The sequence below is a fragment of the Barbatula barbatula genome, assembly GCF_947034865.1.
Source record: "Barbatula barbatula genome assembly, chromosome: 1".
Classification (NCBI taxonomy): Eukaryota; Metazoa; Chordata; class Actinopteri; order Cypriniformes; family Nemacheilidae; genus Barbatula; species Barbatula barbatula.
In genome coordinates this window covers 9,987,994-10,107,271 of record NC_136766.1, presented here as the reverse complement: position 1 = coordinate 10,107,271, position 119,278 = coordinate 9,987,994, and the positions used below count along the sequence as shown (strand labels likewise).

The following is a 119,278-nucleotide window of genomic DNA, read 5'->3' as shown; positions in this document are numbered from 1 at the left end:
GGAAGACACAGTCTGATGGATATAAAAACAAGTTTCCAATTTTCGATGCAATAGTTTTGTAAAAAAAAGAAATATCATTTATTTAGCCTACATTCACTTTGTAACATTTTAGACCATTATCCATTACTGAAATTAATGGTGGAGAAGTTTGCTTTATTATCCTTATTAACACTTTTCAAAACACTAGCAAACGTTACAACTGTCACAGACACAAAATAACTATATGTAAAACGTTAAACATGTGCTTAGCTTTATTAAAATACTTGTTTTGATAAACCTTTTAACTTTCAATATACATTACATGTATACTTTATACTCTCTTTGTTTACTCTTTGTTTATTCTTCTAATTATGTCCAGTTATGTCTCAGGCATCGAATTTTGTCTAATGGCTCGTAGCTTTTTGAGCAGATAGTCGGAGGTTTAGAGACAAAATGTGAGGCGAGCGTGATTGACAGCTGGAAATCCCGCCTCCTCTTCTCGGTGCAGATCGCACTTGCAAGCGGTGCGTGAATCGACTCAGCCGCGGAGGGAGCGTTTCCACGCTTCCAAGTTTGTTGTGAGTGAACGACTCTTATTCTCAGAGTACAATCGGCCACCAGACTTTGTGTAATACGTGTACAAAGTAACCGTTGTATTGTCGCTTGATTAATTGTTTATTCTTATCCATGTCTTTCCTCCGAAGTGGACGGACCGATCACCGGATTCTCAAATGATCAAGTCTGAAGCCATTTACCGAGACTTACCGTGAAAACGGCAGGATAGAGGATAAATACCTGCGTGTTGAGAACTTTGCAAAATGAAACTTTGGTAAGTATGCTTGCATTTAGAGGTGTTGTTTTATCAAGAGGGAATGCGGTCACACATTCAAATGTAAAAGATAACTGTCTGTCAGATTTCGTCAGACGAGTTTAATAAAGCGGAGTATTTCTTTCGAGCACACCTGATTTATTTTGCGATATCTCTTTATAGGTGTTGTGTGTTAGCTGTTGTCTTGTATGCAGAATCTGCACGCGCGGTAAGTGAGCTATTGTTATTAGATAAACCGTTCATGTGAACATATCAACGTATAGTTCATTTTTAACTGAAACTGTAAGCACTCTAGAAGTTTAGTGATGTACATTAAATAGTGGGCATTTCATGTTTTGAGTAACGTTAACAGAATACAGTTTCGAAGGCATGTTGGGGTGTCACTTGATTTTTATTCAGCACAATTTTTTTTGAGGTTTCAACTGTCTTTTTTAACTACTTGTGTGCCATGCTAAACCTTATACATGTCAGGTGTCAGGATAATATATGTTCATTTTCCTGAAATCTGTGTAGTTTGTTTGATGTGTTAAGCGTCTTATGGTCGCAATTCACTCATCACCAAACTTAAATAACACACTCCTCCTCCTAATTAATATGCAAAATACCCCATATTGCAACCACGCCCATTTATCACGTTACAACCCTTTTAATCATTTTGCTGTATTTGCATTCATTCCATGACTTATGTTAATTTAAATCAGATAATTTTATGATTTATTCTTGTTGTGTGTGTTTATGCATGATTTGTGGCAGTAAGCCCCTTTTATAGGGATTATAACACCATCTGACTAATATCTACAGATGAGTTCTCACGAGGCTGCTATAACGGTCATTCATTCATTTCGTTGCACTGTACTTGTATGTGTGTAATGACAATAAATTGAATCAAATCAAAATCAAATCATTCGGTCATAGACAGGCTGTATACAGAAAAGCTAGCCTACTATAGATGTCTTAAAATAGGGGGGTTGCTTGCATCGCATTAGGCCAGAAAGAGCAGAAGCATGTCATTAGACTAGGGCCACTAGGGCTTCAAAACATTGTAGGGTATTATTATTATTTTGAATGGGCAATGCAATTGGGCTGTAAGGTAGTGGCAGTAGTCTAGCCATGAAACAAATAAACAGACAAAAATAGTAGTAATCAATGCAGGGCTGGATAATCCTCGTGTTGTGGATAATGATGCAATATGGCACCGATACCTATAAATCCGTGATGTAACTGGACTGAATCAAAACGTAAATTTCGGTGCCTCATTTCGTTACCACTCAAATGGTGACTGAGCCGTCAATTTCCACTCATTCTCGTGAACGAAAATCGGAAAGCTCTGATAATAAGAATGCAACACATCTTATCCACCTTTTTTGCGACGCACGAAATTGCCCATTATACCTTGCGTATGCGAGTAGGGCTGATGCTTAAGACTTCCGGTTTGCCGCTTGATCCAATTAATTAGGCATTACCAAGTTAGCTTGAAAGCTTGAAACGGACGTTTTTGTAACTTTTATGTAATTTAAAACAGCATAATGTCAAAGAGAAGTGTTTCAATTATTTCACAGGGGCCACATGGGCTTGAGTTTTTAACCTAGACCCAAAAAACAACTTTGTTTCTCACCATAAGAAGTTGGACAGCGACATATAGGCCTACTGCGATGATGACATTGAACTCCAGCCAGCAGGCACATTTGATATATCTTCTTATGTGTGTAGACGGCCATGAGCTTTATATTTATGCGCAGCGTTTACATCAATAAACCTGATCACATTGCGTTGTATCTTTTATAAAATAATGCAGTAGGGCCTACTGGATGCTTCAATGTGACTGGTTCTCCTATGTTTTGTAGCGATACAGCGGCTGTGTTCTTAAACGTGCCTTTTTTTATAGAGCTACAATGCTGACTTGGCCAAACATACACTTAAATACATACATTACATACAAAATACTTTTAAATAGTGCGTATTTCCTGTGTCATCCAATGTGAATATGTTTGTTTGTATACAGCACAACCCTAATATTAAACTAAATAATTAATAAATTATTATAATGTCACTTAGCACTGGAAGCATGCTTCAATGGTGATGTACTATGCAATAACAATAAAGTAAATAACGAAGTAAACAAAGTAAACGAAGTAAACATAGTTGGGATGTTTTTGAGAGGGGCAGAATGCAGTAGTCAGAGCTAAGACCGAGCTGTCTTTAAATGTTATTTACTTTACGCTCTTGTTGTGTCACGTGGTAACACTCGTTCATAATGTTTTCTGAGCTTTCTGTGACTGTTGTGAGAGCATTTTACCACAAAAACTCTTAGAGAAACTTAATTTTTAACCATTAACAGAAATGTCCTCTAACATAGTAACAAAGACTGTTGTGACAGTCTTTTACTGGAAAAAAATGTAATCTCAATTAATCGAGAAACTTTAATTTGAATCATTAACAGAAATAGTAAGTTAGTAACAAATACAAACGGAGATGCGGGCATCAAACAGGAAGTCACTTGCGGTAATGGCGCCCTCCATGGAAAAGTCAAGAAATAGGGGCATATAATGGATAAACAGATCGGGCACGCCCCGAGGATTCACCATAGTGGTGAAAGACAGTTTTAGTGCGCGCTCACTCTCTTCCTCTCTCAATCTCGGTTAGTTCAGCATTAATTTAACTTCAACTGCTGCATAAAGCAAGTTTTATAGTGAAACTAACGCTACACGGCCATGAGGTGTCTGTAATGCAAGTGACCACAATAAAACTGTTGCACGTTTAAATCAATGAATCTCGTGCTGCGTGCCGTGGAGCTCGAGAAAAGCGAGACTCAGCAGTGAAAGTGCTAAAACCTTATTGCACCTGCTAGTCTGCTCTCTTGACATCAGTCTGTCAAACTTTTTACTCTGACGGAATGTTTAGGCATATAATTATACTTATTTGTTACTGTCTGTTACACACATAAAATGAAGCCTAGACGGCTCTTTGTAATGGACTTAGAGGAATTGTTCACATTCAACATACATTTTCATGATAATTTACTTACCCCTGTTGTCATTGTATTTTTTTCTTTAGTCGAAAATAAATTAAGGTTTTTGATAAAAAACATTCCGGGATTATTTTCCATATAGTGGACTTCAATGGACTCCAAAAGGTTGAAGGTCAAAATAACAGTTTCAGTGCAGCTTCAAAGGGCTTTAAACAATACCAGATGATGAATAAGGATCTGATCCAGCGAAACGATCGGTAATGTTCTAAAAATAAATATGTTTATGGTTTGTAAACACAAATGCTCGCCTTGCTCTGTTCTGCGAAGCACGATCACGACTTTGCGTATTACGTAATTACTTTGAAAAGTCACGCTTGACGTAGGGGGAATCCAGGATACGCACCATTTAAAAAAAAATTTTGAACGGTCCTCGTTCCCCACATTTGTAAACACTGACTCTGTACTGCCTAAGTCAAGCGGGACCTTTTCAACATAATTACGTATTATGTGAAGTTGTGACCGCGCTTCGCAGAACAGAGCAAGTCGAGCATCTGGTTTTATAAAGCACATTTTAGAAAATGACAAATCGTTTCAACAAAAACCTTAATTTCTTTTCGACTAAAGAATACATATACATCTTGGATGACAGCAGGGGTGAGTAAATTATCATGAAAATGTATGTTGAAAGTGAACAATTCCTTTAATCTGTTGATATATTCAACGTATTTTCTGCCCATATTAAATACAACTATGGCGAGCATTTTTTTTGTAGCTGCAGGGAAAACAAGGTAGACAGTAAACACTATAACATCTTTCTAGCAATGTTATTGACCATGCTCACATTTAAAACTTTAATTGTGAATTTGTTGTGTAATATTTTAAAATTAATCAATAAATGTTTTTTATTTGAATATTGTTCTTTAATGTCATCCACCAGTATTTTGTTGATCTTTTTTTAAAGTATTGATTTGGGCAACGGTACCGGTATTGAAAACCCCCAAACGATACCCAACCCTAAGAATGTAGTGTACTATTGGTCCTAAAATAACCATTCTGTCATCATTTATTCACCCTAGTGTCATACAAAACGATATATGACTTTCTTCTACGGAACACCAAAGAAGATATTTTGAGAAATGTCTGTGGAGAATATCTTAAATTGATGAAAAATATTGTATTTATCCAATAGAAATTTGCACTGTGTATAAGAAGAAAAAAAGTGTTGGGAGGTTTTGGCTGCAAAGGATTCTTTTGCGTCAGCAATGTTATTGTCATTCCAGTTAATCATGCCAGAGTGGCCCTAGGGATGCAAAGGTATTGACCCAAGATTTAAATGTCATAAAATTGATCGTTGTCTTGTCAGTGCTAAGAGAAGCTGCGTTATTGAGTGATTTGGTGTGAAGTCCAAAGGCAGTGTTCTTGTATGAGTCCACTGGTGTTTGTAAGCATGACTTACTGTATAGCTGTCCTGTAGCTTAGTGGTGATAGTATGGTCTAACAATGCCAAGGTCGTGTGTTCGATCCCAGGGGATTGCACATACTTAGAAACAAATGTATATTATAATGCAATTTAAGTCACTTTGGATAGAAGCGTCTGCCAAATGCCTTAATGTAAATGACAACATAAACAAACATTACTGCACATGCACGCATTTGTAGGCTTCACTTAACTTCCGTTACACATTCACAAACAATAGAGTTGCCTGTAAATAATTTTGAGTAACAAACAAAAGAAACCTATCAGAACTGTTACTTGTCTCTCTAATATATTGAAATTAGACTGCGATACCAAGCTCAACGGCTATATGTCTATATACTATACGGTTTCTTTAAATGCGACCAAACTACAGAACTCGTTCAACAAATAGTTTATTTAATAAAACGAACACAACAAAATTCAATTATTTCATATGAGTATTATACAATATAACTTTATATTAAAATAAATAAAGTAAAATATAAATAGTTATAAAATATATTTTAAGACACTTGCTAAACACAGACCGGAAGTTAACTGCATTCCCGATGCGCGCATCCGATGAAACGCTCCATTAACTGTTAGAATTTCTTGCACCAAGAAGTATATTTATGCATTTGGCACACGCTTTTTTCCAAAATGACTTACATTGCATGGAGCTTATGCAATCCCTGGAATTGTTGCTAGCGCCATGCTATAACCACTGAGCTATAAAAACCGAACTAAAGAACGTGATAACAATAAAAAATCTGCTTTTGCAAATCAACTTTTCATATAATTATAATGTTTTCTGGTCAGTGACTGGTTTTCTGGTCATGTTTTCATCAAACAAAACTAATGAAGACATTTGGACTTTGGAGATTGTAGAAGGTCAGACCTCCAACATCATTCATAAGGTCAGAAAGAATGAGGAGAGAAGTTCTTAAGAGTCATTGATGGGGTCATAATAGGGGTCAGGAGCTTAGGTGAATGGTTTTTACCAATCATTTCTTCCTAAGGCTAAGAACAGTCAAGCTTTATTGCAGGCTGCTGATATTAGATGGCAATGGTAAGCTTGTACATGAATTTTAAAGTGTTAATTGGCTCAAATTCTTTAACAGGATTTACATTATAAGGAGCAAGGCACTGCCAGGAGCCAGGCATTAGTACATTAAGGAGAAGCCTGTCTTAAGGCTCTGGATAGGACTTTAAAGGAACCTTTCGAGTGAATTGCTCTAACAGCTTAAATCTTGTTTAACATGTGTTTACTAGGGAATGTACCAGGGGTCAGAAATTTAAAGGAACCTGCAGCAGAAACACTATTGATTTAGTTCTTGATAGTTGTAAGTTCTTAATATTCTTTTCATGGCCTAGAATTATATTATTGCATAAACGTGAATACATTCTTAAGCTTGAACTCCACCGAGGCATTTTTATGCAGTTAAAAACGTCAGGCACTGGCTGAAAAAGGCATTTTTTTCAAGCTGAGGTACTTGGTTACTATGATACGAAATAGTATAATATGAAAAAAATGCTTTGCGCCAGCACCGAGCCTCCAGACAAGAAAGGCATCTAGCTAGCGTTTTCAAAAAAACATGCCATACATCGGCAGAAACGCCCGGTGGACACAGCTCCTTAATGGACATTTTTTAAATCTATGAGTGGAAACAACCCAGCAGTTGAGTTTTTAACCCAGCTGTGATTTCTGTCCAATATTGACCCAGCGTGGGTCAAAAAGAACCCAGAACTTTGAGTGTACAGATAAATAATTTAATAAATTGATTGGTTTTATAGAAATTGATTAATGTTGGATTATTACAGTAGTATTGGAAGTATTGATTGAAACATTGAATTACCATGACATTATGACTATATTTTTATATGGTCAGAAATTACGTGCTTTTAAGGCGAAAAATTATTCTAAAATTGAAATTTACAGGGCAAATGTTGTCCCTTAATTTCTGTCCCTTGCCGTTACTGTACATCTGTTGACACCTTTGTGTTATACTTGCATATATGTGGTATCTGAGCAAAGTGGCAAATCAAATATTGAAGTGTACCATATACTCTGTCTTTTATACTGTACATACAGTATGCACACTGATAAACCATCTAATCACTCTTTCATCTTATGGTGGCAATTCTTATCTACTTCAGTAACCGTTTGTTATCTGTATCAAACGGATGTGTTCTTGCAATGACTGTGGATTATTTGCACTAAAAACAACAAAAACGTTGGTGGTTTATCTTGAAAGAGATTTTCTGAATCTGTACATCTGTATACAGTTCTGTATCTGTATAGCTCCAGTGTAACACTTGACAGCTTTTTGTTGTCACCTTTAACTTAATGACGGAAGAGATGTACAGCCGTTTTGATGTGTTGCAAAGCCCAGAAACCACAGCGGAAATATTTGGATGATAACTACCTCTCATACACGAGAGAGAGCGAGAGAGGTTTATTTGATCTGAAAGCATCAATGTTTATAACAGCAGTGCAGTTTGGGTTTGAGCAATGTGTACTGTAGAAATTTTTATAGATAATGTTTTTATGCCAGGGGCAATGAATTCCGATAACAAGCTGCACGTAAATAAGGCATCTTGTTCATTTAAAATTCCCTAAAGCTTGGCTGGAAATGGCGGATATGTCGTGCATGGAATGCAAAATATTGCTGTATGATACAGAAAAATACCGTAAAAATACCATACAAATAATCTTTGTTGTCATTCACTTCTCTCACTTTCCCATAAAAAAGATCTCAGAGAAACCAAATTGTTGATTATTTTGGTCTGAATGTTTATTTTATTGTTATCACAAAGGACACCACTTGCATCCTCCCACTTTAAAAATTCCTGCTTGGTAGAACTTGTTGAGTTTTCTTCCTTGCTGCAGGTGTCGCTTTCTAGAGCATTCCTTTAGGTCAGACCAAGACACATTCTGATTGCTTTGTGATTTGTTAGTCCCACTCCCTGTTTGAAGCTACCCCAGGGCACCAGAGCAATTCCCCTCCATCGATCGAAAGCATCAACAACAGGAGCTAATGTTCATGGCACATTATTTGATATTAGGTGTATTGTTAATCCACATCCTCCTCTCATTTATAAACTCAATTTAATAGTTATTGAAGTTCTAAAATTAAGAAATTTCAGTATCACCTATCACTTTAAAAAATAAACTTTATTGAGGCAAAGGTAACCTGGCTGATTTAAAGGTATACTTCACTCCAAAATTGAAATTCTGTCAGAATTTACTCACCTTCGAGTTGTTCCAAATGTGAATAGATGTATTTGGTCTGATAAACACAGAGAAAGGTATTTGGAAGAATGCTTTTAACCAAACAGATCTCTACACCCACTGACTCTCATAGTAGGAACGATTATTTTATCATTTCTTTGTTCTATTGAACACAAAATAAGAAATTTAGAAGAATATAGTACAGCAAACAGTTCTGGGCCACTTTTGACTACCATTGTTTTTTCCTACCATGGGAGTCAATGAGTGTTGAGATCTGTTTGGTTATTATCTGTAAGTATTATTATATATTATCTGTGTTTATCGGAACAAAGAAATGTATACACATTTGGATCAACTCGAAGGTGAGTAAATGATGTCCGAATTTTCATTTTTGGGTGAAGTATCCCTTTAACTTATTTCCTACAACTTAAATATAAAGTTGAAATTGGTTAGACTTGATTTAACACATCTTGTTGCATCTTTACCTTTTGCTTTAGATTTTTTCACAGTTTACAACATTCATCCATCTATCCATTTTCAATCTTTCCATTCTTAAGACTAAACATAACGGTCTGAGGGATCTTGTTTACTCTCTTGTGTTTACTTACTCTCGCTTTGCTTCTCTCTCTAACCCTCTTCAGGCCTGGTCCAGTTATAGACAAAATTAATCTCATCGTAACTGAAAGATGTACTCCCTTCATGGTCTGCTTTTACTGTAAAGAGGCATGTTGTTGCACATGAGACCACGCAGATTTGTTTGTAGGGCCAACAAACTTTTTTTTGGGACACAACTTAATGAAAAGCTCAAATTATAGTCAATGATTGTGTGTTTATGTGCGTGCATGTATCTAGCACGTGTGTGGGCCAGTTTGGAACTAAATAATGTACTTTTGACAGGTCAAGGTCTTCTGTTATGACCTGCTGTTAATCGAGGGCAACCTCAGTGAATCATAGCAAGCCACTGTGCCGTTGGGCTGCTAAGGATAGTTTAGTTTAACACAGGTTTTAAAGACTTTAAAGTGAGTTTAATCCACTGTGTCCATTTCTGAATGGTCTTTCTGTCAGCGTAAATCACATTTTTAGCACTGACAATCCACACTGTCATTGCTAGAGATGAAGTTTTATTCAAACAGCATAGTAAATATTTGGTAGATTTAAATATTTTGCCATAGTACTACGTTAAATGTTAGCTTGACACTTTGGTTGCGTCCGGAAGCTCTAAAATGCTGCCTTCGGAGGCAGTATTTCAAGGTAGGAATCCAATCTTTGCTTTACTTCCTGTCTCCTGAGACACCTCCATCAGGTCGGTTTTTGAAGGCAGCATAGATGTATCCTTCGTTGCCTTCGATGTCCCACAATTCTATGTGTGAGAGCTCATGCGGGGAATGTGATTGGTTGAGCAGGGTCGAGTTCAAAGAAATTAAATGGCATCCAAGAAAGCCGCTATAGCACAGTTTTCTCTTTGTACAAATTTTCATGGCATTTCAATCGAGAAAATAATTTTGCAGTTTTAAAATACTCGATAAATTATTCAAACAGAGTTACATTATGGTGCCTCTGAAGGCTGTCCGAACGTGTTTCCCAGAGCTGCCTTCATGACTTAAGGGTGTCCGAAGTCATTGCCTCATTAGACAGCGAGGCAACAAGTCAGCTGCTTAAGCTTTCGGGCGCAGCCTTTGAGTACATTTTTTTTAACTGACATTGTGAAAAAAGGACAAAAATCTGTCCTATCATGACATCTTTGCCACATTTTTTCAAACCATATATGGATGTTCGTGCAAAATAACTGAAATTTTCTTCCTGACGAAAGAGGCTCTCTTTCTTTTTTCTCTCTTAATTCTCTTTCTTTTGAGTGCACTGATCACCCCCTTATTAAAATCCTTAAAAATCATGTAGCGTACTGTAGAATAGTGCCAATCCTACTATGAAAAATACCAGCGATGAGGAGATGAAAGGCGTTGACAGATGTCTTTACATCTGATTTCAACTCAGTGAGTTTTTTGTTTGACATGCCATCAGCTTTGCACGTATGATATAGTTTCTAACATCCATGCTCACACTTGTTCAAACAGAGGGTCAAAGGTTACAGATTGAGAGTGTGCGAAGAGGGCATTTTAAGATTCTTTCCTCCACTCAGTCATGAGATTATCACGTATTCTTAGAAAAGGGGAGATGACATCATGTAAGAATGAAACGGGAGAATCAACGATGTTTACCAGAGTTTAATATTTTAATCTTAGCAGTAGTAATGAAGAATGTATAGTAAAGGAATACAACATTCCCTTCATGGAGTAGAGAGATGAAAGATGGATCTATTGTAAAGAAAATAGAACAATATTCCCCATTGATTTATGTTTATGTTCTTTCAGTTCATTCTTTGTCCCTTGTCTTACACCCTCGGCATATAGCCTGAAGCTGTATTTACTCTATGCTTTGAAATGGATTAGTGTCCTTTTCTTTCTTTTCTTCCTTCATATGTTCTTGGTGGGCTTGCTTTCACCCATTCCTTCAATTCCTTCATGTACCCCACCCTTCTCTGTCAACCCTCGCAAAAACTTGTCCCTGCAGGGCAGAGCCCCTAGGCACGCACTTATTGGATGGTCTGAAGGTTCATTCCACTACTGTTGTTCAAGAGATATGGATTGATGTAAATATAAAGGTTGACATTTACAGTAATTGTAAGTATAGGAAGCTATAATGCAAAAAAATATAGTTGCATCTTGCAGTTATTAAGTGTTTTGAAAGAGAGCCTGTTATTGGAACATATGTCTTTTGCCTCATAGACCTCTACCATTCTTTCTTACAGTTGTTACTTAAGTGTACTGTATATTCATGAATACCTCTGTTTGTTACTCTTTCTTTTTTATGATGTGCCCATCTATGAGTTAAATGAACAGTTATCCGTAGTTTGCTGCCAAGAGGTCTGATGTAACTTTGTGTGAGCTTTGTTTGAGCATGAGCCGTCTGAAGAGGCTTTACAGTGCCAGGGGAAGGAGGCACTGACATAATGTGTTTTCTACATTCTTTTAACATACATACAATCAGATTACAGTACATGTTTTATTTTACTCTTACTAGTTGCGTTTGACAAAATTATAAAATCACATCAACTACCAAAGCAAGTGTAGATACTGTTGCAATGAACTTCATTTCTTCCTCCTTTTCTTTTGGTTAAAATAGGACCTTCTCTGTCTCTCACATTTCTTCCACATCTATATATTTATGTAATACTTAGATGGATGTGTAGATATTCCATATCCCATTTAGATACAATGAAACACTGAACATCATGATCAAGTACTGTCATGTGTCATGTTATGGTTAAATTAGAGCACATATTCACATATTCAGTGTGCTCTATAGCTTGAGGTTGTTAAAAATGGATTTAAAAATGTTCAAACCCCCGCTTTCAGATCTTAGGCCCCGGAGCTAGACATTCCATGATAATATTCCCAAATCCATGTCAGGGGCTGGCCCCAGGTTATTCTGCAACTGTTGGATAAGCAGCTGCTGAACCCCCTCACCTACACAAACCCACCGCAACCCTGTGTGCACGGCACTAAACCAAAGCTAATAATATTAACAAGATGTGTAACCCTTACACAATTAATGTCGAGGCTGCTCAATATGGCCGCTCTACCGAAGGAAGACCTTCCAGTAAAACGAGTCAATAAAAAAGACTGACAATTCTCTGGGAATTCTCTGAGGCACTTGCCAGCCTGTGTGCAGTAGATGAGTCAACATCTAAAAAGGTATTTTTGCGCAATTTAAGCTTTGTGAACCAAAGTTATGATATAGTTCATGTCATGTTTAATTATTGATCAGAAATATGCTGTTTTACTGAGATTTTTGTCAACGATTTTAGAAATATCTGCCTTTCTCTATTCAAATAGATGGGACTTGCTTTGACGTAAATAGCTGCCCAGAGGCGTTGCAAACATGGCCGGCGAGTGGCACGACTTCCGTAAACAGACTTTGACTAAACACAACCTTCGCTTTTGATCTCTTGCATCATTACCAACAGCTCTGAGACTGTTTCTTCTACCCATCTGGTTAATCAAAGTATACAGACATACTTCCTGATCTTCTTATTAGAAACAAACCCGCATTTACTTACTATGGGATGGGTCCTTTTTACCCATCTTGTCGCCGCTATCTAAAAAGTCTCATCACTCTCTCTCTGTGACCTTTTTACCTACCTGTCTCACCTAGTTGTCCTCTAACTCCCCCAGGGCAGATTTAAAGCAGATCTGACTGGCTTCTGTTTTAAACCTTCAGTCTGCAAAAGACAATGACAGTTTTCTGTTCATTAATCATTATAATGTGGTGATATATTTACATGTGGGGCGGAGAAAGCAAGTAAATAAACTGTGGTGCTGATCCTCATGGTTAAAGGTTTGTAGATATTAATAGCCGATGGACCAAAGGTGAAGTTTTCAGCTCATTGGTTGGCTAAGCTTTAATTCAGCAAAGTCATTATGTCTCACAATGTTTTACAGCTATATGTGTGGTCTGTGGTCTCAGTTAATGGCTGTGGTTAAGACTTTTTAAGGTAAAAGACAAGTAGTATGAAAGACAGCTGCATTCTACTGGTTCGGGACCAGGTCACAGCACAGGAAGTATTGTATTAACTAGTACAATATGAACTACAACTCTCTTAGCTAAGTTCTTCGCTAGGTAAATACTTCACCTCCTTGGGATATTTTGGCCAATGGACTTTAAAGCATTTCATCAGACCAGCTGTTTGAAATTCCTCACAATTCTGGAACCGTTTGTCCATTTAAAAACGCTAATAAGCAAATAAACAAATAAATAATCAGCATCTGGACACTTACGCAAACGTTTAGTTTCTTTGTTTTTTGTGTGTTGGCAGTCCTATATTGTGTGGCCATTTTCTTTTCTGTCCAATAGTCCAGAGAGGATACACAACTGTAAAATATACACAGTTTTATCCAAAGACATGCAAGCGTGCATATCTTTGTTTATTGATGATAACCATGCTCACATCCTGCCGGTTCTGTCATGTATTTACTCATTCTCTGTGCGCCTTAGGATTCTGGCATTCTGGGGTACATAAATACAAATTTCAGTTCTGTTCATTTATTAATATCTGGCTTTGTAGTATTGATTACATGGATAACTGCAGGTTTTAATATGACCTTAAATATTCCAAGGTTAATGTAAAGTCTTGAGTCTGTGGTCTAGAAAGCAGTACATACTTGAAGAAACAATTGATTTTATGACAGATGACTCATGTGCAAAATGTATTCTTTAATGAGAATAATTATACACAGAGCAAACGCATTTTGTTTAGTTTTTAAATATTTTAAATATTTATTTCCAGTATTCAATAAGTTTTTTATACTCACAAAATCCTGGATTTATTTTAGTTACTGAGCTTTTACAATGGATTATGGGATATGCAGAGGTTTATATTAGACAGCCTTTGATTAAAACAACCTTTCTGTTGGACGTATGACTATGGAAACTTGTAAAATGCTGCCTATAGACAAAACGTTTAAAACAGAGCAAACACACATTAAAACAGAGTGTAACTTCACTCTCAACAGACCTTCATTTATAAAACCTTTAGCTTCAGCACTGTTTAGAAATACATTGGTTTAACAGTTGAAGCCGCCACCAAAAAAACAAGAGCTGATTGCTTGTGTCGATGATGGAAAAGAGCCTACTTCTCTTAACACCTTTTGCCAGTTGGGACCTTGCTTAATTTCATCCGCTGCCCTCTGTTTAGATTAGACAGTATCTTAATGGTTCCCTGGTGGGGCTTCAAAGCCTCAGATTTTGACCTGCTGCTGAGCGCTGGTTTCCTGTAGTGGTCATAGCAGGTGGTGTGCACAGTAATGGACCTGCAGTCTAAAATGCTCTGTTTCCCTCAACAGTCGTAGTAGATCAAACTTGCTGTCAGAGATGTCTATACTTTTAAGGACTTTTGGGGGGAAAATATTTTCAACTTGTATTTGATGTTGTGCATTTATATCACATGTCAAAACTCCTTAGAACTGAAAAAAAATTAACATACAGATTTCAGCAAATGAGTAATTGTCTGCCCCACCCTTCTAAGGCCATTGTAAATGCCTCTTTCCCACTTTGTATTTAGTGATTTATTTAATATAAAAAATATAGTATAATAAAAATTGAGTAGTAAGTTGCTAGAAATCAGTTTGTCTAAAATGTGCTTTAGAAAATGGGGACGCCGTATGTCGTGTCTCGTGACATTGTATACCATTACATCTGGTATGCATACATAGTATATCTACAGTCTAACATGTTTGGACACTTAGACAAACATTGGATAGGTAATTTATCAACATGCATGTCTTTGTTTATAAACTGTATTCCGTCTTTTGTGGACCCAAATGCGCTAGAACATGCCAAGATGTTTTTACAATCTCCATGTGGGTTTTCCATCCTAAGAGATACAAAAGACTTACATGTTTTTCTTAACTCATGCTAGTAAACGTGCAAGTTTATGTTAGCTGGTACGGTTTTCCTGTGTTGTAAATCAACCGGATCAACATCACAAATATTCAGTCCATACCTAGAACGTGTTGGGATAAATACTCATCTTGCCCGCAGGGACAATCGTAGCGTTTTTTAGATTTCACTGTCTTTTTTTTACACTCCTAATGGGAAACCTCCATAATGGGGCTCCATAAGTGTGTGGTTGCCTGAAAAGATAATATTTTCTTATATTTGAAAGCATGACCGTGGACATCTCCCAGTGGAGTTTACAGATACAGGCTGTACTAACAACTTTCTTAGTACCGCAAACTGCGAGCTCACCAACCCCCACAAGCCCAAATTGGTGGTCTCAGTTCTTCAGCTATGGCCCCCTTCCCCTTTACTCATCTTTTCTTTGACACGACCCTGTGATATTACTCCAGCTTTCAAGTGGTGTTTCACACCAGCCAGAAAGTTTTTCTACACATACTTTGGTTGATCCGAAAGGGAGCAAACCTCCCACCTTTTCCGCATCTGGTAAAAAGCTTTCACTACATCCCACTCAAATATAGAGAACATGCAGCATAATGGACAATATTTTCCCCTGAATGCCTGTTTGTCTGTCTTATACCTCTCTTTTGTCTTTCTATTTATTGTGCATTTTGCTGTGACATTATTAGGTGACTATTTTAGACACTGAATATCAGTTAATTTTCTATTCCAAGTAGTATTGACAAGTGCTTGATACAGGACATCAGTCTCTTTTTATTCCAGCTGTTTGTGGATCCACATAGTTTTGTGAGGGTTGCCCTGGGAGCAACGAAGACTCTACACAGACACTGTCTGGCTGAAATAAGCCTCTGTGATGGGTTGCCACAGGCAAAGGATTTAATTTGTTTTCATGCCCCAAACATCTCAATAACAGTAACACACTGGTAAGGGGGGGGTGGTGGTGGTGTGGTGCCTGTGTTGCCAGGCCGAGTGATGATAGTATATTGACATGAATGGACTGTGAGTGGCTGGACATTGGGAGTGGTGGTTGGTAATGTATCTGATATTGACCAAATATGTTGTTTGGAAAATCTATAGTCCTGAAACATGTTTGGATGTGTTTTTAACGGGGTGAAATCCGTGCATTTTGCTTGTGTGCTACATGCTTGCCGCCTTTTTCCAGCCAAGTGAATGACATGCCTGGAAGACTAACCATTTATGGTCTTAATATCTATTCAGGTTTGTTTGTCTAATTCTTTATTGACTGTAAATTTCATGACTCAACAAGATGGTTTGGAATTTAACCTTTAAAAGGATTTCGCCTTTAAAAAGCTATTTAAAGCATAATTAGATGGAGCAGGATTTGTTTTGAATGATAAATGAAGTTCATTCTTATTTAAGTCATTAAATTAACAAACGAGTAAGAAAATAAATCAATCATTCACAGACACAAAGACATACATTTATTAATACAGAAAAGGTGTCTATTTTTTAACAGGTTCAACGTGAGTGTTGCCTCTTCTGTTCTCTATTTAGAGCACACTCAGTGTCTGCTTACTCCTTTTTTGTGTTTAAGGGGCTTCCCTGAAATAGATAAAGTGGACTGATCTACCAGACATTCTGCACTACTGTTTCACTTGGGCATTTTTACTTTGCTTGACCCCTGCTCTCCTTCACTTTATCTTCCTCAAATCATACATGCTTTTCTATTCTCTGAAGATCTCTGTAGATTGTGATGTCTCCCATCTGTTAACCATCTTATTTTATTAGTTCCTGTTAGTCAACACAAAATTACTTAGTATAGTAGTAAAGTATCATTAGAAAATAATCTGAAAATACTGAAATACCCAAATTTGCGTGTGAACTAGTGTTTACATAGCATGGAATCCCTAAGATCCTTGCCCAGTGACTATACGTTGTCAAAAATCAGATAATCATAAAGGTAAATAGCTTTTCTTGAAATGTCATTCTAGAATCACATTTATTTTCTTAAGACTTTTGTATGGACATTAGCACATACAAATGCATCTATGCTTGCACGTTAGCACAGGTTCATGTGCTGATGACTGACAATTAGTTATTTGATGGGGGGTTTCACAGAGCAAAAGCCTTAGGGTGGGCCTCATTGCACTAACCGCCATTAACCTCGGATGCCTGAAAGTCAACCGGGCAGAGAAAGGCCCCCGCAGTGTTCGAAACCTCTGTGCACCCCACTACAAAACTCAGCATGCCTTTCTATAACAACACATCATCCCTTGTTATTCTATACCCACGATCTGAAGCAGAAATGATCACCGCTTCTCCTGTACCCTTATATATTCAAACTAAAATGTCAATCTGACACCAAGAACATTCCCTTACGGCAATCTCGGTGCCCCTGCATCCCAATAATTATCCTTTCTGCTAAATCCTAGAAGTTCCTGAAATCTTGACCTTCATGGTTGTTACTAGCATAGACATTGATATTGCCCCTAGTATTCAGAATAGAGGCCGAGCAATTTTCGTACATAAATAGCCCCCCAAAGCTTGAATATTGAGCTACATCCCTGGTGGTCTTGCTGAAACTTGTTGAGCCTTCGCCGCATACTTCTTTATTGAGATTGAGGGGAGGCAAAGACAATGACGGGATGTTTTTATAAGAGATAAAAGCTTTAGAAATACCCTTGATACAGAAAATGTGAACATACTTTAAACAGTCAGTATAATGTAACGGATCTAAAATAAAAGATAAACAGCCTTGCCATGATTCAACACATCTTTCATTTTGTACACTCAAGTACAAATATTATAAAAACTTTTACTCAAATTGTATTATTAGACTTCCATCTTAATCATTTCTAGCAATTGTTGCAAATTGATGTATTCAAGAACATTATCTTTAAAACAGCTTTTTTTAAGATACTGCATGTATGGTATGCAGTATATAGTGTGTATCGATATACTGTATGTATCCTGACCTTTTCATCCCAATATGACCCCTGAGCACGCACTTTTTCTTATTACCTTAAGTATATACAGCCGTGGAAAAATTTGAATACCATTCCAAAATTTTAATGTTATCAGCATTTGTAGATGTATTGTGGCTATTCCAGTCCGGCTACATATAAATGGCAAATTCAGAAAAACTTTGGAGTTTGCTTGTAGAAACTTAGGTGGTGTTTACATAAACCCGTTGTCATACGAAAAATGTGTTTTAAAACGAAAACGATCCTTGTTCATACTGCCGTTTCCACATGCGTTTTAGGAAAAAATATCTGTGTTTACACAACACCACTGAAAATCCATGTCACATGACCATTCAGACACGCAGGGCATGCGCAATTAGGTGTGTTTGATTTCATCCGGCGCCATGCAGCCCGATCGACGGATGACATGGCAGTACAGAGTGAGCTATTTATAAGCATACGGCACTCTATTCTCTCTCGCATTGCCGTAATGTCACAGTGTTGTTTCGTGTACACAACGCAGCTTGAAGTTAAACGAGCCTGTTGTTTACACGGTCCTTGCGAGGCTGGTCATTGTTGCCTTCAGGTACCGTCATGTCTCATATGACTGGGCCTTACTCAGGGTAGCAAACACAATGATACAGACGAACCAAACAATAAGGTGGGTTTCACATTTAGTTTGATTGCCTGGTCCGAAACCTAATTCGATTGCTCCCCCCTCCCCCTGCACCCACTGGACTGCGTTCATATTATTATTTTTGGGTCCGAACCGCGGGTCCTTTGCTTCATCAGTAGGAGAAGGCGTCAAAATGCATAACATTGCTCGTGTCACTTTTATACATATATGTTTTTGAACCGTTAGTTTGGTTTCCAACTCTTCAGTACATAGTGGCACTTTCGTGCTTTCCTGCAAATGCTCTTAAGAACGCTGAAGGCGAACAGAAATGAGATAGGCTACTATAGGCTAAAGCTCTCTATTTGGAGCACGGCAACCCCAGCATTTTCCCATCAAAACGGGGTCTGCAGTGCTTCAAAATGTCTCCGGTTTCGGGGGTCGGGAACGCCGAAGTGGACGCCAGACGTAACCGTAGCAAGAGTTAAACGTTTTTAAAGGAAAATTTTTGTGTTAAATTTGATATTACTTAACATGTTTTACTGGCCTTGCTTGGTATCTAGATGTCTGTTGTCAGGGGGACTAAACTGGCAGTCAGCAATCCACAGGGTGTCACAGCAGGCGGCCGTATTTCAAAAGCCTTTCCCACCTCTTCGTTAAGAGCACCAATGTTATCCCATTCACCCCCCACCCCAATTCCCTGCTGCCCAATGACCAAACCTTTATTTTCAGACCATTCCATACAGTTCGTATACCGTTACTGTGTACTCTGGGATTCATGAAGTAACAAAGCTGTATTATGGATAACTAAAGATTCCTCTAGTGAAAACTTTTTTGTCACCTTCATAGACACTATAGAGATTCTGTGGCACACCCTCCGCTTGTTGTGCTAAATAGGCTATTATAGGCACTGGTTCTATTTCCATAGTCCTTAAGAGGTCAGGAGAGGGCATATCTCACGGTGACCGGAGGAAGCAGTGTAGCCAAAGTGTACACGCAGAGAGAGGAACATGAGCCAGAGTCAAGTTGTTTAGCTACATTTAATGAAAACTGGCAGTGAGGTGTTGAAAGGTGCAGGTTTGTGTTGATTTAGTTCTGCTGTATCTAGTGGAATGTTTCCTGGCATTAGTGTAAATCTTAGACATAATACCTGTGGCCTGACCACATCTATTTCTTCACTTTCTAGCAGTTATTTACTCCTAATCTGTCTCGATTAGCGAGAGCTTGACAGTCTTGACATGATTGTAAAATTCAGCAGCCTCTTGTCAGATTGTCACGCGCACCACCTTTAAGAATTCATGTCAGTTCATTTTTCAGTGATGATAAAGACGGTACGTGACTGACCGCTGTGAACCAAGTGTATCTTGTGGACATGGTGAACCAAGGATGACTTTGTCTTTCGGGTTCAGACTGGCTCAGTCGTGGTTTAGTGCACTTGTTAATCAACAGTTCGGAGCAAGAATGTTTCCAAGTGATGGAAAAAGCTGTTCTTGGGTCTTGGTTTTCATTTAAAAAGAATTAGCAAAATTATTATAACCTACCTGAAGCACACATGCACAGGACCTTTTTCTTAACAATGCAACTAGGAGCCGAGAATATGAATGTTCACGTGAATAACCTTTAGCACTTAGTTTTAACTAAGCCTTCTATAAGATTATGGATTTAACAGGCCACACAAAATCCAGCGTACATGGATCCAGTGTAAACTGTTGCATGCTTTTCACTTTTGTTAGACCGTGTACCCTGCAAGTCCAGAGGGCACCTGTGACCTGATTTTAACCCTCGGTCACTGCAAGCCCAGATCCTACATGAAGATAACAGTGAACATGAATATTCTGCTGCGCCACCACCTGAAATCGCAAAGAGGCTTTAGGCAGCTTTGTCTGAAACATGTTCTAATGGCCTATGATTGTAATCTTAAAAGAGTTGGTCATGCAAATGTAATTAGTCAAAGGAAAAAATTTGGCCAACAGTTAAAGTGTATCTACAGATAAATTTGCTGTGTCATAGTCCAGCATTCAATTATTCAATGAAAAACTATATACCTCTATTCTAGATTACCTTAAAACATGTTTTTTGTATATATAGCCGTGGAAAAAGTAGCCTATTTCAAAATTCTAAACCAGTTTTTCTGACTTCACTATTTATAGGTATGTGTTTGGGTAAAATTATCATTATTGTTTAATTCTGTGAACTACTAACAATATTTCTCCCAAATTTCAAATAAAAATGTTGTTTCCTATTGCATTTATTTGCATAAAATGAAAACTCAACAAACGGTTCAAAATAACAGAAATTATGCTCTGTATATCTGTTTCTGATTATTACATTGTTTATGTGATAACCTTGATTTTTATCAGTTTTCACATGTCTTGTCATGCTGTCAATCTTACACATTTGCCGCTGGATGACTTTGTCACTCCTGAGGTTTGATTGTGTTCCACAGACACTGGACTGGAATAGCTACAAAACATATTTTTTCCACGGCTGTGCTGCATATGTAAACTTTGAGAATGACTATCATCTAAAATAAAAACAAAATTGTACAACTGTTGGTTTCCTTGCACCAGTACTTAACAAAAAAGTGGATGCTACCTTAAAAGGTCCCTGTTGACATTTAGTCAGCTGGCTGCTTTCTCGTTTGGCCTGACTAATTGTCATTGTCTTTTCCTGCTTCAGTGGATCTAATTTAACAATAGATCTAAAATTGCTAAAAAAAGTTTCAATAGGGATGTTCCTATAGATGTTTAAATTGAGTGGGTGTGTAGAGCAGCAGGTGATGAAGAAATGGCTAGTTTTAGAAAGGTTACTGGGACTGGCAGTAGGTGGGACACTTCAAATTTCTGTCCTTCATTCGTAACTCTCCAGGATGTAGGATACAATCCCAGCAGGCTGTATCTGGTGGTTCTCTATCTTTGTCCCCTGGGTGGGCGTGGTCTGGTGGGGATAACTGTAGGTATGAGTCTTCAATTATCATTGTAAAGGACCCCACAGAAAGGGGTGTGGGAGGTCTCACTTGGTGTCATAAGATCAACTCGGCTCCCGCTGTGGGACCATCAACACCCTTGTTTCTGTTACTGTCCACAAAACCAGCTGGCCTCAACATCCAGCTGAAGGCAAGGTCACACTTTAAATTCACCTTTTCCCCCTGCTCTCATAGGTCTTAGTCTGTTATCTGTCTGTCTCTGTGCTGTTTCTACTAAATAAATGGAAGATTCCTCTTGATTTATGTGGACATTGATGTGGTTGTGACCTTTTGAAAAAAGAAAAATGCGGTAATGGAATATCTGAAAGTGAAGGGACCAAATAAAACCAAACACAAATCACTCCTGTTTTACGAGTTCAGGATCCCATAGAAAGTCCATTGGTATAAAGGATCCCTTATTTAAAGCTTTCACATTTTTACTCCCTCCTCACCCTACTTTGGCCATATGACTTCGCCTTCCCTTTCTTTTCTCTCTCTCTCTCTCTCTCTCTCTCTCTCTCTCTTTTATGTCAGGTGGGGGTAGGACATTTCTATGTATGTCTTTGTGTTCTAGACAGGCGGGTTTAGTCTCATATCAAATAGGCAGTAATGGATAATCCTCATAACAACATGTTTGAGTGACAGGTCTGATCTCACTAGAGCTTATGTGTGTATATGTGCGGGGTGTAGATGTATAGGGAGAAAGACTTACATGAGGTTTTAGCATGTCTGTGATTTATGTTAAAGGATTCAATTTTCCACAAGAAATAATACTTTACAATAACACATGTTTTGACTTCAGTCGTATCAGTAAGCTAGAAAAGTTTCATTTCCAAATAAGGATGGTTTTGCGTGATGTTGAATTCAAGGTGTAGTATCCATTGAAACTTAATGAAGCTGAACCAAAGTATTGTCTTCTCATATTAAAGTCTGTAAGAAAAATGTTCAGTATGTTTATTTCCCCCTAAAACTCACTCATAGGAGTATTGTCCTCAGAACATCTGCTACACCCAAGTAGTTTATTTTCCTAATGAAGGAAAGATCAAAGAGAGGTTATAATGGTTTTAAAGAGGTCAGGTCTTCTTGACCATGTTTTCCCTGTGATATTTCAACTGTCTGTGTATGAATACCATGTACTGCTGAGTGTCAAGTAATGTTTTCACGTTCTTTGTTCTTCTGTCTTGTCATCATGTATGTATTACCAGTGACCGTTTGATCTCCTCTTTGAGATTTGTATCTCGGTAGATGTCTTTATATCTCGCATGCATGCATTTAGTCGACCACCGTGCTTAGCCCCTCAAGGTAGGAGATTTCATTGAACTTATGATCTATCTTTTTAAAACAAATTCGTTTAGGCTGCATAGATTTACATAACTAATCTTTTTTAAGACCTCTTTCCTACATCTCTCCCCAGACACCAGCATGCCATTTATCAGATAGATCATATCAATCCCATATTCACTAGCCCACTTCAAAGAGTGTGGGGTAATGTAATTTGCCAGATAGTGCTACCCTCTGTCATTCTTATCTTTTCTATTTGAGATAATAGAGGACAGATAATTAGCAACGTATATCGCAAAAAAGAAATTGATCAAAAAGGCAGGATGAATTTGTGTGGGAATAAAGAACCAAAGTATTAAGGGAAAGCACGCCGAGTACTGAATACAGGTGTGTAATAGAGCGTGGGAATTGGACAAATAGGTGTAATGGTTATTGACTGTCATAAAAGTCATAAAAGGCTTTGATTGACAGTTTGGGATGACAGCCCTTAGTTGCTTCACTGAAAATAGTGTGACCTTCAACCTTTTTCCCTGAAAGTCTTTTCAGGTATTTTTGGCAATCATGACCATTTCTTGTTGCCCAGTGCTGCACAGCTGCATGCAAACATCTATTGACATAGAAAATAAAACAAGGCATCTCACACTTCTTTTCTTTGTACTTATATGTTTTGCTTACTTTTAAAGTAATTGCGGTAAGACAGTTTGTTCACTTTATCAAAGTGATAGTTCGCCCGGAAGAAAGAAAGTCATAAAGGTTTGAAATGACAAGAGGGTGGGTGAATGATGACAGAATTTTCATTTTTGGGTGAAGGATCCCTTTTATTTGTAAAAAAGCCTGCAGTACAAATAATGTTAAACGCAGAGTTTGGAGTAATACTTTACAAAAAAATGTATGTTACATAGCTTAATGGCATTATGAATAAAACAAGTACCTTTTTGACTTACTTAAATTACTTAAAATAAAAAAATGCATGTTATAGTGTAGTTGAAGTGTATTTGGATTGTTTTCTTTTAAGACAAAATGTAAAATGCTCTCTAATTTGAAAGTCACTTTGGATAAAAGCTAAATTAATAAATGTAAATGCTGGGGCATAAACTCATGATGGGATTATGGTGGGTGTTTCTGCTTTGAAGCAGTGGGTGCCTTTTTGTTACCTGCTCGGGATGGGAGGATGGAGTGGTTGATTATTCACTTACTTAAACATTTTAATCTAGCACCTGCTATTAAAACACACCACTGACATCGGGTGTGTCCAGCCTCTCGTGCAGATAAACCCCTTACCCCAACCGACAATGGGTGTGATTTGCGTCAGCATAACATGTCAACCCGACAAGCACTATTCAGTACCAGTCAACCCGACATCAAGAATTTATGATAACAATCATGCCTGGAAAACAGCCAGCTGTGAAGAAAAGGGGACGTGTCTGGTCGCATCCACTACTTCACTTTTTCACCCCTATTTCTTTTCGCCCACCCCTCTTTTCTTTTCAGTACTCTACATTAAAAGCTTTTTGAACAGATCAGTAAAGAATCTTTTGAACGTTCATATAGCCTTAATATAGATGGTATTATTTGGGTTTCGAGTTTACTTTATTTATATAGCACATTTAAAACAGCCACGAGACTGACCAAAGTGCTTCACAAAAGACACAGCATCACAAGAGTAGAACAAGACAGATTAAAGCCGAGAACCAGAATAAAACAGGTGGGTTTTTAAATAGACCTAAAGAAGGTCTCACACTAGGGGCCATTCGGATTTCCACTGGCAAGTCATTCCAGAGACGGGGACCAATTACCGAGAAGGCACGGTCACCTCCACGCTTCAGTCTGGAATGTGGAATTAAAAGAAGGTTCTGGTCACCAGATCTTAGACTTCTTGAGAGCCGAGAAGCGTGATCCCTTTTTTTCTTTTTTAAAAGAAATCTAGACACGGCATTTTGGACCAGTTGAAGACGTGCAATTTGGGCTTTGGAGATGCCACAGTATAATGAGTTACAATAATCGAGACCTGAGGTAATAAAAGCATGCACCGCCATCTCCAAAGTCTTATCAGTGAGAAAATTTTACATTTTTGCAAGTATACGGAGCTGATGAAAACTGGACCCAATTACACCAGACATTTGTTTGTCAAATTTTTATCTCATCTAAAATAACACCCAGATTCTGTACCTGCGAGGACCTAAAAGCCGATTGGGATCCAAAGTCAACATTAATTGCTTTCTAATTTTCTGAAGGGCCTAAAAACTATTACTTCAGTTTTCTCATCATTTAAGGATGATTTGGGTTTTTCCTCATTGTAACAGGTCAGGGTGTGTTGACCAGGTCTCGTTTGTGCTGTTTTCTATGGTGTTGGTAAATAACAGTGTTGCACATGTAGCAAAGGATGTTTGAAAATGCCCTGAGACCATTCAGGATTAATGTCGGTAATTATGCGTTTTGTCTGGTAGTCCTTGCAGATGTTATTTCAAATAGCTTTAAGAAAGATCTTTGATAAAACGCTGAAATGGCAAGCAGGATATATCGAAAACTTCCCTGGTAACACCTGGTTCACTTCCTGAATCCCATCATCCATCGCTTCTTACCTCAACCGCTTTGACCTTCTTCAACCCAGTTGACAAGTGTTCTTGATTCTTGATGTAATGTGGATGAGGAAAACAGAGGGGTTTGAAAACGAGGACAAATATTTAGTCATTTAACGCAGTTGTTTAGTTTAGATTGCATTTCAGGAGACGGAATATTTAATTACTCGCAGTTATTGTTTGGCAGCAGAGTGTGAGTTAAGTTTCACTTTCGCTTTTGCAGCTTTATAGTCTTGTGTTACCCTCAGCATCATCTCTAAGTTACCTCATTGTCCACCTATTAAAAAAATTGACTGCATCCACATTGCCGCGACATATGGCAGAAAGTAAATAAACGACTGACAGAAATGACGCATGCTGATGTGTCTTAGGTTTTACCCATGCGCAGTACATGGATGTAAGCATAAGCAGATGTTTTCAGCGTGGATGGGCAGTGTTTGGAAAACGAAAACTGCATTTTCAAAACAAAACGCACTAGTGTAGACATAGTCTGGTTAAATTCTCAGTGTGTATATATGTAGTCTCGCGTTACTTATCACAGCTTTCTTTGCCCAAGGCTCGCCCGATTGGCCATGTGACTGACAGATAACTTCCCTGTAGCTCAGTGGTAAGAGCATTGCGTTAACAACACAAGGTTGTGGGTTTGATCCCAGGAGATTGCAGATACCTATGTAAAATGTATAGGATAATGCTATGAAAGTCGCTTTAGATAAAAGCATCTTCTAAATGTATATGTAATGTAAAGATAAAGTAATCACGTTTTGTCTTGAGCTGCTTGAGACTAGTATATATGTGACACTAAAAGTTTTCTGAAACAATCACTTGTCGGTTGTTGTCTGCAGCTGGATTTAACAGACATCCATGTGAATATAAAATTGAACTAGCAAAAACAAGGAATACAGAAAGTAATATATAAAAGAATGTTAGGAAAGCTTATCTTTGCTTTTCATGCATTTGTTTGTTTACCTCAGGCTAAAGGCTACTCATCTTTTGTGTGTACCAGTGAGTTATGAATGTCTTTTTGTTTGCTTTTTCAATTTGTCACTGTTCTTGTGTGGGGGTTAGATATATATTGCCATATATTGCTATTGTCCAACATTTTTGCATAAAATTAGAATCCTAGAACACTCCTTGGAATTTCAAAAGTTTTGAAGACTACTTTGGTCTTCTGTCGGACTTCTTTTCTTCTTTATCTTTTTCTTCTCTCTCTGTGCTCCTTCCCTCATTTCTTCAGCACCCGCCCCACTCTATTCACAGCCCTGGGCGTCTTTTACCAGCTGCCATCAAAGGCGGGCTGGCTTAATGGTGTGTAGGTAAGTCTGTTGTCAGCCATTCACCCTGCCCATGACAAAAAAGGAAAAAAGAAGTCCTAACAAAGGACATGTCCAACAGGGAGATATTTTAACCAGATCATGGCCCCACTGCAGGAATCTTTGAAAGGGGTCATTGTTTTGCACGAGACACGGGGGAAGGGAAGGATATTTTTTCTTTTTACCTATCATTCTCTTTTTGAATAAGAATTGAATTTTAAAGAAAGTTAGGCTGCTTAGATAAGTACGACATGCCAACATACTTGCACCCTCCTATGCCCTTTTATGTGGTGGGGGATTTCTTAGAAGTACTGTGGGGACAATATGATGTGATATAAAAACATTTTGCAGTATAAATGTTTTTTTGTAAAGATAGGGGTAGAAAGTCATCTATAGTATATACAAAATATATGCCCTCATTAAGTTATTAGCCAGGTGAACGTCAGCGTCTGGAATTCCTCCTGTATCTGTGAATACATAAAGACCTTTCTCCTCCTAGTTTTCATCTTGCTCTATACCGCCTCAAGCAGGCGAATGCAAGAATTACCAATACCCACGTGCATGGACACCTCTGCACACACACAGAGCGCACAAAAACACACTTACGTGCCTGTATGTGATATCCGCTGCCGTCTGGGCTCACTCCCTGTATTGTATAAATTAAATGTGTCCTTAGAGGCTATTAGTGATGTGTGACTCACAGCGAGTTCAAAGCTCTCCAGTACAGCTGAATCAGCCCAGACATGACAAGATAGAATGGAGAAAGAGGGTGTGTGCCTGTTGCTGTTTTTAAGTTAACCTTTCCTTTTTAGGCCAACCCTGTGTTTGTATTAACTAGGAGATGAGGAATTCCTCAACATATCTCAATCAAGGTTTGCAGCTGACACACAATGTCACATACCTAGACACACACATTTACAGACATATTACATATGTGTAATTCATTTTAGACCGATTTCTCTCTCATTCATTTGCTTTCAGAGTGACAGCTTTCTGTTCATGCGATCATCATCCTTTTTTGGTTGGTAGCAGATCTGTTAGAAGTTAGCTGCAAGAAAGAAGAGAATAAATGAGAAACTGTTTGTGTGTGTGAGAGAGATAGACGGAAGCACATATGAAAGCAATGGAATATACTGTAATCATCACCTTGTCCAAGAACCAACAAGTCACTACAATTTTGGTCGGCTGTTTTTGTACTGTATTTTATATACGGTATGAACGTTGTTAACATTTAGTTTGCCTCAAGGGGGATACTTCCCCCAAAAATGTAAATGTTAATAATTTACTCACCCTAATGTCATTCTTAACCGGTATGACTTTCTTCATAAGAACACAGGAGATATTTTGAAGAACATTGGTATCCAGACAACATTGGTCCCCCATTGACCATGATCATTGTCATTTCCACAGAAGGAAGAGTCATCGGACAACATGAGGATGAATAAATGATGACATTTTTTAACCAAAATTGTATTGTTTTTGGTTGAAATATCCCTTTAAAGAAGTTTCATATTTTCCTTTTAAAACCATAACACGCCTCGTTTCACACCATTAGCATTATTGTTTATAGACCCCATCTTAACTGAAAAATAGCTTTGTCTCAAACACTTTTGGGTTTCATTTCACAGCATTTCATCCAGCTGTTTATAAGGCTTGTTAAGAATTGTAACATTTGCAAGCTGCTTTATCTTTTTAGTAACCATTCCTCTGTCGAATGGAGAAAGGAAAAGCTCCATCTGCCTTTGTTGCTTGCTGCTTCCACTTCAAACAGTAGTAGCATATCAGCATTTTCCCTTGAAAATTACAGCTTAAAACACAAGACTTGTGCTTCACCTTTCATCAGTGTGATTGCACATAAGTGGATAATGTTCACACTGGCCTCAGTTGCTCAGGTTCTGCTCAGTGTTCTAGATTGATGCTAGCAAGAAAATGTGAAATAAATGACTCCATTGTTTTAGTCAATAGCTTCAGTTGCAACAAATTATCTTAAATGTTTTGTATGAATTTAGCCGAATAGATAAACAGTGAAGAATGGCGCTAGTAAGATCTTTATACATATAGTTATGTATATTATATTGCATTTTCTGTCAAAAAATCCTCCCAAACATTTTTTTATGCCAGATATTCTAATGTAATTGAACAGTTTATTCTCAGGACTAAATGCTGGCACAAGCTGAACTAATTGTTACAACAATATGAGCTGTTGCAGTAAAAATCCCAGGATTTTACTTTTTTTGTGACTGCCTATAAAAGACTGTAAAACATAAAGAGCTAATAAAAGACAGCAGAATGTTAATGCTCTGGGCAATGAGAGATTATGTTTGAAGGGCTGGCTGGATGATTTTCGAGCAAGCTAAAGTTCAAGTAACAACAGCGGGTGAAGAGAAACCTCAGCCTGAACTGGATGTAGTCGAGTCTGCCAGCAAAGTAGAAGTGTGAAAAAGATCTATTCTGGGACGAACTGGGGAAAATTCGCTCTGTGCTGATGGAGTGTACACTTGGCTACCTTCACCAACTGTTCATTTATAGCTGCTGGATTAGAAGAACTATAGATGTGCTTCTGAACATTTGTGGAAGGGTTTTAACACACACACACAAACTCTGAAGGACCTGTTGAAGCAATGTCTTCAGGTAGGCAGGTGCTGGGGCTTGCCAGAGGAGGGTGTAGAGCTTCTCACTGATCCTGCATGCCTTTAGTTAGCGTGCCCAGACTTCCGCATATGATGTATTCCGCAATGTGCCTTTGGGCAACATTGTCAATTTCAAAAGTCCAAACTGAGTGATGAGATAGTAAATTCATCGTGAGCCATGTTTTCCTACCCTGATGTAAGTGTCTGGGAAATAGGCACGCTTTTGTGTTTTATCTCAATAACCTTTAGTTACGCATGTTTAATACTTTGTATTTAATCAAAGTATTAAACAGGCGTAGTGTGATAAACAGTATTTCAGTTTGCATCAGTTCACAATTTAAGGGAAAGAAAAACGATTTTATACTATTTTCTATATTTTTTACTACAAAATGTTACTATTTTATAACATAAACTATTCTTTACAGGGCTCTAGACTAACATTTGAGAGAGGTGGCACTGGTGGTACCAAGTTATTCATACATCTTTCTTAAAGCGACTTTCTTCCTTTATATGTTTATCAGTGAGTGTTTTTGGTCTGTCCTTTGTTGTTTGATGAACATTATAAACAGATATCTTTACTATGCTGCAGCCCCTTCTAGAGCCCTGCTTTCGCAGTTTCCATGACCAGTAAGATAAAAAATACTTTTTTTGCTTTGTCTAGAATGTGTTTCCTGAAATGTGTTTTTTATTTTTTTTATTTAATATACTTCTCAGCAAGTCATTAAGCATGCGTACATTCCAGCGTTTGAAGTATGTTGTGTCGCTCGGATATTTGTTGTACTTAGATGACATCCGTACATGTGTAGGTCAGTCAGTCAATGGGTGGCCGGATTTTAAGAGACCACAAAACTAAATGTAGATGAAGTTGATAGTAAAGTAATAGGGTTTGTTGGGCCTGAGGTAAACTGTGAAGTACTGAGTGTTTAAACACAGCTGTGCGAATGCACACATATGAACTGCAGACCCTTAAGAAGTGCAGCTTGAATCACAGCTAAGAATTTTTCTGCAAGGTACAGATTACAACATAACATAAATGAAAGTATGACCGTATGAAAATATCTTTATGAAGTCTTGGGTTGCCGGATAAACAGGCTAAAAGACAGTACGATTAAAGAAGGACACGTGTGTCACCACAATGTCTGTGTCATTTGTTTGATCATCTGGATAGTGTCATCTGCTATTATTTATTGAAACATTTCCTCTCGGAAGTTGGGACGACATTTGTGATTTCCAGTTTAAGTTGCTATTGATGTGCATCTGGTCCTTGTTTACAAAGATGTTCAAATGTTTTTTATTACGTTATTAAATAAAAGGTTTGCTTTCTTAATCCACTACAAATATCAGTCAAACATCAAATGTTTAAGTCACTCAGGTGAACCATTTGTACATGGGCTTCATGTCTCATTGCTTTCATTTGGGTCTATTCTTCTTTTCAAACGTTTCCCGGGCTAAAGCATCTGCCAGAGGAGTTCATCTGTCACGAGAGAAGAGGAGAAACTGCACTCACTCTCACGTCCCTTGATTCTCCTTTGGTTTTTTTCTGCCATGTTTTTTATTCTGTCGTGCAGACAAACTGCTCTAGTGCAGGAGGGGAAAAGCTGCTTAATCTCAGAGCATTGGTGTGTGTGGCCTCTATGTGATTCTTGGGATGCATATGATGTTTAACATGACATTTTGATCTCTGTTTGTCCATGTTTGAGCATTTGATTCATTGTGGGTACATGAAACTGAACATTGTGGGTGACGCTCAATCATTAGGGTCAATGTAAAGTCAATCACACACATAAATAATCAACACAAAAAACAACTTCAGGTGTGTCTGGCTTTTTTCAACTGCTATAGAGAAAAATGCTAAACACTCCGGTGTAAATGGATCCTGTCCTTTGCCTGCAGGGCTGTGTGTGTGTGTGTGTGGAGATTTCTTCTTGACTTGCACCTTTTGTCCCGTTTCAAATAGCTCTTTCAATTCCACTGAACAAGCTCAGCAGTCAAGGTGTGTCGTTGTGATGGGCTTGTTGCCCCTTGTAGTAGAGGTTTGCTTAACTCACAGTACAGGAACCTTAACGAACATATATGGCTTTTGTTTTCACTTGTCTTCCAGGTGGGTTAAGCAGTCTGAAAAGGGGGTAATAAAAGCCTTTCCACAGGGACAGGTCCAACCGTATTGGATTATCCTTCTCAGATTTCTGTATTGACAACCCCTTTAATTTACCATGTTTTCATAGGAGAGAACGAGATTCTCGATCACCTATCTTTGCCAAATTCCCGCCTGTGTGCCACCTTAAACCCCCAGCTCTCAGATTTAATGATTTGTAATTTTTAAACCTTAAGTGCCTTGACTAAATGCTTTGAGAATATTTCATGATTTCAAATTATGTAGTTAAAACAGCTAGAACAATTTGTTGATTTCTTTTTTTAAGGTGAAAAATTTGGTTTTATTGTCATGATTGTATAATAAAAATACAGCATGAACAAATGTAAATGTCAAATGTGCTAGACTATGCTCACGAAACCTTTTTATTTGTCTTTGCATTGATTGTATTGTGTATAATCCGAATCCCTCTCTTTAGATTTTCTGCCCTGTTTCTGTCAAAGAAATTAGTTGTAAACAAAAGATTAATAGAGGAAAGATGAGAGCTGTCCAGGGCGGTCACGGGTCTCTAGCCTACTTTTAACTGGTTCACTCCCTCTCTCTCTCTATTAATGTGACCCATCGACAACAAAACCAGTTTTTGAAATTGAGATTTTAAATAATCTGAAAGCTGAATAAAAACACTTTCCATTGATATGTGGTTTGTTAGGATAGGACAATATTTGACAGAGAGAACTATTTAAAAATCTGAAAATCTGTATTAAATCTGTAGCATAGCATATTAGTCATAGATATTATATCTTCATGTAACATGCTCTTTACTTCACATCATAATGGTTTTTGGCATAAAACAAAACTCGATAATTTTGACCCACACAATGTTTTGTTGACTTTTGCCACACATTTCCCTGTGCTACTTAAGACCCTGGGTCACATATATGATATTTACAAATTCGTTTAGTGATATTTTTACTCTCTTCTTAGTATTCCTCAATTATTTCCCACAACCCAATTTTCTCCATAACCAAAAAAATGCAGTCACAAGTTGAATAAGTCGCAGACTTTCTGGAGTCATGTGATGCTGTGAGTGGGCACAGGTTCCACAGGGGCCCTTATATCACCTTTACACACACACACAGACGCTGCAGACACATGGCCTTTGTGATTTGTAAATGAGGTCTTGGTTATCAGTTTAAGACCTTTGAGGTTTTTCTTGACCGTCATCCAAACACCCCTGACCCCTCGGCCAAGTGCCCACTGTCCTCAAAGCCTCATGGGGCCCTTATCCCCTCTTGTCTGCACCTTTTCATCCTTTAATCATAGTGAAATGCTATCCAGTGACCTCTAACCTCCAACAGGGGTAGACCCGCAGCTTTCATTGATCACGTTATTCGCAGGTCTGCTGAATGAGGGGGATTGCATTTCACAGAGCTTTTCCTGCAGGTTATGCTGTGATCTGATGTTTGTTGATATTTGTACGCAACAAGATCTTGTTTTGAACCTGATACTTTACTAAGCATTTGGATATACGTTTCTGGTGAGAAGTGAAATCCTATAGACTTGGATAGATGAAGAGAGGAACTGAGCCCCCTGTCTCTCAGCCTTAGAACTTAAAGGGATACTTCACAAAAAATGAAAAAGCTGTGATCAATTACTCACATTCGAGTTGATCCAAATGTGTGTCAATTTCTTTGGTCTGATGAACAAATAGAAAGATATTTGGAAGAATGCTTATAACCTGACATATTTTGTCCCCCATTTTTGGGTGAAGTATCAAAATAAAATACAACCTTTGGGGTGGATTCTTTTGACTTGACCCAGAAAAAAAACAAATCAACAGGTGGCCCCTAATAATGCATACAAAAAAACACCGTGTAGTAGTGAAATTGATGTAATACTTTGTTTTGTGTGCAATAATATCATATTTACGGTCATGACCTAAAGTGATGTAAACATATACACATTAACATTCTATACCATGAAACCTTAGAGGCCGTGTGAGTTGGGGGTTTCAAAGTAAAAAAGGACCAGGGGGTAGAAGAAATGGATGATTGGGAAGGGTGGGACATGCCTACTTTGGAATGTGATCCCATCATGGGGCGATGGGACAATAGAGGTCATCTGTATCTATGCGCACGTGAGCATTCTAGCGAGCATTCTAGTTAGGTGTCATCTGCGATGACCTGAATGAACTTTAATGTGTTTGTCTTTATTTTCTGTACAGAATATGTTTTCGTATGATGAACCGTGGGCTAAAATCCAGAGGAGTGTCTTTTGTTGAGGGGTGGAATCACATAGCACTTTCTGTTGTCGAGGGGATCTTCTCTGGCTTCAGGGAGAGAACCAGAGCAATAGATCCCCAAGTCATCAATGACACTTTTTTTACGGTCACACATTGTGACAACATATTTTCTATCAGTTATTTCTGTAAGACTCTCAAAATGTTAAATGTGTTACTGAAATGCATCTGTAATGGCAAATTTGCTTATCTGGGGAATCTGGATACTCTTTCCTGTAGTTTGATGTCAGAATAATTGTATATGTAGTATTTAATCTTGTCTCTCTGTATGCGCAGGGGACAGAGGTTCTGGAGCCATGTGCTGGACGAGACTGCACGGGACCGTGTCCATGTTTACCCTTAAAGGGTGGCAGGGTGAGTAAAATTGCTATTGTTGAGACTGTTAATACTGCGGTCCTGACCTTATTCTGTTTAACATAATCACTTTTAACTGCAAATCCAAGGCTTCAAACACCCGCACATACATTCACACACACATCTTGGAAATGTCGAGTAGCAGCGTAGGTAAACATTAACTAAGTTCTCCTGGTCCTCCGTATCTTCATCTTTTTATTTTCAAATCGTAGTTCTGAAATATAATTCTGTTTTCATAGAAACTAATCCTAACCCTTGAACAAACATTAGCAAGTCACACAGCTCAGAGTTCATTTTCCTCCACAAGCTGATAAAGATTTTCCCATGATAAAGAGTTACATTTATACATTTAGAAACAACATTGTTTGAAAGACAAAATTATTCTTATGTGAGAGACATGTTGCAGTAAAACGCAATGCAGGCATTACAACTCTAGATGAAAATCTAAATAGAGGACTGCGTGTTGGCCAAGAAGTCTCTAGAATTTATCCAGGCTACTGTTGAGTCCTGTTTATCCACACCCAGTCAGACAGTCGGTGTGTCATGAAGCATCACTGATTTTACAGTTCTGTTTACATGCACACACATTTACATTTAGTCATTTAGCAGATGCTTTTATCCAAAGCGACTTACAAAGAGTTCAGGGAGCAATAAGCGATATGTCATACAGGATACACACATACTCGCTTTTCCTATTTTTGACAGGTTTTTTTTTCACTTTCTTTTTTCTCTCGTGCTTTCTTATAGTTTATACAGATGTGAATAAATACACAGTACATATAAATCTTTTCAGATTTGAACATAAACATACATTTTTTGCTAACACATAGACAGACATTCCCAATGTAGCATGTCCGTATTTATTTTCCCCGTAGCATGTTTAACAGTTGGCACAAAGCTTAGAAATGCTCTCAGATTTAATTTATGGTTGTTGTTCTGTTTACACCAGCAGCGATATATGATGAGAGATGTTTTTATGAGCATCAGAGCAACTATGCCAGTTGTGCCCACTAGCATGACTTCCTATTACATTCCATTATTTAGGATTTTTATTAGTGACATTCCATGGCAGCGTCCCACATATCTTGAGAAAGTAGTAGTTGTTTTGCCATTCGGAATAAACAAATGTTAAAGTTACCACATATTTTCCAGGCATACACAATTTACATTTCTGCTTTAGCAGATGCTTTTTCCATAGTTATTTACAAAAGGTATCAATCAAGGTATTATAGGTATCGAAAGACCAGGCTAATAGCAATCCACTCAGGGTTAGACATGCAGTCACATTAGTAACAGTTCTTATTTAGCGCATTACTTACAGAACACAGACACATGCTGTAATCATGACACCCATGACAGAGACCTCATGACCCATTTGGCCTATTTTAGCTATTGGTGTCAGAAGTATCAGGACTTTTCGTCTGAATCATTGCAGCTCAGTCCACCCAACCATGTCTCAGTCAGGCACAGTGTCAAGCCTGAATCAGGGCAGACAAACTAGGTCTGATGGTTCAACTACATATTTGGCTATTACCTTTCATTCCAGTAATCCATCAGCACAAAGACACTGGTAGGGTGGGTAAACCATCTTTGAACCTGATTCTCCCTCACTAATAGAGCTGTGGGCTCCAAATACAACAGGAGCCAATGTGATTCGATGCAAAGTGAGTGACCTCTGAAAAGTGCAGTCAGCCGTACTGGGAATGTCTGCTTCTGAGGGAACAAAAACACAGCTAGAGAGAGATAAAGAGAGAGGAACTTGAATTTGAACCATATATAGTATGTTTTTAAACTGTCAGATAAGTGAAGATAGGAAATAATGATTTAAGTTTGTAGAAGGGTATGCTTGTAGGAAAAAATACAACGTATAAACACTAAATAAAAAGGTGAAAATAAAGAGTAAGAGAGAAAGATAGGAAGCACAGTGAGTGTGTTGACAGAGAAACATGACTGCACCTTCTGACCTCATGGCTGAGGCACACTCACTTTAGGACATTTTCCCATTTTTCGAGCCACCACAAAGAATTTTATTCGATGTGTTTATACCTGCTAGGTTAAATCCTTAGCTACAAGGTAAATTGGTTATTGTCTTAAAGAGGACATAACACGCGTTACTGAATATCATGTTGTGTGATCTTTGTACTCTTTAAATGTGTAACCACAAAAATTGCAAAATTTGTTTACAATGATTTATCAAATACATATATAGATTATAATGAAATCTACAGCTTACAATCGGTTTAAAGGTAGTATGAAAATCTTTACCATGTTTTACGAACATCTGTTTTAAACAATCCCAGAGTTCTCTAAAGATAAACATCAGCCACGATGAAGCCTCCTAAAGTACGCTCATCTTTGGTCCGCCACCCAAAAAAAAAAACAGACGCCCATACTGGACTCGTTCGGACCAATAACATCCGCTTCCAGACAGGTCAGAGGTTGCCGCTTGCTGACATAATGGTTTGGGTTAAGGGCGGCCAAAGAAAAGCAACACTCCCTTTCATGTGTGCCGAGCATGTGTGACCACTTTAGCCTCCCTGAATCAGTCTCGCAAAGTTACTCCAGCTTTAACCCGCACTGGGATGAAAGATTATCTGCTGTAGTTAATGTGGACCCGCAGTGATATACAGTATATACTGTACATATAATATTATACAGCTTGTTCAGTAAAAAATAAATAGTCACTGAGAATCAAATTAAAAATAAAACGCATGTATAGTAGGCTACACAAATGAAAATATGAGACAAATAGAAAATGTGCAGCGTGTCTGCTTATATACGTTTACCTACTGTATGTCTGAGTAAGAACATATAGCTGATGTTTTTATTTCTCTTTTTCTGATTTCACTCCGAGATTATTAAACCTGGTGTAATGGGGCTTACAATATCTGAACATGTTACAAGCTATTAACTAAGACGATAGCAAGGATTCAGGCTCATTTAAATCAAGTCCTTCAGTTCACTAACAAATATTTACACAGATAAACAAAAAGTGCCTCATGTGATGAAGCTTAGACAGTCTTGATGGTTTTCTTTTACTGGACATACGTACATCACAGTGGTTTGAAAGATATTATTCATTTTAAGAAACTTTTTACAGTGTGAGAAAAAAAACTATGAAAATGAAGACAGACCCAGACATGCTGTTTCATCCTTATTTGTGTTATCTGCTTCATCCGCGCAACCCTTAGGTATCCACAATCCAAACAAGCAAGAAGCATGTGTTTAGGTTATGCGAGATTGAACTAAACAGCTTGACTGGAGGTAGACATGTTTGCATCACTGTGAACAGCAAGGTGTCATATGTTGATTCACATCAAGAGGTTTTACCTATGTAAACAGTCTTTATTTGTTTATACTGAACCAGTGTGTCTGAGCGTTAACTCTGGTAGGTTTAGTTAACAAGATGTTTAGACCTTATGTCTGAAGATCTACATTTCCTGTTTATTGGTGTTTTGTAGCGATGTCTTTTCTGTAACCCTAAGACCCTAAAATGATGACTACCAATACAAATTCCTTTTAGGTGCATTTTGGCCTGACATGTGACTGTAACGTTTGAACCCTGTGGTCTTGGTCGAACAGGTGGGAGTTGAAAAGGTTGTTAGTGACCCACCCTCTTTGCTTGAACTCTATTGAACCTCATTTTTGTCTGGGATGAACAGTGTCCCCTGCTGGTAATCAAATGTAAGCATCAGTGAAAGATAAGTGCTAAAAAGAATACCAGCAATGGGAAAATGTGGCCTCATGCATCTCAGTACATTTTAAGCAACCCTATACCATCAAACATATAAAACAAGGTAATATCGGTAGCTGAAATCTTCTTGTTTATACAGTACATTAGCAAAATCTTTATTATCATAATCATAATAATCTTTATTTACAAATAATAGTATACTTCGTAATTATATAATTTCCATGTTTAGGATAAGTGAGTTGGAAAACAGATAGATGGATATTTTTGAGATTTTGTTCAGATTGTTCTAACAATATATTAGCTAAAACAGGAAAGGGAAAAAGTGACTTAAATTTAAGCTTCCATTGTCACTTTATAAATTAAAAGAAATAGACATGCATGAACTATGTAAGCCAAACAATCTAGTTAAAACAAAACATACATTACATTTACATTATTGATAACATGTCTTAAAAATAAGCGAATAAAGAGATGGATAAATCATTCCCTACCTACCTAACAGAGCTTCTATCACACTACAACCCATCACGCTCTCTAAGATCTCAAAACGCAGGACTTTTGATAACACCTAGAATAACTAAATCCACCAAACAGGGTCGAGCTTTCTCATACGTAGCACCTAAACTCTGAAATAGCCTTCCTGATATTATTCGAGGATCAGACACCCAATTTAAATCTAGACTAAAGACACATCTTTTCAGCCAAGCATTCACTTAATGCATAATATGCTAAATAAACCACCAGGAGATGCTGACATTAGATATTATTTACTAGAATAATTGAATTTATTATACAAAACACCATGTAGCTTGTTTGAGCCTTTTAAAAAAAAATCCATTAAAGCTGCTTTGGAACAATGCAAATTGTGAAAAGTGCTATATAAATAAAATTGAATTGAATTGAATTCCAGAAAGTCTGTGAAATACTATATATCGCTGCTGTCCTTCTGAAACCTTGTATCTTCATATTTCATGATTTTTATTTTCTTCATTCAATAAATCATAATTATTACACTGTAAAAAATATTTGTTGTTTCAACTTAAAAAATTAAGTTACCTGACTGGAATAAAAATTTAACTTAAAACACAAACTTGTTATCTAATATTTTTATGTTGAATTAACAAATTCTTTTAAGGCAGCCCAGTATCTTTTTCAATTTTTTTTAAGTTGAAACAACAAATCATGTAACAGTGTAGTCGCTTGATTTTGCAAATATCTTACTAAGAAAGTATTAAAAAGTGCTTGTCAGGTTTGACAACACAGTATGCACTTATAAAATGAATAACAAAATCATTAAGGCCCAGAGGGTTACACGCACACTAAAACACACTGTGACTAATTTATACAGTATATCACTTTTGCAAGCCTCCCGGGTAAAGATTTGGAAGAAAGAAAGCCTGCTGAGTCAGTGTGTTCACTGCTGTCTGCCTGGCATGGCTGGTGCTTTCGTTTTACAGACGGGTTGGTACACTCAGAGAAATTTGGTTATCGGGGCTGAATCACTCAGTCCACACCCTGCTGCTTTCTGATGTGTTTCCTAGCGGTGCTTCCATCACCGCTTCCAATGAACACATGGCGTGACAGGTAAAATCACGCCTGAGCCTCGCTGCCTGCGAACAATGGCTCATACCAAATCCTCAGAGCCAACACGATTAAACCGAGGGAATCTGTTGGCTCATGGATGCTGTTAGCTGTTAGCTGTTCCAACAGGAAGTGGGGTGCATGTTTGCTGGCCAGGCGAGAAGGACAGAGGGCTTAGGAGGGCAGAATGAATTCTATTGTGTCTATTGTGAGGGGGCAGATTTGTGCAATGAATGAAGCAGTCTAGTGCACGTTAATTTGACTGGAAGTCACTTTTCCATGTTTATGTTAATTCTGACGCAGATATGTGAAGAAAATATTCAAATGCTTATTTGAGGCATTCTCTTGATTTGATTGCATTTAGAAGCTATTGTATTCTATTGTGTAGTTACAGTTATCGTTTTGATGTAACTGTCGTTCCTTGGTAATTCCCAATGGTGTCGCAATGCCAATCACCATTAAACATCGACAGAAAAATGGCATGTCTGTTTTAGGCTCAGATTAAATGTCAAGTTGCTGAAGGCTATTGTGGCAGCAGTGATGCATTCCTTCATCATTCATCACTGTCAGAGAGGAATAACTTGAAGGATAAGTTACATTTTTAAGAAGTAACTGTAAGACACAGCTAGTTTCAAATAACATTTTGTTTTGGTGGGAAAAGAGAGGTTGTAATAGAGAGAGATTTTAATTATTTTCATTTATTATCTATTTAAACATTACAATGTTGTAAACTATAAACCCTCGTCTAGACTTACATAATGTACACTATTTTAATATATATTATAGGGGTGTAACGAAATGCTATGCTCACGGTTCGATGCGATACACGATACTGGGTTTACAATTGCTATTGCATCACGATATTTGAGAAAAATTGAAAATAAGAAACTGACACTCAATGACAGAATTTTCCCAAAACATGAAAAAAATTTGTACGATTTGTTACTGTGTTAAAGAATGGACAACATTCAAGGTTTAATTCAACCATCTTGTAATCCATCTGTAAGCTGATAAAAATTGAATAGATCTATCACTGAAAAATAAAACTGAATTTTAACATAAAAATATACATTTCACTTAAAAATATATTGCCATAGCTTTACAATACATATCTTAATACGATACATGCATGTACAATGTTTTTGTATTCAGACATGCGATACTTCGAGATATCGTTACACTCTTTATATCTTACAATAGGTAGGTATATACAATATATATATATATTAATATCATAATGCAACATCTTTAACTTTGTTAACTATGGTGTTGGGAGTTTTTTTGTTAATCTCTATGGAACACGAGCGCCATGCAATGTCAAAGGATTGTGGGATTAACAGTAGAAACCGTACTTGCACATTTTTAAATTACTTTTCAAATAGTACAGCATAGTAAAGCGAATTTGGGATTTCTACCACTGCTGTAAAAATGTACAGGATGACCGCTATCGCTCTATAGAGTCCAGGTATTTGTAAATAACAAACATATGAAGGGAGATTGTTGGTAGATTGTTACCAATGTAACAAAGTGAGATACACCGTGTGTTATAATTTGAATGCTTGTCGTGGCACATATGCTCTTTCACTGATTATTCGTGGAACTGCTTGACATATTCATGCCTAAAGAAAAAAGCAAAGAAACTATATACTTATCTATGGTAGTTGTGCCTTGGAGGAAACCACTTTACCATGGCACAGATGCATTCCATTACTGACAAGGGATTGAGGCTGTTTTTTGCAAGATTTCCAAGAATCGTAGGCATCTGTTAAGTCTTTGATATAATCAAATACCTGCTTTTCAGGCTATTTTTACATTTCATAACAGCAATTAATTCAATGCCAAGGAAAACATGTATAGCTAGATGCAAAAAAAAGGCAAAAGTACAGAAATATCTGCATTGATCTCATTTGTAAACAAAACAGTGTCCTGCTATGCTGTGTGTTACATTTACACTTAAGTAGCCATCCGTAAAAAAACATGCTCAGTTACAGTTATCAAATCTGTCATCATACATGTATAGCTATGTTCTTTATGCACGGTCATGTATATGATCATCTTCAAAGTTAGTCCTTGTTTTGTCTGAGAATTGTGCATTATAAGGGTCGCAGTAAGTGGGTATCTTTAACGTGTGTCTGCAGTCTCAGGCTGGAACCACCACTCAAAATACACATAAACACTATTTTTCAATTTAAGGGTTAGAGGCGTTTAGAGCCTCTAATGCATGTGTGCTGTGATTAAGGCAAATGCACTGATCCATATTTGACTTGGTTCATGAGGATGTCTTCAACTATTTCATCCCCTTTTATTATATACTGCACTCTAAATGATTTATGGAATGTAAACTTTTCTCTGGTTACTGTATCACTATTGAGAGGTAACTGTTAAAAGAGACACTCTGATGTAATTCTAGATAGTGTCGCCACCATTTGGTCAGAAGGAAGAATGTTAAGTGATAAAATAAAGCAGTGTAGAAACTCTACTACATCTACTACATGAAATGGACTCTACAGCTGTGTATGTTCTCCAGGCCGGACAGCGGACACATTTCAGCACATTTTTTATTACTGTTAAAAGCATATTTTACACATTTTTGAACCACACATACCAGTTGCTAAAAGGTTTATGGGTGAAATAATTATGTGATCTACACGGTACATGTTCTCTACTGTGTAAAGAGAGTAAAGTGTGTCTGTATAGATGAATGCAGTAAATCACATTTGGGATGTATTTCTAAGCGACACGTTCATATATGTCTCAATCTAGGGAAAGCCCGGGTCACATGGTTCACCAGGGATCATGGGTCCTGAGGGATTCGTCGGTGGCCCTGGGCCTATTGGGCCAAAGGGTGAAACGGGTCATGGGGGACGCAGAGGAACCTCTGGACAAAAGGGGGACAAGGTCAGATTAACATTCTTGTCTACAGTATATAAAGTTTATATAACCGTAGTGGTTCTTAAAGTACATCATATATTGTACAGTACACATGACACATTTTGCAGTAGATATGTAGAGAACAGAATGACTGTTTATTTTATTTATTTGACAGGGCCCAATGGGTGTTCCTGGGTTCGGTGGTAATGATGGCATTCCTGTAAGTACACAGAAGTTATGCTTTTCTATAGTCTCACCCTTCTTTGCTTGCAGTTAACTGTTTCACAATCTTGTGCAGGGACACCCTGGTCAACAGGGGCCCAGCGGACCTCCAGGACTGGAGGGGTGTAATGGCACACAAGGTGACCCAGGTGATAGAGGACGTAGTGGATTTACCGGTAGATCTGGACCTTCGGTGAGTTTTGAGAAGCTTTAAAAAAGGCATTACTAAATGATACCAATGATGTTGGGGCAAGTATTTGGAAACACTGATCTACAATGAGAAACAACACTGTTTTGCATTATTTTAATATAATATAAATCATTGGTGCTTAGCTTTGCTCTTGGGGACCCTTTGGGGAGTTTTGTACATCAGAGCAGAGAGATCTGTCAAATCAACCGAGTAGATAAGAGAGAAATAATGTGCAGTGCTGTGGGTCTCTAGAACCTCATTGATTGACAGTAATTGCTTGGGGCCTTTTTTATAAATGAAATTGTTCATATTTATATTTATTTACTGTATTTTAAAAGTATTTTTTATTTTAGGGATTGCCTGGTGGAAAAGGCCAAAAAGGAGAACCGCAATACATATCACCAGTAAGTAGCAATTGTTTTTTCAAACACAAAAGTTTACACACACGTTTTTACACACTCATACAAACACCTACAGATAGTTTAATACTACGGCACGCATGCCGTTTTCTCCCAGCACTGTTAATAATATGTGTCTGTAGTTGTAATCTGGGTGTGGAGTGCAAACCTGTCTGGGAAAATCCCTCAATTATTTTAAAAATCACATGCATCTGTTATGGTTCTTGTGAATGTGGAATCCTCTCAAGTGAATCATGTGTGGGCCCATGTTCTTATGATGCCACAAATAAGAAACATTTCTGCTTTTACCACAAAAATCACTGGTGTAGGCATAATTCATGCATCCTGTTTGATGAATGGTTCAAGACTACTCCAAAGCATTTTGAGGGAAATGTTTCACCTCCATACACTTAATATGACAATCAAAATGTCTCAGTGTGTATTTAACATGTAACTTGTAGATTTATGTGACCTACCTAAATTATAAGAAAACTATGGGTAATAGTTCACTATTGAACAACAATTAAGGGGAGTTTTTTTATTCACTGTAAGTATGAATATTTAAAGACGAGATATGCAAATGTACATTTGAGCGCCAACTCAAACCAGGCGATAAATCAAAATTTGGCAATAATCCAATACAAATCTAGAACAGACTTCAATGCCGGGACCCACCTAGACAGGTAAAATCTCAAGACCCACTGAAATGTAATCAAAAAGAAATATGTGTACTAAATACTTTTAATAATAAAGAAATAATAGAGAAATATTCAAATGTTAAATTGCAAAGCCAAAAATCTTTATAAAATATGACAAATTGGTGTTTTTGGTCAACAATTAGAAAATCTGTGATCTAAAAAATGATGAAACGAGATCAAAGCTATTGATCCTTTACAAAGCCCGCCCCCTTTTGCTGTGTCCGACATCAGTCAAAACTCTCCCACTGCACTAAAGAATATTTATCTTGAAATAATCATTTCTGGAAAAAATCACAAAGAATGCTTCGGATTTCATTTTTTCAAAAGAATTGAATATTAAGAAAAATATTTAAAAAAAACTGGTGCATTGGCTTTGGGTCACTATGAAGCATAGTTCTGCTTTAAGGTATATAAAAAGGAAACATCAGTAGGAAAACATACATATTTTTTAATACACCTAATAAACCTTTTGAAATATGTAGTAATTTCTAACTTCCATTTGTTGTATACATTTTAGTCCCCAGTACCTGTGAAAGGCTATCCAGGTCCAGTAGGATTTCCAGGTCAAACAGGGTCCAGAGGTCCGGATGGGTTTCCTGTATGTATCAGTCTACTTAGTCTACAGGAATATATATACTGAATATATACAGTTTATACTGTATATATTCGGTCTTTTTATCAGAACTGTAACCTAACTTTTTCTGTCTTTACAGGGTCTGCCTGGTCCGCCTGGTCTTCCTGGACAACAAGTAAGTTTAGATGGTCAACTAATGTAGTTCAGCTGTTATATTAAAAAGCACAAGTTATGTTATTCTCCTGTCAGACAGGGGGCAGTATTCAAAAGTAAATGTACCAAGACACTTGATTTGAGATCAAAATAAAGAGTGCTGTAGTTACAGATCAGTCTTTTAAAGTCACTAATAAATCTAACAATACCTATATGTATCAGCACATGTTTTTCTTAAGATAATCATTCCAGAAGAAAGTTATCCAATGAATCAGCGATGCAAACATCTGTGCTGATGGTCTCTGCTTGTAATACAGGGAAACCCGGGCCAAGGATTCAAAGGAGAGACGGGAGAAAAGGTATGGATTTCATCTTATTTCCAACACATGTGCAGTTTCTCCATACATAGTGTCCACGTTTTCTGTATTCACCATTAGAAAGTCATGAGGTTTAGGTTATTTTGTGTAGTAAACACTTTGGAGCTTTAGACTGGCCCTGTGTATGTGTGTGTGCGTGCTTGCGTGTGTGTGTACGCGCGTGCGTTTATGTCATTTTTGATTGAAAGTCTTGGTGATTGAAAACTCCGGTGGCAACCTGTGAAGCTCTGGTGAACTCCATGCCCAAGAGGGTAAAGGCAGTGCTGGAATATAATGGTGGCCACACAAAATATTGACACGTTGGGCCCAATTTGGACATTTTCACTTAGGGGTGTACTCCCTTTTGTTGCCAGCGGCATAGACATTAATGACTGTGTGTTGAGTTATTTTGCGGGGACAGCAAATTAACACTGTTATACAAGCTATACACTCACTACTTTACATTGTAGCAAAGTGTAATTTCTTCAGTGTTGTCACATGAAAAGACATAATAATAAAATATTTACTAAAATGTGTGGGGTTTACTCACTTTACAGATACTGTAAAGTATATGGGAAAATAACTTATTTATATATTATTAAAAAAAACATTACAAATGGCAACTCTTAGCATACATCTAATGCTGTGTTCACACCATACATGAAGAATCATGTTCCACGCTCTTAATCACTCGAGAGAAAAATTATTTCCGCTTGGCGTACCTTCGCAGCATTCACGCTGCCTGATTTGCGTCGTTCTTTAAAAACTACAGTACAAGAAAGCATTACTTTTGCACATATGACACCGACTAGCCACTCTCGAGAGCCCTTCGCTAAAGTGACAGGGTTGCCAGATCTTCACAGAATAATTTATTTTATGAGACCAAAAAATAAACAAATCTGCAGCAGACCATTTATTAAGACTGAAGTGCAGAGGCTTGTTGATCTAAGACCAAACAACAAGCATAAAAGCGCTTATTAACAACGAACATGGCAACACAGCAAAAAAGCGGTGACTGATGCAGCCTTCCGAGCATAAACAACAAAGTGTAGTGGTTTAGCTTAAACTGACAGAAAAAATAAGTCTTTAGCCGAAAAATAATTCACTATGGTTACCAATTTGTCAATCATCACAAATGCAGGAGTGTGTACTATGTGTAGCTAAAGTCATTGGCCAAGGTGCGATGCTAGTGAATTAGTCATTGATATTGTTCTGTGGAGATGGTGTTCATCCTATCATAGATAGGTACATTCCAGGACCTGCCATTTCAGTAACAAGGACAACTTCAGTTCTGACACTTACAAGATGTTCTTTGAATACAATGATGTTTTATATAACAAAATCTCAGGTTAAAATTGGTTTCTTAATTAAGAACTTAATTCAACATGTATTTGTCAACAATTTTTTGCAGTGTTCCTTTGTTATTCTCACTTTCTTTGTCCTTAATGTCACTCTAATTTTGTATGCTTGTTTTAACTGTACTTTTTCCATATTGACATTACGTCATTGACTTTTTTCGTTGCCTGACCGTCACTCTCTCTCTGTGTGATAAAATCCTGGGCTCTAATGTGTCAATTGTCTGTGTTATGGATCTCAGGGGGATGTTGGTCCAGCAGGAGACAGGGGCAGTCCGGCCGTTCAGTTTAACGCACCACCAATAAGCAGTATCAACAAAGGAGACAAGGTAACACACTGGGGAGCGGTGATGCCAACCCAGGGAGGGGTACTGGCAGGGTGAGGGGGTTTGATGACAGGGCAAGGAGGTAGAAGTATGAGAGAGCATTGAACCACATCATCACTACAAGGACAATGTTATGGGTCTTTTGGAAAAGGGTGTTTTAACCGCCAGGGCTATAGATTCTATAGAATACGCAGAGGCCGACATGTGTAGAAAAGATGGGTTGTTATAAGTGGAAGTATGGGGAGAGACAGAAACGCGTCCTGTGGTTCATTAGTAAGCTCCTTCATTCTACCCGTGTCCGTTCATCTCATCCTCACCCTGATCTCCCCGCTGCTCTGTCAGTGGTCACAGTCTTCTTAACGTCCTCTCTACAAAACCCCCAAATCTCTTACCACATGCCACCTCTTCAACATGCTCCGCCGCTATCGTCTTCAAACAGCCTCCCCATCGCACCTCATCGTGTCCAATATAAAAAAATCTCTCTTCCTTGGTTACCGTATCCAGGGAGATGTGGGCCTGCCCGGTGACTCAGGCCGCCCACTGGTCAATGGAGTGGTGGAGTTTGTTGGCTTTCCCAAAGGAGACAAAGGAACAAAGGTTTGTGTGGAAAAGGCAGCTGTGAGGATCTAGCCCTACAGTATGTTGCCACCAATCCAGTCGAAATTGTCCTTCTTTCTACAGATGCTTTGTTCCTATAACCAATAACTCAGACCTGTTATCCAGAAGGCTGATGTTTACCTCATCCTTGTCATATGTGACCTATGCTGCACCCAGTGGTGAATGTTGTGGATGATGTCCTTAAATATATTTATATTTGGCTGTGATTTTCTCGCGATAAATAATGAGTTACTAATAATTACAAAGTTATGTTCTTATTTACAACTAACTGCAGAACTGACTAAGAAGATTGGTTTTGTATTTTCTTGCAAATTCAACAAAATCCATACTTATTTTGAGGATCCGGATGCTTGGTGAGGTTGTAAAATGAAATTATAGATTCCATTTAATAGATTTCTGTGTGGTACAATTAATTGCAGCATAATGACACAAATATTGTGTAATTCTTTAACCTAGACAATTCCTTTTCATCAAGGTGCAATTTCTATTTTAAGTATTTTCATTCAGAAGATGTGTTCAATTCTAATAATGACATTTTTTAATATGGAAAAACTAGACAGATACATGTGTAATGTTCATGGTTAGAGACAAGTAAAAGTATAACATTTCTGTTATTACCAACTTGAATGTTGAATGTTGCTTTATTATACACACTCGCTGTGTGTATATACTGTACATTATATACAGGCTCTCAGCTACTAATATACTTCATTGTGTCCTTTGTGTTTCACTGAAAAAATAAGTCATACAGGTTTGGAACAAAATGAGAGTAAATAAATGATGGTGAGCTGTCCCTTTAAACTGTAAAAAAACTATTGGAAGCATCTTCAGGCTTTCTGTGGAGGTCTGTCGGAAAAATACCCTATAGACTTCCATTATACAATGATTTCTGTCACCACATGTTTTGTTTGTCGCTGTTGGGACAGGTTCAAATCATGTTCTTCTCTAAGCAATAACATATAGATAGATCTTCACTTGTATTTACTGAGAAAGTTATTTTAAATATGTATAAAACCCAATTGGATATGGAGGAACATCTACAAACTTGATCAACAAATCTAGTAAACCTTTTTTATAACCTCGTAGATTCTCATTCGTCTTTATATTTCTCTTCCTCAGGGTGATAAAGGTTATGCCGGAGCACCTGGTATCACCGGGAGCCCAGGATCACCAGTAAGTGACCAAAGAAGGTTTTCTCCATACTTCATATTTGTTGTGTTACAGTAATATCTGAAAGGTGTACACTTTGTTCCCATGCTATCCACATGTAGAGCCCATTTGATTCTAGAGGAGAATTTGGTGAAAAGGGAATTCTAGGATTGCCAGGATCAAGGGTAGGTCCTGTTTCCATTTATAAATACCAATTTAATTTCTTTGTAATTGTATTTTTACGTTTGAATGTGTTTTTATAAGGTGACTTATTATAAATGATATATTTCATGCGACAGGGTCTTCCGGGTTTGAATGGACCTCCTGGACCTCCAGGCAGTAAAGTAAGAAATGAAACTAAGAAATTCCATCTCTATATCATTATTGCATAGCAGTCACGGTACATCTTCTCTGTAGGGCTTTCCTGGGAGTCCTGGACTTTCGGGCCAACCTGGCTTTTATGGCGCAAAAGTAAGGAAACACAGAAAACAAATATGTTGTGCATATGTTGTAGATAAATTAAAATATGTATATACGATTTAGGGTGACAGAGGAGAACCAGGTCCACCTGGACCATCCTTTGAGATAGCAGGTGGAACTCCAGGTATCAAAAATATCCTAGTGTCAAATATTTTGCTTTTTATACTACTTTCATAATCATTAAGTAATTCCAAATGCTTGAATGTGCAGATACGTACATTCAAACACATGCTGATACACAATCACAAGTTAATGCTTCTTTTACTGGTGCACAGGTCCACGGGGTGCTCCTGGGTTTGCTGGTTATCCTGGGCTAATTGGAGATCAAGGGTTTCCAGGTCTACCTGGTCCTCCTGGTTCTCCTGGATTTCCTTCTTTCGACACAGGTACTACTGGCTTTTGTAGTTGATTTCATTTTGTGCTTATTTTCATGCTCTAAGTTTCTATTATAATGCTATAACTCGGTTTTGATTGGCTGTTCAGGACGCCCAGGCAGACCTGGGCCCCCTGGGAGTGTTGGATTTAAAGGAGAGAAGGGGAACCCAGGGCGGGATACATATGGCCCTGAAGGTTCTCCTGGAAGTCTGGGCTATGCTGGACCCCCAGGTCCCTCTGGACCACCTGGTGAAGCACGTAAGCCTTTTTTAAATCATGATAATCCCCCAAAAAAGGAAATTATTTTCTTTATACGTTGATTTCTGTCCTTGCAGGGGTTTTTGTGTGGGATAAGACAAAATGTTGTTCTCTTGTACTTAATAAAATACCACAGATGATATTGATAGATCTTAACTTGTGTTTGAAAGAACATTCCTTCATACACAAATCCTGTTGGATATAGAATGTGGGAGATCTTACATTTACATTTAGCAAACGCTTTTATCCAAAGCGACTTACAAATTTAGGGAGCAATAAGTGATATGTCATACAAGAGCAATAGTACGATAGGTGCTAATACAAAGTTACTAGTTTCATCAAAAGCTAGACCACTACCTGTTGAGCGACCACTGCCTTTTTCATTAGTTTTTTTATTTTTTACGTAGTTTTTTGAAGGTTGTTAGAGATATGGTTGACCGGACCGAGTTAGGAAGAATGTTCCACCAGGAAGGAGTTGTGAAGGAGAATGAGTGGGAAAGCGATTTAATGCCCTTAAGAGAAGGCATTACAAGGCCTGCGTTTTGAATCAGCTGGAGTGGTTTGATCGCCTTTGTAGGAAGACCAGCAAGGAGAGCATTGCAATAGTCCAATTTTGAGATCACCAGAGCCTGGACAAGGAGTTGTGCCGCATGCTCAGTGAGATAGGGTCTTATCTTTCGAATGTTGAATAAGGCATATTGGCAGGATCGCTGGCTGATTCGGAGTGAGTGATTGTGGAATTGGATGGTGAGATTGTGTTGCACCGTGGGGTGTGCCAGAAAGATCTTCTTGATCACCAACTCCAAATACATAGTATACAAATCCGCTTACGTAGAATTAAAGATCCTTGTCGTATGAGATATAAACTCATATTGTGGTTTCAAACTGTAAATCATATGACAGCTGATAGTTGCTTCTCGTTTGACATTTCTAGCTACTGCAGGTGAGCTCTCCATAGGGTCACCGGGACTCAGAGGTCTGCCAGGTATTAAAGGTCCAACTGGAGTCAGCGGCTATAAAGGATCTAAAGGTAAGGAACGCCACTGAGCCCAGTTGTAGATGTTCAATATAAGGCAAAGGATTCCTTTTAAGATCAGAAATGATAGATATGAAGCTACTTTCCTTTTTTCTGTCTGTTATTACAGGAGAAAATGGTGACTGCGATTGTTTCGGTGGTAGCACAAATGGTGAACGAGGACCTCCAGGACCTCCGGGGCAACCAGGTTTCTTAGGACTCAATGGTGTGAAGGGAGAAATTGGTGACCCAGGCTTCCAAGGACTCGGTGGGCTGCAGGGCTTGAATGTATGTAGTGCAGAAAACATCTCTAAACATAAAGTTCATGATATTCATTGTTTTTCTCAGCTCTATGAATCGGTTTTATTGCACATCCAAGGTTGTTTCGGGAGACGGGAGGTCTGCAATCAGATGCTTTATTCATCCCTGTGGGAAAAATTAGGAATGAATGGTAACACTAGAAATCGCAATTTAGTCTTGGTTTTTTTTAGGGGCGTGAGGGTAGTCAAGGCTTATACGGCCGTAAAGGACAGAAAGGTGAACCCTCCTTCCAACAAGGTAAAGGACCAAAAGGTGATAGGGGTCAGCTGGGTCTTGCTGGGGCACCTGGAGCAACTGGCAACCCCGGAAGGACTGGGTCTTCTGGTTTCCCTGGACTACCAGGCCTTCCTGTAAGTAGACTGGTTAATGGCACTGCAAATGCTCCTGTTAGCTTCACGTTGACTTTTCTTTTACAGCCAAACAATACCTGTGCAACAACATTAAATACTGATAAAAAGATTATCTGCAGTAAATCTTCTTTTAGTATGATACAAGTAATTCATTCAAAACCATAGATTGGAAGAATCTATTATAATACATTAGAACACACCTTACATTTTTTTGAAGGGGGATCCTGGTTTTGGAGTGACTGGAGATAAAGGTTTTCCTGGTAACCCAGGATTCAAAGGACGTCCTGGTGCAGTTGGAGAGCCTGGCATTGGTTTTCCTGGTGCAGCTGGGTACAAAGGATCACAAGGTGACCCTGGATTCAATGGTCTTCCTGGGCCACCTGGGTCTCCAGGGCTTCAAGGTAAGTAGTTTGTAAATGGCAAATTGGGGCTACATTAGAATAAATCCACAGTATAAAGCTTTTTATTATATAAGAGAATGCATTAAATGCAATTTTTCAGCATTGGTGTGTTATAGAAGGTTTCATTGCACGCATATGCCAGGCCCGAAGTTAACTTCCGGTCTGTGTTTGGTTGTAATTTTTACAATTTATTTAATATTTAATTTGTATGAATATTAATTTATATTTAATTGTATATTAATGGTATTAAATGACATTAAAACTACAGTCATTGATTCTTTGCAGATGTCTACTAGAAGTTAACGTTTGTTTGTTTATGTTGTTGCCCCTGAACCTGTACACAGTATAATTAATATGCTCACATACAAGTTATTACGTGACTGCATTTTTACACAAAACCTGCTTACAAAACCTAAAATGTATCTAAGTTATTAAGCAGATACCCATGATAAAAGTGCTTTAAAATTAAAACGATCAAATATTTGTAATGTTTTTAGATATTTACATAAAAACATAAATTGGGTGGTTTTTCCTTTTGAATGACGTATCCATATAGACTCTTTCTAAAACCTTTTGATAATAATGTCTGAGTACAGGTAAAAATAATGGTTGTATGTAAGTAATAAACAAACAGTGCCTGCCATGACTTCTTTTCATTTTGGTTTGTATTTTGGTTTTTCTGAGCACATCCTTCACTGCACCTGCTGCAGTTCAGATGTTGCTATACCTCAGCTTGAATGTGTGTGAGCGTGAATGGGTCTGCACATTAAAATGAATCGTTTTGCCTGTTCTAACAAAACTTTTGACCTCTTTTGCAAGCCATTCTATTCAGAGAGAAATTGAGCAGAAGCAGTTGACTTATAACTCTTGTCCGAATGAACACATCCTGTGAATGCTCTGCATGCTCTCCATCTCCCTCTTGGCAGTGGAATGGCTTTGACACAGCCGTGCACATGTTTCTTGAATTTCTTTATTTGCACTGCTTTAACTGATTGTGCTACATTTTTGGAATGAGCTTTATAAATTTTGTACTAAAGGAGCAATCGTTTTCATGCTTAAGTGTTTGATTTCATAATGATGCTGCTCAAATGATCCGATTGATTGACGGCTTTCTCTTGCAATCTCTCTTGTACTTGTTGCATGTTGTTTGACTAGGTGACAGCTGTGGGCAGGCGAGGCTTAGTGATGCCTCTTTGGAGGGAGGTGAGATGAGAAAGCCCAGAGCTGCAGCCAATAAAAAATAATCTGAGATCAGATTTTCAGCAGTTTGACTGTATTAGGGGCCGATCAGACAGAACACATTTTTTGCTGTAAGACGCGCTTTTTAATTGTTTTTAGTTGGAAGGGAGCGTTTTGCTGACTGCTTATGCATTTTTGGCAGAGCGCCCGAAGTTGAATAAAAATTAATTTGAATTACGCGTTTGACGTCATGCACCTTTTCCCCATTGTCCAAACGAATGAAAGGAGAAAGAGGCTTCTGTTACGGTGACAGAATGTTACAGTTGCTTTAAACGTCCGGAGACTGCAATGATTGAGGAGAAACTTGTGCTGGCGACAAGCAAAGTCAGAGCAAGCACCTTTTACTTGTACCTGTTCAAGTTCCTGCTAATATGACCGTTAACAGCAACTAGAGCGCTCGCACTATGATCCTCGACTGACAGGGCAGCTGATTCGGTGGTTGCATAAAATTCTCCAAAAACGCAGAGGAGTGTGCCGCGTTTTCAAACAAAAAAGCGCGTTCTGTGTGATTGGCCGCTTAGACATATTAAAGTGATAGTTCACCTAAAATTCACCTCATTTACATACCCTCTTGTCATTTCAAACCTGTGTGACTTACTTTCTTCAGCAGAACACAAAAAATGATATTTTGAAGAATGTTGTCAAACGGCACCCATGCACTTGCACTGGTTTTGTGTCTATATGTGTCAGCGCTTTCTTCAAAATATCTTGTTCATGTATGGTATACAAATTTGCCATTCTGTGGAAGAAAGATCATTTTCATTTTGGGTGAACTATCCCTTTAACTGTAGAGTGCTCTATAGTCTAATCTGAAAAAATAGTAATTGAACAGCCCTGTTTTGCCAGTCATTTAACAATCTTTGTGCATGCATTACTAAACTGGGGGGGGGTATATCAACACTGTGAGTGTGAATATGTGTGACATGCTGCAGTTACAACAAAGCTTTTTAACTAATCTCTTAAATTCGTAAAAAAGAGTAGAACACTAAACATGAAAGTCTATGGGGGACTGGTTCAAAAGTATAGCGACACATTGATTCACCACAGCATATAATGAATTTAGTTTCTACATTTCATTGTTTACTAAAACACTATTTCATGATCTCCGATTAACGGACAGACACTCTTATACATTCTTAACAAACATTTAGAATAAACACTTACTACTACATAGCAAATACACTGATATCACAACTGAAAAAGGTGTTTAAAGGTTTGTCAAGGTTAGTTATAAAATGGGGAATGGTAAGTGCATGTCACTAAAAATTATATAAATGTAAACAGGAACAGAACTGCCCTGTAGGATTCCTGGAATACCTGGAGATCCTGGATTTCTTGGGCGTCCTGGAGTGCCAGGTAATGAAATACTGAAAGTGTTAAAAAGTCATTAAACTGTACAGAATTGTTTGGTTTTTCTTCATCTTTAATTATTTGTGTACCGCTAATGTGCATTTATGTACAATTTTAGGGCCAAAGGGTCAGCTCGGTCCCCCAGGAGGGACAGGACGGACAGGGCTAGATGGGCCAAAGGGTGAGAGAGGAGACCCAGGCACTGGAGGTCTGCCTGGTTCCCAGGGTAAGATTATACCAACAAATGGCCTTGTGAAGCATTAAAATTGGATTATGAATTATCAATGCATTAAATTAAATTGATAAACATTTTACAGGTTTTCCTGGACCCAGAGGAGATCCAGGTCTAACAGGAGTAACAAATGCTGGCTTACAAGGAACTACAGGAAGAAACGGTTTTCCAGGTGTGCCCGGAGCAAAGGGAGAGCCTGGTGAGGTTCTTGGGGCGACCCCTGGAGGTCCAGGACTTTCAGGAAGGCCAGGAGAGCCAGGAGACAAGGGTCAACCTGGAACACCTGGAATATATGGAAGGCCTGGTAGGTTTGACCAGATCTTTTAGTGTTTGTAGCATCATCAGTCATGGTGGATATCAAGCATAGTGAACAGTAACGGATTTCTTCTCAGGTGCTAATGGCCGTGATGGTTATCCTGGTGCAAAGGGTGAACAGGGTTTGGATGGAAATCCTGGTCTTCAAGGCTCGCCAGGTCCACCAGGCGAATATCTTCCTGGGGGTATCGCTGGAGCTAGGGGCCCGGCTGGACCTAAAGGGTTTCCTGGAAATACAGGTTAACAATTCTTGTAAAACACCAATTGTGGTACTTCACTAAATAAGTTTTTGCTTATCATGAGTTATCATGGAGACCCATTTGTTTGAGTAAATCTATGTCCAGCCATCAATCGATGTTGGCATGTTTTTGAGAACTTTTATTACAATGATGCATATGTTATGCAATCTTTTAAGGAACCGTTCACCTTCAAAATTAAAATTCTGTCGTTATTTTTACACCCTCTTGTCATTTTGAACTGTGAGTAACAGAAAACCTTTGGTCACATGGCGTGTCCATACAAGAGAAGTCAATGGGGACCAGCGGTTTTTGGTTACCTACACTTTTCAAAATATCTTCTTTTGTGGTTTGCAGAAGAAAATCCCACAGGTTTAAAATGACAACTTGGGTGAGTAAATGATGACGGAAGTTTCATTTTCAAGGTGAACTATTCCTTAAAGATAAAGGTTTGGCTAAAACTTTAATGTACAGCAAGTCCTCATGTGACCATTATGTTCATTAGATTTCTAGGTTATTTTTTTATGGGTAAAATATTTCACTGTTAACTCTTTCTCATCAGTTACCCCTCAGTCTCTGTCAACCTTTGTTTACTGATCGTCCTCACAAAACATCTGTTTTCATTGTTCTTTTGTTTATGTTTATCCTTCCCTCCTACTTTTTACCCCATCACCCTTCTTTCCTTACTCTCATCATTCCATTTATGGTATCACCCTTCTCTATTTTTGGTGCTGGGTCACCTCATTAGGCTGCCAAGGTGAGAAACATTGTCCTCCCCAATCCCTGCATATAGCGTTTCTCTAACAAAATCCACGTTGTCGCTTTGCTACCACTTGTTTATGTCCTTCGTATTAATGAAAGCACTACATAAATGTATTGAACACAAAAAATCAATGAAGAAGAGTTTTTTGTACACTGTTGAATTGGCTATTAATTGAGCTAATGTATTGTTTATCATTAGAGGTGCTATAAACTGTAGTTCTCCATTGTTTTGTCTGTGCGTGCCATGAGGCTGTCATCACATTGTCTGCTCACACATAAAATATAGCCAGAAGCCTGTGTGTCTTACTAATCATCAAATTCATTGAATTTGAGCAACATCAGACAGTTTACAGTAGCCTCACAATCTACAATATTGGCCAAAAGTGATGCACATGTGTTGTGTGAAATTGTTTAAATCCAGTCGAAGCTTAGCTCTTAAGTACAAATATGAAACATGCACACCCTTTTTAATAAGTCTTTAATAATGGACATCATTTTGGTCACTACTGTATGTTATGCTGCTTAAACCCTAATGCGCTTGTGTGCTTTTAACAGCAAAAGAAACCTGCAGGAAAAACTCTTAAGAAACTAGACTTTATATAATGTAGTTTAGGAAAGCAATATTTCATGTTGCAACCTTTTATCTATCTAGTCTAGAATTACTTGTTGTTGTAGAAACATTCTGATATATAAATGCTGTGCCAGGACCTCAAATATCAATAAATGTTTGCTTTTTCCAGCAACATTATTGCAACGATGAGTGCCAGAACAGCATATATTAAGAAATGTTTGCTTTTTCCAGCAACATTTATTGAAACTAACTGTATGTTATTTGAATATATATACTATCTTTAAAGTGTATCTTCAGTTTGTAAATTCACAAGTTTAGTTTTATGACGGACTTACTGTTAGCACCTGCAAAATCATAATACTTTTTCTTTAAATATAATAATGCAGTCTAAAATCCCCATATTGTATTTTAATGCTCTTTTTTACCTCACAGCATTCTCTGGGCAGAAGGGTACGAGAGGAGATCCAGGCCTTCCAGGGCCTGGTGGAGTAAAAGGTATTCCTGGATTACCTGGTGTCCCAGGGTCAACAGGATTTAGGGGACCTCCTGGACCCTCTGGTTCTGGAGGCCGCCCTGGCCTGCCTGGAAGATCTGGAATAAAGGGTATGGAAATGTGGCGTTTTTTTGTCACTGCTAACACTTTATATTACTATTGTCATGCATGTCTTTTTTGTAATTCTTTACTGAACGTAAGTTTTTCTTTGTTTAAGGGGAGAAAGGGTCTGGAGGGTTGTTGGGATTCCCTGGATTTCCTGGTTCTCCTGGAGTATCAGGTAGCCCAGGTATTAAAGGCTTGCCTGGTTTCAGAGCACAGGATGGTTCAGCTGGAAGAAGCGGAGCTATAGGAATAAAAGGTATGGAGAAGCTCTTTGTTGCTTGAGAGTGTACAAATCATAGAAGACAGTAAAGAATTCACTACTGCAGAAAAAGTCTAGTTATAAATAAATAGTTAATATATTTCAAAAGACAATGCACTCTAGTATGACAACTAATAAGTACTTGAATAATTAATTCACATAAATTTGTGTGTTATAGGGGAACGTGGATCTCCAGGTCTTCCAGGACCCAAGTTAGAGATTGCACAAGAGCTGCTGGAAAAGGGCGAACCAGGTGATCCAGGAAGCAGAGGACTGCCTGGTTTCCCAGGACCAAGAGGTAAAAAAGAAATCAAACCATTAGAATCAAGTAAAGCAGTTATTATTAGAAATGAGTGCAAATTTGAGATTTATTGACTTTCATTCAGTGACTATAAAAAATATCAGCTGTATCATAAATTACATACAAACTTTACAAGCGTGTAAATCAGCAACAACGGCTAATAATGGACCTTACAATAGATGTAAAAATATGTAAACACGTTTTTTAACAGGTGATAAAGGTTTTCAGGGGCAACCTGGACGTCCAGGCTTCCCTGGACTACCTGGTCTTGCAGACCGAGCGAAAGGTTTTCCTGGCCAGCCTGGATTTCCAGGCATTCCTGGTTCGTCTGGTTTTCCAGGACCAAAAGGATCACCAGGTGTCATCGGCTTTCCAGGCTCAACCGGTCTAAGGGTAAAACCTTGCAATGTTCCTAAAAGACTTTAAGAGATTCATCTGGAAACATTGTCTCATATTGTGTGTGTTTTCTCTATGGCAGGGTGATGATGGTGCACCTGGACTTCAAGGGTTTTCAGGACCTCAAGGACAGCCTGGTGCCAAAGGTAAGATCTTTGATAATTCTATCATTACAGTAGGTAGAATTTTGATTTATTATATTTGGACATGCTGTTTCTAGCCATCAACAATGACCTTTATATTTATGTCTTTAAGGTGAAAAAGGTGACACGTATACATTACCTGGGGTCCCTGGAACCAAAGGTGTTATTGGAGAGCCTGGATATTCAGGTAAGGACATATGATTTGACCTATCAATTTTATTCTGTATCTATATAGTCATCGTGAGGTGACTCCAGGAATGTTGAATCAAGTTCTTTTTTTCTTTTGTAATCAGGAAGTCCTGGGCGTCCTGGTAATGTGGGTGACCCCGGTTTCACAGGACCCCCTGGATTTCAAGGCCAGAAAGGTCCTCGTGGAGAGCCAGGAGTACCGGGATTTGGTACCTATTGGAGATTTTCAGTCACATTACTGATGAAATGATTCCCGTTTATTTTGAGTACTTGACTAGTGTTATTTGGTTATATTTGGTCAAAGTCTCACCAGGTCTCCCGGGCATTAGAGGTTTGCCTGGTTATCCAGGAGTGAATGGGCGTAATGGAGAGGCAGGCCTTTCTGGGGTTCCAGGCTCACCCGGAGAGAAAGGTCAATCAAGAATGACATATTCCACACCTTGGAAGAAGCAACACTATTTTCCATTTTTATACATATCTCTGACATCACGCTAAATATTCAAGATGGTATCACGTCTGTAGGTATTTCACTATTATTGTGATCCTGTTTCTGAAACACCCTAATATAATTTCAGGTTTTAGAGGGTCACCTGGTTTAGACGGACTCAATGGTCTTCCAGGATCCAAGGGGCAGCCTGGAGTTCCAGGTAAATTAATCTAACTTAATTCACTTCATTCTTAAAGCTAAACTTGAGCAAACACCTTTTCAAATTATTATAATGTCCACAGGTGTGGTTGAAGGTGGTCGGCCTGGTCCTCCTGGTCCAGCAGGCCTGAAGGGAGAAAGAGGCTCATCAGTGGCGGGAGCACCTGGACGCCCTGGAGAAAGGGGAATCAAGGGAGACAATGGTGAGCATCATGATGGTTATCAGCCCCTAAGCATGCCAATGGATCATTGCTTTTATGATCAGCTAATGTACATGATACATATTTGATGATTGTACAATCATAATGTTCAGGTTTTCCTGGTCAGAGAGGCTTCCCTGGAAATCCAGGCCCTCCTGGCCCACCTAGTCCCTCTAATATCCCGGGTACGTTTGGAGACCCTGGACTTCCAGGATTAGATGGACGGGAAGGTATGTGACGGATCTGTCTTTTATATTTCTCACTGACTTTCATCTGTAATTGGTATGATACAGCTCTTGTGAAATTCTCTATTTGAAGGTCCCATTGGTCCTCCTGGTCTCCCTGGTCCACCAGGCCCTGGAACGGTTCAAGGAGAGAGAGGAGATACTGGTTATCCTGGACAACCAGGCACACCAGGACCACTTGGAGACCCTGGTGTTTCTGGATCCCCGGGATTTGCCGGCCGTCCTGGTTTCAAAGGTATTCAGTTTGTGTAGTGACGCAAAATTCGTAAGACAGATGGCAGGATGATGGATACACTGTAATAAATCAACATGGTAAAGCTTTATTTCTTTCTGGATTTATAAGGACAAAGAGGTGACCCTGGCTATAGTGGTATATCAGGACCACCAGGATTCCCAGGAGAAATAGGGAGTTATGGCAGCAGAGGATTGAAAGGGACAAAGGGTTAGTAAACACTGTACACTTAACAGGCAATTTTACATTCATTCATTTATTTTGTATTTTAAAAATCCTTCTAGAAACTTTGTAGTTAAACTGTACATCATAAGCTTTGTGCAAACATAATTTGCAGGTTATCCTGGTCCTAAGGGGAGACCAGGTTATGTCTATCAACCCGTAAACATAACTGCTATCGGGCAACCTGGTGATCCTGGTCTCCCGGGTGGTCGTGGGCCTCTTGGTCAGTCAGGACCATCAGGCCTGCCAGGCAGTCCAGGACCCTCAGGTTAGTGACAGACATGTGCTGTTTGACATATGGAATAGATTGCATGTAGGTCTGATCATTTGGTCTGATATTAGTTTTGCCTGGGTTAATGAAAATCATCTGATATTGCTGTTCTAGGTCCCAAAGGTTCGAGGGGGTCAGAAGGCAGACCTGGTCCAACCGGTCCACCTGGATCCTCAGGACTCTCCGGTGACCCTGGGGCTGCAGGATTCCTAGGACCAACAGGAACTCAAGGTAAGACTTAACAAAGTTTCCTCACATTTATAAATAAAATAAATTTAACTTTGTATATGTATAAACGATAACAATGATAATATATTTGTTCCTTATAATTTGGTCCCCCTGGACATGCAAGTGTAGGCACATGCTTAGAATGCCTATGCATATATCCGGCGCTGTACACAGTAAAAACAAATTTGACCAGAAACCTAAAAAAATGGTTTATTCACATTGTGTGATAGCCAAATTAACTAGATCTGTTTAAAAACTGTCAAGTTTACATCTTTCTTATTGTCTTGTTTGACACGATCTCTACAGGACCCCGCGGCCAGCCAGGGTTGCCAGGTCCCCCTAGTGCACCGTCACGCAGTGTCAGTGTTGGTTTTACTCTGGTAAAACACAGTCAGTCCAGCTTCGTCCCCATGTGTCCTCAAGGCATGGATAAGTTGTGGGAGGGCTACAGTTTGCTCTACGTGGAGGGACAGGAGAAAGCACATAACCAAGATCTGGGTAAGACACTAGGCTCAATTTCAAAAATACTCTGTAATTTTCAGAGCGTATTCTGGTGTCAACTGTGTATAATATAGGTACTTGTTTATATACTTGACTCAAGATGATGCAGTTATGGTTCATTTCATCTTTGTCAATCACAGGATTGCCTGGTTCCTGCCTACCTATTTTCAGCACCATCCCTTTCCTGTACTGCACACCCAACGAAATTTGTCACTATGCTAGCCGCAATGATAAATCCTATTGGCTCTCCACCACGGCGCCTATTCCCATGATGCCTGTAGCAGATCAGCAGATATCCCAGTACATCAGCCGCTGCTCAGTCTGCGAGGTTCCATCTCGAGCAGTTGCTGTACATAGCCAGGATCTCACCATACCTACCTGTCCTCAGGGCTGGAGAAGTCTGTGGATCGGTTACTCCTTCCTTATGGTAAAAACTAATTCCCTGTACTAAACTGCACACCATTAAATTAGTGATGGACCAGTATGTTTTTTTACAGTATTAAAAGAATAGTTCACCCAAAAATAAGAGATAATTAATTTGCCCACCCTCATGTAATTCCAAACCTGTTGGTAACTAAACAACTTTGGGGCCCCAGTGGCTTCCATTGTATGGACACAAAACCCCTAAGACATTTTTTTAAATACTGTATTTTGTGATTCACACAAAAAATATCCATGTATTGGTTTTGATTTTCATGAGATTAAATAAATGACAACATTTTCATTTGTAGGCAAACTATCACTTTTAGAGCAAAAATAACTTTGTTTTTTCATTCAGCACACAGCTGCAGGTGGGGAAGGTGGAGGCCAGTCTTTAATGTCACCCGGTTCTTGTCTGGAGGATTTCCGTGCCACACCCTTCATCGAGTGCAACGGTGCTCAGGGCACATGCCACTACTTTCTCAACAAGTACAGTTTCTGGCTGACCACCGTGAATCTGAATGAACAGTTCTCTGAGGGGCCGACCGGGGAAACACTGAAAGGAGATCAGTATCGCTCACGAGTCAGTCGTTGTCAAGTCTGCATGAAGATCTTGTGATGCACAGCAGAAAAAAATGACTAACAAAACAATTAAAGGAGGTCTTTCAGGATTAAATGAACAGCAATTAAATTGAGCTGACTGATTTGATGACCTGCTATCATATATGTGTGTGTGTGTATATATATATATATATATATATATACGTATATATATATATATATATATGTATATATATATATATATATATATATATATATGAGACACCCAGCCGTGATAAGGAGAGCTAAAGATAGCTCACGCTATAGTAGGAGAATAATGGGAGAGTTTTCATTTTACCTGTTCAATAACAGTGGTGCTACAGTTTCATGTTCCTTTTTTTTGAATATATTTACGGCTACCTCGGAAAGTGCATCCCAGTGGATGGCACAGAATGGTACACAATATATTTTTCAAAATAATTCATACAGCAAGATTTTAGCTGGTTGCTACTGTGTTTCAGAACATTGGCTTCAGTTGCCTATTTTGGTGCTTCCATTACCGTTGGCCAAAATGGACAAACCAGCACTTTGTGATCCATATGAATGAGTGAAACTATGCCATGCGAGTATCACTTGATATGACTGACTTATCTATCCCCCAAAATATGTATCCTGTATGAATTGCACTGAAGTTAATATCTGGAAAAATATGTAAAAAATTATTTCACAAGATCACATGCAACTGATGTAAGTAAATTTACTTAGTACTTCTAGTATTTAGTTATCTTTAAAAATACTTCTTCTTTCATTAATGAGAACATCCGTCAAATATGAACAATAATTATGATGAATATAAATGATACTCTTGTTCTTTTAAGGATACTGTTTATCCTTCATAATTCATGACTTCATATTCATAACAAAATAGGAGTTGAAAAGAAATATGAAGCTTATCAAAAGTTATTTTAGCATATGAAAATTATTGTTTATATATTTTTATTCAAACCGAAACCTTATATAACTAAATGTCTAATTCACTGTGTGCATTTGACGTGGTATATAGAGTAATACTAAGTAAACTGGTTTCTTAAAAATTGTGTAATATGTAACCACTATGACCACTAAGCCATTCAGTCTCTCGTTGGTAGTTTCCTTGAGTACACATATAATTCTCTTGCATTTTCTCTTGTGTCTGTAAGTGGTTAGATAGTTCATTCACATCATCCCTCATTGATGGATTTTTTTACATTTAACCAAAGAAGCACGGCTGATTTGTACACTTATTAATATGGAAAGCTGTAAGAACAATTCCCTATTTCTGAGTGTAATTTTCTTAAATAAAGTTTGTACATTTGTGAAGATTGGCTTTTCACACAATTACCATTTATTCTTGGTTTTTTTTGTTAAATAATGTCAGAATTTGCTGTGCAAACTATTGGTAGTAAAATATGAGCGTAAGTTTCCAAAATTGTTCCCATAAAGTGACGTAAATGTTTGATCTGAATGCCTACGTTAAGTGCATCTACAGTATGAAATAAAAGTATTACATTGAGTTCAGAGAAATACTCGAAACAGTCAAATCGTGTCTTTGCCTTTGTATTGCCATGTGTTTTTATCTTTCGTGTGATGTCTTTCTGAGGTCTTTTCTCAGAGGACAACGTGATTAAACCCTTAAAGGGGCCGTTCGTTCACCCAAAAGAAAAATTTCAATATGAATCAATTCAATAAACCTTTCTCATAAAAACACTCCGCAGTGTCACTCCAGTGCAGTGGAGGGCAGTGTGCACTTTCAAACATACACTCGCAGACTGTGGCAAGCCCCTCGTAAACACACAAGCGGCAGGACTGACTGCAGATATTTCTCCTCTTATTGTGCTACATAATACAGGTTAGTTACAAATGCGTCTCTTGAGTGTTTCAATATTGCAATATCGCCGCATTAGATATTGTGCATGTAAACACATGCGGCTTACGGTCTTGTTTTTACGTGCATGTGAAGCGCACAGCTGTTTACAGTGATGATGTCACTCACACTGAAACTAAAGTATTTGCAATCCCTGTTTTCACTTCAAAATGTAGACGTCATGGGTGTTTACACTCGCATCTAGTAGTCAGACAGACAGATGCTGAGACACCCGCAACCCAGTACTGCAGGGCATGATGATCGAGTAAAGGATACAAGGATTTCATTCGCATGTAAACTTGAACGTCAGTATTTTCGCTGTTATATAGGGCATCCCTATGTTCTACTCCCTTCGAAAAAACCTTGAAGTGAACTATTTGAAGGGTGTAGGGTATTACTGTCTCTCGTGTATGCGTTTGGTGCTCCCTTCACAAAGGGAATGACTGGCCAAATGTTACCTTGACAACGCCGCACGCGCACTCTGAAACCAGCCCTCGTTTGTTGAAAATAAACATTTTATTCTTCTTGTTGAATACTGTGGGACTGAATTATGTTTTATTTCACGTTTTTTCATTCCACTTGGCATTAATTAAGGTATATAGGATAAAGGAAACCTATAAACAAGTTGCTATTTTTAAACATACTTTTCTATAAACTAAATTATCTTATACTATATTTTAACCATCTTAAATCATATTTATCGATGACAAAAATAGTGTAAAGCAAATACAAAAAAACATTGTACTTTAATTTAGGCAACGTCAAAATCGCGCTCCATATTTGCTTCAAAATGCGTCGCGAGAACTCGTAATCCAGGATGACGTAATTACAAACGGAACTCACTTCCTTGAAGTGACCGTGGCATGAACTCCCTTCTCTAACGTACATGTAATGGTATACTCTAGTTTTTACTATAGTAAACTGTCCTATGGTGTATTTGACCATATGTGGCACGAGCATACACAATATATTAGGGGAAATGGTAGATATAGACCCCTATAATTTTTGGGCCGACCATGCCACCTTAAGCATACACTCAAGGAAAGGACCACACAGTAAAGAAAAGGACAGGTTTATTCCAACCATAGAAGAGCAAAGACGTGGATGAAAACTAAATCTAATTTTATTCCAATAAAAACATTATTAATCAATCCAAAAGTTTTGATTGACAACAAAAACAATTCAAACAAAGGGAAACAATACGTTTCAAAACACCCAATAACACCAAAGAAATCTCAACATAAATTTGTGATAGCGGCACCTTTAAGGTTAGACGGTTTGCACGAATTCAACTCTGCACTACACACAGACATGTAGTGATCAACAATTCACCACACACAATTGTGATTTACACAGCAAACTCAAGAGTAAAAAAAGACAACTTCCCCAAATCAAGAATACGACAAAGCACATTAGTATGGAGCAACAAGTGCTTCCCCTCACGCCTGGCCAGGATAAAGGAAAAGACAAATGTATCCAAGCAAACAAAACTAGAACAAACTAAACAAGGAATACATTGAAAAATCGGACTCCCACTCACCTACACACACAGGCAGACCCACACAACAAACTCAATTCCACAATTGACATTTAGCCTCACGTGCTCTCCGCACAACCACATTCATACCAACACATGCAATCAGTTCCCTAAATGATATCAGCGACACAACATTCATTCAAAATAAGAGAAAACTAATAGTTAATTACACATTAACAATGTATTCGGAACAGAAAACAGTGCCCATTGTAGTGCGACTAATCCTATGCGAGAGCAATAGGGGAAATGGAGCCAACGTAACGTTATATCAATGGCAAACAGGACTTTGCAGGGCAATCGGCGCACCATTCAGTAACGATAAAAAGGTGGAAAGAGAAGCCCAGGTCAAAATATCCGCACGCCTATGGACAAGGATGCAATGCAATCATTCGTGTCGTAGAGGGTGAGAAATTCACATTACCACCACCAGTTCCTAATAAGTCAAATTTTGTCAAAACATTATAACTTATCACTGCTAAGTACGCCACGCTCACAACAGAGTTAACCGAGACAAGACTAATTATTACTGCTACACATTTCACAGACACGGCTTATCTTAAACCAGGACTATGCCTTAGTTGAATTAAGATATTTATGTCGCTTTTATAAAAATGCCTTTGGAGAATACATTATTGGTGTGCATCTTGAGACAAAACAATGGCACTGATATATTTTAAGATATTTCAGGGCAAGTTATATTCAGTTAAGACACGTCAGACATTTTAGTCTTGGACTAGCCTTAAGCCTTGTCTGTGAAACCGGGCCATAGTTATTGTAAATACACCAATTCACTGTATACAGTAGTAAATACTACAGAATACTATACATTACCAGGGTATTGTAATATTTAGTAGTAATGTTATACTAGTGAGTACTAAAGTATACTACAATTTTTTCAGTTTTATCTTTATTCCTTTTTTATTTCTGTTGTAAAATGTTTCTGTTTAACTGATTTCCATTACGGAAACAAAACATGGTTTTACTACAGTAAACAAAAAATGCAAGCAATTGTCCAAAATTCTCATTCAAATGGTCATCAATCTGCTGAAAAACGGGTCTCCACACTTTTACAAAATGTGTTCTTCGTATTTTCTATTGTATCTTTCTTTTAGTGCTGAAATATAATTCTTAAAAGACTTCTATTTTTTATACAATTAGGTACGCTGGAATTTTCGGAGAGCGACTCGGACATGTCATGTGTCTTCATCAATGACTCGTCGCAGACCAATGTACCATTACTGCAGGCTTGCATTGATGGGGACTTGAGTTTTGCCAGGCGTCTGCTGGAGACCGGCTGCGACCCCAACATCCGTGATCACCGGGGCCGTACAGGTCTACATCTGGCAGCTGCGCGGGGTAACGTTGACATCTGCCACTTTCTGCACAAGTTTGGTGCAGATCTACTCGCCACCGACTATCAGGGCAACACTGCGCTGCATCTGTGCGGACATGTGGATACCATTCAGTTTCTAGTGTCCAATGGGCTCAAAATTGATATTTGGTGAGATATCCCATTGTTCGTTCTTCAAACGTATATCATGAAAGCATTAATCACATTTTTCTTCAAGCATCTATCATGAAAGCATTTATTATATCATTTACAAAATTACAAATAAAATACCTATTTTTCATATAAATGTATTATTTATTAACTATTATTATTATTATTTATTACAGGGACAATGCATATTAATAAACGTTTCTGTCAATATACCAGAGTTAGTCAAAAGGCTATTTTTTTACTTGCAGTCCCTAGACAGATGGTAAAAGTCACCCTAAAAGAGAGTAAAATTACATATTTACTTAACAATATAGTAATTACAATACATTTAGTAAAAAGTACTATAAGCTTATATGTACAATAGAAACATAACAAACCAACAATCTTAGATTGTATCTTATCCAGAATTTTTACAGTTCGTTGGTAAAGCGATTGCAGAGGTTTCAGAGATGTAACACTAGCTTGTGACCAAATACGTAAACAGTAACAGTAACAAAAAAAACATTTTTGTATTGATTTTAATGATAAACAGCTCATGGTTTATAGTGTTGTTTGTAAATCATTAGAATTTGTGTTGTCTTTTCAATAGGTTGGTCATTTTTATCCATGCTATTTTGGTAAGCATTCTAAGCAATTCTATGTATTCTAACTATTCACTTGCATTTAAACAGTAACCACAATGGTTCGACCCCACTGGTTCTGGCTAAGAGGAGAGGAGTGAATAAAGATGCCATACGGCTCCTTGAAGGGTTGGAAGAACAGGAGGTAAAGGGCTTCAACAGAGGAACCCACTCTAAACTGGAAGCCATGCAGATGGCTGAGAGTGAAAGGTCAGATGACCCACCCCCCCTTACATCCTTCGCCCTAAATTTTGCAATATTGTCAAGCTAAATGTTGTTTTGATATAATAGTGATTTGATTCATTTAAGAGCTACTGACCCTGATATCTCTTTTCTTCACACTGATTGTCGTAGTGCAATGGAGAGCCATTCACTGCTGAATCCAAACCTGCAGAACAGCGAGGGTGTGCTGTCCAGCTTTCGCTCCACCTGGCAGGAGTTTGTGGAAGACCTGGGCTTCTGGAGGGTCCTGCTTCTGCTGGTGGTCATCGCTCTCCTCTCACTAGGCATTGCGTACTATGTCAGCGGCGTCCTGCCCTTTTCTGCTGGCCAGCTTGAGTTGGTCCACTGAGGGTCTGTTATATAGCTAAAGCATGATGTAGGGTGCTGAAGGTTCCTCAGTACAAGATTAGGTCTAACCTGAAGTTTAGAAATGATCTTGTCATTCTCAAAGCTGAGGTAGACTGGTGCTGTCCACAGGCGGGGACTGAGCTATGAAGGAGGATTGCAACGTTAAATTATTTATGGGGATATTTATTAAAGTGTCACTTAAGATCTTTCCATTTCCACTTAATATCTACACGTTGATGTAAGCCGCATTAGATGACGCATTAGATCCCATTACATAGGGTGTCATTTCATCCATACTTATTTTTCCTCTTGCATCGTTTTTATGTTCTGTAAATGAAGCATAGTTATGACAGATTCTACATACATACTGTATCCTTGCTTTGTTCTGCTCGTACTTTGATTTACCTATTATTTTACATAAATATTGTTTAAAAATGTTGCTTAACAAAGCAAACTATTTCTTTACAGATACCATATGCTAAAATTGTTTTATCATTCGTTTGATTGTAAATATTTATATGTACGTTTATTATGTTACGTATCCCGTACTGTAAATGTAAATGATTCCCTTACGCTCAAATAAATATAGTTTTCTCATCAGAAATACCCATATGTACCAGTTTTTGCATTCCCAATTTCAAAGGCCAATGAGAGAAAAAGACCTTAAATGTTTTTATACATGTATGTATTTATAAAACGAATGTGTTAAAGCCATGGCAGCCCTTTGGGATGCTTTAGAAGCAGCCTAATGTGGAGCACGGCGTCTTATTCAATGACACCAAGTTCTGCCATCCTTGCTTGTACACTAAGTATGTTTTAAATGCTAGGTACTCTCCGTGCACAACACACAGACAAGTCAGCAGGCGGAGCCTGGAGCTGAATGAAATAATGTGACAAAACGAAAGTTCAAAAACACGAACTTAGTATGATACATGACGTATGGTGGCGGCGTGCAGATCGTTTCTCTCTTTTTGACGGAGGAATGAGCAGGTATGTTACATTTACATTTGTGCATTCGACAGACTAGCTTGTACAGAGCGACGTACAGCGCATTAAAAGTAATAAATGATCAGTTATTTCTCGTGACACGTACTCTGGGACAGCTGATCTGAGAGCAGGAGAGAAAAGCCCGATTGTTACCTCGAGTCATGACGTCACATAGTACAGTACTTTGGGTCTTTCTGATAGTTATTGCCAACAATACAAACAGTGCTTGTAATGTGTGTATTTCAGGCCTACAGCGAGTAATTTCCTGCATAGAGTTTTAACTTCTCACTAACCTCAGTTGACAAGGTAAGGAAATCCCCGCATAAAGAAAAAGGGTTTCATTTTGTTCCTATACGAGTAGGAATGTTTCGATTTATGCCCATTATGTTCCATACCACGAAAGAGTAGAATCACAATATATGTTCAGATTAAACCATCTTGTTTAACAATCTCTTAGATCTAAAGTCTTTTTGAAAGTGGACATAAAGTGTAGAACTGGAGATCACTTCAGGTTAGATTGGGTAGTTAACTAACAAGGAAGATACATCTCTCTTATGCTTTTTATATGATTAATATTAATATTAAGGAATGTAATATTAACAGGTTGTTTTCTAAATATTGCTATGTCACAACATAAGACACATGTGCTGTTTATTTGTCAACTACCCATATACTATACTGTGTATATTCTGTGTATTTGTAATCAAAATATATTTTGTATATTGTGAGGTCTATATTACATGTTGGTATTTTTGTAACCTTCGGTACAATACAGTATCTACACATTAATCTAACAGTCTTGCGGTTTCTTAGACGTATGGCTTCCTCCAGCAGTGCTCTGTCTGAAGAGCAGCTACAGTGCTCCATCTGTCTGGATGTGTTCACCGATCCCGTCTCCACTCCATGTGGACACAACTTCTGCAGGGATTGCCTCAAGAAATGCTGGGACTGCACTCAGTATTATAGTTGTCCGATGTGCAAGGAGACTTTCAAAAAACGACCTGAGCTCAGAGTCAACACAACATTCAGAGAGTTTGTGGATCACTTTAAGAAGCGCTGTAGTGAAGTAGAGCGCATCGTGCGCTGTGATGTGTGTACGGGGAAATGCAGAAGAGCGGTGAAGTCTTGTCTCAACTGCGAAACGTCGTTTTGTGAAACTCATATGGAACCCCATAAAACTGCACCAAAACTGAGGGAGCACACACTCATTGACCCTGTGGAGAATCTTGAGGGGTACATGTGTCAAAATCATAAAAGACCTTTGGATCGGTACTGTAGAAATGATCAGGTGTGTGTGTGCTATTTCTGCTCCCAGGGAGACCACAATAGCCATGAAATGGTTCCTCTGGAAGAGGAGAGTGGAATTAAAATGGTATTTATGTTCCTCGTGTCTATTATGTCATTTCACACAACAACTTTTTTTAGCAACAGATATTTCTTTCTTATTCTACTATATTGATCGTTAGACAGTTTATTGAACTTTAATTGTTTGGGATTTTTGTATGCAGGCTGAGATCAGGAAAACTCAAGCGAATATACATCTAGTGATAAAGGATAAAGAAGAAAAATTTGACGAGATCAAAAGTTTGATGGAGCACAAGAAGGTGAGTCCACAATATATTTTAAAACATAGCCTTCATTAAAAATTCAAACATCACATTTTGGATTGACACAAAATGTGAATTTGATGTGTTAACGCTTTTGCTTTCTCATTTAGAGAAACACTGAGAAAGTGCAGACAGAAAGTGAGGCGCTTTTCGCGGCATTGGTGAGCTCCGTTAAGAAAAGTAAGGATGAACTTTTTGAAGTGATGGAGGAGGACAGGAAAGCGGCTGAAGGGCGAGCTAGAGCTCTCACTAAAGAGCTGGAGAAGGACATCACGGAGTTAAAGTTAAGAGACGCTGAACTGGAGCAGATCTTACATACTGATGATCATCTCCACATCTTGCAGGTTTGTGCTGTATATGTGTAACAGAGAGTGCTGTGCAAGGTAAACCTCACAAACAGAGACACTCTAGCGACAGACGCTAGGACTGAGGTCTGTAGGCTCCTCGATAGAGCGCCAGAGAATCCTTGTGGCTTTATATAATTGAACCACTGGAGTGACATGGATCTCAAAGATGTCTTTACTCACTTTCTGTGCTTTGAATGGTGGTTGCATTGCAGTGTATGGCAGAGTAAGAAAGCTCCCGGACCTTAACAAATCCAGTCTGCCAAATCCGAAGACTGCAGTCTCCAGCATCTGTCGCTAGAGCATCTCTGTTCGGGGAGTGAGGTTTACACACTGCACAGCTCTTCACTAGCTGGCCTCTGTTACAATTACACGAATCATATTTTCAAGCCAAAACGGTTTTACAGAAACCACTAATTGTGATACGAGTATTTAATTTTAACAAAAAATATAACTGTTACCGCATTTGAAGAGATGGAAAAGTCCTCAGGTCACGGTAACGCAGTCCTGACACAGACTGCCTTCATGAGCGAGTCCAAAAGTCCACCTGTCTTCATTTCTACTGTCCCTGCCTTACTCGCATCCATGACGAGCGGGCTTCAAACCTGCGAACGTTCCGCTGGTAGTCAGGGTCGGAAGTCCCCTCCATCTTTTTGAGTTCCGAACCTGACACATTGTAGCTGTACTGGTCCACATGAGCTCCGGCCCACAGAGAGCTCCAAATGGCCATCTGTGCCTGTTTATGTGCGCCACAATTTCTACAACTGTCATACTTTCATGTATTTGTTACTTTCAGTGGAGAAGCTCCTCCCCCACATATATACCGCAAATAGGGTTTTCACATAAAAAAATACAAAGTGTTCTGCTTTTCCTTCATTTATCCATCAGATAACTATCATGTGCCATGAACGCATTTCTTTGAAGGGTCACATATAAAAACACGTCTAGCGCTGTAATGAATAATTAGGAGAAATGTCTTCTCATTGGTCAAGAAAACACAGTCTCATGAATAATTACGAGACACAGTGTCATTAATGTACTATTGTCCATTTGCCACGTCACATCCTTTGACGTTTGCAAGATGAGGATTTAAAACCAGCAAAAAAGCTCCAAACTAACTTGTTTTCTCTACTTTAATAACCTACAGTTGCTAACATTGTTTTCTATGATGTGCAACACAACAAAGTCTGTTAACATCTAAATAAATGTTGTTTAGGATTTCGTGGCGCTTTAAGAACCACTGCCTAAATAAACCACTTCTTCTAATGCTTTACAGGCCCAGCCGTCCCTTTGTAGACCTCCACAGCACACTACCCTGCCTGTATTTAACTGTAACACACATCTAGATACAGAGACGCTGAAGAAAACAATGTCACAGTTTCAGGAATCATTCCGTTACCAAATGGATGAGCTTCCTATCCTAAGTAAATGCTAACTTGCATCTGTGTTAATGTCCAAAAATATTTTTCCAATTCGGTTAACAACATATTGTTTATTTCCCAAACAGAACTTAAGAGAATTCAGAAATATGCAGGTGTGTTGCTCTGTTACAATATTCAATACTATAACATCTCTCATTACAATTCACAATTACTCTTTCTCTGAAAAAAGTTCTAATTTTTTCCTTTCTCACTGCTTGTTTGTCAGTGGATGTGGCTTTAAACCCCACCACGGCACATCCAACTATCATTTTGTCAGAAGATCGGAAACAAGTGTGGTGTGGTGGAGAAGAGCAGAATGTACCAGACAATGAGGAAAGATTCAGTTTACGTGTTAGTGTTCTCGGAGAGGAGGGATTCTCCAAACGGAAATTTTACTTTGAGGTGCAAGTCATGGGCAAAACAGACTGGGACATAGGGGTGGCTAAAGAGTCTATAAAAAGGAAAGGACTTATCACACTGAGCCCAAATAATGGATACTGGATTTTGTGGCATAGGAATGGTGATGAGTATCATGTTAGTGATGCTCTCCCTGTACAGCTTGATCTAAAGGTGAAGCCCCAGAAGGTTGGAGTATTTGTGGATTATGAAGAAGGTCTTGTCTCCTTCTATGATGTTAATGCCAGATCTCACATCTACTCTTATAGCGGTCAGACTTTCACTGAGAAACTCTACCCGTATGCTTGTCCGTGTTTACATCTTTTGGGTAAAAATGCAGACCCACTGGTCTTCACTTCTGTTGAACGTTATGAATGAACTTTTTAGATGTGAAGGCTGAGAGAATCATCTGAAAATATTTAAATGTCTGTAAAAAAATGATACAGAGGTTGAAAATACTGAATATACAGTATATTTGTATATATATGCCTATATATTATATAAGTAAAAGAAAGAAACAAAGTAGATGTAAAAATCTCTTCCGTTTTTCTTCCCTTATAAGATAAACTTTCCACGTGTGTGCTGTTGTATTAGCCTATGTATCCAGAATGTTCCAGATTGTTAATTGCTCCGTGGCTCCCCCTGGTGCTCAAAGACTAGCAGGCGAAAATAAAATATATTTTTTCTGCATTTCTGTAATGTTCTTGCTATATTATGCTGTTTACATATTTAGCTTTTTAATGAACTGGTAACATGCAACTACACAATTACTGAATGAAGCCATGAAAGTTCCATAAGGTGGGAAGCTAATGTGTTTTCATTTGTTTAGGACGTTTTGATTATCATCTATTAAACTGCTGTAACCAGGTCCAGAAAATACGATCACATAACCCCAATGTTATCAACCCTTCACTGGCTACCCATTAAGTATCGTATTGACTTTAAAGTCCTTTTAATCACTTATTAAGCCTTAAACGGCTTAGCCCCACCTACATAACGGAGCTTCTATCAAAGTACAGCCCATCACGCTCTCTAAGATCTCAAAACGGTGGACTTTTGATAACACCTAGAATAACTAAATCCACCAAAGGGGGTCGAACTTTCTCATATGTAGCACCTAAAAGGCAATAGCCTTCTCGACACTATTCGAGGATCAGACACACTCACCCAATTTAAATCTAGATTAAAGACACATCTTTTCAGCCAAGCATTCACTTAATGCAAAATATGCTAAATAAACCACCAGGAGTCTGCTGACATTAGATATTATTTACTTGTTATATAAACACCATGTACTATCCTGTGTTTTACCTTTGTTGTGTTTTTCAGTTTTTCTTATTTTCTCCTGTAAAGCTGCTTTGGAAAAAGCGCTATATAAATAAAATATAATTTAATTGAACTTAAACCCTATTGGTAGCCCATATCTGACTTACAGCTATTGAACCTGCAAATCACCACAATATCTGTAAGCAATATCAAATTATTCCTTTTTTTAATCCACTTTCTCTGTAATGAACTTTTCTCGCATTAATTTTGAGCTGCCAGGCAAGGGTTGTGTGCTATGCAACTTTAGAAAAAAAGTTTCTTTGATACAAATTAAATCCACTGGATATTTAGATTTGTTTTATATACATCCTCAGCCTATACAAAAATACATATGCTTTTCAGTTACATCTTAAGTGCTTTATGGTATGGAGACTTTATGGTAGTGTTTCCTTGTTGCTTGGTGTTTTTTACTTAATTCAAGAACTGAAGTTGCCATGACCCCGTGTTTGTGATTTACCCCGTAATATTGTTGTATTAGTTGATATGTGGTGGTTAGAATGTATGTTTGTCATTTGTTAGGTCACATAAACGCATGTGGTCCTTTAAAGAAAGGACTGTGTTATACCCAGACTGTGTTTCCCTTAGGCAATTTAACATTAAACTTAACCAAGTGTAACACAGCAAAATCACAGTAACAATTATGAAGGACATAGTCCAAATGTCCCTCCATTTCTGAAAATAAATTCGCAGCAATGCTTACGGACAATAGATCATCATCTTTCCCCTCTCCATATCTCTCACACACCCACGTGGTGGGTGTCCGTAGTAAATGCATATTAATATGTTCCATCTAATGGCCATTTGGGGGAGAGGTGCTGTAAAGTGCCTGAGTGTCTGAGACTGAATCTCATTTGCAGTAATGCATGTTTGTCCATCATCATCATTGTCTTTAGGCTAATAGCCAGACATGTGGGTGACTGATCAATGAGAATAGATTTGTATTGATTGCGCACTCCACACGTGCACTTTGGCTTCTCTCTTCCTGTTGTGTTGCATCAATCTTATATTGAAATATCTATTTTAAGATGTACTTGTATCAGAATAACTTTTGTCTGTTGTCTCTCCATAAAGATATACTGCATATTGTGTATTATTCAAAGTGAAATAATATTAAGTGAAACAGAGAATTATGGAAGTGCTGTAGGCAGTGCTGATCAGTGCCAAGCGAGTGTGATCTATTTCTGTGTCGCTCCGCTTGTTCAGCATTGTTACATGGCCCAGAGCGTGACGGAATGGAAACTCCAATGTGATTACTTGAGGTGAAGCAGCTAAATTAGATATAATTGCACAATATGCTTAATCATTTCATCCAGTATTTATTTTTATTCAAGGGATAGGTCCAACCCCAAATAAAAATATTTTATTAACCCATCATGTTGTTTAGAACATGTATAACTGTATGACTCTTTCTTCCGTGGAACGCAAAATACCTTTTGAGAAATATGTCTGTGGTTTTGTGTCCAACAATGGAAGTCAATGCTGGCCAATGCTGTCTGGTTAGTTACCAACGTTCTTCAAAATATCTTATTTTGTCCTGAAAAAGAAAGTGTCATACGATGATACGAGGGTGATGAATGATGACACAATTTTAATTTTTACGTGAACTTTTTCTATTTTCCTTCCTTTTAATGTTCTGTCTGATTTTAAATGAGGGGGAAATAATATGTTTATTTGTGCTTGTACATAGTGCTGTATGATGTGTTTGGTTAGACCTGAAATCCCCAATGCACAAAAGGAAAAAGACCATTTTAAACCTGTGTGTGGTCACAACACATCCTTCTGTGGAATTTAGATGGTCAGTCTTTTCATGACCAGTAGACACATGCAGAAGTTTGCTCATTGCCCACCATAGGTCTACCTGTCATAGTTACTCTGGAAATCCTCATTCTATCTCGAGGAAACAAGTGTTCAGATGGGTGTGTTGTGTAGCAGTCAATGGACAATTGAGCAGAGGTTGCCTGTTGTTTTCTCAAAATATAAGATTACAGTAAATTAATAAATTGATATGACTAGAGATGTTCTGATACCCCTTTTCCCTTCCCGATTCCGATAAGTGGGCTCAGCGTATCGATCAATATCGAGTACTGATCCGATATCTGTGTGTATATCTGTATACAGCTGTATTTACTACTAGCCCTGTATAAATTGATAGAATTATGTTATGGTGTGCTTCAGACTAATCCCATAATAAAGCATGAACAAATACATACAGTAACCTAGAGTGTTTTTATTATCTCACAGACATTTGACAGTGATATTATTTATTTTTCTTAAGTTGCAGTTTTACTGGCTGGTTGGTCCACTGGAAACACTGCCAAACAGGGGACATACTACTAGCACATTTTCATTTTACATTTTCGTTGCTCTAAACAGAGGTTGCTTGTGACGACACAGCACAACTTCCTGTGCTTGCATTATGAGCCGCTAAGAAGTGATTTCTCATTAGCAACATTAAGCAAGCCTAGCGTGCATATAGGTCCAGTTCAAGAACATTTTGGGTCTGGTCGATTCAGATTCCAATTCCTGGTTTGGGAATTGAAAGAATCGATTCCGTCTTAAAAAAGGCAAACGTACGAACTTTATATGATTTGTTAAATGTGTGGATACATGTTATTATATCTCAGGGCTGCCAAAATTTGAGTTCAGCTTGGAGTGAGATATTTCGGCCCAACTGGGTTATGTTGTGGAAAGTTGAAAAAAAACATAAAAACCTTGCATTAGAAGTATTGTGATTGTCCAATAACATAATTTCATTACATTCATTAATTTTAGTTGAACTTTCCCTTCAAATTTTGAGCACAGACCAGACAAGAGCTGCGTCTCATTCGAAGGCTGTGTCCTCCGGAGGTCCCATTTGTTCCTGAATACATCATCGAGGTTGTCGTTTCAGTTCAAACAAAAAACATTATCAAATTAACATTTGGTTCTCTTTAGACGTAATCATTGTAGTTTCATTTTACATTGAAATGTAACTGTTGCCTTTCTGAAATAAAACTGATAAATGTGCCCAAAAAACGCAGCCTTTGAATTGAGACGCAGCTATGGATTTATCTTATAAAGGAAATCTTGTAAACAGAATAAATAAACTGACAAAAAAGAAAAGGTGTTTGTCTATTAGAATTTATTATTAAGTAATGCATATGCAAATACGTTTTTTATTTTTATAGGCCATATAAACTTTAAACAGACTTTCAAAGCCACAAACTTGAATATGTACACATTTATTCCTAATCTTATCTCTTATAAAACGCTAAAAATGCCTCTGTTACTATCTCTTGTCTCATCACACTGATAAATGCGAATTAAATTACATGAATCGCTCAACATATTTTCCATTTAAAACCACGTTTTGTAGTTTACATCAGTGGATACTATCGCTCAACATTTCTATTGTTAAACATTTTTTAATCTTGAATGTTACCGACTAATGTTGTGTGTTTGATTGGTCACCCCAACGGCTCTGTAAACAGTATAACTCCCGCCTTCTTACATTTGATTGGCCAATGGCCACCTTATTTTGACATAGGGAGGTATTTGTGAATGCAAAACCCGGAAGTGAGTTAGCATTTTAGGATGGTTCCATCGGTCCAAAGTCTAAGAGTTTTTTGGATGGGTTTTTGGTAAATCGCCTGAAACAAGGTCTGTGGTAAACAAAACCTCTAAATATTTTCAAGTTTTATTTTATGACATAAAACGCTTTTGATTTAAAGCCTTATTCTGTCTTAAAACAGCGGTTGCTAACAAGTTGCTAAAAGCTACTGCTTCCTTTGGCCGGGACTTTAGATGTCTTCACACTTGTAAAGCTCACAAATAATGCAACATGTGCACCTTAAGTGTACTCTGTTGAGCATCGTGTTAGCTTTTTACTTCTGCCGATTGTATTTCGGCTTCAGAAGTTAAAAATTTGTTCATTTGTAAAGTTTATTTTGATAGACAAAATGTGTAAACATCTTAAACCTTATCGTATTTTTTCTGATCTTCCAAAAGTCTATGGGAAAACTTTAGGCTTTCGGTCAAGGACACCAGCGTGGAGCTTACTTCCAGGTTGGCCTTCAAAATAAACGTAATCTCTGAGGTACTGGATTGAGGCCCATTTCTAGACCGCTGAGGAAATAAGTTTGCAGCACCAAAAAACAGAGAGGCGTATAGGCATTTATTTCACAAATTTGATCACACAACATAGAAAAAAATGTCGGGAGCGTGAGAAAATGGTAAATTGCGTGAGTTTCACAGTGAATGTCTGTGAGTTGGCAGCCCTGTATTATATAAACAAGCTTTTGCATTTATGCATGCAGAATATTTGATGTCATTCCACAGCTCTACACTTGATTCATCCTATTTGGAATCGACTCTAAATTCTCAACACCTTGGAATTGAGGAATCGATTATTTTAGGAATCGATTCCCAGCCCTAGAAAATGGTATCGGATCGGTAGCCTACATGAATTCAAGTACTTGCCGATACAGGCACCAGAATTTTATGTGGTATCGGTGCTATTTCCGATACTAGTATCGGTATTGGAACAACCCTAGATATGACCTCTCTTATAACCCCAATATCGGTTGTAGACAGTACCCTCTTGGCTTCAGGAGATCTGCATGTAGAGAGAAATTTGTTTTGGTATATTTGTCAGCATGTACATTTACATTTAGTCATTTAGCATGTAGTCAACACACACTCCTTTACTAACATCAATACATCGTCAGCCAGACATCTGTTTGTTATCCTATTCTTTAGGATTATAATGTTTTAACAATGTCTTTTGTCAACTGTGGACAGTATCATATTACTGAACCCACTGAAATGACTGAGCTCTGCCTCAGGTGGCTCTCTATTCTATACATGTTCGCAGGATGGGGAGTGAACTTGATTCCTGGTATAACCTATACAAGATTTAACTTGTTCACTCTTTACTGGGGCAATACAAAGGTTTTTAAAAAGAAGACTATTACTAAAGTTTACAGTAACTTATTGCACACTAGCTACAGTCTTGTGAAAAAAGTTTCATAATGTCACACGCAGATGCAAGAAATTAACGAATAAATTATTTTAAGTGCTCATACGTAAACATGTTTTCAAAATCCAAACAACCTCAGTCACCTTAATAAAAACCAGTCTTAACTTGTTTGAGGTATTATAGACTGCTGAGGGATCGAATATGATCTTGTTTTGTGAAGCATGTACTCCGCTGAAGGGTCTTAGCACACATTAGTACCACCCACCCACTTCACTTTCTTCTTCACCTCCACAGGTATTCTAATGCATTTAATTTTCATCTCTATAAACCGGTATTTAAATTCTCACAGCGTCCTTCACCAGCTAATCTCTAGGCAGGTGGTCAGTCAGTTGCGACAGAACACCGCCCAAGATGACCTGAACAAAGAGAAAGGCAGCTATAATATTTCCAACATAGCACAAATGAACACATTTTGTACAGTTACACATAATTGCATACACATTAATATATGTATTCAGTTAAACAACAACACAACAGATGGAAATATATGAAACCTGGGTTAAAAAAATGTGAAAGGATTTAAAAAATATGATTCTTTTGTAAGTGGATATTTATGAAACAAAAAGAGGCAGCAACTAATCCTTAATGGCTTTTATAAACAGAGTAATACTGTTTGTGTTCTGAGAGGATTGTTATAATGTGTTTAAGTGACCATCGACGAGAACCGACCTATTATAACAAGCTCTAGAAGTCAGCACATCCCAACATTTGCTTCCTAGTACTCCAGCTGGCTGAACAGCTGGTCTGTGTATAAAATCAATATTCTCTAATGACATAATTGTTCTTACAACTCACTGCCCACCATAGGGCCACCTGTCATGGTTACACTGGGAATGCTAGGAGTGTCTCATACTGGAGGAAACAAGTGTTCAGATGGGTGTGTTCTGTAGCATTCAATGCATAATTGAGTGATGTTTAAAGTACCTAAAAGCAATACTTGAGTAAAAGTATCTTGCCAGAAAATTACTTTGGTAGAAGTGAAAGTAACCTTTTAGAATATTACTTGAGTTAAAGTAACAGATAAATATTGTACTTAAAGGGGAAGTTCACCCCAAAACTTTGTGTGATTTTCTTTACTCAACCACATGATGTTAAACATGTTTAGAGAACTTGCAGCGTCTTTGGAGCACAAATGAAGATATTTAGGTGACATTTGAGAGATTTCCTTGCCTCGTCAGAGACATCATGGTGTCAGTTTTTGTAAAGGTCCATAAAGACATTGTTAAATTGGTCCATCCGAGCATAGTGGGTCATGTGAATTTTTTTGAAGCCACGAGAATGCTTTATGTGCAAAGATAAAAGAAATACGGACTTTAATCGATATGTTCTCCTCTGTGTTGTCAGTGTATCGCACGCGTTCACGAGAGCACTTCGTCTTCTTCTTGGACGAGAGCACTTTGACGCATGCGTGTTGTGCGCCGAGATGAGATTACAGTAAATTAATGAAATGATCCTTTAACCCCAAAACCGGGTTAAAGGATCAAAAATTTTGTTTTATTTTAATATGTATTGATTAACGTAGATGCAACTGTGCATAACTTGGCAGAAACAAGGTCAATTTGATACGATGACGTGAATATTTAAATGGTAAACTGTGAATGCCATTGCCTCGAGCGAGTGTTTTGCATGGAGAGAGAGAGAGAGAGAGAGAGAGAGAGAGAGAGAGAGAGAGAGAGAGAGAGAGAGAGAGAGAGAGAGAGAGAGAGAGAGAGAGAGAGAGAGAGAGAGAGAGAGAGAGAGAGAGAGAGAGAGAGAGAGAGAGAGAGAGAGAGAGAGAGAGAGACTTGAGTACTTGCCTGAACGCTGATGATTTGTTCAACACTTCCGAAGGACTACAGCGCACATTAGCGCGGAGATCATCCCGTTTCGAATGCAGCTGGAGCCGGCTTTTATCCCGATGAAATAACGGCCGGCTACAACTCACACCTGCCATTCTCCTTTAAAGCTTCACTTTACGATTGAGCAAGAAGTGAAGGGCGAGGACACCATTGGGCTACTGGATGCCGGTTATCTGCTTACTAAGTGCCGTCGAGCAGAAATGACATAACGTTAACTCTTTCCTGGAAAAGAGCGCGGTCAGGATCACGCCGCACCGCAACGCAATGTCGATGGAAGCGCGCCTTAAAGCGACACAATTACCCTTAACATTGGCACAAATAGAGGAATCGGACGCGGCGCAGACATCTGATTCGTGAGAACGAGGCTCTCTTCCTCTTTTAAAATGAAACATCGACGTGGGACTACACGGTGCACTGGACCCCCATGACTGTTTTCGAGAAGAGCACTAATCTGCTACATTGCTTCATATGAGCCAGCAAGCTTCACCCGCGCGATAATCTGACCCATGAAATTCATGCCTACATGAATTATGCACGTCGGTGCATGAAAATACACCGAGAGGTCTCGGAAACCGGCCGGTGCGTGACCGCGTCCCACATGACCTAGTTTCAAAGCGACGCTTTCACGCAGGAGAGATGCAGCCGCAGTGAGAAGCGAGACAGACCTTCAGGACTAAACAAGAATATTGTTTGCTCACATGTTTGAAAGTGCAGAAAGTCGTGTTGAGTTCAGGTGACACAGACGTGGCATGAACGTTACGATCAGACAAGTCACCTGAAAGACTCGAGCAGCGATCAAAAGCCACTGTTTTACAGCGAGTTTATCACGAAAAGAACTTTATGGACTCTGGAGCCATTGACCTTTACTCTTGCATGATTTCTTTCTGCTGAATTCTGCATACGGAGCAATAATGAGCCACTGGAATCGCCTTTGCCAGTTTAACATCGAATACGGATATTCCAAAGGAATCTGCCGGATGAATCTGAGGATTTGTTGAAAGATTAAATTCTTACGGTAATCTCCAAGCTGCTGTCTTGAAAGCAATACTTGTTTGATGACTATTTTTGTCTGCGAGTTTGCGTAAAATGAACCATTTTACAAATCTCACCACTGATTCCAAACTCAGGTGATCGCTCAAGTGAAATTCATCATTGGATGAGTGAACAATATTGAGATTTGTTCATCAAGGTGGTCAAAAATTGAAAGTCCAAGCATGTGGTCGTTGCCTTTATTACGTCACACAGACGTTCCTCCGAGAGTGACTGAGAGCTTCATACTGTCTGGTTATCGTTTTCCCAACTACAGCCTCCTGCAGTGCCTAGCATCTGCTTTTCGTCCGACCAATGAGACGGGAAACTTCTGGACGCACTTCCTCCCTATCTTCGTGTTCACCTTCCACTTTCTGGAGGCGTTCACGTGGGAAGGAGCACCCGAACCCAGCAACCCTTTTTTCTACCCCTTCTGGAACTACTTTTTAGGGGTGTTTTACCTGCTGCTAGCCAGCAGCCTGGCTCATCTCCTCAACTCCATGTCTCTCATCATTCGTGAAATATGTTTTTTTGTGGACTATGGGACTATCAGTGCATACACGGTGGGTTCCTCTCTGGCGTATTACTATTACATCTTCCCTCAGGCGGGTATTCCGGAAATTGAGTTTGGAGTCCAGAATGCGTCCCAAAAGAGAGACCTGAACGCTGATGAGGAGACTACATTCTGCTCATTTTTTGATAGCTTCTACATCCCGACCTCATGCCTGGTTGCCATCATATGTGTCATCACCTGCTGTAACACCAGACAGCGCTGGCGGAAGTACCGCTACGCTGTTCGAACTTTCGTCTTCATTCTCCCCTTCTTTATCTCCTCAACCCCTGTATTCTACCGTCTCCTGAGTCCCGGTCCTCACAACATCCCTTCTCCATCATCCAACTCCCCGTATCTGCTCTCCACCATGGCTGCCTTCTTCTACCGCCACTGCTTTTGGCTGGTGGTTTCTGCCATCTTTAATATCAGTAAGATCCCGGAACGGTTTTCTCCAGGAAATTTTGATATCTGGGGTCACAGCCATCAATGGTTCCATTGCTGCACCTTCCTGTCCATCCTGGATGAGCTTCACATGATCAAGGTGGAGATGCGGGCCCTCCTTCTCAACCCAGGCCTGGTACTGTCACCTAAAATCTCACCCAGGCTGCCCGGACCAACGTTTTATTCCACGTATGGAGTTATGGTGCTTCTGCAGGGGTGTATAGCGGGCATCATTGCATGGTTTGGCTGGTGTGCCATGCACATATACACACCCGAGCAAAAAAAGCTTAAAGGGCATTAGAGCAACAGCTTGTCTGATGTAAAGCTCTCCATGAGGATTTTGCTCTTTCAAAAAATGTTATAATAACGTTGACCATTTAGCACATACATAGCAAACATTTAAGTCATTTTGTCTTTGAACAGAAGAAATGCTCATTTGGGATTGTTGAAATTTTGTTTTCAGGGTCAAAGGATATTTACTGGTAGGGGGGCCAGCGGCTCCGCTGTTTTGAAATAGATAGCCTACTTTGCCAAAGGGAATGTATAATATATCTTATATTTTAATAATTTTTACTTTAGAGATTTAAAATAATAGATTATTGAGATTTTACCAACCCTTTATTAATGCATTATTTAATTCTCTACCTTGTGAAACGATCTCTGTGTCTTTCTATCTTTTTTCTCCATCTCACTTTCTCTCTCTTTCACCCAGTCACGTTTCCTCCTCCTCCCTTTGTAAAAACCCTTTAAACAGGATGTGCAGACAAACAGCATGCAGACAAGCACAAATAGCTTCGACCAAAGTGTTGAGGCTGAGGGAAATGAGAGGGGTGTGGATTCATTCTGCCATAACCCTTTGCAGCACTCCACAGCACTTGTTTGTAATGAACATTGCATTTTCTCACCATACAATCACTACTAGATCTGATAGACCATAAATATAAAATGTGAGGTGACTGTAGATGTCAGTTGAAATGCTGTATTTTAATCTACTGTAACTATGCATGGCCTTTGATTGTAAACGCTTCTCTATAACGGTTGGATGGTGGAAGAGCTGAATGGAAAGAAATGAAGCCATATTATTGTTTTTATAACACATCAGCAAGTACTGAGTTTTCCTTTCAAGGCCAGTTGTGGAGGTAATGTTGTTATATGTAGTCATAGACTACGCAAAATTGTCAGTGGCAAATGAAAATCTTCATTAATAACTTCGTTTAGATGTCTAAACATACTTAGTTTTAAAGAGCCTTGAGATGTCACTGAGCTTTATTGGTTGGTTGAATTTTCATTCAGCCAGTCATTCTTTCAGAAAGTGGTGCTTTATGAAAGTTTTTTGAGTGTCCTTCAGGTTTTTAGTCTTAAGGTAGGGTGTGGTTTTACAATATGTGTGAATTTCTGTCACAATGTCTGCTGTATGTATCTGCTGTTGTGAACGACAAAATGGAGTCATTGATGAAACAGATATTGTGGCTGTCAAAAAATGTCTTGTGTCTGTTCTCTGTTGTTTTGTCCAAAAGGCCGAATAGCTGCAATAAGTGTGAGCACATATTTAGAGGATTTCTTCAGTTTGTTTTATGTATTCCATCATAAACAGGGAATAATTCATTATTCATTTCTCATAGTTTTGACTTCCTATTTGTACTTATGAGTTTAGGCATATGTTACATTGCACTTTGTTGCACAAGCGTAGCATTAAAACCTAGACTGAATTTATGATTTGCACATAACCTAATCTGTGATCTTGACAGGGACCTGGTGTATGTTTAACCTTGTTTTAAAATGTTCAGCAGGCTCGTATAAACTTTAAAGGTTTTAGCTGTTTTGACAAAAGCATTGTCGGACCCTCTGCCCAAATATGCAAACTTCAATTCTTAGAAATGGACTAAGAAATGTCATTGCTGTTGGGGCAATGTTTGACCTTAGATTGCTGTCCTTACACTAAAATCTCAAACCAGGATTTATACTTTGGTTCATATGTACAAGAGACTAGGACTGTATCAAATAGGTATGCTCCTTCTAAAATAGGAATATTTTGGAAGTATATGTTTGATACAGGCTTAACTTGACAGCAAAATCGCCAGTGTTAAAAAAGGTCAAATGAACTCTCACAGTGTATATATAATCCACCCTCATGTATACTCAGTGTATAATGTGTATATATATATATATATATATATATATATATATACACTGTGAGTGTTAATTTGGCAATGTTTAACACTGGCAATTTGACTGTGATGTGGTTTAGCTTTAGTTCTCAGGGGAGAAGACAGAGTAGAGTCTTAATGCACTGGAAACAATGCTGTATGCCGACTGCTGTAGCGTGAACTTCTAAAAATGTTTTCCTTAAGTAGATCATGCTAATGTATCTTATTTAATAAGATATAGGCTTAAATATATCAAATAGATTAGAACTAGATTCTGTTTCAAGCTGTATAAAAAATGACAAGAGATCAATAAATTAAATTGATAAATCAGCTTTGTCTGTTTATTATTACATTGCATTCATACATTAATATGTTCAGTTTCTATTAGTTATTTACACAGTTTTTTAACAGAGTTGTTTGTTTACATAATTATGTAAGTTATATATGTATTGAGTTTAGAAATGGCGTAAATATACCTTATTTGCAGTATCCACATTTCCAGGTCATCAGCTTTGAGTTTGCCTGTATTTGCATTTAAATGTTGTGTTTGTGTGGAGAGAGCGAGAGCGAGAGAGAGGGAGGATTGATGGGTGCTGAGTTACAGGCAGGAGCAGCTGGACACTTGTCAAAAACCCCCCAACACTGTTCATTTCTCGTACTTTCCCCTCTCCTTTTGAGCCTATCTATCTCTGTCAGACTGTTATACATCATTACATGCTGTACATAGATTTATACATTCATTATTCAATTGAAAAATAAGTCTAATGAGTATATTCTGGATATACAGCCATGGCATCAGACTTCAGATAATGTGACAGATACCATGAATGAAAAGAGGAAAGGAAACAGGATACATTTTCCATTGCGCGCTCTCTCTCTCTCTCTCTCTCTGGCTATGTTCCGGCACACTGCAGACACACTGAATCTCATTGGAGATCTGTCCACTTGATGGAGACATACAGCACTTAGTCTGGAACACTGAGTTCAAAGATTAAATCTGTGGCACTTTGCATCTTGAAGTCAATCTAACATGTCAGGACATGCTTGTTTGTATTGTACAGTGAGGTATGGTGCAATGAAATTACAGTCATTCAACACAACATAATAATGGTTTTATTCAGACATTTAAGATTGTTCAGATAAAATTTGCAATAAAATTACTGAGATATTACTTTCTGTCAAATTAAAAAGAAAATGTAATGATTTACTTTAGGCACAAAGTTTAATTTATCCTTTGATTAAAGAAGCGCTTTAATTTAAAAGGAATACATTGTGTTGTATGAAATGTTTGTGCAGTACAAAAAACACTAGAAGACAAACTTGTTCTTGTAATATCTCACAGTGCCTTATATATTGGTATTAGAGAAGAAACAGACACCTGGTTTAGGTGCTAAATAGGAAATTAGTTTACCTGATTTTATATCTTTCTTCCACAAATCTCCGAAAGAGATGCAAAATAATAATTATGAATTTTGCCTGACATTTCCATGTTAGGTTATTAGTACCTAGAGAGGGTGGGAATAACTTTTTCCCAATTTGTGATTGGTAAAGGTGGTTTTAACATGATTTCTTAGCGAGAGCATCCAGGGCTTTGTCATGCACTGGCTTGTGCTCAAGGGCAAAGCTGGAGGGGGTCAGAATGCCACGACCTTCATTATTCACCTGACCCATCAGCACGTAATTCATACCTATGAAGTTATAAAAACAATTATTATTAATCTATCACACAAAACAATATTCAGTAAATGCAGATGTGAACTTAATATGTTACGCTTGCAATTGTGGCACACTGATATTTCATCTTTACTTGTGCAATGATGCTTTACTCTACCAGAAACTCTTATTTAAATCATTAGTCACACATCAAGAGAGTAATGCAGAATTGAACTGGTGGTTTTGTGTGTTTTTTACCTTTACGCAGTGCTGGACACTTCATGCATGTAGAAGTCAGTGTGACAGATGAGGTGGGTCCTCTCTTTTTGATGTTAAGTCTACCTGGCCTATATATCTTGATGACAGACACTTCAACTTCAGCACTGCCTTGAGGTCCCGGGGTCAGCGATGTCACTTTACCGGTCAACACTGTGGAGGAGACAGACAGAATGGCGTCCAAAAATGAGAAGACCACTGAAGAAAATATTTTACTATTATAGTTCACCCAAGAATGATAATGATGTCTTCATTGGAAGGATGTCAGTAACCAAACAGATCTCATCCCCCATTAACTCCCATAGTATTTATTTTCCCTATTATGGCAGTAAATGGGGAATGTGATATGTTTGGTTACTGACATTCTTCCAAATATATTCCTTTGTGTTTAGCAGAATAAAGATATTTATACAGGTTTGGAACAATTTGAGGGTGAGTAAATGATGACAGACTTGTCATTTTTTGGTGAACTATCACTTTGAGACAAATATCAGCAAAACAATTGAACAGAAAAAATGAAAAATTACTACTGAATTGAAAAATTATGCCAGCATGATCTAAGAATGCAAAGAGCATTGTGTGCTTGAATAGGAGCTTAAAATTGAGTTCTATAGCACTTTTCACAATTAGCATTTTCGCACAGCGGCTTTACAGTAGATTAATATTAATACAGATATAATTATGATATATATACATATTACATACATGGTATTATTGCAAATCTTGATGAAACTATAAAGCACAAAGCACATAAAATCTATATGGTAAATATCACAGATTTCATTATTATTGATCTAGAAATGGATGAATATGTTTTAAAGGAACAGTAAAATATTAATTCTGTCATAATTTGATTAAAAGTTATTCCAAACCTATATTAACTTTCTTGTTGTGCTAAAAACAAAGAAAGATATTTGGAAGAACGTTTGGAACCAAACAGTGCTGGGGCACTATTGACTATCATAGTAGAAAAGAAACTACGATGGTAGTGAATGGTGCCCCAGAACTGACTGGTTTCCCACATTCTTAAAAATATATTTTTTAAGTTTAACAGAACTAAAAAATGTCTATTGCTTTGAAACAAGTTCAGAGGGAGTACACGAGGAGATAATTTGTATCTTTTCTTTTATTTCCATGTCTAAGTAAGATTTTGGGTCCCAGATTTTCAATATGGTCTCATATTTTTGAATCCCACTCTATATACATTGTTTGCACAACATTGTGCATTGTTCTCTGTGATAGACAATGAGGAGAGAAGAGATGCAGAAATAGCAAATGGAAGTAAAAATGGGAACTCACCAAAATGACTTGGGCAGAAACGGGTCACCAGAGTGCCTATTCGCCTGCATGGCAGTGAACACTGCAGGTTCCTAACTGAAACTTGAAACATACAAACAAACACGTACGTTTAGTCTTTCGCACACAGAAAAACTAAATATGGGACCGTAAGATTTCTTTACCTGCATTTGTTGTTTTGTTCCCAGGTTTTGTATTGGGATTTGTCTTTGGCTTCGCGGTTGCTTTGGCACCAGGGACAGGCTTTACTTTTGGTTTTGTCGTTGCACTTGGTGAATTTGTTGCCTTCGCTTGATGTTTACTGTCAGGTTTAGGTTTTGCTGTCACTTTTACAGCAGGTTTTCGGTTGACTCTAGAACCAGAATTGTTTTTTGCAGGAGGAGTGGGTCGAACTTTGGGTGCGGGTTTTGATCTAGGCTTAGGGGTTGGCCTGGGCGGCTTGAGCTTACCTGGCCCTGATGGGGCTTTTGGTGTTGGCTTAGGCCTAACTGTAGGTTTACTTTTGGGTTTTGGTTTTGCTGGTGGAGTAGTGGATTTAGTGGTTGAAGTGTCAGTTCTTGGGCGGGGTACTGTGTCCAGGCCAGAAGTGGGGGTTCGGGATCCACGGGGAATACTGTTGTAATGAGCCATAAAACCTGCGGCTGTGACGCTCAAGTCTGATACAAAGTGCACCAGCAGCTCATTTCCATTGGTCACAACCACACTGACAGACGGAAATGCAGAGAAAATTATATCAATACTTAAACAATAAAGAAATTATATCTATGCATTTGCAAATTGTTTTATTCAAAGTGGTCAACCTTTAAATGAAGTGGTTCCTTGACCTTTCAAAGTACATACGGTATATTTTCAAACATATTGTGGCTATGTAAAAGGAACGTTTTTTTCTAATTTGAAAGCAAATTTTTCCACTAAGCTTTCCTTGGGGACAACTGACCTTGTAGAAAACAATAATATCCTTTTCCTGGGTAGATAAACAAGGGTTGATGATTATATCTAATAGTGTACGAATAAAGCTGGAATAGTTGTTAGATGTGTGTTATTTGGTTCTCTGAGATTTGACTCACTCTGGAACAGAGTCTCCGCAGAATTTGCCAATCCGGCGAGAATAGTCGGTCTCTCCCCCATTGAACAGGGCCACGTAGTCATAACGGCAGTAGATGTCTGATTCCAAGTCCAGTTTCTCAAACTTGACCTCAATAACCTGCACACATTATGAACATATGCACACATATGCTTTAATATGTAGTTATGTAAAGTGAAGGTGCTAGCTTTGAGTCTATTAAGCAGGTACAAAGCTTCTTTTATGCCCCTCTCTCACTCTCTCTTTCGCTTTTTCCATGTCCCACCTTGCACACTTTTTTCTGAAAGGGGTCTTTCACAGTGTTCCATATGCTATTTGTACTCTCATCATGAACACACCCAAACACAGTCACACACTCAAAATCTCACAAGCATAGCAGCAAGTTTATAGCCAATATCGAATGAGTCTTCTAAAGATTAAATAGTTGTTAGTAAGTCAATTTCATGCCATGATACTGAGAAACAAGAAGAGAGAAATGATGTGTGAAGTGAGATAGCGGCCTGACCATGTTGGTGTCCACAGATATGTGCCAAGAGCAGCTGATGCCTGCTGGGTAATCTGTTTCCGGCCAGTTTGGTGTCTTCACTGAACCTTGGGGCTTTGTCAGCCTGCCACCACAGAACTGATTCTCTACAGGGAAAGGGGATTAATAAAGAAAAATATAGTGATGTATATTACCAGTCAATAATATACATTTTTAGAACCTCTAAAAATCATAAGATCTTACTGGATTAACTTTTTTATTTCAATTCAAAGGAAGCAGAAACGTCTGAACTTAACTATGAAAGGAATCACAGAAAGTTCTTAAAGGTATGATTCAACAACATAAAACTGAAAATTCTCAAAAAGTCAAAAGTCATTTCAAACCTGTATGACTTTCTTTCTTCTACGGAACATAAAGGAAGATATTTTGATAACCTAACAACATTGGACCCCATTGACTTCCATTGTGCGGACACAAAACCTTGTTCCACAGAAAAAAGGTTGTATACAGGTTTAGAATGACATGAGATTGAATAAAACAATGACAAATGTTTTATGTTGGGGTAAACTACCCCTTATTTAGGATCTAATTTTGGTTGGGTTCCGAAATGTCAACAGTAATCCCACATCCTTATTTATCCATGCATTTATTAACGTTTGAATTGAGATTTGTTCCAAAATATTACTTTAAACATCCAAATGTTAACTGCAAACAACCATGCACAAAATAATGTGAACATTAGTAATAATTAGTGATAATTTCCATGTCTGGATTGTTTTTTTGCTTGATGAAATTGTAACTGCAGTCATCCCACCGTCAACATGCGGTTTTCCTCCGCTAAAATAAGACAGAAATCCTCTTCCTCCTGTGCTGGCATCAGACGCCATCTCCACCATCATGGTGTTTGAGGTGGAGATGAGGGCACCGGGTCTGAACGTTCCACAGAACCGGCCGAGTTTCTGCACTGTGTATGAGTGTCCATTATAGACATCCACATAGTCATAGCGACATGTTGGATCCGCCTCTAGATCAAAGATCCTGAACTGGAGCATCACAACATGACCTTCCGGGACCTGATAGGAGAGATGATGTGATGAAAAGGGATAGTTCCCCCAAAAATGAAAATTCTGTCATAATTTATACACCGTAAAGTTATTCCAAACTTGTATTATTGTGTTTGTTCTGTTGAACACAAAAGAAGATGTTTTGAAGAGGCACATTGACTAATAGTTGTTTTTTTCCTCGACTATAAAAGTCAATAGTGCCCCAGAACTGTTTGGCTCCAATATCTTTCTTTGTGTTTAGCACAACAACAAACTGAATACAGGGTTGAAACAACTTGAGGGTGAGTAAATGATGACAGAATTGTCCTTTTTGGGTGAACTATCCCTAAAATTCCATAGATGAGTTATAGTTGTAACAGAGGTGTTTTGGACTTACTGTTATGTACCAGGTGCATTTGGAGTTAGGCTTGTAAGGAGAGGGGAAACCCTCGCTAGCCACAAATCCTGAGTCTGTTACCAAATGACCACCACAAAGGAATATGGGCCTGAGGAAAGTCAAGGGAGAAACGCACTCAGTATATCTATTTAATGTTTAAAGCAATAATGTCTTTACCCAAGGAAATACTGCCTGCACATATTGTGAGTGTGCACATATTGCAGAGTGATGTGTTAACACACAAGCCACAGCAAACTAAACAGCCAAACTCAGTTCTAGAAAGACCCTGTTATAGATGGTTTCGTCGGGGACACACGCCTGAGGTTAACTTTCAGTCTATGTTTGGTTAAAATATTACAAATTATTTTACATTTAACTATTTACATTTATACTATTGTACTTTCATTGTAATTCATTTAATTAAAACTACTCAACAGTTATGGATTCATTACGGAGGTCTACCCGGAGGTTTGGGTCAAAGAATGTTTGAGTTGTTGTTCCCGCTGAAACTGTCTATAGATAAAAAAATGTATAAAGGTTTTCTTAATCTACAGCCACTCCGCCTGCAAAATGTACTCTCTCACATACATAAATTGCTACTTCATCACTTTCACAAACCACAAATCTGCTCATAACAAACCATGAGCATGTTAGAAATGAAGTGAATAACTTTGTAAAATTTCACAAAACCAAAAGTCACACAAAGTTGTACAATTTATTTGACAAACATAAAAAATATGCTGTATAGCTGTACAGGCTTTATATAACAATAAATACGCAACTGTGTGGCATTTTTTGTTGACAGAACGGTGTGTACTTAGATCATGATGCAAGATTTTAATATTTTGTTGGGTTTTATCATTTCATAGGATAGATTATGCAAGTCAGGCGCACAGTTAGGATATAAAATATATTTATATTTAACCCAGTTTTGGATTAGATTTATGTAGATCTAAAAGTTTGCACCATTAGATCTGTACATATCTAACATCTTACCTAATATACTTTGTATTATATATATATATATGTAAAACATCCTAATATGGTATATGCATAAGAACATGACTGAAACTTTATTTTACAGTCCCGTTAGGGACCAGCACAACTGTTTACTATATGGTTGCATTCACATACGTGCCAACGTACAAAATTGTACACAAGTCCACACACACTTACCTTGTGAAGTTGGTCTGGCTTTGTCCATGCACCCATCCTAACCCAAAAAACAGAAGCCCCAAATGCCACACACACAAACCCCCCCACATCCTTCTGCTCAAAGAAGCACAGAGAACCAGTTAGTGAGGACACAGAGGACAGGGGCGAGTTTAAGGGCGTGTTAGAGATGGGAGGCGGATTAAAGGAGGGATTCGGGAGGCAGTGAAGAAAGAAAAGTAGGCCTAAATATGAGTGAAGAGGAAGAATAATGTGTACTGATGTGGTATGATGAACAGACATTACAATTTTTTATTAGCATCTATAAACAACCAAACAAGCTCACCAGCGCTAACCATATCCTGAGCTGCTTGTCTAGTTATGTTGACTTTGCAAATTGTCTTTTTTTTTTTAGTTTTTTTCTGCAGCAGAGGGTGAAACAGTAATGTGACAGTAATGTGATGAGACAGAAATCTTCAGATAAACAGCACTTGCAGTGAGTCTTTCTGCTTTTCTGTTCGTTGTTTTTCACTCTCTAAATCGGCCTGTGCTTATACTGTGGTGCAGGGAAAGAATGCAAGTCAAGCTAAACGTTCTTACCAGAGACTGGCACAAGCAAACATGTTATTAAAAGTGCTTGTGAAAACAATCTCCTTTAAAAACTCACATATAGCTTTCCACAACAACCATTTTTATCAAAGTTTTTGTTTGTGCATAGTTTGTATATTTATAATTGTGTGTGCTGCTTGTGATTGGAAAACCTCTGCATGCTTTTTATAGCTCAGTAGACATTCTTGTCCTGAACTAAAAAGACTGTGGTTTGGTAGGAAAACCACTCATTTTGATTCTCTCCAACGTCTCCAAAGCATACAATGTGCCTTTAATGGCATTCACTGTATATACGATTCCTATTTTAACATTGATTCATTGAATATCCACAGACCACAACAGTGTAAACCATTGTATTTTTATTCGTTTTATATATAAAGAAATACACAAAATACTTACAAACGACATGAACCCAAAGAGCACATGACTGAAACTGACTGAGAAAAGACAAGGAAAATGTGTCCGTCTGTTTACCAACACTATTTTCTTCAAAAATCTCTTTTTCCTGGATTTTTTTCTTCCTCTTTGACTTTTTGTGTCATCTAAAGCTTTACTTCTCTAAATGCTAATCTGAAAGGATGCCTTTCGCCAGATACTCTTTGGAACCATTGCCATGGATACTGTAGTGCGACTAACCAAAAGTCGAAATTGAAGCCAGTGGTAATAGTAACCTGTAGCAGACCGATGACATGACTGGCTCTCTGTGGTGATGCAATATTTATTTTACACATTTCATCAAAGTTTGTAACAATTACAAACAGCACATAAAAACTCATTTTGCACTGATGACATATAAAAAACAGAACTAAAAAAATTGTGTTTGTGAATTAAGTCAAATTTGACAAGTTTGTATATATTTCGGTAAAAAATAAGGACATTTTTGTGACATTTGGGAAATGTCAATAGCACAAGAGGACAAACAGAATGTCCTCGAAGGTCATACTTCGTTATTACAACATTTTAACTCCGTAAGCCCTACAATTTTTTTACGGTTTTAGAGTTCACCTCGGAATTATGTTCATGTAGGTCACTAGAACTGGAAATGACCAGTACCGTCTGAACATTGTCATATCCAGAGTAGCCAAAAGCTAAGCACACCTTGTTACCCGCAAAATCACAAAAAAACCATCACAACCGAAATCTCCCTGGCGTAAGGTTGTGATATCACAGTCTTTTAATAAAGCAAATATTCTGCTTTACATTCATTGTCTGTCAGCCTTCTTGGCTATATATTTATCGTTTTGTGTTCATCTATATAAATAAATACAACCGGTAAATTATATATACAACCGTATCATTTACTGAGCATACAGATGATGTGATCAGACGAGGATTTGAGTAACGTATCCCACTGATGATTTTACTACAGTCTTAGTGTGTCATCTCTGTAAGAGAGGCACACATTTTCTCATCAGTCTGTGAGGTCACTTCCTGTTCTTCTATCATCATTTCTTGGTCATTTACTTGTGCTGGCATCATAGTCCATCCATTCTCAACCTCTTTTTTCTTGTATGATTCTTCTTCCTCAGCCTCACTCTTGTCCATGGCCGTGTCTGTGCGGATTTGCTTCTCGGCAGTGGCGCCCTCTTCGGACACTTCCAAAACACTGCAGAACTCCATCTCGTGGATCTCCACGTCAAAGGGAGCTGTAGAGGGGACCGTAGGAGAGGACCCACAACCCTCACAAGCCTGAGAAACATAAACATGTTAAAAAATTACTTTGCTGCTCAAACCAGCGCAATATTGAGGAATGTTTGGTGGATTGCATTTAAAACAGTGGCAAAACACATCAACATTTCTTTAGTTGTCTTATAGTTTAAATGCGACGTATGCTTAGCTAAGGGATGTATTGCAGGAGTAGCAGTCAGTTCGGGAGATGTAAACTCACAGAGATGTTGATGGCACGAGGCAGCCGTCCAGTGCGAATCCATGGGTGAACCTGACTCAACTCGCTTTTCTGTTCTTCAGTGAAGCGAGGCTGTTGTTTATGCATAGCTCTTAAGGCGGCACGGTCCTCTTTTAACACAGTGTCTCTGTCTCTGTTACACACAAAACATATTCACCAGGTCAATTTAGTACTACAGCAACAACTTCGATCACTGTGGATGTGTAGTGCATGTTTATGGGATGTTACCAACAAAACAGCTTTCATTTGTTTACTTTTGTGATTAATGACTTCTGTGTACGTCTATTTTAAGACAAACCAAACACATCTTATGACCAGTAATGGTGAGGTAGTGTAAACGGAGCAGGGTTAACATTAACCTGATGGGCAGCTGGTAGGTCATCATTGTCTTTTCATCCGTGTTGGCCATGAGGAGCCAAATAGGGTCCTGAAGAACGCATTTGATGAACTGTGCCTCTCCATCGCCCCCTGCTGTCTGCTTGCGTGAATGGCTGTTCTCTGATGAGTCCACGCTGCCAAAATATTTACTGGTATGGCTGCTCTGACTGCTTCCTGTTACAAAAAGAATCCCCCAAAAGATTATTAATCTTTTTAAGACTACTGTGATTACTATTACTCTTAAATTATGTGTTTGGGTATAATGCAGATGCTTTTATCCAAAGCGACTTAAAAAGAGTTCAGGGAGCAATAAGTGATACAGAGCAATAGTAATAGGTACTAATACAAAGTTACCAGTTTCAATTTATGACCATACGACAATAATATAGAGTTCTACAAAATGCTTAGTCACCATGAAATAAATGAAAATTCTTAAGTGTTTTTTACACAGTGTTGCAGTGATTATTATAAATTATTTATCTTATATTATATTATTATTTCTTTTATCAATTTGCCATTGTAATTAAACACATTAAGCTCCCTTACCCCTCTTAACAACAACTCTTCGTCACATGACGTAAGGGGTAGGACTATACTGATTGTCCAATGGCCAGGCATTTTTAGCCCACCCCTCCACAACAGGCTGTAAACTACAAATCTGCCTCCATTATGTTAGTAATGGCCAACTAACAACGAACCAATCAAAATGCGAAGGGCAAAATAAAACCCTGCGCTAAATTTTATTCTTATTTCAGAAGCCGCGCACTCGGATATATGTCAAGATACGAAAAAGAAGGAAATCGCAACCTCCTTTTCATGAGGACTTTAACACAAGTCATGTCTTTATTAAACAGACCGTATAATGCAGCCCTTCATTTCATTATGGAGGAAATTACTTTTAGTTTCTTTATTTATTACACACGTTAACATTATGTCAAGGTCTGAATGACATTCTTTAACATATTGAAAAGCTGTTCACTAAATATTTTCATATTGACACTTTTAACTGTAAGTGAAGCACTTACTTATTCCACTTCCTGAAGAGCTGCAGCCATTGGATCCTGATCCAGAGGACCCTAAACCTGACCCAGAGGAGCCAGTGCCTAATGACCCTGAGCCCGAAGCAGCCGAACCCGTGCCCGAACGTGAATCCTCCTGCAGCAACAAATCCAGCATGTCACTGGAGGTGGACATGGCATCTTGATTCGACTCGTTTGCTTCACCCTGAAAAAAAACAAAGGTTTTAAGAAATACTTGATAAGCAGTGCTCATCTTTATAAAGCAATCAAAGAACACTTTAAAGTCCATTTGTCTTACATTCTCGTTCTCTTTTGAGTCCTCGGCTGCAGCTCTCTGATTGGATGAGGCCTGTCCTCCTGCACCACCTCCATGTCCCACCATTGGAGATACGGCTGGTTGGCCTGTAGTCAGCGCTGATGTCTCAAACCGGTTGCTTGGCGTCTCCTCCAGCTGAAGCAGATTTAAGGGTGAAGAACATCTGGACTGAAATAATGGTGACTCCGCTCCTTCCCTCTCAGGCCCCGCCTCCCTCTGGCTGTAAGATTGCGGTGTGCTGGAGCGGGAGTGTGCATGTGGGCCTGGGTTTGGTACTGGCGCTGGTACCGTGTTAGCAGTCAGGAAAGGGAACGCAGAGTTTGTAGAGTAGAACGGCTGAGGCATGCCCATATTGGGCTGTGGGAACATGTAGTTGGGCAGTACCAGTGCCATCATAGGGTGGACCATGGGAGGAGCCATCGGCGAATTCTGAAGGGGGAAGCGTAGGCCCATCTGTAGGTTAGGGTCTGAGGCAGGATGGGATGGAGGAGGGTAGATGGAATATAGTGGGAAGACACCAGGTGGATAAGGGACTGAAGGAATGCTGGCTTGTGACCCTGAGGTAGGCCACGAAGAGGAGCTGGGTGCAGGACCCAAGGGCACGGAGGAGTTACAGGGTCTGCCTAAAGCGGGAACGCCTGTTAGACCTCGTAGTGGGCCTGCACGGCTTTGAGACACTGTCTGATCAGAAGATTCCTGATGTTTAAGTCTTTTCCCCCCTCGACCTCGCCTACGGCCACTACTACCACGGGCTGCTGGGTAGTCACGTGTACAACGCAAACCTGAAACCAAGTGAGATATAAATTGAGAACATGAACATAATTGGGTACGTACTATGTTTGTGTTGCAGATTTTAACATGAATGGTCTCACCTTTGGCTAAGGGTGCAGGTGCCGAGGTCAGGTCAAACACTCTGAGCTTACTCAGATCTCTAAAACGACACAAGAAGTTCTGCTCCTCTTGCTGTGTGTGAGCAGATAACACCTCTTTTGTGAGCCCCATCTTTTCGCCTCCGCTACCACCTCCTACTAGACCTCCCCACCTCACTCCATCCCTTTCAGACTGAGGAGCAAGGCTAGGGGGTAGATAGGGCGTGGTTGTGCGAGGAACTTTGGGTTGAGTGACTGGAGGAGCAGCATTTGATGTTGAAGGGGCTTCCTCCATTACAATATCTGTGAAAGGGCAACCAACAGGTGGAAATGAGATACACAGGCGAATACCAGAATTCCTTGTCAGAACTGGCATGGAAATATATTTCTAAAACCGCTGTCCCTGTTTTGTGATCTGTCCCTGCTCTATTGCTATATTCCCTTTTCATTCACACACACACACACACACACACACAAGCAGACAGACATGCACAAACAGTTATGCACCTGACTCAGGTGGCTTCTTATCCCCCACGTGGACTATAGTACTGCTGAAGCTGCACTGCGAGGTGACAGAAGCAACACTCTCTGCCTTACTGTGAAGAGCCAGTGGGGGCAACAGAGCACTCTCCTCTACCAGAGACACAGATGGACCTGCAAGTTAGGGCATCTGTCAGTGCACATCTTCAATGTTGACTTTTGAAGTTTTCACATTTAAAGGTACCACAGCGAAAAATCACTTTTACATGTGACTCTGGACCACAAAACCAGTCAATTTCAATAAAAATATATCAAAATTTAGGTTTTGAATGCTGAATAAATACGTTTTCCATTGATGTATGTTTGTTAAGGATAGGATGATATTCGGCAGAGATATAACTATTTTGAATATCTGGAATCCGAGGGTGCAGCGAAACATCGAGAAAATCGCAGACCTTTGCTAAGAAGAAACAGGTTTGTTTTAACGCTCTCTATTAGCTAACCGCTGTAATAACGTGGAGAGTAGATGAACCTGAAAAAGAATCTTCATGGAACATGACCTTTACTTAATATCCTAATGATTTCTGTTGGCTATTGCTACAAATATACCCGTGGGACTTTTTTTGTGTTCCAGAGTCACATATTCTCTTTGGCAAATCATTATATCTGTGACACAATCCTTAATGGCATTTACCTAAAGTTCCTTTAGTTTGCATTAGAACAATGTGAAATAAAAATGTACTCCGCTTGCTGCCTTAATTGACATTCACAGGTGTATGTTATCACAAAACTATAAAAAGAAAACTTTTTTTCATAGTAAAGGCTTTACCTTTACTATGCCTCTAAAATATTTACTTTTTTGCATTTCCCCCTCTTTATTAGGGCTGCACGATATTAAAGGGGCCATGAACTCAGAATTCAAATTTTCCTTGACCTTATACTATACTTGAAACCAAGCATTTTGAAAAACAGATCGAGGCATGGTAGGAAAATCAGCCTATTAATGACAAATTATTATGTTTTTTAAGGTAAAAACCTTTCTTACGCTATTAATGTATCACAGAGAAAAGTACAAAATACAAAAGAAAATTGTTCATGGCCCCTTTAAAGAAATATTTGATGATGTGCTAAATAATATGATAAGCAATATGCCATGATGTTAATGCTTAAAATTTGTAAAATCTAAATCCTAAAATTACAAAACTGCCATCCTTCACATTCTCTTTTTTGGTTTCACCACTTTCTGCATTAACCATATAACTTTGACTATACATACAAAGAAATATTTGATAATGTGCTAAATAATATGATAAGCAATATGCCATGACGTTAATGCTTAAAATTTGTAAAATCTAAATCCTAAAATTACAAAACTGCCATCCTTCACATTCTCTTTTTTGGTTTCACCACTTTCTGCATTAACCATATAACCTTGAATATACATAAAAATCAATCAATTATTTGCAAACTATTACAATATGCACATTTGTAAAATGTTAGCAACTTTTTATATATCTTTCAATCCTACTCTTTTGGTAATCTTGACTGTAGGTAAACTATAAAATGTTTTTGTTAGCATTGTTAGCATAATGTTGTCTGCATTGTTACATTTCTGAAGCGTTGTCAAGTATACTGTTTTTATTTGAACCTTTTAACCAATGCACACATTTAATATAGTAATGCATTTGTTATAGCAATTGAGTGTATCCACCTTTAGCATTGCCTGAAATGTCCTGCTGATTGTAATCATCAGATGTGGAGGAGGCAGTGCAGGAGGAGGAGCCACACTTCCTTTTTACCGTGTTGGGGATGTTACAGCTCTTCAGATACCTAAGAAAACCAATCAAATGTTCAGGTTAAACACTGAATCTGTGACGTGCCTCCGGGTCACCTACAACCACAAGAACATATGCAGTACATACAGACGTACATCCTCACGTTAGTTATCAAATCAGGAGCTGTTAAACTTAATTACATACCTAATTCCCAAAGATCCCTTGTTGTGATGAAAATAAATTGTGTTTTACTGATATGTGTGTACAACCTTGGGGTCAACTAAACCTGGAAAGCTCATATCATTACAAGGTTTATGTGTCCAAGAATCCATGTACCATCAAAACTCAATTGATATAATACTGCACTCAACTTCGAACGAATGCTTCACCCCAGTTACCAACATGACATAACATCTCTGTATTATGGAAAAACAGTGTAAATCTTGAGAATGATTGAATGTGTGTATTAAATATCATACGCATTCACCTCACAATGGTGTCCAGGCTGTTGATTTGCTGGTAGGAGAAAGTAGTGGGTGGCTCTGTCTGCATGAGGAGGGAGGGGCTGGAGCTCTTTGAGAGTACAGCAGCACCTGGGTCTGCAAAAACACCTGTTTATCATCCACAGAGAAAAAAATGATCAAAAGGATGTTGGTCGTGAACTATTATTCCTCTAATATTTGCGCTTGTGGAGCGTTTAGTTGTGTGTTTGTGGAGTATTCACCTGTGGTGGATGGCTTTTTAGCCAGAGGGCGACTGCGGGATTCAATAAACACTTGTTGTCCGTTTGTCTTCACCATGTGAACATCTTTGCAGATTTGCTGGAAGGTCATCTGTTTAAAATGTAGAAAAACAAGTATGCGTGTTACATATACAGTATTTCTATAAGTGTTGCAGTCCTTTCTCAAACACCTAACTAACTCGCTAGTTAAAACTCTAGATCATAAAATAATCACACAGTATTTAGTTTTACATCAAATATATTTTTGAGTTCTCCCGATGGAAGTCATATGGCATTGGGCCCAGTCCGGAACTCGATGTTTCATTAATTTGAAGGAAAAACTTATTCTGCATTGTTAAGCTCCATGACAGCAAATATCTATAAGTATACTTTGATGCCTTTTCTACACTGACAAAAATAGAAAAAACTTAAAGCACATCTTCGCATCTCTAAACACTTACAGGTTTGTGTGGCTTTGACGGGTCCTCCGCCCCTGGTCCGCTGCTTTCTGATGACGAGGCTGCACTGGGCTGGAGCTCATGGGATCCATTGCTGGCCAGGCTGCCGTAGCCCTGAGAGCTGCCGCTGTGGACGGGCTGCACCAGGAGCCTGTGGATTTGCTCACTGAGCTGAACTACGTCTGGGGACACGGCCCGCTCCTCCAGATCTCTCGGCTGTGTGAAGACATCCTCGTTCAGCGGAGACCTGAGGAATAACAGATGTTTCTCAGTAAGATGTATGTTTGTCTAATATGTTAATCGTGTCCGGGTTTGTTTGTTTGATCTGTGTAACTGAATAAATACTGCCTTTTTTGTTCGTTTACATGCGTTTATTACACTAAAATGGGGGACCAGTGACGTTAGAGTAGCAGCATAAAGCTCCATTAGAAATCGGTGCAAGTCTGTCCACATGACAGAGCAGGTGTTTGCAATTGTGAGTTTGACATCCATGTGTTTATGCTTGTGTTTTTGTGTTGAAGACATGAGTAAATCAAGACTTTACTTCAAAAACTACTCCTTTAATAGGATGGTTAAATGAACCATTAAGGTTCATGGCTAATACAACTTTTTTTTAATTCACCTGCCTATACCAAATATTCATTTTGATTTCTGCTTGCATGAATCTGCGCTTACGTTCTGACTTTATGGCGCCCAACTATGAAGGCCACTTTCCTGCTCCATGGGTTTATGAATGAGGACCAAGATGTATCGATGGTCAGATACTCTCCGTTACGGGCACACATCCTCAAAGGAGAATGGTCGAACGGTTGCCCTGCAAACTGAAGAACTGAAAAACAAAGAGCAACCTGTAAATATATTGGATTAAAAACACCATCATTAAAAAAGACCACAGGATGAGGGAATCGACTCACTCTTTTTATGGATGGCCAACATTACAGGTCTGTCATCTGGATGGATGTTGAGCAGGACTGGAGTTCCCACCAGGTCTTGAGGCAGGTATCCTAACAGAGGTACTGCCCGCTCATCCACCTCTTGAAAAATACAGCTCGGCGTGTGACTAGTAGTGAATATCCTCTTATCCGGAGGAATGCGAGGGGCTGGGGGACGGAAGATAACCATGTTAAAAAGGACAGTCTAAAGAAGAGAGAAACCGTATGCGCTTTATAAACACAAAGGCAACATGTACCCTCATATCCTGAATGCACTCTCTCTGCAATGAGCAGACAGCAGGGTTGGGGGTAGGCCGCGTCGGAGTCGCGTAGCGTAAGCAGGTAGGGTGTCAGTCTAAACGGGTAGTACATAATTTCGCCACTGGAGGAAGTATCTCCACTGATACGACAAAACATGGACTTCTCCTGGGTGCAGTCTGCTGGTGGAGAGGCTGCAGTTCCAACAAAAAAGAAAGAATTTAGTTTAACTGTCTAAGCCTTCATTTGTACTGCATGGCCATGTAACATATCTTACGAGACATGAAATGCTTATCATCCATATATAAATCATACCTAAATGCTTTGGTATGTCAACAAGCACCCTCCTTTAATACATTATTGGAAGTCAAGTCTGAATGAATCAAATGTCTACTCGCCAATGCATTTCCACATACATATGTATGCATTACATGTGGACATGACCCTATTGCCCTCCACTGAAAGTAATGTGCTTTGTGAACAGGGGGTACACCACACACAAACCAACCTGATCCAATGCAGGAGGCCCATGGAGGTAATCTGCAGGGTGCGGTGCTGCTGTAGAAGGTGCTCACATCCTGAGGGGCCAGCAGTTCAGAAAACAACACCCCGTGCAGCTTCTCTGGCTTACTGCGCAGAAGAGATGAACCCTGCGGCGAGATGTACACCACTTTCCCTGACAGGAACGACACTGCCATAGAGAATGTGTCCTGTGTTGGCGAGAGACGGAGAGAAAGTGATGACTTCTGACATTTGTGACTAAATTATATAGAAACAAAATGGGTCAAATATGTTTTCTAAACAACTACTTTAGATCAAGGTTGTAACAGGTTTCTCTAGCAGTAGGGTGCCATGTTGTCCAGTTTGAGAGATGTGCGCATAACTTTCCACCGTGTTGTCTTTGCTTTGCTTAACTTGTATTTAAACCTTGGTCTCTATCTGTAACTCTCATCTCACGTTGACTGCAATACAATTTAAAACATATGGCCACCAAAACATTAGGTTCACTATAATGTCATATTTGGATGAGCTTGCACCTAACTTTGGAAAAGATTTTATCTTAAAACCACTTTGTTGTAGTGTGCATGCTTCTTTTTGTGAAGAGCGTACTGAGCTATTTACACCTGATTATTAAAGTTCTTGAGTTGGCTTTATGAGTGCCGTTTTCTTTTTCCCATTGAAAAAAACAAGTTGGGGTTGTTTTTTGATACTCAGAAGGTGGTTTACGGGTTAAAATATATAATAAAGTAAAAAAAATTCAACATACTGTATTTTTGAGTGTATACTCAGAGGTGATATTGTCCAGTTCGTCAACGGTAAAGGTTGAGAGATCCAAACTGCAGCCATGACATTCCTCAACATTCCATTGGTGATAATACTCCTGATTGGCTACAAAAACATCAATGTGAAGATCATTGTATTATTATGGTCCACCCAACAAAATATCAGCACTGTGAACTAGCACGGTTCTGTCTCTCACCTCTAACTTGTTTGACACAGTTGAGGGCATATTTGAGGGCGTTGAGGGTGCTGGAACGACCCTTCATCTTTCTCTCGGGTGGCAGACGGATTTTTAGCTCATGCAGGGCTCTCATCAGCTCTTTCTGACTTTGGACGCGAGCAGACTGATTGCTGCTGCAGCCGCTCGTAGATGGCGGGTCCTGCTCAGAGCTGGCACTCAACAGGCTGTATGCCAGAGAGCTGCTAGGTGGAGAGGGGCTCTGGGAGTTTGAGCTAAATAACAGGAATAAGAAAATGTTAATTTAGACATTTACCCAGCAATAAAAAATACATTAATTTTTATTGCACCTTCCTTACATTCTGTGGCCCATCATCTAAGGGCAAAACCTCACATACTCATTCATCATTCTCTTTCTGTCATTTTTACTGATGCATCTCCTACCTCTTGTTGCTCTCCGTAGTCTCCAGACACATGGCTGAATCCTTTCCATTCTGACTGGAGGAACTCTGATAACTTCTGTTCGATTGTCTTCCTCTGGATCCGTTCTCCCTCTCCATACCTCCTTCGCTATCCCTCTCCCCAGAGTCATTTCCACTCGACAGCGCATCCGTGTCGTCAGAATGAATCCCTCTGTGGTCACCAGTGGATCCCTTGGAATCCAACGCCCCACCCGGAGATGATCCTGGCCCACTAGTCGCCGTATTTGAGGACGGAGAGCCGCCAATCATGCAGCAGGATCCACTTAAAAGTCGTGCCCCTTTCTGGACCCCTCCCGCTCTTATGTCGGTATCATTGCCGGGGGCGGAGTCTGAGTTGTCATCACTCATAATAATACAGTAAAACTAAGTGCTTGCCTAGGTGATGAAGATCACCAAACGCTTGATCACAGTTGAGAAAAAGTTCACTATGTTGGACTGCTTGAACTACAATGGGAAATCATTTTGTTGCAATTACTCATCACGGATTTATTCCAAAAGATTGCTGTCCGACCGTCGTGTTACTGTTGTCTTGGTTTCTCCACGGCAAATGCTTCCTTTCCAGTAAACACTTCAATATTTGAAATATATTGCGAACGCTACAAAACGTTGGACTGCACAGAAAACCATACAGGACTGGTTGTTAACAGACTTGGCTTCTGCTATGGAGCCAGATGGAGCGTGACAGAGCGTTGGAGAAAGTGTAAAAGAGAAATTAAGCTTCTTCCCACTCCTCTTCTGTAACACCCTCTATCTCCTCTCAGTGTACACCTGGAACATAAAAAAGCAAAAAGAAAGGTGAGCAGTAGTCCAAACCACACTGCCGGTAATCCAACTTAAATGGGTCCCATCAAGGCTAATAGATAACATTGTTTGAGGTCCCTGTACAGCCTGTTCTTTTTGGAAAGGAAGTGCTAATAAAACTCAGGACTTTTTTTGGAACGTTTGGAACGAAATATCGGAGGCTTTTTCTGGTCGCCTTTGTAACCAAGACTACATTCTGGATCAACATCTCCACTCTCCTCATCTCCACCTTTAGTAACTGCCAGCTGATTCTTAGTTTTGTGTTTACTAACTGCAGGAAGCAATATCAAAACACAGATACATCAGAGGTCTTGTTTTAATTGACTTGGAAAAGTAGAGTACGAAAAGTTTATAATCTTTTGTAATCTGTAGGGCTGTCACAATTATTAAATATCATCTCATCGCAATTATTTCAGATAACTGCAATTGGCTAGTTGCACTGGTGAGTTTTTGTGATGCCAGAGTCAGCGGACTAATTTCCAGTCATATAACACTGTTGAGTTGTTTTGGCTTAACAAAGGGCTCAGCAATAAAAAGAGGATCTGTCATATCGCTTATAAATTACTTTCTTCATTTTATCTAAAAGACACCCATATTCTCCTTTTCCATACAGTGTTATATAACCGGAAACCACTCTGCCGACTCTGGCATCCCAAAAGCTCACCGCCATCTTGTGCAACTAGCGAATTATTTTAAATACACTGAAAACAAGAGTGAACGGCAGCATTTTACATCAACCGTCCTTGATGTGCACTCGCTGTTATGTTCAAATGACTTTTCTTCATCATTTGAGTAGTACCAGATTTGTGTTTTGTGTGTTTATGAGTTTTATTAAAGTGATTCCAGATTTGCTGGACCTCCACAGCAAGACAACATCATCCTCAGTTTTTTTCTGTGAAGACAGTCTTTTCTATTGAGGTCACTCTGTAGGAAATATTACTAGATATTTACATAATTTTGTAGAATGCACCTATATTTTATTAATTGAATAGATTAACTGTGATTAATCATAATCGCCAAAGCCTATAAACAGACAATGAATCACCATAATCACATTCATTTAGTAGACAAGAATTCGGCAGCCAAATTTCATAATTGTGATTGCCCTGGTTGTCTGTCTACTTCAATAATTTTTTTTCCGTCTCCAGTTAGATGCTGGAGGTATATCTGGCTCAAATCCACTTTCTAAACATCTTTACACAGCTAATACAATCAGATTAAAATCTGTTGCAGTAAAAAAAGTGTACATTTCTTAATGGTTCAATGTAAAGTACCTGCAACATCATAATTAAAAAGTCATGTCAGTGCTCAAATTGAACCATGTCTTATGGGGTGTCCCATAATTTAATAAAAAATATTGTAACACAATACTAAATATAATACTATAAATAAAATTACATTTTTCATTTTAAATTATTCAACAAGTGCTCTTTTTTTCACATTTATTCGTACAAACCTTTCTGAATTTTTGCCCTGATGTCTAGTATCGAACCGACAAAACCTGTTCACATTACTTACAAAGACTAGTAATACTAGTCTAAGTATAAACTTAAAACTTTCTAATTTCCTTACGAAAGGAACGCATCCCTAATTATGATTATAAATGCCAAGCAGATGTCAAATAATTAAATTGTTTATTTAAGGAATTCAAAACCCCAAAATGGAATGGATAAATTCAGTTCAAATAGAGAGATATTTCAATTGACCTAAAAAAGGAGCATAAAACGTAATATTTTCGAGTCCAAATGGGGATTTACTAATATACATTAATTTAGCCCAAGTTAATTTGCCCTGTATACTACTATCTACAAATATCTTGTCTCCACAAATTCAGATGCATCATTGTTATAATTCTCAAAAACTAAGATATCTGAGGTCCGCCCACTTTTGGGGCTCCCAAATTTCAAATGGGTGGCGTCGGATCAATTCAAGCACCTCAGAAAGCTAAGTAGTTTTTGAAGTGGCAATAGTAATGCTTTTTTCTGTGGTGTTAGTTCTAGATTAACAGTCATGTTGCATACAAAATTAGAAAGTTATTTTGAGACGCCCCAAAATAGATAACTTCCACTTAAATATAGATTTTCTCTTTATCCTGTTGGGACACTTAATCTCATAAAACAACCAAGTTAGGGAGTTTATAATTAGCGTTGCTTGTCGGTGATCTTGTCTCTCTTTTGTGCTTGCTATCTGGGATTGACTGTAACCGTAATAATCCAAAACAAATTTGGAAACTACTAAATTACACTTACAGTACCCTCCTAGCCACTAAACGATCAGCATTCACACGAATCACGAAAAATGTTGCACTGTAAAAAGATGTTGCACTGTAAAAAGATGTTGCACTGTAAAAAACACTACATGCCTACGCACATATGCATAACCTGTTTTAAGATAAAAGCGCTTTTAATACACTTTGGCAACGTGTCTGTGTGTTTATAGTTGGTGTATAGTGGTGCAGTAAATCTACTTTTTGTTGGAGAAATTGTAATAATTATGTCACGCAGCACAAACATGCAGCATGGAGGCGGCATTGTTTGGGGAATACTCGCATGACTACAGACTGAACACATAATACACATGCACATGACGTCATCGTTTTTTGGAAAACGCCACCTCCAGAGTTTACACAGAAACGATAATGCCGTCGAAACTTGCACTTTGAGAACCATTTTGAAAATGTTGTCGGTTTCAGTCGTGTATACAAATAGTTATAATGCATAAGACGTTTTCGGATTTTAGTTGAAACCGGCCAAGGATTTGAATTCAAACAAGTCAATGCCGTCCTGAAGAGGAAAATGGTGAAAAACTGTTTAGCTGTCTAACTTTATTATTCAGTACTATACATAGTTCACAGTTAACTAAGACAATCATAAAACAATTAACTCTAATAATTATATTTTGTTCCTGTTTTATCATTTTTAACACTTTTCATAAACTTCTAGTTAATAACTAAATATGTTAATATAATTAATTCATTTTAAAATACAAATGAAGTAATAATGTAAATTGTTACTAAATGCATTTGTTGTCTTAAATAAATGGTTTCTACTTAAAAATTTTTTTTTACGTAATGTCAGACGGTGCAGGTCAGAGTTGACCAAACTTAAACTTTGCTATGCAGCGAAATGTGGAATATCTTGGAACGGGTTTGCGTTTCCTGTCTGACGCATTCGCACGTGTATAAATTGACGTCAACGGGACAAAAAGTCTATTGTGACCATGGATTTGAAAGTGAAGTTCGTAGGCCACTCGAATCGCATTATCGCATAGTGCTGATTGTTAATCGGCATTTACAACGGAGAACTGATCCGAGGTGCAACAGTAATGCTGAATATTTTCAACGTGTTTTTCATGTTTAGTGTATTCTCAAAAAAATAAAAATAAGCATTTATATCTAATCTTTGACGAATCTAAAACTGAACACCTTTCCCTATAAAGAGCTTGTTAATCGAAGTCACGCCGCGTTGAATGTTGCGCCATCTTGGGAGGATCGCCGCTATTGCGTTCAATGCAGTGTTTCGTTTTTCTTGTTTGATTAGAAAATGTAACTATGGTAGGTCGGTCTTGCTGTTTTAAACACTGCAATAGCATTACGCAGAGTCGTTCGGGAATTTGATTTCTCCATATATCATACAAAACAAGTAAAGGTACATATCATTTACATTTAGTTATTTATATCAAAACAATAATTGCAGTGGAGTACAATCCTCCCAAGATGTCAGTGGCACTGCAACGTGCAACAATAGTGCGTGACGTCAGCTTCACATTCTCCATAGGTCTTTTATTTTAGTACTATTTTTTTCATAGCGTAAAAATATCTATATTAATTTCAGTGCAGTTTAATTCTAAAATTGTAATTTAGTAATATAATATTTAAGTGTTTGTCACATTAGCACGTTCTACCTGTAATACAGTCTAAAAATATAAAATACACAACAGACGCAATGTAGCACAGCACTCAAAAAAAGTAATATAAAGTGAATTTTGTGACATCTGTTCAAACTAACACTGTCTTAATCGATGTGCATACTTTGTTAAAAATCATACCTCTGCATTGTTTTTATACGTTTCTGTTTTATTTTCACCAAAGGTTAATAACAGAGCAACCTCTATATGAAAAAACTGGGAATAACAGGTTTACGACAACACTTAACTTAGGTGGTTGCTCTTGCCAAGCTTACGATTTGCCATAGCATACAGTACACAACACTTCAATCACCGTGACAATTCTTTACAACACTTAAAATAAAACCATTAACTCAACCTGATGCACTGCTATTTAAAACACCTTTAATAATGATAAACGTATAAGACTTATTAAAAGAATCATAAACTAAATCTGAAGAATACACGTCACAGTGTTCTGGGTACATTTAGTGGAATGTATCTAAAAACAAAGATAGTATTTTATTCAGAGTCCACCTGTTTTAAAATCTACGCGCAGAAACGCCGCATCATCATGTCGGCTTGTCAATTTAAATCGTCTGGACAAATCTAGTAACATACGCAGCAAAAATTTAAAATATAAAAATAAACTTGATTATTACATACGACAAACAGCACGCCAAAGAAATACAGGCTTACACGCATTTTCCGAACGAAAACGTTTTTATTACAAGTCATGCACGATAAGACTTAAGAGAATGTTTTTAAGGGAGTGAATGCACGAGGCGTTACCTTACAAAACGCAACCAGCTCACTAAAGTAAAATATATGCAGTAAACACAACTCTTCACGACTTTACACGGACAGAAAACGATATAGGAGCAAGTTAACTCATAAATGACTCGACCGAGAAGACTACGCATGTGTGTTAGCCTCCGATAAGTAAAGTTAATGGCATGAACTTACCTCTTAAATCCCAATGCTCCTCTTTCTGTAAAACGAAAGGACCAATGCCTTAGTTTTCAAAACGTCCAAACAGAACATCAACGTATTCCTGGTGTTGTTAAATGGTCCGAATCTGAAACCGACGTACCGCGTCTATAGATCACTGACACAGTGGCTCCGATTGTGCCCTACAGATTTGTTCGCCCCATGCCTCCAGACACAAACACACACGAGTACACGTGCTTCGCGACTTGTGTACGAAACTCTTGTACTCCTTAATTCTATTGGCTGTCCGCGCGTTGAAACGCGAATCCAATTGGTTTACCCCGCCCATTCAGGACAAAGGGTTTGCCGATTGGCTGGTCCCTGTGACGCACAGACACGTTCATCCGCTGTCACGTTGCAGCGCGCCTGTTGTTGCAATGAGGGAGCGGGAGTGTGTTGTTGTGGGAAGAACGGCTTATAATGCGAGTGTAGATTCACAATAACAACCACAAAAGTAACCACATTTCTAGGTTTGTGAGACGGATATATTAAGCAAATGAAACCCCGCATGAGGTTAGGGTACGAGTCTGCACGGGTCGGTGATAAAAGCCACAAACTAAAAGAAGAGTTGACTTCAGATGCCTCGGCCATCTTGCATTTTATTTTTAATCGGGCATTGTTTCAGGCTCCTGAAAATAGCCTATTCATTGCTATTAGAGAATATGATTGAGCCCAAATTACAACCCTAATAAAATGCGCATTTTAGATTCATATTTCGGACTGCGCTTAAAAGCTTTTGCATCCGAACCCTTAAGCTTTGTAACACATTTACATTCGTAGAAATCGTGGCGTCTATGCCGTGTTTTAACGTTCTGCACAACTATACTGAAACTTCAGTGTAGCGGATGTGCCATGCACAGTTGCACGTGCCTCTGGAGGCAGGCTGCTGGTGACGTCAGCTGTGTCCGCAACACCCTCAACAGTCACGCGGCTGGCGGTGTGGCCCGAGCTGCTGTATGAGCGAGTTTATCATCGTCTTCAGAGATACGCGCGTGATAAATGGACTGACCTCCATTCACCCGATTAGTGAAATAGGCCGCCTGTTTGTCACTCTCTAGTGAGTTTAATTGTTGTATTCATCAGCAGGTACTGCAAATTGTAAAGGAATTTATTTTGTAGTACGCTATAATGACTTAATGTAGCGCTAAACAATTGTGAAGGGTAATTGGTCTATATTATAGGCAAGGTAGAGGTTAGATGGCACACTTTCAATTGAAATCGAGTTTTTGTTGTTGTTTGTTACTGTTGAGAGCTCTGGTAAAAAAATCATCGTGCTGTCTACGTGTAAAACGGCAAATAAAGTTCTTAAGTAATAAAAAACGAATTTTATCTTGTGAGCTTTGTATGGCTTAGCCTTGTTTAGCTGATGTTGTCTTTTTTAGTCTTCCAGCCAAGTGCTTATTTGTGCAACTCATCAACGTGCTTCCAGTGAGCCAATTTCAATGCAATTTGAAGTTGTTACATCAGCACCATCTGCTGGACACAATAATTTCTGCATTTGCTCACACATGATATTTATTTTTACATGTTCTAACCACTCTTAAAGTATCTCGCTACTGGTAGCCAAGTCTAAATTGATGAGACTACTGTATAAAACCTTTACTATCCAAACTAACCAATACAAAATTCTATATTATCATCTAAATACTACAATTCAGAAGCCTCATTGTATGACTAACATAATAAAGCAACATTAACTACAGGTCTCAAAAGGTCGTCTGGTGGTCACGTTTCTCCTGGCTTTCTCTGCTCTGCTGGTTCCCCGAGCGTCAGCTTTTTGGCAAGGTCTGGCCTCCCTGCGAGCGTCAGACAGTGCGCCAGCGTGAGGCATTTTGGAGAGGAGGAGGGGAGGCCCCGCCTCCACGCTGTCAGGATGTGAAAGACTTGTTGTGAGAGGTTGTGAGGTGCACGGAGGCGGGCGATCTGGACAGCTGAGCGACGGAGACGGAGGGACACAACAAGAAGCGCTGCATCATCCTCAGTTAGCTCATCACAAAGCCACGATAAGCGCTCATCTGTGAGAGAATCTGTAAGAAAATGACTGTTTAATATGTGTGCGTGTCCACTGATGCAAAGGACACCCCTCGACCCCAGCAAATGAAAGAAGAATTACAGAAGAAAGGTTTACATTGGTGACTGTCTGTAGTTCATTTTCATACACATGATGTCACCATTTGTCGGCATGGTGCAACCGATGCAATGTGTGGTATACCAATCGTTTATTGAGTTCCACATACCTGGTTGACTGTGCTGCATAATCCTTGCACTCACAGGTCGACAGACTGTTCTTGCACCCTAGATAACAAACAAGCAATCCACAACTCTGATTCACTAACCACAAACTCTGCGATGTATGCAATGATGCCTTTTTAACTCCTTAAGGAGTTGTGTGAATCTTTAGTTTACCTTGGGCAGAGTGAGTGGCAATCGACACACAAGCTCTTCTAGAGGAAAGTCTCTGGACAGAGCTGACATGTCACCATTCCAGACCAGATGGCCTTTAGTGATCCTGAACAAACTGGCTACACCTTTGTAGTGAGGGGAGCTGTAATTGCCATATGGGTCCACCTCTTTCAATCTCAAATAAAGACGGTTTCTTCTTTGGTTGTGGAATGTGATTATGTGAGAATCTGTCCCTTGGCTTTCTATATGCACACATATGCGGAGTATAGACAGATAATAGATGAAACATCATGTAAACATTTCTAAATCACTCTGTATGTCAGCAGCCGTGCTATGTACCATTGCAGGTTATGTTCCCGCTAAACCTGATAAGCAGCCGTTCTCCCTCCCTCATTAAGATTTTGGATGACGGCTCTGGAGGCCCACAGTAAGCCAGGGCCTGGAGTTCAAAAGACTCCAAGCTGAGATCTCTGCTCGGCAGGGTGGCCACAACAACACTGCTGGGTTCCAGAGGATCACGATGGACTAGAATAGTGACTGAGAAAATCCTTACAGCTTCTTCCAGTCCTTCAACTAAGGAGGCCAGTAAGGAAGATTTCATAGAGGATTGAAGCCGAAGGACAATTAACCTAAAATATGTTTGAAAAGAAAGATGTTTTGGATATTAAAACAGCAACATTTTAATTCTATTATTTATTTTCCTCGCTCATTACCTGTCATAATTCTCGGTAACTTCAAAAGACACCAGGCCGTTCTGTAGGTTCCTCACATTGACTTTATCCAGAACCTGCCAATGGTTCTCTATCCAGCCCAGTACAGCCAGTTTCTCTTTAGGGTCTTTCAGGGACTTAACTAAAGGACCACCAACCCTGTTCCAGAGAAAAATACTTATTTAAATGATTCTTACATCCACTGGATTTGTGGCCACTGATACAAACGTTCAGAAAGGAAATCATGTAACCCCCATAATGCTTGTATCGTTACCTAATTCGCTGATGTGAGAGAGTGCCTGATGCTAAAGTACATCGGTCAGTTTCTTCTCCAGCTTTCTTCTTGTCCGAGTAAGGAGGACAGGGCAAGATAAGTGTGAAGTGCCGCCGGAGTTTAAGGGCTGAGGGTTGGCTTAGGTAGAGCAATGGAGATGAAGTGAGCACAGCTTGGTAGGAACCGTTTTTGGATTTAATAGAAGACAAAACAGCTGCGTCCACTGGTTGAACCTAATGAGATGAAAAGTAAGGCTGCATTTACCATTTCAACATGTCTGTTAATATTACTATTGTGTAAAATGTTTTTATGTACTTAATTTAATTATTATTAGTTTCTTAGCGGTTTTAACACGATTGTAATTTTATTTATCATTTTTATTCAGGACATTAGGCACCCTTTTCTAATTTGTCATGCATGAAGAGTTGTACTGGTTTTGCTGTTGTATGCAGTTTAAAATAAAAATGCAGAAACATAAACATTGTACTTTAATGAACAAAAACCATTTGAATATAAATATAGGCCAACCGTGACTTGAGCAATGACAGGTACGGTGAAGCATCCAGTTAAATAGTCAAGGCATATCCTGGAGTCCATACTGAGTTTAAGAGACAGTCCTGATTTCGGGATTGTAAAAGTCTCCATTCTCAAACGGGACAGAACCGCAAACACTCCAAGTGAGTATACACGCACTACAGCATATGAACCCTGAGGACATACACAAAGTCATCAAACTTGAAAAATAAGCTTATTATAATTAACAATTATATGTAAAAAAAAAATTACTCTCAGCTCTTTTAACAATAACAAAAATATCATTAAATTTCATTACAGACCCTCTGTCCACCATAGACACCTTCGGTAGATGTAGGGGTGACGTAGCTAACTCTTTGCTCCAGATCCACTACTTTCACTGTGATCTCCCTGTAGTTTCCACGGTAACTTGCTTGGAATGGCACAGCTACGGTGAGTGGGAAGGGACATTCGTTGTAGTTGATGATTTCTATGCGGATAACACTGCTGACCAGCTCCTCTGATCCTGACACCATGAGAGAACTCAAGCCATCAACCACTTTACAAGTCATAACTTCTGCAACCTCTGGCGGAGCGGTTACATACACTTTGGGAGATTCTGAGGAACTATCTCCGGATTGGTCTTTAAGTCTGTCACCAGAAACACAATGTTTAGGAACTCAAATAAAAATGTAAACCTTTAAAATTGTTTACATTTAAAAAAGTGCTAATAACAATAATATACTATAGATAAATAATATAAACGTACCCAACAGTGACCACGTCGTGCTGCTTTGACTTTTCATTATCTCTTCTGCGTTCATCGCTCATTTTCAGATACTCTTTGCCGTCAGACGGAATAGTTTCACACAACAAGTTATCACCAGTCTCAGAGGCTGACATGACTTCCCTTGTTTCTTTCGTAAACACAGCATCATGCTTCATTTCATCTGATGTAGATTCAGATAGAAGCCCTGTGGGCTCTTTTGTATCCAGTGGTCCATTCTCTTCACTTATGGTCTGCGTACTGAAACTCTCTCCACTCACCTCAGGAAGAAACTCAATACCAGCGTCAAGCCTCCTGCTCATTACACAAAGCTGGTTAACAATGATGTGGACATCTTCCAGTGCATTAAGAAGGACATCAGTCACATGATCTTGGGACAAATGGGATGCATAGGAATCATATAAATACAGCATACACACAATATTAACCAATGTTGAACTTTCTTTAACTTTTAAATGCTTTGTTTATTTTAAACGTATCTAATTCACTATACAAATACTACAAATGCTTTGCCAATGTACAGTACTGTAGTACATTGTTTATTTAACAGTGAACAGTTTGGAAACTCCTAAACATTAAAAAAACTTTTTATGAAGCACTTACCCATAGATGATGGCTCACGAGATTCTCTGTACGGGAGCGTGCATGCCAAATTCGAGAACATTCTACGCTCTGTAAGAGTGTTTGCTGTAGAGCAAAGTACCTTTCTCAGCACGCACATTCTGTCCGTGTGAAGCACACAAAATTTCCTGAGTAAATGGAAAAGCCTTGCAGGAATCCCAGCTCTATGCACATTAGATATTTGGTCAGTTCCTTTTTCTTGTTGTAAAACTTCTCCGAGCTCCCGGGCTGTTACTTGTAAAAGGTTTAACAGATCATTCTCTTGGGAGAATGTTAGTTGGGTGGTCACATCTACCATGCTTTATAAAAACGAGAGCTTTGAATCACAATATGAGGATGGGATTTTTACTGGAAATGCAGAACTAGACTGTAGTTGTTTTTTCTCTGTGTCTCCGTCCAGTAGTGGTGGAGTTTTAAGCGAAGTTGTCGTCTTTGTACAAACCCCTCAGTTTTTAACACCACAGGCCTGTAAAGAAGGGTTGTCATGGCAAATTGAAGGCGTGTCTTGATACAAAAGCATCCCTTAGAGATGGAGGACCCTAAAGAAGAGTAATGTGATGTGCACAGCTCTGAATGGTTTCTGATGCTCTGAACGATGTCCCTTATGAATATGAACCATGCTTTTACTACAGTTAAAACAACAAAAACATGGTTTAAACCATGGTTACCACAAAACAACCGTGGTTTTGCCAATTGTGATCAATACACACAAAAAAACCCCCACGGTTACTACACCTTTACCCGGCTCAATTGAGTTCCAACTTTAAAATTGTAGATAGAATTGCATTCACAAACACCATGTATTCCTTAAAGCATTGTGAATATTATAATTGTATTAAAATATATACACGATTAAATGTACACATAGCACCAGCATTATTTTGCATGATATCCATGGCATGCACAAATATATACACATTCACAGACATTAACCACGTAGATAAAGGTATACATGTCATTATTTCCCTCAACATTAATGATGCCTTTGTGTAGTTGCACATCAAACTTAAGACTAACAAAATATAATTGTGTCATGTGTGATAATTCAGTTTGATGCAAGCGAACCACTGAAACGAACATCACTATATTGGGATTTAGCACCACCACGTGGTAAGACGACCATATACATGACTTCTACAACTGTAACGAACGAATGATGGTTGAATGTGTGTCCTATTATATTTATTTATGTGAATGCTCGTCGTTTTTATATTACTGGAAAAGGAAACTTAACTAAAATGTCTAAACAAAGATAGCATTAGATCATCCTTAAACATTTGGGGATATTGTCAACGTGCGGTCAACGGAATTGCACAAAATAGGACTCGGCGCTCTGACGACTGCTGCAACAGGATGAAGTGGCGTCATAATTAGAAGTAATGCGTCATTTTGAGTAATATATCATGTTCTCTACATGATTTTAGGCATGCGAGAGCTACAAAAGTTATGTGTTTCGCGGAGAGGTTCAAATGGGAGATTCTGTAATGACTTAAAATGTGTTTTAAAGGCGCGTGTGACTGACCTACTAGTGTTGTTATAACGCGCCGTCTATGGCAAGCCATTTTGTCATTTAATCCTTGACGTTTACTAGTATCTATTTATAGGCTACTAGTACTTATTGTTTAATTACTAGTACTATTCATTAGATACTAGTACCTAAATATTAGATACCAGTGCTTATTTATTAGATACTAGTACTTATTCATTAGATACTAGTACTTATTCAGTAGATACTGGTACTTATTCATTAGATACTAGTACCTAAATATTAGATACTAGTGCTTATTTATTAGATAGGCCTACTAGTACTTATTCATTGCATACTAGTATTTAATCATTAGATACTAGTACTTATTTAATAGATACTAGTCCTTATTTATTTGATACTAGTACTTATTACATCATTGACTAGTAATTATTCTATTGTTACTAGTAACACATTTCAGATTTTTGCCATTGATTTCTATAGAGGTCTGTAATGTGGATGTCAACTATTCAGTTCTGACTAGTGTGTCTTCTGATGTTCACTAGTACCTACTTAATAGTTACTAGTATTTATTCATACGCTACTGGTACGTATTTATTATGTACAAGTACTTATTTTCAAGATACTAGCACCTGCCAAACAGATACCAATGCTTATTTTTTAGATACTTGCACTTATTCATTGGATAATAGTACCTATTAAATATATACTAGTATTTATTCTATTTATACTAGTATTTATTCATTAGATACTAGTACTTATTTATCAGAAACGTATAAGTGTTTATCAGGATCTAGTATTTATTAGATTTATAATAGTGCCTATTCATGAGATACTAGTACTTTTTTAAATTGTGACTAGTAAGACATTTTATTTTACTAATAAGATTTGTGATTGAACTCTACAATGGCCGTTCTGACTAGTCATTACATGTAACAGGTAAAAAACTATTGTAACCAGTAAGATGAGAAATGTTACTTGTAACAACCGTAAAATACACTAGTGTCTAATATATAAGTACTAGTACTTAATTAATTACTACTAGTGCCTATCAAATATTTACTAGTATACATTGAATACAAATCCAGTAGTTAATAACAAGTACTAGCATTAAATGAATACATACTAGTAGTATTAAAAAGATACTAGTCATTATTGTAATAAGTACTAGTCAGAAATTAGTAACTGATATCAAATACTAAATAACTACTAGTAACTATTCATTTAAAGATATCTTCCGCCTCAAAAGGAACTAGTCAGAATGGGTTTGGAGATATCTTAATTCAAATAGATCATTACATAAACATGATTACCTTTCAGCTACCCAATCAGAGTTAACATGCTAATACTGCGCAACCTTGCCTTGTTAGCTTGTCCAGCTAATTGGTTTGCACGAAAACACAAAGAAGGGTTTGTTTATTATCACTATTTTTGTTTTTTAATGTGGAATATCATGTGATAAGCTTAACTTCGCTAGATGGTAGAGTTATATGGGGTCTTGCACAGACGCTTTTACACGATCCTGCATGCTGCACAGCTGCAGCAATATTACATTTGCAATGAGCAATAATCATATCACAGTTTAAGTAAAAGTTTTAGCTCATCATGCTGCTTCTGGTCTGCTTCTGGTTTTACTTTATTTATAAATCAGGCTTATATTTTTACTATAAAGTATGTTTAAAACCTAATGCGTGTGCGGTTAGGATCGTGGTGATCTGTCAAACGGGCAGGGTGAGGTACGGAATTAAATTAGTGATGCCGGACGGGTCGGGTGGTCTTTTAATTACTATATAGGTGGGGCGGGTTCGCTTTTATCAAACAGCACCAGTGCAGGACTCTGCTTTTGATTCTATTATTGGCAGTTGATCCAGAAACTATTTAATTAATGCCAACCAGACAAACAACCTTAATACACTTATGCTGGAATGAATAGCTATATGACAAAATATAGGCTGTCACGATCGTGGTAGTGGAAGAACCAAAGTGCAGGCAGCAGGGATGAAGGGGTTAACGATTAGACTTTAATAATAAAACAGGAACAAAACAAACACCCTCGATGGGGAAAACACTATTAAACAAGAAACCAACTGAAAACTAAAGAAGACTAGCAAACACTCAATAGAATCATCAGGAAACATGACCACTTCAACAGAGCAGGATACATGAATACGTACAACCAACGAGCACAAGACAATAGACAAGAGGGTATTATATAGGGAGACTAACAAAGGGGATAACGATGGGCAGGTGTGGGTAATGCGACACAGGAGGAGAGCTATACTAGAAACGAGAGGGGCAGGGCCAAATGATGAGACAGGAGAGAACGCATATTATGTCCTGATTGAACATAATATGTTCCTCTCCACATAAAACACGTGGGTCTGTCATGACTCTGCCCCTAGACCAGAAAATCAAGACAAGCAGGCAGAATCATGACAATAGGCTATGTGCCTCTTATTGCTTTTTGACGGCGCGATCGAGTTTTGAAGCAAATGCACGGGGGCAGAACTTGTGGGCCATTTTAAACAATATCGTGTTGCACAGGGCATACCAAGGGTATTAATGATATCAAAACAATAACGTGTCAGTGTTAAAGATAAACTGACTAAACTCTGGGAGTGTAGTTCTTTACTGAAGGACGCTGAATTAATTCAAATCACATGCTGTCATTTTACCAGCAGGGGCCACTTTCATCTATATACAGGTGCTGGTCATATAATTAGAATATCATCAAAAAGTTGATTTATTTCACTAATTCCATTCAAAAAGTGAAACTTGTTTATTATATTCATTCATTACACACAGACTGATATATTTCAAATGTTTATTTCTTTTAATTTTATGATTATAACTGACAACTAAGGAAAATCCCAAATTCAGTATCTGAGAAAAATAGAATATTACTTAAGACCAATAGAAAGAAAGGATTTTCAGAAATCTTGGCCAACTGAAAAGTATGAGCATGTACAGCATTCAATACTTAGTTGGGGCTCCTTTTGCCTGAATTACTGCAGTAATGCAGCGTGGCATGGAGTCGATCAGTCTGTGGCACTGCTCA

At 38.5% G+C, this 119,278-nt stretch overlaps 7 protein-coding genes across 13 annotated transcripts; 4 read left to right on the top strand and 3 right to left on the bottom strand.

The window, feature by feature from the left end:
• Nucleotides 1-492: 492 nt before the first annotated feature.
• On the top strand, nt 493-61,691 carry col4a6 (collagen, type IV, alpha 6). The gene is made up of 45 exons (XM_079470421.1): nt 493-557; nt 684-808; nt 971-1,016; nt 33,908-33,985; nt 42,024-42,158; nt 42,307-42,351; nt 42,430-42,546; nt 42,897-42,947; nt 44,157-44,237; nt 44,353-44,388; nt 44,684-44,725; nt 46,320-46,406; nt 48,141-48,194; nt 48,293-48,355; nt 48,470-48,514; nt 48,588-48,641; nt 48,714-48,774; nt 48,926-49,036; nt 49,134-49,283; nt 50,218-50,313; nt 50,429-50,586; nt 50,790-50,969; nt 51,187-51,370; nt 53,894-53,965; nt 54,078-54,185; nt 54,277-54,495; nt 54,584-54,745; nt 56,508-56,678; nt 56,786-56,929; nt 57,111-57,230; nt 57,445-57,626; nt 57,712-57,775; nt 57,885-57,959; nt 58,066-58,170; nt 58,266-58,373; nt 58,537-58,608; nt 58,691-58,810; nt 58,921-59,037; nt 59,126-59,287; nt 59,396-59,494; nt 59,622-59,774; nt 59,892-60,008; nt 60,312-60,503; nt 60,647-60,933; nt 61,285-61,691. Exons 2-45 carry the CDS (start codon nt 798-800, stop codon nt 61,543-61,545), a joined length of 4,995 nt encoding a protein of 1,664 aa, XP_079326547.1. The 5' UTR covers nt 493-557; nt 684-797; the 3' UTR covers nt 61,546-61,691.
• A 1,580-nt stretch (nt 61,692-63,271) lies between these two features.
• Nucleotides 63,272-68,198, top strand: ankrd46b (ankyrin repeat domain 46b). Its single transcript, XM_079459514.1, has 4 exons — nt 63,272-63,354; nt 66,065-66,407; nt 67,079-67,237; nt 67,382-68,198. Exons 2-4 carry the CDS (start codon nt 66,097-66,099, stop codon nt 67,596-67,598), a joined length of 687 nt encoding a protein of 228 aa, XP_079315640.1. The 5' UTR covers nt 63,272-63,354; nt 66,065-66,096; the 3' UTR covers nt 67,599-68,198.
• A 244-nt stretch (nt 68,199-68,442) lies between these two features.
• On the top strand, nt 68,443-73,754 carry LOC306899495 (E3 ubiquitin-protein ligase TRIM39-like). Of its 4 annotated transcripts, none has more exons than XM_079465789.1 (8): nt 68,443-68,587; nt 68,831-68,890; nt 69,382-69,956; nt 70,093-70,188; nt 70,302-70,535; nt 71,812-71,959; nt 72,043-72,069; nt 72,183-73,753. In XM_079465789.1, exons 3-8 carry the CDS (start codon nt 69,402-69,404, stop codon nt 72,728-72,730), a joined length of 1,608 nt encoding a protein of 535 aa, XP_079321915.1. In that variant the 5' UTR covers nt 68,443-68,587; nt 68,831-68,890; nt 69,382-69,401; the 3' UTR covers nt 72,731-73,753. The 4 variants fall into 4 exon arrangements, with proteins under 4 accessions (XP_079321915.1, XP_079321914.1, XP_079321917.1 ...); XM_079465788.1 differs by having other exon boundaries at nt 68,445-68,587; nt 69,398-69,956; nt 72,183-73,754; XM_079465791.1 differs by having other exon boundaries at nt 68,476-68,587; nt 69,398-69,872.
• A 7,418-nt stretch (nt 73,755-81,172) lies between these two features.
• On the top strand, nt 81,173-84,161 carry paqr9 (progestin and adipoQ receptor family member 9). Its single transcript, XM_079453835.1, has one exon. It carries the CDS (start codon nt 81,748-81,750, stop codon nt 82,855-82,857), a length of 1,110 nt encoding a protein of 369 aa, XP_079309961.1. The 5' UTR covers nt 81,173-81,747; the 3' UTR covers nt 82,858-84,161.
• Nucleotides 84,162-85,019: 858 nt separating this feature from the next.
• On the bottom strand, nt 85,020-92,223 carry pcolceb (procollagen C-endopeptidase enhancer b). The gene is made up of 9 exons (XM_079453824.1): nt 92,113-92,223; nt 90,937-91,045; nt 90,311-90,569; nt 89,518-89,642; nt 88,996-89,132; nt 88,093-88,631; nt 87,932-88,012; nt 86,615-86,785; nt 85,020-86,391 (listed from the first exon to the last, which is right to left on the bottom strand). Exons 1-9 carry the CDS (start codon nt 92,199-92,201, stop codon nt 86,261-86,263), a joined length of 1,641 nt encoding a protein of 546 aa, XP_079309950.1. The 5' UTR covers nt 92,202-92,223; the 3' UTR covers nt 85,020-86,260.
• Nucleotides 92,224-93,025: 802 nt separating this feature from the next.
• On the bottom strand, nt 93,026-109,638 carry per1b (period circadian clock 1b). 4 transcript variants are annotated; one of them, XM_079466686.1, is made up of 19 exons: nt 109,403-109,638; nt 103,713-104,518; nt 103,290-103,543; nt 103,077-103,198; nt 102,318-102,519; nt 101,809-102,003; nt 101,534-101,719; nt 101,295-101,448; nt 100,623-100,866; nt 100,165-100,273; nt 99,928-100,051; nt 99,377-99,495; nt 97,693-97,839; nt 97,189-97,488; nt 96,299-97,098; nt 96,007-96,205; nt 94,963-95,155; nt 94,586-94,736; nt 93,032-94,386 (listed from the first exon to the last, which is right to left on the bottom strand). In XM_079466686.1, exons 2-19 carry the CDS (start codon nt 104,096-104,098, stop codon nt 94,069-94,071), a joined length of 4,203 nt encoding a protein of 1,400 aa, XP_079322812.1. In that variant the 5' UTR covers nt 104,099-104,518; nt 109,403-109,638; the 3' UTR covers nt 93,032-94,068. The 4 variants fall into 4 exon arrangements, with proteins under 4 accessions (XP_079322814.1, XP_079322815.1, XP_079322812.1 ...); XM_079466687.1 differs by having other exon boundaries at nt 99,928-100,039; nt 109,403-109,616; XM_079466688.1 differs by lacking the exon at nt 97,693-97,839 and having other exon boundaries at nt 93,026-94,386.
• A 1,513-nt stretch (nt 109,639-111,151) lies between these two features.
• On the bottom strand, nt 111,152-114,415 carry dthd1 (death domain containing 1; the record flags this gene model as incomplete). The annotated part of the gene is given in 11 exon segments (XM_079463706.1): nt 111,152-111,453; nt 111,664-111,721; nt 111,833-112,071; nt 112,169-112,458; nt 112,543-112,698; nt 112,814-113,046; nt 113,342-113,541; nt 113,544-113,577; nt 113,580-113,639; nt 113,641-113,977; nt 114,096-114,415. Coding segments are annotated over 11 exon segments (2,229 nt in total).
• Between the last annotated feature and the right edge of the window lie 4,863 nt (nt 114,416-119,278).

What these genes read in the sequence shown, in the direction of transcription:
- paqr9 (XM_079453835.1), top strand. Translation starts at nt 81,748, where the DNA reads ATGTGGTCGTTGCCTTTATTACGTCACACAGACGTTCCTCCGAGAGTG.
- ankrd46b (XM_079459514.1), top strand. Translation starts at nt 66,097, where the DNA reads ATGTCATGTGTCTTCATCAATGACTCGTCGCAGACCAATGTACCATTA. An exon ending in GGGCTCAAAATTGATATTTG is followed by an intron (nt 66,408 to 67,078) that starts GTGAGATATCCC and finishes GCATTTAAACAG; the next exon opens with TAACCACAATGGTTCGACCC. An exon ending in CAGATGGCTGAGAGTGAAAG is followed by an intron (nt 67,238 to 67,381) that starts GTCAGATGACCC and finishes TGATTGTCGTAG; the next exon opens with TGCAATGGAGAGCCATTCAC.
- LOC306899495 (XM_079465788.1), top strand. Translation starts at nt 69,402, where the DNA reads ATGGCTTCCTCCAGCAGTGCTCTGTCTGAAGAGCAGCTACAGTGCTCC. An exon ending in ATCATCTCCACATCTTGCAG is followed by an intron (nt 70,536 to 71,811) that starts GTTTGTGCTGTA and finishes AATGCTTTACAG; the next exon opens with GCCCAGCCGTCCCTTTGTAG. An exon ending in GGATGAGCTTCCTATCCTAA is followed by an intron (nt 71,960 to 72,042) that starts GTAAATGCTAAC and finishes TTTCCCAAACAG; the next exon opens with AACTTAAGAGAATTCAGAAA.
- pcolceb (XM_079453824.1), bottom strand. Translation starts at nt 92,201, where the DNA reads ATGTGGGGGGGTTTGTGTGTGTGGCATTTGGGGCTTCTGTTTTTTGGG. An exon ending in AGCCAGACCAACTTCACAAG is followed by an intron (nt 91,046 to 92,112) that starts GTAAGTGTGTGT and finishes GACTTTCCTCAG; the next exon opens with GCCCATATTCCTTTGTGGTG. An exon ending in AGGAAAACCGCATGTTGACG is followed by an intron (nt 89,643 to 90,310) that starts GTGGGATGACTG and finishes CTTTCCCTGTAG; the next exon opens with AGAATCAGTTCTGTGGTGGC.
- per1b (XM_079466686.1), bottom strand. Translation starts at nt 104,098, where the DNA reads ATGAGTGATGACAACTCAGACTCCGCCCCCGGCAATGATACCGACATA. An exon ending in CTGTGTCAAACAAGTTAGAG is followed by an intron (nt 103,199 to 103,289) that starts GTGAGAGACAGA and finishes ATGTTTTTGTAG; the next exon opens with CCAATCAGGAGTATTATCAC. An exon ending in GGGCGCCATAAAGTCAGAAC is followed by an intron (nt 100,867 to 101,294) that starts GTAAGCGCAGAT and finishes GTTATTCCTCAG; the next exon opens with GTCTCCGCTGAACGAGGATG.
- col4a6 (XM_079470421.1), top strand. An exon ending in TACCCTTAAAGGGTGGCAGG is followed by an intron (nt 33,986 to 42,023) that starts GTGAGTAAAATT and finishes GTCTCAATCTAG; the next exon opens with GGAAAGCCCGGGTCACATGG. An exon ending in AGGCAGTCCAGGACCCTCAG is followed by an intron (nt 59,775 to 59,891) that starts GTTAGTGACAGA and finishes TTGCTGTTCTAG; the next exon opens with GTCCCAAAGGTTCGAGGGGG.